Here is a 111,445-nt window from a genome sequence, read left to right as displayed (position 1 = left end):
ATTCTGTCACCTTCTCCCTGCATTTCACAATTACACACAAGGCGCGTTGTGGGAATCGGTTCCTTGACGGACCAGCTGTGGCAATGATAGATGCCAAAAAAATAACAAATCAATTTTAGAGACCTAGAAAGTCCACATCAGAAGACTGGAGGGATAACTGTTAGCCAGGAGACCATGGTGTACTTCCTGTTTGGACCTTTTGTTTTGTACTTGATTTGAATTCTACGTGTTGAGTCACTGGTTTTTTGCTTGGTTAGATTTAGGCAAATATAGTGGTTTGGGTTACAAAAAGGCCCTTCACAAAATGAACAGTTCACAGTGAAGAGGGATGAGTTAGGATGGACAGTGCTGATGATTAAACAGTATTCTTTGCCACCATGGCAATGAGACCAAACTGAACTATATGATTTACATTTTTATTTAAACCATTAACAACACACCTATCTGTTAGTAATTTATATCTTCAGGTGCAGGCTATGTCCCTGACACATTTCAGCACATAACAGGAGGTTGCAAGATGCTAGCAGACAGGGTATACATGGGACGTTATAACCAACTGGCCGGCATAGTATACAGAAACATCTGTGCTGAGTGGCCTAGCTAAGATCCTGTGGGACTTCCAGATACAGACAGACAAAATGGTGATGGCTAACTAATCGAACATAGTGGTGGTGGACAAGGAGAAGAAGACAGCTGTAGTGACAGATGTAGCGATACGGAATGACAGCAACATCAGAAAGAAGAAACACGAGAAGCTGGAGAAGTACCGAGGGCTCAGAGAAGAGCTCGGGAAGATGTGGAGGATGAAGGTAACAGTGGTCCCAGTGGTAATCGGAGCACTCAGTGCAGTGACCCCCAAGAGTGGCTCCAGCAGATCCCAGCAAGGGCATTCATTTGGCATGGACGGAAGGGACATGTCCCCAACAATATTCAGCGATTATTGAATTGTCCCCACCAATAATTTGATCTCTTCGAGTAAAGAAAAACAAACCCGATAGAAAGAAGAAAAAAATGATCTGTCAACGTCTCGTTCATACGGAGCCCCGCAGGGGACATGGGAGAAAAAAAAATTAAGACGGACTTTTGCGAGATCTCGCAAATCCTAAATATATGATTTAGTTTAGGACATGCCAAGATGCTCTTGAAGTATAAATGATATATCTTGTAACTTGTATCTTGTTTCTTGATTTCAGACCAGAGATATTCTCTTCAGTCCTCTTTTATGAGAGTTTCTTGCTCTTAGCTTCATCATTACACCATTCTCTGCAATTCTTTATTGATAATGGAGTGTTAGGTAGCTACAGAAATTGGAAGCTAAATGAGCTCCCAGCCCCCAAAAAGCTGAAGATAAAAGTAATAAGAAGGAATTAAATATGTTTTTATCTTCAAAGGCTTCACAGCTACATTATTAAATTTGGGGAAATTTTAGCACTCCTCTTCCACAAAATCCTCCCACATACTAAGGCCGGTGATAATTTGGACTTGAAGTGGATCCATGTGAAATAGTACTTATTTGACAGCTGCCATGAGGTTGGGTATAAAAATACATCAGTTTCAAATTGCCATCTAATATGTTTGTCATATAATGTGTTTTCTATTGTCTGTCTTTCATTGCAGGGTTTTATTTTATTACATTTCTTACTTAATAAGCAATAGAAAAACAATAAAGCTGTCGTATGTGCATCAAATGTTCACAAGATTGGTGACAATGTGGGTAAAATAATTTTTAGTCCTGCTGATAAATAAGAAAGACATCTTTTAATATAGTTTTATTGTGAGCATGTGTCCGTTTTACGGCCCGTGTGCTGGTGCTGCTTTGTTGGCACCACAGATCTCATACACCAGATTTGTCATCAACATTTTCCTTTCAGATGTATGGATTGAATGGTGCAACCGATCAACAGACCGCCAGCGCAGCTTTTTCCAGACTCCCTATAATCACTTCTTCTGTGCTTTCACAAACAGGCGGTTCTCTGAAATAAAGTGTTTCTCTCCCTCCAAGGCTACAAAAGGATGCCTTCACTCTCGTTAAAACACCCATGACAACAAGGATGATGAGCCCATCTGCTGCCGCAACAGCGCGTGAGTCTGTGTGAGTGCACATGCACGGCCAACCAGATGAAGATTCATTCCACATTTCACATACAATATATGTGTGTCCTCTGCGGTGAAAGCAGACTGTGAAAGAAAAGTGAAACCTCCACAAGAATGTGGGCCACCCAATACTGAAAGTATTATAGAGTGTGTATAAAAACACAGAGAAAAGGGCAAAATATGTGCAGAACATAACAAAAAAATACACTAAAAAACACACTTAAAGGAAGTGATCGGCCAAACATCAGAGACATGTTTTATTTTTTACAACAGGATGGATATTTAGATGAGTAGTTACCCATTTGGATTTTAAATATGTCAGTTTATCCAAATAATGGGTATTTTGAAATCTTGGTCTGTCTGTTCAGGAAGATCAGTCCTCTTCTTCAGTGAATGTCAAGTTTTCTTAATTTTTTACCAGCAAAGTTACAAAAATACTGTTTTTTGTGACATATGTATGCTCATCTGAAACGTGGAGAAAGTTTCATATAATGAGGTCAGCATGAAGAATGCCAAAACTCTAATTTTATAGTGTTCTAAACAATTGGGATTCACAGTTTTTTCTACTCTTGGGTCTCTGTGTTGTCAGGAAGAGCGCTTAATATGGACATTCAGGAAGCCCCGTCTACCTGATGGGAAAAGAGCAGCCAGTCCGAAAATATTTAATTTAATGGAAATAATTAAGCTTTCAGATGGAGCATGAACTGTTACATGAACAATTATGTAGCCAGCATAGATTAAAGGAACAGCAATCAAGTGTCACTGATCACTCTTCAAATATTCCCATTCATATTTTTATATTGTGCTTTAGTTGTTTGTTTTTACAACTTTATTACTGTAGCTCACGCTCACTTTGCCTCATATTTTCAGGCCGTGCCGTCCAGTCAGGGTAAGCAAGGCAAGCAGTGCTTGTCCATTGAAATCTAAAAATAGACATTAATTAAAACCAAAGTTAAAATGATCTCTCTCATTTCATTGAAAATAATAATTTGTCATAAAGCTTCTGGCCTGTTTGCATCTTTCCTTTAAATTACTTCCATCTCGTGGTTGCCGCTGGCTGTTGTCTGTAAAAGCAGGATCCACTCTGATGGCACGCCTGCATCAGCTTGTGAAGCTGAGAGGCCAGTGGCTTTATCTCTTGTTTGCACATTGTGGATGAAGCTTTGGTCCTTGACGGGAAACTGATTAGAGACAAGCGTGCTGCAGACAAGCTGTAGCTAGCTCTGCTTTCAATGATCTGAGATCAGTTACATCTTTGCTTTCTGTGGTAACGGAGCTAGGGTTAGCGACTAAACAAACTTCTGTAAATTAGCATCATTAACAGATAGGTTTCCTTTTACTACCCACGCTGACCATGTGGGGTAGATTTAGAGTATATAGTGAAAAAGTTGTTAATAACTGCTTTAGCATGTTAGCAAAGTAATCCATGATGATGATCTCCTAGATCTAGTTTAATAAAACAGGCGTGTAGAATTGGTGGAGTCTCCAGCAGTTTTAGATTACCTACTTGACTAAATGTGTAAGTTTAACCTGTTCTTTTGCTAATACCTTTACTTTTCATTAATATTTTCAGTTCCCCTGCAGATATTTACATTTAACCATGTCACACCCTGCCTTTAACTTCAGCTGTGATTCTCTGAGCTCGAAAACAGCTGTGTTTTAGTGTTCCTTGCAGAGCAGCCACACTACAAACATGATTTTGGAGAATATGATAAATCACTGCAGATTAAACAGATTGCAAAACATTTAAAATGAGCTCAAGTGCATAAAAGTGAAGATGTTACCTGATTTGTTTCATCTTCAAAGTTACACACAAAGGCAGAGAGAGGGTCTAACTACTGGTCACTCTTTTCTGGACCACTTGAAGACATAAAGGCACCGAATAGGTCTACCAGATGTCAACGTGGTTTGGTGCGTTTCATGCAGATAACAGTGGTTGACAATACCCTCGTATGTCCTGGGACTGGCTCACCATAATAAGGTCACACGTCAAGAGTATATCTACACTGCAGTTTGAGCTTAGTCTTGGAGCCAGGGGCGATTTTAGGATAAAACCCTTAGTAGGGCTCAGCTCCCAGTGATAACGTCATTTATGTCGTGCACTCCAATTTATAATTGATGAAACATAATAAAATGCTTTTAGTATTGTGAGTTTTATACCACAAAATAGGTTTTGAGAATGAGTGAATGATGGTGTAAGCTCCTAGTAAACATCGTTAACCCTTCATAACTCTCCAAATGTCATTTTAATTAGATTCACGTTACAGTGTTTCTTTTAAAAGCAACCTACTTAGTCGGATGGCTGATTGGAGTGTCTAAAAATAATTTGGAAGAATAATTGCAGATCAGAATTTAATCCAGTTGCTTTGGAGTGGACCCTTCAATTATCAAACCTGAGGCAAAGGTTTAGTCATGTTTATCAGAATTTTCTAAAGCAAGTTGAAGAACTATTTTTAGCAAAGCAGATCGAAGTAGAAACATACTCAACATTGTTTCAGTCACACAGAAGCCGTCCACCAACAAACCAAGCAATTAATGTAGGATTAAACACTCCAATTCCACTGAAAAGCACACAAATCAATCTTTTTTTCTGGCTAAACAATCATTGTTTTCCATTTAACTTCACTATCAGTAAATAAAGAGACATAAGATATTATAAAATCAGGTTAGGGAGACTCCACATTTGATTACAATGTAGCATACTGCTTAGATATGTGAACTCACCATTGGTGAATGCAGGCAAAACAGAAGCTGTCTTATGTCTTATAACAGTGGTGTTGACTTTGGCCACACGCCCACTCTTACCTGTTTCTTTGTGCTGTCTGCTTTTGCTGTCTTCAGACAGCTCTCCCTCTCTTGCTCTCCCTGTCGATTTTCCTCTCCATCCATATCAATTAGTCATACTGGAATTGAATATTGGGCTGCTACGACTGGCGGTCAGTTAAGAGGTAACATATGAAAAAATGTCATTTTCAAAACAGCATCTTTCCTTTCTTCGCTTGAGTTCATTATCCATAAATGTACTGTAAATAAATAATGAAGCCCAATTTGACAAGAATAGGAAACTTTAACAGACTAAAGTAAGGACATCAGCTTCTTGGTTGGCAGCGAGTGATATGCCAGAAGACTGTGACTCAGAAAGCTCACAATCTCTAGCATCCAGCGCCCGTGTGTGTGTGTGTGCATCCTAACACCGTGACATCAAGAACACTGGACATTTAAACCTGTTTTCATTCTAAGCTGCACCATCTCAGTAGAGACTCCAGTAAGTCAGATAATACCAAAATACATTATTATTACTGCTGTTATTATAGCAATTTTTAGGGGTGCTAGGATGAAATTTCGGGATGCTTGAGCACCCCAAAAAAGGTTTTAAACTCACAGGTGCCCGGGGCTCCGTTATACTGCACATAGCTTAAGTATAACTTTTGTCATTTTGTATGAACTTGAGTTCAAAATCAGGTCAGATGTTTTCCTAGGGCAGAGATGTCAAACTGATTTTACATTGTGGGCCACATACAACCTACTGATCTCAAGTGGGCCGGACCAATTTAGTCCAATTCCGTTTTATTTTATAGCGCCAAATCACAACAACTGTCGCCTAAAAGCATGGCCAGGGAAACTCGTATTTCTGTCAGTGTAAAGTTTAACTACACATTTAGTGCTTAAGATATTTTAATATAAGAAAAAGAAGTGCAATTTCTTTTTTCCGCATGAAAAAGAGACACTGTAGTATCTGTCAGCACGGCTCTTTGGGCTTAAATTGTAAGAAATAAATGTGTAAATTTGAAGAAAAAGTTCTGGTAGCTCAATGACCTGATTCTCTTGCAGTTATAAAGCAAAATGTTTTTGTCAACTTAAACTTTTATTGAACCAAAAAAAAAATCCCACAACATTTCTAAGGTAATTTTCAGTCATTTATTGTTTTTCTATTACTTAATCACTTTGATGTTGGATTTGTGAAAGACGTAGGCCAAAATTGGACATTTTGAGTCAGATTCACAAATACGTATCAAACTGAAATGAGAAATTTTATCTGTATCAAAATCTAACAATAACAAAAGAGAACAACAGGAAAGTTTGCTGTCAAGTTTAGATTCTTCAAAGAAAAAGAGAAATAAAAAAAACACAAAAAAAGGAAACCGATATAAAAATGTTTGTGAAGGATGCAAACAGAAGTGCTGCAGCACTAATATTCACGTGTTTGCTGTCACCAGCCTTTTGTAGAAGGTCTATTATCGGATTTTACCATTCATATTTTCCATGGTTCAGATTAGGTCTCAGCAAAAGAGCTGTCAACTGGCTCTGCCTGGGAAGAAAATCAAGGTTATCCTTTTAGTCGCTCAGTCTGGGCACAATACATAACAGTCCTATAGCTTTGGTATTACATTCTCTTTATCTGATGTAGTTTACCATCCATGTGAAGAGTGCAAGCCGCACAGCGCCTCAGGGACCAGACTCCTACAGCATCAAAAAGGTCACGGACACTGCCCACGTCTTTCCTGCCTGCTTTATCATTACAAATAGCACAGACTGTAAATGGCAAACCTGATCCCTAAAGGAAAACAAAAACAGCTCCACAAAGTCAATGAAACTGTCAAATTAAAACATCTTCTGGATGTCTTTGTTTAAAGGGGATGTCTGACCCTGCTTCCAGCTTGAGCTCATTACCTGATGTAATGTTTGTCTAATTAAATTCACATGCATAAAAATAGAGGGATTGTCGATTGCACGTGGGTGAACGAAAGCAGCCGCCTAGGGCTCAGAGGGCATCCACCTCAAAACGTGATCCTTAACTTTTAGCTTTTAACCGTTTGTTGGACAGTCCTGCGAAGACTCTGATGAGTCAGATGTGATGATGAGGTGTGGGCGAGCGCGTAACAAAAACAGGATCTTCTTAATGAGATCCCTGCTCTCTGCCTTTTAGCTGTTTAATGAGTGCGGCTCTTTTTCAGTGTTTAGTACGAATTAGTAAACAAAGACAGGAGAAATGTTAAAGGTTCACTGCTTCTTAGTGGTGCAAGCTACATTTACTTAAGGACCGTACAGTACTTCCCTCTTGTCTTGATAAACCTGCAGGGGATTATCTGCTGAATCTGCTGTTGCTTTTATAATGAGCTTCAGTTCATTGTTTACCTCCCTGCTCTGTAGGGCTGTAGTCAAAGAAAATTCTGGTGAATAAAACTCGACTTTTGGGGCATGCACACTGTCTCTGAATAAAGCACGTCTGCCAGAGTGTGGACTGCACTCTGCCTGCCACTGATCTTTTCTCTGGTTTTGATGAGGGAGGAGGCTGCACATCCACTTGGCCTTTGTGAAGCTGCTGCTACTGGCAGACGCTGGAATCAAAGCCATACGTGGAACCACCTGCTGTTATAAAACTGCTTCTATACCAAACATCTTGAGACACGTCACTTGTGATATGTTAATACTCAAGGCCCGAGGCACTGAAGATAAAAGGTGACAGAACTGCTTGGTTCTTACAAAAACTTCACAACTTTAAAATTGTGTGGCATGTTGGTTGTGATATGCAAACTGCTGTTTGTAGAATTGTTCAAACTTCAGCACCATTTCCCAGCTGCCAAATTTGTAAGTTGGGTGTTTAATTTTGACCACGTTGCCAGATCGTTTATGAAACACAGTCTAAATACACAATCTTCTTTTTCTTCTTCTTCTTTCAGATGCTCCTGTTAAGGTTCATGACAGTGACTCATCTGCTTCCATCTCACCGAATCCTTTGCTTTCTCTTCTGTCACACCAACCCTCTGCATCTCCTCTCTCACTGCATCCATAACTCTCCTCTTCCTGTGTCTTTACCCAGCAGTAGCACAATTTCAGTAGTAGTACTCAGCCTGCTGATTAATGGCACCAGTAGCAGTCGTTGTTATCCTGGTATCCCCTGATCCAGTATAGAAATCTCAAACCTGATGTTCTGCACATTTGATTTCAGCCAGATGGCCTTCCTGACAGATCCGTCCCTATTTAATCTGGGTTTGAGACTAGACCTGGCACTAATAATACACTGACCTGTGGCTCCATACACGATTAACACACTAAATACAATTTCAATCTATCTGCCAGAGCAACCTGGTAACCCGTTTATGAGTTTTTGGCTTTAATATACAGCACTGTGCAAAAGTCACCGCTCATTTCTTTTTATTTTCTTCCAAGGAGAGATAATGCCAAGGCAGCTTGTGTTTTGCCTGCATTCACCAATGGTGATTTCTTGTAATATTTTTTAGTAGGTGTTGGGGCTTGAATAGTTCTCCAGGATTTCTGAAGATCTTTTAAAGTTTTTCTTTGGACTGTGGTGTCAGGTTGGCTGCGAGGCAAAGCAGGCCTCAAATGCAGGACTCCTTGAATAACAGTGAATTTATTTAAAGTGAAAAATGTGCAACAACAACAACAATCCCAAAACCTCGATTCCACAGTCATGTTTGATCCTGACTCCCAGGTGCCGGTGATTTTACTCCAGAAGGCTGTTCTCCACTACAGCTCGCTCAGTATTAACTATTTGCTCACCACTCTCTCCACACCTCCGCTCCACAGGTTTCTCTACACATGACACAACAAGTTTCTTCACAGGAAACATAAACTAACACCAGAGCTGAGGTTACAATGATTGTAGTCATTCATCGATACAGCGCAGACAGAAGCTCACACACTGCCTTAAATAGTGGCTCTTGACAAGGTCATCACAGGCAGGTGTGTGATTGCCAGAAGGTGTGTGGAACCAAAAGGGGAGAAATATCCACTGATTGCCACCACTGCAAAAAACCAGCACACCCAGATACACACACACATAACCACACAAAGCAGGATAGCACAAAAATGTGGCAGAGAGGTTGAGGTGGAGAGACGGAAACAGACAGAGGACCGTGATAATTGTCTGCTTTTTCACTCATGTTCAGTCCATTTTTTAAGCCATTTAACACTGATCTATGAATCATTCAACTATAAAAAAAGACACCCAGCTTAAGGGCTGAAGCAGTGTTGGGTCTACACATAACAGACAACTATAAATAACTAACAACAAGAACCAGTTTTAAATTGTATCTTCAGCACTTCGTTACTATCATCCGTCAAAAAAAAAACCCACACACATTTGTTTCACTTTCTTTAGTTCAATCGACAAAAAATAAAAAACACAGTTTGACAGGCATAAAATCTACACCACCGTGATGGTTCCCAAAGAGCTATTTGCTGAAAATCTGCCATATTTGCGTGATTTGCAGTGTGCTCTTAAAAAATCTGAGCAAACTGTACAGGTGGAAGACAAAAGAAGAAGTGGCTACAAACTATCTAACTGAAGAACTCTTCATGAAGACTAGTTACTGTACAGAGTATTCAAGATGCTGAACAAAGGTCTTCAAACCCTATTTCCATGTATGTTTTTAAACGTTTTGCTAAATCACCATTTTCATGAAGAGTATGAGCTGGACACCTTTAGGAAAAAGTTGTAATTGAAAAGATGTGCTATGAAATGAGCGTTCAAGGGCCATCTACAAAGAACAACACAAAAAAAAAGCTACAAAAGCATGCAACTTGGGCAGTGTAGTGTCACCAGAGATAATTTCACACATCACTGCCCTCCTGTAGGTTATTGCAGGAACTTAGTTCAGAAAAAAGACTTTTCCCTGTTTAATTATATGAAGGAAAAATATTTATTAACAACTTCACTGTTACAGTATGCTTTCTTATCAAAAATGACTTCACACATCAGTGGTTTGAATAAAACTGCAACAGTTTTGGAGCTGAAAGGCAGGAGAAACGGGAAGGCCACAGATGGATGTAGTGAAGGAGAACTTGGAGATGGCTGGTGTGGCTGTAGCGGATTGATAAAGGACTGATAATCCACTCTGAGAGCAGACAAGACAATAAGTAATTAGACTGGGCCCCACCCACCAGTGTCTGTTACATCGTTAGGTTGAAAGTGTTAAAAGAACAAGAAAAAGCTGACTTGTTCTTGCCAAGAAGAAACCGCAGGGCTAAAACATGAAGCCACTGCAGTTCCTCTAGTGGCCACTTGGAGGAGAGTCCTGCAGACGCAGCTGTAGCTTCAACTTTTTTAACTGGACTTCATCCATCCATCCATCCCCATCCAAGAAGTCTGAGCTGTAGTTCGGGTCAGTGAAATTAGTCAGTTATTTAGCAGATGTCTGTATCTGAGCATTGTATTAATGCAGCTTTCCAACCCTTGGCTCATAACCGAGCACGCCAACCTTTAAATATGGTCACTTCAGGCTCCATAAATACATGGCAGTGGCCAAAAAGCTAAAACATGAAGTTTCGTAATAGGAAGACAGCAAACTTAAGGGTGATGTTACAGTGGCAGCATCCATATCCAGGACTATTGCAGATTTCTTTTTATGAAAGTAAGACAATGAAAGTCTGATCGGTTGAACTGGAGTCGCCCCTACAGTCATACCTGGGCATCAAAAGAACTGCCTCCATCCTGGTTCAAAAGACAGACCCTGAAAAGTTGGGTTGCATTGCAACCACCAAATAGCACTTAGCACTTGTTAAGCAACTACACACAAAAAGATATTTAAATAAATACAGAAAACCAGTGCAGTTTCATCAATAAGCATTGCAGAAACCTCTGTAAGAGGGAGAATCAATCCTGTGTGTGCTGAATAATGGAAAGATTGCATTTGTACAAAGAACCTCAGGCTGTCAATCATAAAAAAGACAAATAGGAAAAAAGAGACTTAACTCAAACGATGTACTTCAGCAACTGAGCGGAAAGTACAGCGAAGTGTTCTTCAGCTGAGGTGAACTGGAACAACACACTAAACCCCTGGGAGCTTCATCCCTGACCTCCACCTTCTGTGACCACAGAAGAGAAGGGCTGATTTGACATCTAAAATTGTTGTCTCTGAATAAACACTCCAGTGATGTAACTGCCATTCACTGACTAACATATTCTTTCAGCTTTCAGGCAAAGAGAAAAGGGAAGAAAAAGAAAAGCAAATTTAAATTAAATTTTGTTAAAATTTTTACTCTTTTCGTCCAAAAGAAGAATAATGGACACAGGGATGAATAGATCATGTTTTTTAAACAGAAGGACATTCATTTTACTCGTCATTTCCCATTTATCCATTTAATGGGTTTATAACAATTTAAAAAAAGATATATTCACAAACCAACTGCAGCCTAGTTTCCCTCAGACATCAGTGCACTTTATCATAAGCACTGTCTTTTCATTGTGTTCAGTTTTCTTATTCAAACATCAAACATCACACATTTCCATTTCTATTTTGGATAATGTTTGGGAAGAGAAGGAACAAATGAATGAAAAATAAGTTTTTGACTCTGCACGTTTCTCCTGTTTTGATGATAGCATCTAAGACTCCTGTTACACACATGCCTAGAGACTGGCTGGAGAACCCTTGGCAACCATTGGCTCTTAGGGAAAAATGTTTATTCCCCAACTGGTTGGCAAGTGGTTGCTGGCTGTCGCTAGGTGAAACTGGTCACAAAAGACTTATATATCATGTTTAACCTAGAGTAGCGAAAGACCGCGGGGGGTTTGAAAATGATGTGAGTTCACTGTTCTCACCCCGGCTATCTGTTGAGCTGGTGGGTAACAGACGTCTCCGAAAACGTCGGAGCACTTTTGCAAATATGTGATGTCTTGATAAACCGAGCAGATATTTGAAGTTTACACAGCTACATTCTCGCCTGAAAATATGTTAAACGTTTATTTTGTGACCCAGAAAAAGTAATAAGAGTAATATTAAAACTAACTAGCTTCCGCCATTGTTGGAAACTGGAATTGGCTGGGCCACGCTATGAATTCTGGGATATGGTGGGCCACGAAGGATACACCCGACCCGTCCTTCAAATCTGGGGAAAAGGATGACACATTTGTCTGATGCATTTGGAGGAGTCTACGAATTTGGACAGCCTTCGTCGCATCGCTGTGACGTAATCGGCCTACAAATGCGGCCTCAGGAGGATGCAGCCTATGAATTTCAACACCCCCAAAGAGGATGCCTCCTTGTTGTTGCTTTGGTTGTTAGGAGATTGCCACAGTCATCCACAGTTAGTATGAAAGAAACCTGTCTGCAAACACTTGCTTAATGTTCATCGAGTAGTAGTGAAACTTGAAAAAGTGTAACAAAAACCTAAAACTGAGAGTTTTTACCTTCAAAGGGCTTCAGCACCGAAACCAACACAAAAGGTACAACTTTTGTTTTGAAGGTGAGCGTGTCCTTTTTCGATTTGCATCACTGCTCAGTGAGTAGTTGGCAGTGGGTTGCAGACAAGTGGCCGCAGTAATCTGACCAAAGCAGTCACAAGAAGGTTGTCAGTGCTGCACTGTATACCCAACCAATTTTATCTTGCAACTGCCAGTAGACCCCAGCAACCGTTCACCAACCTGTTGAGAAAACCTTATTTTCCCCTTTTCAACCACAGGTTGCCAGGAGGTCTCTAGGCCAGAGTGACTGAGACCCAATCTCACCAAAGTACAAAATGTTTTATCAGGCTGGCAACTGCTAGTTTGCATCATAATCTGCTGTTCATATTGTTTAACCCTCAAGCAACCTGTAGATGAGGAGCCAACTACACCTCCCACAGATGTTTAATTCCTCCAAACCTTTCAATCTAAAGTGTTTCACTAGACAGACTGTGATTATAAAACATCTTCATTACTTGGAAAGCTTTAAGAATCATTATGAAAACAGATGGTTCCACACTCTAGATATGTATAACTGAAAAAACAAATAATTAAAATCTTCGCTCATATTATAGGAGTGTGACATCTGCTGCAAACACACAATTAGGTCTGTAAGTGTTTGGACAGTGACTGGTTTTTTTTGTAGTTTGCTTCGATGAACCTCCACAGTAGCTTTCAAATTAAACCATCCACATGTGGATTAACTTTTTTTTAGCAATTATAGATATTTTTTTATATATAGCTAACCAATTTCAGAGACATAAATGAAACTGGACAAACTAACACAATTTTAAAAATGACGTTTGTTTTCAATATTTGGATGAAAATCCTTTGGAATCAATGACTCCATGAAATCTAGTCTTTACTCCTGCCAGTAAACCCTAATAAAAATTGCCTCAGCAGTTTCTTTTCTCTATAATAAGGCTTAAGTAGCTTTATCTCTTGCAAGCTTTAGTTCTGCTACTCATACGCACAGCTTCACAACATTACAGTTTCATTAACGGCTCAGTCCAAACCATTCTTAACTCTCAGTGGTGCCTCTGTAATCATACCAGCATTAATGTTTGTGGTAAACGGTGAAAGGCTGCGGCCATATTATGATAAATGTTTCTTCGTCTTTAAGAGAGGATTTGGGTACACCACCATAAGGTAGTGTGCAAAAGTCTTGAGCCACCCCTCATTTCTTTATCATTTTCTTTCACGGAGCCAGACTTTCTCATCATTTTTAAGTGGTCTTGAGCAATCACTCTACAGAGTTTCTGAAGGTCTTTCAGAGCTTTTTCTTTTCTCTTTTCTTTTTCACTGATTTTCAGCCCGGTCCTTATCTGACAATTTTCATAGGAATATTTTTGTTTTGTTTTTTCAGCCACATAACACTGACCTATGAGTCATTCTAGCATTTTAAAAAAATGCATCTAACTCAAGAGACAAACCAGTCTTGTGTCTACACATAACAGACAACTTACCAAAAAAATCCATTTTAAATCACATCTTTAGGAACATTTTTACTTGAAGCCTGTCAGAAAAAATAACATTTCTTCTAATTTCTTTGGTTGAACTGATGAAAATATGGTAAATTTAACACAGTTTGATAGGCATGAGATAGTATTTTTGCAACAACAAGGTGATTCCCAAAGAGCTATTAGTAAAATTGCAGAAAACTGGACAAGTCAAATATGTGGCAGGGCTAAACTCTGCTGCATTTCATCCAGTGGTTTGGGGGATCTTACAGTACAGTACAATCAGTACAATCTGGAATGTGTCTGTTTGGGAACAACAGTCATTTTGGCAAAAGCGTACCTGAAATGGAACTCTAATGGTCATGAATTGGCTTCCCCGGAGATTTAACATGATTGAACCAGTGTGGGATCAGCTTGACAGAGAACAAAGCAAAAGGCAGCTGACATCTAAAGAAGAGCTTTGAAGGTCCTTCAAGAGGCCCTGAGAACTATTCCTGATCATTACTTAAAGAAATTACAAGAAAGCTTTCCTAAGAGGCAGAATTGTACAAACTCTGTTTTTACCTTAAATACCTCATTTCCATGTATGTTTGCAGATGTAATTGCTGAACCCATATCTCATTTTCCTAGGAAAATAAAAAGAATTAAGGATCGGCGTGTGCTGTACAAATCAACATCTGTCAGTTTGCAGTGCAGGTTTTGCCATCATGCCACAAGCAGCTGCTCCATTTTGAATCCTAAATAGCTGAAGGTGTGAAAGCTATCCATGTCTGTGATTCAAAGCACAACCACAGCATGCATCTCTGCCTCACTAGAGCTTCTTAAGCCAGCTGGAGGCTTTATCAGATTTCAGGGCTATTTTTGTTAAATCTGTAACTTTTGGGAAATGTTTCCTAACAAATCAGTACACCACCCTGTGTGGCCCGTCTGTAGAATTATCTTTTTAAACCAAGATAATCTATTTCTATCACTCTGTCAGCCATATTACAAATCACCTCGTCTCCACACATGGGAATAAAATCAGAGCCGCTTCTTGTGTGTTTGTGTATTCAGGTGTGACGGCTGCTTACGCTGAACGCTTATCACTCTTAATGAAAAAGTAAAGCTGTTTCCGTGCTCCTTTTATCCATGTTGACAGGAACCAGCTGCTACTCCGATTAGATAAGTGGCTCTCTTTTCAGGCTGTAACCTTCACAGACCCACTTCTTAGTTTCCTTTAATCCCTGTCTTCAAGTTCATTTTTCTTTGGACAGGCTCTCTGCTCGTCTCAAGTCTCACCAGGTTTCAAAATGTCAACAGAGGAGAGTAAGATTAAGTAAAGTGCAGGAACTCTGCATCTCTTAATTGAATCTTGGAGTATACTTCCACATCTATTCATGAGTCTTTTTTATCTGATCATTTAGAGCTCTGAGACTTCTATACCCAAATTTTTAATATGAGCATGTCCTCACAGACTCTGTGAAAATGAGTTAACACATATACATAATTGAAATGCTCTCGTAACATATCTTTTAAAAGTCATATTTGCTTTAGAGACCACGCTAAATGAGCTGCACACTAAAAGCTGCAGACCCCTATTTTACAGCCAGTGCTGTGCAATAATTACATCCAGTTTTAGCCAAAAACGAGCTCTTACGTACATGTAAAGTTAAATAATTCCTGATTCTGATTCCTCTTTTTCTCCCTGCTCTTTGTGGTTCCCTGTCTGTCTTCATGTTTCTCCGTGTTATTTCTTTCTTTTTCTTTTGATTATTTGTTCTTTGTTTCAGAGTTGGATTTTCTCTTAAGGCCCAGTCACAGAGACATAAGTAATCTCCAACCAGTTATGAGTGGGTGCTGGAGGTTCTTGACAGTCACTGTTAAATCAAATGCTGAAGCCCAGGTCTAGACACCAGTCAGTGAACTCCTGCGAACCACTAGTCGCTAGAGGAAGTTGGTCACAAAATCGGTTGCTATCAGAATATTATGGTTGCCCTTTGTTTGTGAGGAAGACTCCAACTTGTCTGCAAACTCTCATCAACTGTTAACTGTGAAGAGTGCACCATAAACCAGAAATTGAGACTTTAAGGTAAAAGTTGTGACTTACTGCTGCAACCAGCATGTTGCAAAAGGCTGGTGGTTAACAGGTTTCACCGACTGGTCTCAGGTCCTCCATATTTTCAGCAATCTATTTCTCCAAGTTTCACTATCATTTGGCGAGTATTTGCTGAGTGCTTATTAAAGACGAGTCTGTATCTTCAATGCAATCTGCAATAGATCAAAGTCATCACAAGGAGGTTGTCATCTTCTTTGCAACTATCTTCACTTAGTGATGGTCAGCAACCACTCACCACCACCTGGCGCCCACTTAGCAACCAGTGGTCACAAGGTGATTGCGAACCGATCTCTAGGTGAATGTTACTGACTTTCTGTTTTTGCCTTTGTTCTGCCGTGCCATAAAGACACCTGTGTCTCTCCTTTGCTTTTTGTTTTTGTCAGATCTTCTGTTCACCTTCCTGTGTCCTCTGTTTGAGTTGCTGCCTATGTCTCTTGTTCCATTATTTTGGAGTTTCATTGTTTCCTCATTGTCTCTATTTTGTATACCCTGCAGCCTACCTGTAGCACTTTTATTAATGCATTCAGCACTCCAAAATTAAGCAAAAACAACTGAAAAATTAAGAAAATGCATAAATGCCAAAGTGGAATTTCTCTAATGGCCACTTGAGGCTGGCTTTAGGTACTCAAAAGAAGTTGTTCCCTTTTGTTTTTAGTTTTGTTGTTTCATGATAGTGTTTCATTGGATAAAGATTCCTACCTGCTGTCAACATGTTTCTGTGAAATACATGGCAGTACACACAACAGTGCGCACAATATATTCTCAAATCCTTCCCTTGAAGCATCTTTATTGTCCACTTGTCTCATACTGTGTATGATAAGATGTATTTTTTGATTATTCCCATCAGTTTCTGCAGTTTGATTATCTGCATGGTCTGTATATCATTTCTGTAGGGATTGTTGTTATTCTGCTTGTCATGCAGCAGCACTGCCATAGAAGGAAGGGTGTAATCATGTGGAGGAAAAACTGACAGAAAGCTAAAAATAAATCCAACAAACAAAACCTTTGTGAGCATTTGTAATAGAAACACTAATAAATCTCATCCTAGAATCAGTATCTGGTTTTATTTATCTTAAGTTCAAAGTTTCTGTTTTTACTGCTTGAAGAAATGTGCATGGCACCAAAAACCTGCAATCTCTGCAAAGACAATGCCTCTAAAGTGTTCGGAGGACAAGAATTCCCCTAAGAGGAGCTCACATCGCACTCCATGTATGTTCACACAGTATAAAGGTTGTATAGCCTCTCAGAGACTGCAGCACTTTGATAGTGGCTCAGCACACTAAAGGGTCCTTTACGTTTGAAGCAATAATACCTTCACATTGCAGAGGAGAGAAATGCATTTATCTCAGAATGTTCAATAGCCTTTGAGATAGATAGATAGATGCTTAAAATACAGAAATCAATAAAATTGTATACATGAATAATTTGTACTATACACATACATACAAATACTAATACTAGTGTGTGTTTATTGTTTGAACCTGATGAACTCTGTGGCTGCCCTCCAATCTTCCATTCAGTGATGGTTTCCCATTAAGACTCTGGGAGTGTTCACCACTTTATTACAGAAACACCACCATGTGAGAGCACAGAGGTAATGTACAGAGGCTGTTTGTACCAACAGGGCTTAAGCTAAGTTACCCTCTCACATGCTCCAGTGATGACCTCTGGTTTCTTTATTTATACATATATTTGTGTTTATGTGCATCGCATACATGTTCATCAAAACTGCACTTTCTACCAGCACAAGCTATGATTCCGTCCATGATCTCATCCAGTGCCATTTCAAAATTAACAACACTGCCACTGGTGGGGAGAAAACTGTGGGCCAGTTCATGACCAGGTCCTTGCCCACTCCTCACCTCAACATGTAAGCACCAGCTCTTCTTCCTCATTCCTTGCTCATACATACCAGCACACCATTTACAAAGTGTTTTTTCTTGCTTTGACAGTGTCACGGCTGAAGGCCAAACCAGGTAAACGGACTCAATTGCAGATACAAACGGACGCACTGGTAAACGTGATTACAAGACTTTATTTAAAAACAGAAAATTACAACTATGACGTGACTATGAACTGTCAGCTATGATGCTACGTGAGCTATGAAACATACGTGAGATTCTAAGAAGTAGAGTAGCAAACGTGAACTGTACAATAAACATGGCGTACTAGGAAACTATATACACATGAAATCTGTGGTGTGGGGAAAAGGGGAGTCAGGCCGGGGAACGAAACCAGGAGTCTTTGAGTCACTGTAACGAGAGGAGACAGAGTTCAGAAGATGTTCCAGTGCAGGTCAGGAGAGAGCAAACATGGACAAGTACTGTCTTACTTATTGCAGGTGGAGGAATGGCATGAGAGGGGTAAGTGGGGCGAGTGCGACGGTGATGGTTCCAGCCAGTGATGATCCGTGGTATTCAGTAACTGAGGCAGGGAGGCAGGCAGGTAGGAGAAGCGAGCATGAGCTCTTCCGTTAAACCAAATGAAAGTGAGTACTGTCAGAGTTAGAGCGTGGAGATCGGATGGATGACTGCAAGCAAAGAAACACTTGGTGAACAGAGAATATCGCTAGAATGATATCACAAGAACTGTGATGACATACAATAACAGAGGTTAGCTGAAGATCACCTTTTCAAAGTAAAGGTATGTTTTAAACTGGTCCGGTTTCTGCTTATTTGTTCATTATTTCTAGTGTTTAGGCGTTCCTGTGCCTCTCTTGTGTTCCTTCTTGTCATCCTTGTCTCCACATTCGTGTATTTCCTGTTTTACTTTGGAAAGTGTCACATCCTGTGTTCAGTGCTTTTAGTTTAGCTTCCCCATTGTCTCATCTTGTCTGATTACTCTCAGCTGTGTTCCACCAAGTTTAGGTTTTGTTAGTGTTTTCAGTTCATCCCTTCGTTGGTTACTTTGAAGAGTTTTTTGTACAGCCACCCAAAAAAAAGGCTTGCTTTCAGTTTAACATCATCCTGCTACACCGTGTCTGCATTTGGGTCCCATCTCTCTCGTTTCCACTCTCTAAAATTCAAGCACACCCTCTGTTATGGTTTGTAATTCACCACCAGACATAGTATTAGTCCAATAATCCATTAAAATGCTCCAGAAGGCTCCAGCAGCTCACACAGAGATTTGAAAAGGTCAGAGTTGTTACGAGAGGTGAAACTATCTATAGAGGCCAAAACTGTTTGTCCCAGAATATAAATAAGATTAATTATGTATGTATTGTTGTAAATTTGTGCCTGTTGAGTCTTTGAGAGACTCCCTTTTGGAGTCAGGCTAACGTGGCCGTTAGAGGAACTGCAGATTTTGTCTCTGGTCAAAATAGCATCACTCAGCTAAAGCTGTTTAACTCTTTAAACTAAATTTCTGTGTTTCTGTAATTTTGTTCATTTGTTTGTGTTTTTCTGTGACTTTTTATATGTGTATATCTTTTTTTGGATTCAAATGCTTCTGGTGCTTATTTATGCATGGATGTTTTTGCATCTTTGCTTTTCTGCCTCTGTCTCTAAAAACCATGAACTTGCAGGGATGTACACTCCAAATCAGACAAATTCACATGACTGGAAATACATGCTGAGCTAAAAGTGTCTTCTAAATAAAATAAACATCAAATTAGTGGATGGGGAACAATTTGAGCTAATCAGAAAAGTGGTTAAAACTTTATATATAACTGTTTTTAAAGTCTGTGTATTGACCTTTATGTTTAAAATGAACAGGGAACCCTTTCAAGTTCAAGTAAACTCCCCTGTGTGTGTTTCTTGTGATGTTTTTTACTCAATCTGCTAATGGTAAAGGTCACAGATGTTAAACCGTTGTGACTGTTCAGAGATCAAAGAAATATATTTATGGTCGTGGTCAAGTGGTGATTCATACCTTAATGGAGACAAAGGGAATAATAAACCTGAATGCATAAAAAGTCAGTCAACAACCAGTTGTTGTTTAACTGAGAAAAAAAATTCACATTTAAGATGCAGCAACAACAGCACCGATACTCTAGGACCTTCTTTCAAGGACAAAAAAAATCAACGAGCCCACAAGAGCGACAGTTTGGTTTTGAAACATCCACAATCATCTTGACCTGCTTTGCTATCTGTGAAAGAAATAGAAAACGCTGCACAAATTAAAGTAAATGATTCAGCACAGACATAATTGAGGAGTTGTTTGGGGGCATTCAGCTTTCCCTCTGGAAATGAGTGTTTTTTCGCCTCTAACAGAGGAGCAGATGAATAGCTATTATGAGGAGGAGTCGATGAAAACAAGAGAGGACAAAAGATTATTTCTGTCCACGTACAGCGAAGCCTTCAGTCAGTGAATGTAAGTTAAAAAAGCATTTACATGTGGCTCATCATCTTTTAAGAAGCCGGTGAATGAAAGGCAGTGAGTCATCACGCTGCTTTTGATGATGGGTGGATTTGTCACAAAGGTGCATGGATTGTTTCTCAGCTGACCTTGAACACTAAATGACCACATTTGTGATCAAAAGAAGAGAAACTGCTCTGTGAAGAAGAAATGATATTTTGACTTAAATGTCAGCGAGGGGAGCCATAAGAATGCTTTTTAAATGGCAAGCAGGTCACGGTCCCTAACCTCTGATACTACTTTAAGGCAGCTGGAGATGCACCACAGTAAGTACATATCATTATATGATAGTGCTATCATTCCCTCCACACTCCGTTGTCATGTCTAGAGATGGGAATTAAGAACTGGTTCTTGTAGAGAGCTGGTTCCCAGTAGTCTAGTTCCTTGGAATTGTTAGTCTGCTTCACTATTGACCTCGCTTACTGGTAACATTTGCACTTGCGCTACAATCAGCTGATTTCAGTTTGTCAGAGGAGAAAATTATTAGCAGTCTGGATTTGGACATTACTTTTATAATTATTGCATAACAGACTAGAACATGATGGTAAAGTGCATCCAGAACAGGAACAACTGACTTAAGCTGCCAAGACAACTTGAGCTCTTTGCAAGCATGCTAATCCATGCTAATGCTGAGCTAGCTAAGGACCCAGACTGATGAATGCCGAGCCCAGCAGACCAGACCCTGACCTTAAACAGAAAACAAATTCATGAGCAGTCAGGCTGCAGCCTCTGTTTCTATCTGTTCATGTTTCTACAATCACTGTGGTGATCACTCTGAACTCTCTTTATGCTGGTTTTCAAGTTTGCATTCACACCTGAATACTAAGAAAAATGCAACACGGAACTGAGGGAGACGTGGGAGCACACGGCGAACACAGCTGACACGAGTCATAACAAGACAGGGGAAGAGCAAACACAACATGGCGTACACTGATGGGAGACTATCAAAGTAAAACAGGAAGTACACAGAGACGCAGACTGGACGGGGAGAGAGAACATGACGAGCTGGGGAACATAGATGAACATGATGGAATAAAACACGAGGAGAAACACGGCACGAGAACTCACACAATTAAATAAACACAGAGACACAGACGGCAAAGACACAACAAGGAATCTAATAAACAAAAGCTAAACAGAATAACCAAGTCACTATAACACACAATAACAAAGTAGACTGACATAATACCAAATGACAAAAACACAAGAAACTCGCACTTGCACTGGAGTGGCTTGCAGCTGAATGTAAAGAGGCAGGAACACCTTAACACCTTATTCTTATTTGATAAAACAGTTTTCCCTTTTGGTTCTAAGATGTTATGACGCCACCCACCACTAGCCAGAGCAGCACCTTTCTCTCTTTGTGGCAAGATGTTAGAAATGAACAAGGTGTGAATTAAGCGGATGTGGATGCTAGCCTCCTAACGTCAGCCACACTCGGCAAACTAATCTCAAATTATGTTTGCAACCCTAACATCATCCATTTAACCGCGCTTAGCTTTGGCTATTTTCTAAGGGTTTTCTTACTTTAGACTAGCCAGCAAGGCTAAAAACTTTGTTGTGCCCAAGCTTGCATTGTTCAGTAATCCCTCAAAACTATAATGGATTCAGATCCAGTAACTCTAACAAACAAACAGAAATAGCAAACTAGGCGATTTTTCTGAACAATAAAATCCAGTCAAAAATAAATGTAAAAAATTTAATGTTTGCATCTGTGGGCCAGAACAGCACCTTCAGTTACTGAATAATTAAATCTGATAGGCTGGTTAATGCACATAATTATTAAATGAGAGTAATTTTTCCTGTGCTGCAGCAGGGCATTGCTTCTGGTAACATTTATATACTTGCTTGATAATTTAAAAAGAAAAAAATGATATCCCACAGCCCTCTTAAACTCTCAGCACAGCCTTTTTCCTTCTCATCGCAGTGATGCCTTCATGGCACAAACGTAGAGCTGTGGTCATACAGTAGTACATAAGCATAGAGGTATAAAGATTAAGATAAACATTTATAAAGCAGCAGCCAATTTCAAATGCAACTTTTTAATCAAACCAACAAATATCAGCAAACACACAAAACTGTTTTTTGTGACTTTTGTGACCATGCAAACACTGCGCTACACAGTTTAGTGCAGGCTACACTAATGTTATTGTAGGATCTTTACCTTACAATATAAAATGCCCTGAGGCTGTTTATGTTTTGAATTGGTGCTAATCAATCAAACTGCTTTTAATTTAACCAATTTACTGTGATAACACTTATATTGATGCACTATATTGGACTGGTTACATCTAGGGTGCTGTTACTAGGTTATATCACGGGCGGCAGATATCAATTTATATTTTAGGTGATGAAGCTGATTAGATTCACTCACTGAAGTCTGCTTTTTATACTAGCTTCATAATGTCTGCAGGTTAGAAATCTGCTCACATAACACCTGCTTATATCTTTTTGAGTTAACTTGGCTAAATCTATAAAGAGCAGTGAATATTGCGGTAGGAGCACAGGTCAGCTGTTCACAAAGGAAAATCTGTTGGAGCTCACAAAGCAAATTATGTGAGTTATATCTATGTAATTATTTTCTTCATGATGCACTGCTACGCCTCATCTTAGGGTTAACCCACCTGCCAAATCAAGTTTAACCTCTGTGTGTATCCAGTGTGTAGACATATGAACTGTCTCTAATATCAAAACTCCTCAATATTCAGTATTCAGTCGTCCAGAAGACCTTGTGCTACTGCTGCAAAGCCCTTAAAATGAAACAAGAGATACCCACAGGCATGCCCTCTTGATTAGCTGTGGTGTCATTTTGAGTATTTTAAAATGCAATTTGAAAGGTAACGTGACCTTCTGCACAGTTAATTGGTAATAAAGTAATGAACAGGTTTCTCTGTCTGTGTGATGCATCCAAAACACCTGCCTGACTTCATCGTGGCTCTATTTAAAACATCTTTTTTTAAAGTCTGAGTACAGTAAAGTGGTACTGGTAAAAAAGGTTTATTTAAATACATAAACAGAAATTTACTTTGTAAATCGGGTGATTTTGCTGCCACGTGCTGAATTCTTACTGTTCTTTTCTTTCCTTTTCAGTATGCCTGCACGTTTTCTGGGATTTAATTAATGTAATTAAATTAATTGTTATTCACTTGTATCTCTCTGAGTTGCGTATTGCCTGAAATCTATTAAGTGCAAAATTATGAAGCCAAACTTCATGATTATGAAGCTTCTGTGAGAACAAATACACTATAAATATCTTAATATTTGCTGTAGTACTAATCACTCTGTTTTCCAAGGAGCAAACACAAATCATAAAAGTTGAAGTCATAAATCAATTATAGTGATAATATTAAAGAGACTCTACATCTCTAAGTGAGAAATGGGCTAATTTTCTCAAACATCTTTACCACTGAACTTTTTGCTGTCAAAGGGGTCGCCCTTTTCATCACATTTTTAATGCAACCCTGACAATGCAATATGCAAAGTGTCGGATGCAGCGAATAAAGCACACAATCACTGGACTCCAGAGCAGTGCAGACGTGTTCTCTGGAGTGATGAATCAGGTTTCTCTGTCTGACAGTATGATGGGTGAGTCTGGTTTTTGCAGTTTGCAGGAGAACAGTACTTCTCTGAGTGCAGTGTGTTAAGTGTAAAGTTTGGTGGTGTCGGGTTGTTTTTAAGGAGTTCAGGAGTTCAGGAATTGTCCAAAGGAACATTTTGGACAACTTCATACTCCCAACTTTGTGGGAACAGTTTGGCGATGGCCCCTTCCTGTTCCAACATAGCTGGGCACCTTCCACAAAGCGAGGTCCATAATAGATGAGCAAGTTTGCAGTGGAAGAACTGACCTCAACCCCATGGATACCTTTGGGATCATTTAGAGTGGAGACTATGAACAAGGACTTCTCGTCTAACATCAGTGTCGAATGTTCAAAACGTCCCATAAAGTCACTCCTTAACCTTGCGGGAAGCCTTCCCAGAAGAATTGAAGCTGTTATAGGTCCAAAGGGTGGACCAAGATCATATTAAATCCTGTGGATTAAGAACGGGATGTCACTCAAGTTGGTAATTTGTTTACTGAGCATAAATGAACTTTTGCACCTCAGAATCAGTTTGGTGCACTCCATTCTCCAGCCATTGGTCATGTGACACAAAAAGGGTCCACACAATATCAACGTCATTAGTGCCACTGTAGTGCAACTGACTCAAGGTGACTGAGGCTGGACTACACCGCCTGCTGGATGCTGGCATGGCATGCATGTCCGAGTTGTTGCTGCAACCCAGGATGTCCATGAAAGTGCCGTGTGGTACTTGTGTCAGTCTTGCGGCACCCCGGCAGTGTGCAGGTGGGCTTTGTTCTGCTCAAACAGAACAAAGCCCACCTACGCACTGGCAGAGAAGTGTAGGTCTTTCTGCATTTCTGATATGTCATGTGTAGATGGGAGATAGCCATACCACCTATTAAACATCTTGTATATACATGTGTTATAGTTTTGGACAGACAAGGTGTAGTTCAGTGATTCAGTTTAGCTGGTAAAGCTGTTAAATCACCACACCTCTAACTTTGAGTCTTATTGGTATCCAAATGGATTAGTAATACAGGAATTCACCCTGTATAGAGCTGTATATTGTTGCATGCTGTAAACATGATTATTTCTGCTGTAAAGTTGAGCTTTTTAACACTATTTCATGGTCATTAGAGGAACTGCAGATTTTCACTGACGTTATTTTTCAGCTCTGGGTTTGCTGCTTTAGATTAGATTAGATTAAAAATGAATCGGAACACGTTTTGCTCACCAGTCCATTTCAAATAACTGTTTGTTTTTTCTGTTGACTTTTTGCAGTTCGATTGTTTCATTTAACGATGATGTCATAAGTACACTGTTTACTGTATCAAATGTTTGTTATATAACATAATGTGAGTATCCAGCAGAGATACTTAGCTGCTACATTTTATGTGACTTTCCAACACTGTTATAGTGCATTATGCCTACACACCGCTGCCGTAAATAGATCTGCTTTCCTTACCTAAAGCTCACAGATCTGACAAGGCAGCATTTGCATTATAGATATGTGGTTACCATGGCAACTTAGTCAAACACAATGACCTTAAGCGAGAGGCTAAAGAGGAGTGTTGGAAATCAAAGTTTCACATGTGGAAGTGTGTCTGCTTTGGCATGAGGGCCTGTTGTTGGGACTTAATGACCAAATCAAAACACTGAGTACACTTGTTTATGCAGGCGAGGAGATTCTAAATGGCACAAAATGGGATGGATGGCACCTCAATAATTACCAATATCAAGGACAATTTTGCCTCTCTTCTGTCGCACCTGCGCTTTATGCAGCAGGTTCAGACCGCTTCGTCCTCATGACTCGCTGCTGCTGTTTCAGACCGTCGCCACCGCAGCTGCTGGAGCCCACTTTGGAGGCAATTATTTTTGCTTTGACTGAATCAAAGCTCATAGAGACTGGAGCCGCATACTGATCGATGTAAGTGTCTGTCTATGTCTCTGCCAAATGACTCCATTAGAAAAACGTACATTCATAGCACGAGGCAGCTTACAACTTCAGCCACATTACTTTGAGTTTGTGTTTGTTGCATTCGCTTTTTTTGACATCTTGTTAGATTACTGCTCTTCTGTTGCTTTCTGTACCTGCCATGTGCAACACAACATAAACATCTTTAGGAGTCAAACACACACTTTAATCTGAATGAAAGTGCAGTGAGCGCTGTTCTTCCTGAGCACTGGGCACATGACCCCCCTCATCCCCAACTGAAGCCATGAGGATAGAGTTAATCTTATAGTGTCCAACAATGGAAAGCATGTAACTGAGTACTTTTACTCATAAGGTTTACTGAGTTACAGTTCTGATGTAATCTGTTTAGGTATCACAGGTTACATATACCTCAGTTCCAATGTTCCCTCTAATTTTTCATGTGTCTGAGCGAACACACTACTCTCTGAGCAGTCTCTTGGACCACTGTGAGCAACAGCAGACGTGTGCACTGTGGTCACGCCAGCATCGATTCCATCCAAGTTACATGGTTTATTAAAATAATCAAATTACAGCATTTATGTTTGACTACTTTTAATTAACTGTTTTAGCCCACTTACAATGAAAATTAAAAAAACAAATCTTGTTCATGACCTGTGTAGTATGTTAACACTATTGGAAGTAAAAATAACTTGAACTCCAATTTTGAAAACAAAACTTTCTTCTTTTTCTTTTTTTAAAGCTCTGACTTGTATTATGAGTCTGTGGTCTGGGAGAGAGTCCTGTAACTCTCTGTCTGCAAAATACAGAATATAATGACCAATGTTGGGCAGTTAATTATATAGTTACTTCTTCAAAAAAGTAACTGAGTTTTGCAAACAACAAAGTTTTTTGCAGCTGTTTACTTAAAAATGCAGCCAAGGCCTTTTTTTAAAACATAAAAAGGAGATAAAGGGGAACAACAGCCTGATACCTGCAGGCCTGACAACAGGAGATGTGTCACTCCTGTAACACCTGTAACATTCAGTAGTCGCCTCATTGTTCTGACACACCCAACAAAACTATTGACTACACACTAACCACACAAGATTTGCGCTAAACGTAGCAAATCTCTCACATCTCAAAACACCGCCGTCACTCCTAAAACTTCCACCTTCCTAAACAATAAATGCCATGTTGCCATATCATTTTTTGATTGGTCGACATGGTACAATAGGAAAGGGAAGGGGGGTTGGTTTCGTCTTTGCTCACAGGTGGAGAGCGCTTTTGAGCGCTTTCCTTATAAAACGCTGTTTTTACCGTTTCTTCCCGCAGTAAATATAAACAACTATAGTATTCAGGAAGAACACCAAACATTGCAGATATTTTTATCATAACTCTGGTTTTACGTGGTCTATCAGCACAATTCAAAAACTGGTATAAAGTCCACACTTTTTCTGTGCGCAGAGACTGTGCCAGCAGGGCGCAATTGCGCACGTGCGCAGCTTAGAGGGAACATTGCTCAGTTCACAGATTCAGCAAGGTGCTGGAAAGCTTCCTCTGGGATTCTGGTTGATGCTGATATGAAATCGTCACACAATCGATGTAGATTTGTTGGAGCACACACGAGCTGCCCTGTTGAATCGTGATCTGGTGATTGTGGAGACCACTTGAGTACAGTGAACTCCCTGTCATGTTGAAGAAGCCATTTTAAAACAGTCTGAGCTTTGGGACTCCTTATCTTCCCAAGAGCAGCCATCAGAAGAAGGTTACGGGATTTACATGGTCAGCAACAATATTTAGGTATGGTGTGACTTTTAAATGATCTAAATTTGTTACTAAGTGGCTAAAATATCTGATCCATCCAGATATCAAGACTCATGATACCAGGGGACGTTTTTCCAATATTTTATTGTCCAATTTGGAGAGCCTGTGTGAACTGCAGCCTCAGTTTCCAGTTCTTAGATCACAGGTGTTCCACCTGGCGTGGTCTTCTGCTGTGTGTAGGTCAACTTTTCATGTAACAAATCTGTATTAACACTCAAAGCTTCATGTCCATGAAATTATGTGCGTGTTTTTTACGGTTTTTCTACATTAGATGTTGCTCTGATTTTAAACTATTTAATATAATAAAATATTTATAATATAGATATCTTGTTCTTGGCGCCCTTTCTTGGCAACCCATGTAAAACATCTGGAACTGCCCCTGCTAAGCACTAACTTTCTGTGATGTTCTTGAGAGAAAAGTACAGTTGTTAAAGTCACGCTTCTGATTCAATTCAGTTAAATTTTTTACATCCTAAATCATAAGAAAAAAGCTATTTTCCTCTGTAGCCTTCAACAAGGGCCAGAGAAAATTCTTAACTTTAGACAGTTGGTTTGGTAGTGTGAGCACTGCTGCACCACAAACATCACTCATCCTAATGTTGCAGTCATCCTGTGAACTCATTCTAGCAGCATTAGCATCCAGGCACTCTGACACATCTGCTGACAGTTTATGCTCTGACGATTCTCTTAGTTTGCCTTTCTCCCACCAGACTAACAGTAATCATGCTACTAACTAATACCTTTTAAATAAACATTGTATGCTATACAATAATAAAACCTTAATGCCCTGGGCATGTGCCCACTTTTCCCATGCAGTTATCTGTCTGTGTAAACACTGGATAATAAATGATATTAAATCTTCCACTACAAAGGTAGCCAGATGAGATAGTCAGTTGAAAGAGATTGTTGCATCTCTTGTATTAAAACCAAATAAACCCTTCGGTTACATGTTGATTGCAAATATAAAAAGAAGAAAACTGTTTCTGCACAAATGTTTCTGGACCAATCTGTACTGTATATGGTTTTGCATTTATGCCAAAAGTGGCAGGAGGACACAGAGGGGGGTAATGTGACATTAGACTGAATCATCAGACTAGTGAAGAGCTGGGTAATTTTAGATTTTAAACTCTTCCATAAACTTAGTTTATCTAAACTTTGTGATTGATTTCCCTTAAATGCATGCTGTGGCTTCTTTGTGCTCAGTTTATGTGTAGGGTTTTATTTAGTGCCTCTTTACAGATGTTTTAAGTGTGTCTCTTTTGTGAGTGTTTGGTACCTCTTTTTGGTTATTTTAAGTCTCTCTAATTGGGTTTCTTTGTGTCTCCTTTGTAATTCTAATTAGCTATTTTAGGTCTATTGTTGTAGAACTGGGTCATCACCTTACAATATAAAGCGCCTGAGGCGATTGCTGGTGGTGGGCGGGTCGATCCAATCCATGTGTAATGAGATCGATACTTTAGTTTCTGCATGCACTGCTGCAAAGGGGCAACCTGGCTGCCTGTGTAAGTGCCGCTGCTTTCAAGTGTCACAGCGCAGAGCAGCCACAGTTTGGTCCTGTCACGTGTCTCAGCAGCGCTAGGCAAAGAAGCAAGCATGTTCAGCTAGCCAGGCTGCCCAGCAGCGCAGCATGGCAGAGAGTATCCAGGAACATGATGGTGGTAACAGTAATATTTTAGTTATCTTCAGCATTGCTGTAATTTTTAAAGTGCAGCAGGCTAATTCTTATTTTAATCAACTAAAAAGGTATAAATTACATTGAGACCTTGATATAATTGAATTAAAGCAAACATTCCAATTATAATATGGCTCAGATTTGATTGAATGTAATTACCCCTTTGTGTTAACTGTGAAACAGATACAGCATGATTATTATATTTAAACTACAGACTTACTCATTATAGTATTTCTGTCCTGGGTTTTAACTCATTAATAACTTAAAGGAAAAATCCCCCCAAACACTTAAAGGTCATGAAAACCCATTCACATTTAGCAATGGTGATGCATCTATGTTAATTACTAAAAAGTATCCGTATCGGCAATAATCGGCCTTGTATTTACTCGGTATCGGATCAATACCAAATCTTAGAGTATTGCACACCACCAGCGATTGCTTTGATGTGGCACTATCAAAATAAAATTAAATTGGATTATTTTGTGTCTGTAGTTCTTTCACGTCTCTGTGGGGGGTTTTGGATCTCTTATTTTCCGTTTGGTGTCTCCTTGTGGTTAATTTGTTTCTCTTTAAGATTGTTTTGTGATATTTTTGGTTGTTTGGTGTCCCTTTGTGGTTAATTTGTATCTTTTTTCTGTTTGTAGTTATTATGTATATCTTTGGGTTGTTTAGAGGCTCTGTGGCTACTTTCTCTTTTTTGTGCTTTTAAGTCTCTTTTTGATTATTTTACATCTCTTTTGTGATTGTTTTGTGTCCCTATTGCATCCTATTTTGTCTCATCTGTTATTTTGTGTCTATGTTTTATGCCACTTGTGATTGTTTTGTATCTTTTTGCGGTCCTTTTTTATTCACAGCTCTCAGAGTGACTTTTCAGTAAGAAACAAAAATCCAAGGCCGAAGAACATCTTGGACACAAATATCCAGCACCCCGTTAAATCCATTTTGTGGTTTGCCTTGCAACAAACTATTCTCCTATGAATGGAGCAGTGGGAACAATGGATTCTTCATAATGGACAGAGTACAATGATGAAAGCCGTTACAGCGAGATCAGTCAAAGCGATGCAGTCAGAAAAGTCTGCTGCAGGCAGATTACCTTATCTCGTAATAAATACTCCAGTTGATTGGCATTGGTGGCAACAGATCTAATTTGACAAGGGTCAGCTCAGAACAACCCATCTGAGAGACTTATCTGGCCTATTCATGTCTCTGCCGAATTAGTTTTTTGGTAACACAGAGTCACATTCTGTCAGTTTTTCCTGCAGCAGCACAGTCACACGCTAACTTAAAGTAATATTTTCAACCAAACCTTCCCTGTTTGTGTATACTATCTCCTTTATGATTAACAATGTTTGCACGTGCAGCTTCAATTGAACCATAGAGAGGCATTAAATAATGAAATCAGGGTTTGTTTTATATTTTATGACACATTCATAAATGAATAGTCAGTATGCTTAACAACTGAAGTGCTTCTTTAACAGCAGTAATACACTCAGTGAGGACGTCATTAGGAACGCTGTACTAATACTAATGCACTGAACCTCTCTTGGCTGTCAAAACAACCTAATTTCTTAGTCTGGACAAGATGTGGGAAATGTTTATTTGAGATTCGCATTATTTCTGCAGGTTTGTTAGCTGCACTGTTATGATGTGAATCCAGCACATCCCAAAGGGACTTTTGTAATTGGTTTCAGAGCTGGTGACCAGGAAAGAGAAAATTCTGTGTATTTTGATACTGGAAATAGCCACTGAAAGATGGCAAACTGTGGCTGTAAATGGACTCAAATCGTCAATAACAACACTGAAAACAACATTCAGTGTGCTATGGAAACTTTCCACACCATTACACCACCAGCAGCAGACTTTACACAGCACAGGTTGTATGCCAACCTGCAGGCATAAAAAAGTAATCATTTCCTTTTCATCGCCGGTAGTTGCACTTCCTCCCTTTGTTTCCGTTTAAGCAAATTTTTTACTCAGCATATACGCTGAAATCTAGTGTATGTACTTCCAAGTTCTTGACAGATTGTCTCCTGTACTCTGAATTCTCTTCTGCATTGCAGCATCTTTTCGCAAATTTTGGCTGTCTTCTGTTTGGGCTTTTTTTGTTTTGTTACTTTTTTAGTTTTTTGTTTCATATAAAAAATTCCATATAAAAGCCACCATTCGGTTGTCAAGGGATGACATATAAACCCTGCTTCCAGGTCCAAACTACACTATGTTTATTAAGGCTGTTGTCATTTTAACGTGTTTTAATGTTTTGTATTTTGTTCTATTTAATCTGAACAAGCCCTTAAAAATAGTCAGTGATCACTGTTGGCCTCTCTCAGTTTTTATTACTGCCATTCATCTGCAGCACATTTTAAAGCTTTGTTTTTAAAACACAGTTTGCCAGACACCAAATATTTGAACAGGTCAGAAAAGCATCACTCTGAGGCTAACAAAGACTTGAATGAGTACATGAAGCTGAAGATCAGGAGGTTTTTATAATGAGTAATCCAAATCATGCAGCAATATATAAATGACTAACCTCGTATTTTGGATGGATTATCTCAGATGCTGTCCTGATGAAGTTTGGTCTGTTTTCAGCATGTTTTTCCTGTCGTGTGATTGCATTTGTCGCTACCCATCTGGGGCTCTCATATTTAATTGATTGGAAAAAAAATAAATGAATCCTCCAGCTTCACTCTGCAAAAGTGTTTTTAATATCCTAACCATAGCTCTTTAGCTAGCCAACACGCGGCGTACCATTATATGCCAGCTGGCCCAACTTCAGTAACCCTACAAACGTCCTTGCTGCTTAATTTTCCTTCTTCATTTTATCCAAAGTGATAGCAGAGCTGTATATTTTAGGCTTTCAGAAATCCCTCATAGTATATCATATTTAGATGGGAACTGGAAGCTAACTAAATGCTAACTTCTGTTTTTCATGGATGCCTGGATGTTAAACTTTATTGATACACCTGGTAGAGCAGCCACACTGATCATTTTATTACAAATGAAGGAATTTAGACAGTTTTAAACTCTCGATGACGGCTAATGATGTCAGACTTAAGAGGCAGATGAAAAAGATAATATGAATGTCGCCATCATGACATCATCCATTGGTGTTTGAAGCCCCGAGGATTTTTGCCATCACCATCTTTGTGTTGAAACTTGATGTGAGGAGAGAGGGGTTGATCTGACTGTGAAAGCCAATGAGCATAATCTAAATGATCCTCATTTTTGAAACTTAGAATGACCAACATTTATAAAATTGACTCCTTTTTCTCAGTATGACTCGAAATTTAATGTCTGTGGGGTTTAACATTTGGCAGCAGCCTCAAGTGGCTATTAGAGGAACTGCAGCTTTGGGTCAGTCCCATTACAGGCTGTGCATTCATGCTGCTAATACCAAACTTTAACGCTAGAAGGTGAGCCTGTGCCCACTGCAGGCTCACATTTGTTTTTTCTGTTTTTCTCTGAAGGAAGGGGGCTGAACACCTCTGAACTCTGGCATCAGCAAAGAGTGTCCATCCAAACAACTGCTGCTCATCCATCTTTCTGACCGAACTCTCGCAAACCAGCCTATCTGCTGCCAGCAGTCATGCCAGAATCATGTTAACTGAAGGAAGGTTTTATGCTGTGAAGCCCTGCCAAATGACTGGCTGACTACTGGTCCTGATAAAGTGCTTTGTGAGGGAATATTCTGTTGACAGCAAATGTGGCTCTAAAAACTGGATAGTTTGTCTTTTCAATCAAGAGTTTATTGTGGAGGAAAACAAAGAGGAACTATGAAGAGTCCCAGTAAGTGAATCACAGAGCAAAAGGTTATAAAAAGACAATGATCCTGACTCACGAGGTCTAAGATATATCTGATTTATTGCACAGAAAAATCCACCTCCGCACACTCGATGACTTGTTTTTGTCTATTTGCAGATTTTGCCATTTGTTCCACATTAAAGTTGACCTATGGGCCTCAATTGCATCTGGACTCCTGGAATAAAGTTGCTTCTCATGAGTCACAGCTTAAATTAATTCACATGAATCTTATGCTGGACCTTAGTGCTGCCCCTCAGTTCATCCTCTCCCTTCAATAAGACCTTTTAGACATGGACTGTGTTTTACCATCATCATCTTGGTGTTTGGTGACTAAGAATCTTTTGGCACTGAGTCTTTATTGACTCTAATGAGGACCTTAATTTAGGAAATGTGTTAAATAAGACATAAACTGGTAAGCACGTGTTATTGAGGTCATGGAGCGAAGGAGCTGGAGGTCTGATGACATACTGTATACTCCTGTAGTGTATGACTATGTCGACATCGTTTTTAAGCCTTTTCACTGTATTTTTCCTACAAGTCAGGGAGCTGCACTGAGGTGCTTGGTTTCTGGTTATGACAGAAGCATCTATTTCGTAATGACAGTAGAGTGGAAAAGTTGAAAAAGTGACACATATTGTTAAAATTACATTTATTTGACCTCAGCTATCTTCTGCTGATGAATCATTGCATGCAAAAGTTCTCAGAAAGTACTTATTTGCACTTAAAAAAGGGGAAAATGTTATCATTTATTATTCAGCAGTTTTACAGCCTAGAGCTTCTTGGTTAAATCAGACTGCAGGTGGCCCAGGAACTATAATACGTTTGACACCCCACAACAGTATGTCCGATCCAGGAGGAGAAGCGCAGTGTTTAAAGCAGTCTAAAGCATGAAGGTCATTAGCAGTTTCTTTATTAGTGTTAGTGTGGAGTTTTATTGATAACATCTTTTTAATAATTATTTCCCAGGGTCACAAAATTTCTCCTTGTCTGTCTTTGTTTCCTTGTTTCTTTGCTTTAGTTCCCTTGTTTCTTCTCAGTAATTTATTTTGGTAACTTCCCCCTTTCTCAGTTTACTCAGTTTGCAGATTCTTGTAGATCTGTCCTTCCTCTTCTCAAGTCTTAATCTCGCTCCTCTAATAAAAAAGAATCCTCAGAGAAACAGTTGACGTCCTGAAACAAAATTACTGAAACATTAACTTTTTAGACCTTCCCGTCAGCGGTTGAATGAAAAATTCAACTTATTTACTGTATATCCTCCAAAAGTATTACTTTTCATAATGAACTAGATCAATTACATTTACTGTGTAGCATATCTTCTGCCTCGTAATATCTTTATCACTGATTTTTATTTATCTGAAGTGTCCACAGAGCTCCACTGTTGTCCAACAGCTTGAAGACTGTGTAAAATTGTCCTTTATTACCACAGCCATACACTCCATACACCGTATGGTTGAAGGAAATAAAAGAAGCAACATATCAGCTGCTTAAAGTGCCTGTCTCTTTCTGCTTCCTCCTTTTTCTGCTGAATCAGAATTTCTTTTTTGAAGAACTGAACATTTATAAACTTTTTAGGACTTATGTCAGTCTTTCTTTAAAAATAGAAAACTTGTTGCTATCGAGGCTGAAGGAGTCCAAAAGTACTGACACACTGAAATATAGCAACAATCTCTGGTGTTTAGAAACGTGACATCCCACTAGATGGGGCCTCATATTTAAAAATGAAAGAAGTCTGCTCTTTTCAAGTGTTGCCTTCATGCAGATGAAAACGTAGCTGATGCTTCATCTCGCTGCTGTGATGTGGCGGCAGAGGAAAGTACATTTTCTCTCCCTCTCCTGTAAAAACATTTTCACTTTTAGGTTCCCGTGACGCAAATATTTTGCACGTGTAGCACCTTATTAGGCATGAAATTAAAATAAATTAACCTTTTTTAAATGTTTTTGGGGCATTACCAGAAAGGCTCATAGTCAAACAACGTCGGGTTATGGGTTCAGTAGAGGTTACCATGGAGATCTAACAAGGTTAGACAGCGTGTTTCACATACGTGGATACCCATTATGCTCACTTTGCAGTACCTCCCTGTGTGTTTTCTCTCCCTGAACAACTTTCCTGACACAGACCTCTTTGATGTAACATCACACCATTTCACTTCACATTGTGCTGAAAATTTCTGTTTGTCATTAACAGTTTTTTTTTTTTAAATATCAGTCTTACATTTTGCATCTTTAACTGCTACAATTTCCAGATACGGTGGGCAGTGGTTACCACTGCTGCCTAAGAAGGTTCCTGTTTTGAGTCCTGGCTTTGGCCCTTTTTCATGTTCTTCTCATGTCTGCGTGCGTTCTCTCCACTTAACGGATGGGTAATCCTCTTACTTACTTTATATTTTTCTTGAACATAAAGGGTTTGGAAAAACTGAGCAAGTCCTTGCACTGATGGAGTGGTGCATTGATAACAACTTGGAACAGAATGTCAACTAAACCAAAGAGATCATCTTTGAAATCCGAAGCCAGCATAGCTGCACACTACATGTTGTCAAAAACACCACAGTGGAGGCTGTCGTACAGATAACACATATCCTGTCCTTGTCACAGCAGCATCTGCTCTTTTTGTGCTGATAGAGAAGAAATGACCTACCCTGTGCATATCTGTGATGTCAGGACGGTTAACTGGAAGTCCCTGCAGCGCGTGGTGACGATAGTGATGATCATTGGGTCTTCTCTTTCCACAAGATCTGCAGCGAATCACTAAACATGCCCCCAAACCACCAGCGCTACAAATGACTGGACTGCTCCATGTAGTCAAAACGAAGCTTTACAACAGAGAAATCTAACGTGCAATAGTTATTCTTATACTTTTATGTATATGTGCATTCATTTTCTTCTGCTTATCCAATTAAGGGTGGAGGCTGGAGCCTGTCTTAGCACGAGAGGCAGCGTACACCCTCACCAGTCTGTCACAGGGCTAACACAAAGAAACAGGCAACCATTTACACTCATATTCAAACTTACAGCCAACTGAGACTCTCCGATTAGCCCACATGTAACCTCAGTAAGTGCATGTCTGCATGACTCAAACCCAAAACGATCTTACTGTGAGGCTACAGTACGTTATATGTTATATGTGTGTGTATATATAACCACTTTGCATATACATATAACAGTATAATACACAGAACCTTTGTTGCACTATTATGAACCAGGCAACATATTTTCATTCACATTTACACTGTCTGGTGTTGCTAGTGGCGTGTTGTGCTATTGGAGCACTTCATAACTCATGTGAAGGCTTTAAAGCTTTTCCAGGACACTCGCGCACATCCAAATGAAAACAGAAAAAAACCCTCATGATTAGGACACATTACTAACGTCCATGTTGCAGCTGGCTTTCATATTTTTATTTCTAACACAGTGTGCTTCTGTGAAGGCCATTTCATTTTTCATTTTTTCTTTCTTTTTTGTGAACTTTAGTTGTAAAAGTGTTGCAGTGCAGAATACATATTTACAATATCCTCTGTATGAAGTGTGGGTGTTTTAAGCGAAAGCTTCAGCCTACGTCGTTCCTGTCAGCAATTTGAGTTCCTCAGATTTAAGTCATTTATGCATTTTTATCAGCATTCCTCAGTCATTTTTGAATAAACAAATATTTTAATAGCTTAAGCATTAGCTGCTGATCCAATATTCATAAACTGGAGTGCTTCTGTGAAAGCAGTGCATTTGAATGTCTTCTCCACCACCTCAGAAAAATCGCCGTTGTTTTAAATTAAAAATGCCTGATTTCATCCTGTTGATGTTATGACATTATCTTTAGTGGTCACAGCTGCAGTGTTTGTGTAATAACGTGTAACAGCGATAAGGTCATGAATGAGCTGTCTGTTGCTCAATGGGCATTTTACCATGTTTCACATCATTAGACGAGTTGTAAGCGGTGCTGTTGGCTGAGCTCTGGAGCGCCTCCAGTGTCGCTGCCGTGTCTCCGAATGGCAGCGCCGGCCCTCTTTTCACTCTGACTGAGTTTGTTTCCTGTGCAGCCGTCAGTCGCTCTGCACCATCAACAACATGGCCATACGCAGAAAAGACAGCTTCCTCTGGGGAAAAGGTATGCCAATTAATCTTTTACTTTCAATCGTTGTCATAAGTTGCCGCTGCTTTAAAACTAAAAGTGGTTTTGATGATGTTTGTGTTGACTATTTGTGTGATTTAGTTTAGAACTCAAACTGCTTACAACTGCTGCTTTGAATATCATGCTATTTTCATATTACTTTCGATGCACAATAATGTCTTTGCCTAGGAAGGAAACTGAACTTTTTTACAACGTTATAAAAAAAATTACTTGGACTTAAATTCTGCTTTAGTGGCTGCACTGCACTCAAAGTAACCCTTTTTGTTCAAAAGAGGAAGAAAAGCAGCTATTTTAAGCGTGTTGATTGACCACTTCTTTAACCTGTGAAGGGTGAAGGTGTGATATATGAATGTGTGTGAAAATGAGCGGGGGGGGGGTTGTCAAGACAGTCCACAGAGTTGCATGGCTAATTAATGCATTATCAAGTGTATTTATCCCCATCCTGAAGTGTAACTGATGCTTTCTGTCACCCAACAGTTCCAATCAAACTCCCACCAGAAGCGAGGAGGCAGGGTGAGGCGCATGAGTTTGAGCTGCTGGATGACATTCAGGTACTGCGGTGAATATTTTCCTCTAAGGTCTTTCATTAAAATGCCTCGTTATTCTGCTGTATGCACCCACTCCTAGCAGCCTCGGCAGAGTTTTTCACAGCGCACAAAAGGCCATTCATACATAACATTTAATTGAGATATGAAGGATTTGAAGGCTGCTTTATAATAGCCGACAAACTGACCATGAATCATTGAGTCTGCGAGTATCTGTGATGTAACACCAAACCTTGGTCTTTCTCTAACGTCACTGCCTTCTTTCTTGCAGAAACTCAGATTGGAGATCAATCACGTCATGCCTAAAATCCACAGCCCTGAACTGAAGGAGCAGAAGTGAGTATGAGGACAAGCATTCTTATAGCAGCTATTCTCTGAGTCAGCATGGCTTCTTCCTCTTGTTTAAGCGACACTTTGATTCAGCTTAGTCTCCTACACCACACGTAATGCTCAGTCGCACAGCCACCTTTACTCAGATTTGCATTTGACCAAGTCAGAAGCAGGGGCATTTCAGTGTGATGATGCACTGCACAAGCCTGATAAACAAATCGGATTAACTGTTTTAGGTTGTTAGTGTTAGGTTTACCACCAATTAGACCAGGATGCCACTTTTCAGACCAACCATTCCCATATTTAGAATCCCAAAGCCCACTATGTAATCTGTAAATATTCTGTGGCCCAAACATTTAGTTGCATCTCTAAGTGATACTTTTGTCACACCAGGGAAACCCTTTGCTTTTAAATAAGAATATAACCACAATACAACTAGCTGGCAACCAGCTGACAACCATTAGTTTTTCAAACTCTCACAAGGATTTTCCATCGGAAAACTGCTCTCAGCTCCTTTTCTCCCAGGGAATATTTTCCTGATGAGCTCATTAGTTGATCATTTCAGGTCATCTTGTATTTATTTGTGATTGATGAGTTATTAGCCCAAAAAAGCACAGTTTCATAATCTGATTCAGCCCTTGTTTTAGCTAGCTGGTAGTTCAAGAAACCCAAAAGCTCAAATTGCGACTTCATAAAGAGATTTCACAAACTGTTGGCTGGTGTAGCTACGTCCATCGTTTACACGATATAAAATGGTTTTATTTTTATTTTTGCTTTTTGTTGGAAATATTTAATTAGAATTTTTTTACAGTGATTTAAACAACCTTTCCCGACTCATATGCAGTACCTAAACCACCCTACAGGGGGCTGTGGTCCACACATTGGGACTCACTAATAATACTGGACCAAAATGAACGTGTATATGCCTTTAATGTCACAGACGGAGAGGTATTTTATAACCTATATGCTGGTGGTGGCCTTGAGCAGTCAGGAGGGGCAGGGGCCCTCTGTTTAATTTGCTTGTCAAGCCTTTTCACTTGACACTTGCAATCACTTTCTCCATAAATTGTTCCACAAAGAGCAATTTTTACTGCTTTCCTTTTAAAACAAATCCACACAGTTTAATTCAGGTACTTCACATCTGTGCTACCCTTTATTTTAACCTTTTACCCATTATTTTGCTAAATGTTTCAAAAGTTTTTAGTCATCTTTGGAGGCTGGTAATTAGAGACAATGTGTTTTGGAGGAGACACTGTGATCCGGCACGAACTGAAGCACCAGCTGTAATAAAACAAAGTTAATGAGCACGCTTACAGTCACAGAAATTTGGAGAGAAAAATGTCTTTTGACACTATGGGGAGTCCTTATTTGGAGTTTCTGCTTTTTGCTGTTGCACTTATGAGGCGATAATAGTCTAGTGTGACACTACATTTACACATAGCTGCATTACTGGCATCGCAACCTCAGTTTCTGAGTACTGCTGCCACGCCACAAAAACACCGACCACTTATCACAAAGCGCTCGTTATCGGAAAGTAGTTTGGAGTGTGATAAATGAATTCACAGAAAAAATGATTTATTTTAACTTGAACATTGATCAGTCACAAAGTTAACTTTTCATTGTCTTTTATACCAATATATGTATTATTTATGTTTAGTAAATTGAAAACTGCTGAAGTAAAGGAAACCAAACATTAATCCAGCAATCTGCTCCTCATATTCAACACGAAAAAAAAAAGACAAACACAGCTCTCAGTTCAAAATAAACAACAAAATGAGCTACAAAACTTTATGATTTATAACATTACAACATTTTTTGTCTTCTGTTGCAGTAAAAATGTTGCGAGGAACAGGAAATTCCTACGTGGGAAAAAGAAATTTAACATGGACTCCAAAAAAGTGAGTTGATATCATATTTGTGTGTACACATTTTCATACATTAAGGAAAGATTTTTAATTTAATCTACAAAGTAAGACAATCCTTTGTAAGACTTTTTTAAAAACTCCACATCTTCCAGTGACAGTGACAGGAGCAAACAAAGAAGCTAGGTGTTGCTATAGATGGATTTCTGTAGTCGGCTGTAGTTTATATGGAAGACACCAGTCTGAAGCACGCACTAACTACTCACTGAGCAGAAATAAAACTTGAAAAAGTGCGACACGAGCTGAAAATAAACATTTAATTAGCAATCCACTAGTCAGACCAAACCAGTTGCAAGGAGGTTTTCACCAACTAACCCTTAACATCACATGGTCAGTGGTCACATGACTGCAAAAAACATCAGAGCAAGAAAGTCTGTTTAGGGTGGAGGTCCAGACAGATGGATGGGTCAACCAAACATCGGTATATGCTATATTTCTGTTTTAAGTCATCCTCAGTGTTTCTTTTACAAACTAAATTGTAGTAAAAGGGTGTCAGTGCTGTTTCTGTTAAAGTAGCATCAGATATTGATGTCACTTTTATCATGATGTCATGTAAGAATTATAATGAAGGTCATGCAAGTGTAACCAAGTAGTTATTTTAACCTTTGACTCCAATAACTTTACATTAAAACGCCTAATTTATGTCTTAAAATAAAGACAAGTACCAAGGGTATATGAAGGGGAAGCTATCCACACGGACAAACAATCATTTTTCTTGAAAAGGTCAGTATTTTAACACGAGAGTCTGTGGGGACTGATTTGAAGCCACCTTCAAGTGGCCATTAGAGGAACTAAAGGCACATCTTGGGCTTCATGTACAGGTTTGTCTTTGTGCCTAAGCCTTGACTAGGTTTGTTAACATAATAGTTTCTATTTTTCAGCATTTTTAAACTTTAATTTTTAGCAGCATATCAGTGCCTCATCCAGTAACCCAACCATTGTGGGTGGCACAAGCATTATCCAGTAGGATAAGGGGAGGAGCCAACACCTGTAGGGTCACTGCTCATGAGCTGTATACCTGTAGATTATACATAAATGGTGCTATTTCTTAGTGCATACTTTTATATTTACTTCTGACATACACAGTGTTGTTTATTTCAAGAGATTAAAGGAAACTTTGTTAGTCACAGTAAAAGTTTTAATTCTACTTTCACTCACTTCAACATCTCTGTATCAGAAGGTCAACAGCAACACGGTGACAGATATCTCCACACACAGCGGATGTCGAGTTGAGAGATGTGTATGTGATGCTCAGAAGTGCAACCAGTGCACAGGCACAGACGCACAACACGAGCAAAAGCGAGAAAAACCACATCCTGTTCCCTGAAGTGGGGCAGAGACGCCACTTCACCACTGCGACCTCCATCTTTTTCTTTTTCTTTTTTTTTGCTTCCTTCCTTTCTGGGTCTTCAGCTCAAAGCTGAGTGTCTGCAGGCCTGAGTGCAGAGCGGGCTCAGGCCTGCAGACAAGTGGGTGGATAACACGCTTATAGTCTTCTTGGGGTTAAGGGTGCTAAGTGGAATTGATTTGGTTAGCAGGAGTATGCACTCAGAATTAAGAGTCATATTTTGAAGAACTGTCTCTAAGTACCTTTTTGAGATGCAGCAATAACAACATGCGGTATTCATTCAACCCTTCACATCTTGTGTGCTGGTGCTTGGTGGCGACCGTGACTTAAAAGGAGAAGAAGAAAACTTTTTTAAAGTGTGATACGACTAGGTTAGAATTAGCAGCACTGACAAGAAGAACTAAAAGCTGTGGCCAAAACTTAACACGAAGCTTCCTGTCGCTTAATTTGCCTTCTCGATGAAAACACACCACAGACATTTGATTCACTGATTAAAAATTTGTCCTCCTAGTTTTCAAATTCATTTCTTACATGTCTGACTTTCCATTTCCCCCCTTGCTTCAGGGTGTCCAGTACCTGGTTGAAAATGGCCTTCTCGAATGGCGGGCAGAGTCTGTGGCAGAGTTTCTTTACAAAGAGGAGGGGCTCAATAAGACCGCCATAGGAAACTTCTTGGGAGAAAGGTGGAGTATTAGTATAAGTTTCCCTGCTCCTTCTTTAAAGTTGTGAGATTTAACTAAAAAAACATTAACGTGTGTGCTGAACTTACTAAGCAATTTAATGAGAAACTGCAGCAGGTTACTTTAGACCAATTTATGTAGGTACGTTAAAAAGCCACCAAGATTCACTTTTCACCAGTTTTCCACCCACATACATGATTGGTTTCAGTTTGCACACTAAACATAAAACCATATATCCACCTCTCACAATGGAGTGTTTTTTTGTTTGGGTTTTTTTGTGGGCTGTAGTGTTAGGGGGTTGGAGGGTATCATCGGGGGGGGGGGCTGTTTTGAAAGCACCATTTGATGGTTTCAATGTTCCATTAAATATTTTCCAGTGATGTGTGAAAACATTTGTTTGCCCAAAATTTGACATTTTTGTATTGTAGTGCACTCTGTAGACAGACAACCTTTTTCCAAAGGTTGGAACCATTTGTCAAAAACTCCTCTTTAAGATTTTACATAGCACGAGATGGTCCTTTGCATATCTTAAAATGAAATAAATACAACCTCAGATGAACAACAGCATGTGACACATTGCACAGTGTCATTGTTTATTTAACAAATACTGAACCAAAATGCAGAAGCAACGTCTGAAAAACTGAAAAAGTGCACAGCATGATTCAGTATTTTGTAAAACCAATTGTTTATCAGATCGTTTTCTGTATGAATTTATCGTTCTCTCACATCAGCGTGAGAGAAACGCAGCCCACTCTTCTTTACACAGTTGTTTCAATTCATTGAAATTCGCAGCATTCGTTTACTCAAAGCTCCTTTAAAGTCTCACCACAGCATTTCAGCCAGGTTGAGCTGTGGGCTTTTGCTGGGCCATTGCGACACCTTGATCCTTTTGTTTTTCAGCCATTCTGTCCTGATTTGCTGCTGTGTTTGGTATCATTGTCCTGTTGACCCAGTTTGGGACGAAGCTTAGACGAGGGACTAATAATAGAATAATTTGGTTTACAGAGGATACATTTAAAGACTGCAAGGTCCCCAAATCATCACCCCTCCTCTACTGTGCCGACAGTTGTTATTAGGTGTTTGTGCTAATATGCTAATAATGTGCATTATTCGGTCATGTCTTGTGGTTTATTCCGATCCAACTTTGCAAATCTAAATGACGCTGCCATGTCCTTTTTACAGAGAAGATGCTTTTTCCAGGCACCCCTTCCAAACAAGCCATACTCGTCATGAACTTTAACCTTTAACCTGCCTTTTTGTATTTCTTTGATCATTGTACCTGACCTTACAAGATGTTCCCTGATAGGAGGATTGTAGCATTGTAGGAACACAAACCTGAATGCTCCAGACTAGCATACTGCTTTTATAGTTTATTATCAGCTTATCGAGTGTAATTCATTAGAAATGCCTGGAAAAAGTGTACTTAGTTTGAAAATGTTCTTATTCACATGACTTCGTGACTTTCATGTATGCTGTGAAACCAGTGTGCTCTGACGGTAAATGTGTATTCTATATTTGAGCCTCATTTTGAGGGTTGTGGTTTTCATTATTCAATTATCTTTCATTGTTTTGGTTGTCACACAGGGAGGAAATGCACCTGAAGATACTGAAAGCGTTTGTTGGTCTGCATGAGTTCTCAGACCTGAATCTGGTGCAAGCACTGAGGTTTGTGAAAGGAAGCTTGGAGTGTTGCAGCAGTTTTACCTTTAGTCTTGCTTTCGTCCTTATTATGAAACCCTCCTCCTTCTTACCAGCCCGTGTGTGTTGTTTTTCTTTTTCTTCCACCTTTGCAGGCAGTTTCTGTGGAGCTTTCGTCTCCCAGGAGAAGCTCAAAAGATTGACAGGATGATGGAGGCGTTTGCAGCTCGCTACTGTGGCTGTAACCCCGGGGTCTTCCAATCCACAGGTACAAGCACAAAGAGGCTGATTCATTTTCCCACACACTCCAATTAAAACACACATTTTTGCTTCTGTAATTACAAAATTCTATACAAGACTCATCATCTGCTAAGAAAAATCTGCTTTTCTTTCTGAAAAATAAACCCAAAGCCAGAGAAACATCTCAGGCCTCCCTGATTAGAGTTAACAGATTATCCAATAAAACTTTTTTTGGCCTAAGCAGCTGTCAGCTGCTTACACTCAAGAAGGTGATGAAGAAAGCTAAACTGTGGTTTTCTGTTACAGACACCTGCTACATCCTCTCTTTCGCCATCATCATGCTCAACACAAGTCTCCACAACCCCAACGTGAAAGACAAACCCACTCTGCAGCGATTTGTTTCCATGAACAGAGGCATCAACAACGGCGAGGACCTGCCCACTGAGCTGCTCACGGTCAGCTGGCTTCATTATTTCATGGCTTTGTCAGGCCCTGCTTGTACAGTCAGGTGATAGAAAAACCAAGGCGCTGATTGGTGACAGCATTATAGTTTACTCTAATATCCTTTAAATGTATTGCAGAAGTACTGCAATGCTCCTTGGTCAGGGTGGTTAACTGACTGCAGGGCATTTCTTTCATCTCCTTACGTAGCTTACCCTTACTTCTTTAGTGACACCAATAATCTCTGATGGGTTTCCCCAGTAGTACATCATTCTTGCGCAGTGAAATGCAGTTATACCTTAAATCACCCTTCGTGTTACAGTGTTACCTCGGGGTAAAGTTTATGTTATTTTCAGCACTGACTGGAAGCAAGTTTGAACAGAAAATGTAATAGTTGCCTAAAAGTGGCTAGGCAGTAGATAATTTGAAAGTAAAGTAATGACGCAAATTAATGGTTGATATATTGGTTAAAGAGACAGACTAACTGTTTGTTAAAAGAAAAGATAGCACTTGAAATAGCTAGCTAAAATGAATAATATACTTCAGAAATCATTTAAAATTAACAGCAGCAATTTGTTTGCTAATTTTGTGTATACTAAGAAGAAACCACACTCAATTAACATACTTTAAATTATGACCAGTTGAATTGCTAAAAGTATAAATAAACTACATTTATGACAGAATAGCAGATAAAAACTTGGAACAGTTATTAGCAGTGTTATTTAGTTAATAACATGATTAAGTATCACCATCAGTTTAACTAATGTGCTAATTTAATGTTAGTTTTGGAAAAACAGCTAAAGTTAAGCTAACACTGGATTTGTTCAAGCATACTGTAATATTTAAGCAGTTAAAATGCTTGGCTAATACATGACTAAATAAAATTAGCGACAAAATATGGCTAGTAGTTAAATGTTAGCTAACAGTTGAAGTCATTAGCTAACAGAGCAAAGCTGTTAGCTAAACGTTGCAGATTACTGGTTGAAATTAGTTACTTGAATAGTTAATCACAAATAATTAGTATATAATTTTATTAAATAGATAATAAAAGCAGTGAGTGAATGGTTGAAAAACGCAGTACATTATAGGTTGAAGAAAGCTAGTCCTTCCAGAGTACTTGAGTTTTCTTTAAATACTAAGATACTGTTCTTTTTACTTATTTAATAGACCTAACCATGTATCCCAACATGAAGTAATGTTATTTTAAAAAATCACTGTCATGTAAAAATATCTAAAAATGTTGGTATTGATCAGGCTAAAATAACCTGGTGATTTTATATGAGTTTATCTGGATGTTTAGGAATCAGGAAATGACCCACATTTGGGGTTATTTCTTGATGGTTATCTATAGATTCAGGGATTTTTTTCGTTGTTTCATTGTCTTGTGTTTTTTTCCCTATTGATATGCTGATATACGTTAGGTTCCTTTGATGCTAATCTGTTAACCTTTAGTAAAAATGTCACATCTGTGTTTCAACATGATTTCTTGTGTACACTGCACTAAATTACGCAAATCAGAATTTTAAAAATGCTTATCCGATGTTTCTGTGCACTTTCAAATTATTTTCAGAAACTGTACACAAGCATCCGTAGTGAGCCGTTCAAAATCCCAGAGGATGATGGGAATGACCTCACACTGACGTTTTTTAATCCAGACCGCGAGGGTTGGCTCCTTAAAATAGGTGAGATGAAGAAACTAACACCACACCATAAACCCGGACTCCAAGACAGGACGTCAGAGCTTCTCTTTGCTCGTGTTTCTAATGTCTTGTTTGCTTCATTGCAGGTGGTCGAGTTAAAACCTGGAAGAGAAGGTGGTTCATTTTGACAGACAGCTGCTTGTACTACTTTGAATACACAACAGTACGTTCATTTATTTTTTTCTGCCGCTACATAAGTCAGACATGATGACAATAAAACATGGCCATGTCAAACATCTTCACTCTCATCCTGCAGGATAAAGATCCAATTGGGATTATTCCTCTGGAGAACCTGTGTGTCAGGGCACTACAAGACTCAAGCAAACCGGTAGAGCATCATTCACTTTCTGCATCACATTGTATGACTGCTGAGTTTCCACACACATATTATTTGCCACCCCAGCCCTCAATGAATCATACAGCAGTTGCTAAACGAATTTCTAGCGCAAGTGCTCAAAACAGTGAGTCAGGAGGCCATCAGAAGATTATTAAAATAAACAAAAGGCATATGCACACAGTAACGGTGCTACATGTGGGTCTGCATGTGTGTTTAAACAGTTCTGCCTGGAGTTATATAATCCTAAAGGACAAAAGATCAAGGCCTGCAAGACGGAGAACAAAGGCAGAGTGGTCCAAGGTAAACACCAGTCGTATAAGCTCAGTGCAGCCAGCGCAGAGGAACGGGACGACTGGATAGATGCAATCAGGTGAGAGCAACTGATGCTGCAGAGGACACGTGGGCGGCCACGTGTGTCAGTGACTCATGTTTATCGAGGCTTAATGTGAAGCACATGATCAGGAAGAGTTCAAACAAGCAACAGTGATCAAACTTATATGACCTACATGTCATCTCAAATCTAAACCTGCAGTTTTATAATGCACTCATTGCCTGGTAACCATACAGAGCAAAGAAATCGTGTTATCTGTAGATAACCAATGGTTTAATAAAATATTAAAGTGTTAGCTAATTAATTTAAATTGCGCTGGGAGTTTTAAAGACTCTTGCGTGTTAGAATAAATATAACTAAACTTTCTACCTCACAGACTGTTTTGTCAAAGCTACAAAGTAACAAATTGTTATTGTTTCTGACAGATATGCACAGAGTGTGCTTTTCATAGACACCTTGAAGCACCAGCTATGGCAAAATTAGATGCTTAATGCAAATGGGTTTGAAACAGTGACAAAATCTGCATAAGAAGGAAAGAGTCTGTGTTTTACATCCTCTTTCAGTTTTCTGGTGACTTTAGTTCTCTGCCACCTCCAGATCCCCTGTTATATTCATATGATGCCATATATGATCCCAAGAGGCCTTTCAAGTCTGATGTCATTGTCTCAATTTAAGATTTATGTTGAGGGATGTTAGTCATGAGTGATGCTGCGTGGTTTGAATTACTCACTTTGAAAAAGTGCTGATCCCAAGCTTAATGGCCATACTGAAATCAGGCTTGGTTTCACATGGTGTGCACTATAGCCTACACCATGAGTTTAGTTAGTAAAAATACATTTCTATTACACATTTCTATAGAAATATGACAAAGTGCTCCATAAGAAAATGCAAAAAGACAAAGACAAAAGGTTACCTAAATGAAAGGTCAAAAAGATGAGTTTAAGGTGCTTTTTCAGGCTCAGTGGGAGAGACTTCAAGAGTCTGGAGGTAACTGATGCAAAAGCTCCATTTTCTTTAATTTTCAGCCTTTGGTGCTTTATAGACACCAGACCTAATGGGGCCTGCTAGGGACATATGTATGTAAAAGTTCACTGATGTTGTGATGCTTGTGCTCACCTATTCAGAGCTGTAAAAGTCTAAACCAGAGTCTTAAAGTGGACTGTGAAGTTAATGGGGAGCCCATGCAACTGAATTAGCAATGGTGTGAATACTTAGAGTACTTAGATATGTAACATGAGCATCCAAAGTGATGTCTGAATCAAAAGACATCCTACTAAAGATTCAGCAAAAGTGGGAAGGGGACCTAGAGTTTTCTTTATCTTAGACACAAATCTGCCAGAGCACAAGCAAGACAACTTTTTTCCTCATTTAGTTAGAGAAAATTGTCATCCATCTGACTTTTAATAGTCTAAGCACCTACGTGTAATCTGTAACTTAGAGGGAGTGACTATAACAGAAATAGTAAAGGCCCCAGAATAGAACCCTGTGGCACTCCACAGGCTAGAGAAGTGGAAGGACCTGAACTTAGAAGCAGGCACAGAAATGAAGAAAGCCACTCCAAAACAGGCTTTTATACACCCACCTAGCATCTCAACCTATCAAGCATAATGTCAGGTCATTATTTTAAAAGTGGGTGACATGCTTCACACAGTAGTGCTAATAATAATGTATAGCAAGGATGTCAACCACATACAGCCCACTTTGATCTTAAGTAAAGTGAAACACTGTCAGTGTAAAGACATTTAAGTACACATTTAATCTCTGAGATATCTTAATACAAGATCAATAAATGTTCAATTTCAATAGCACAGCTCAGTTTTTCTACATGATAAAAATGTAAAATTACATAAAAAGTTCTGGTAGCTCACTGCTCAGACTGTTCTGTTTTTATAAAATATAACGTTTTTTGTTGATTAATTTTTAAAAATTTCTGGGGTTTTTGTTTTTAAAAACAAACAAACATGTGCCCTTTTTCATATTTTGCAAAACCGTCCAGCGGGCCAGATTTTAGTCTTTGCTGGGCTGATTTTGGCCCCCTGGTCTTATGTTTGACATCCCTGTTGTTGGCTGGAAACTGCAAGACATTAAAAACACAAAAGCATTCAATGCAGGAGACGCTTGTACCCAGAAATCACTTGACAGCACTGATGCTAAAGGGCTCCCAGTGTAAATTTCTCTGGCTTTGACAAAACATCAGTCCCTGTGCTTGTTAGTGGGTAGTCAGTGAGGGACGACGAGGGTATTCATTACATGAGCTACCATTTGGTTAGTTACACGGCCACAACATGGGATCATTATCAAAATGTATCACGCTAACATTTTTATTGGACATTAGAAGTAGAATAGAGGCTGGTGGGAAAGCTGTAAATATTTAGATTAAAGTGATTAAGGGTTAATGCTAAGTTAGAGTGATTACAGTCATCATCAAGATTGAATATCTGAAAATGTCCATCTCAGTGTTCTTAAGATCATGCATTAAGAAAGGCCTACAAAGAGTGCAATAAAGTCATTTTACAGTCATTCTTTAGTGATTTCCACTCACCAAGGTTCTCAAAACTGAAAAAAATGCTTAAAACTGCTACTTCTACTGTTACTTGAAGTTCTTGGTTTTCAAACTAAATCTGTTAAATGTTGTTTCTCAGGGCGAGCATCACCAAGGACCCTTTCTATGACTTGGTGACACTACGCAAAAGAAAGATCATCAGCAACACTTCCTCAAAGGACTGACACAGCACCATCAGTGATCATGGATGAGTTTGACTGATGAATCATGTTTCATTTTAATGACTGCTCACGAAAGATACAACCAAAACGTCATTGCTCTGTATTTCAAAGAACTGCGCAAATTGGGATGTGATACGTGTAGTGTAAAAAGGAGAAAAGTGAACCGTGGTTTTCACATTACTTCTGCAAAATTAATGCACTGCTGCTCCGACTTCAGGGGCGACAAGTCTGACGGACAAACATCTGCTGCAAAGCTATAACAATCATGAAAGTCTAACCCAGAAGACATACAATGACCACAAAAAGACTCAAACGACTCCAGAGAGCCATAAAACAACTACAAAGAGACAGAAAATGACCTCAAAGAGACATAACAAAGACACAAAAGGACACTTCAGGGACATAAAACGACTTTAGACACAGAAAATGACCACAAAGATTAAACAGCTTCACACAAAAAAACACAGATAGACTTGAGCAAGACATAAAATGACTAGAAAGAGACACAAAACAACTGCAAAGAGACAGAAAACAACTTCAAAAAGAAACAAAATGTTTTTGAAGTGAAACATATTGACTTCACTGAAACACAAAATGCCAACAAAGTATCAAAATATAAATTGATGCACGCCTTTTAGACATGCACACTATTCTGTTAATATGAAAGCATCTGAACCTGTCAGCTTATTAAATAAATGTTCACTGTGGTCATTTTGTTGTGAAAGCTGAGATGGCATTTGCTCGGTCAGACCTGGTAGCATTTAGGTTACAGATTCAATGCATGCATGAATAAGGTTGGAATTACATGTGCCTTTACTTCATCTTCAGTTCCTTTTTAAAAAGAATTACAAAAGACCAACGTCTGGCACCTTTTTACATCTGATGTCAATGTGTCATAAACCAGCATTTGCAGAGACTGGAGGTCTTGTAGGGTCACTGTTTTTAAGACTACAGCTAGATTCCCAAATTGGATACCTAGAGAAAAACAGGTAGTTGTCAAATCTCAGCACAGAAACTTCATGAGTTTGGTTTAGGACCGCAGCTGAATCTACTGATGAAGTGAATTCAGAGATTGAATTTGAGATTGAAAACTCGATTTCTTTTGAAAGTATCTCCCATCATGGTGTCCTTGTGCATGCAGCCACTGGCTGAGATAACAGAGAGAGCACAAGTACTGGTTTTCAATAATGTTTGCATGATTGAACTTCAATACTTGCAGGAGGAAAAAAAAACTTTTATTGGAATATAAGAAACAGAAAGATCGGCTTAACACTGGTCTGACTGAGTTTTATGACCACCTAACATCAAAGGACTGAGATAACAGAAGAACGCCACAACTTTTGAAAACTGTCAGAATTTAATTTAGACTTTAGACATTTGTGTGCAGCCAAAAATGATTATAAAAGTAAAATATCCTTTTTATTGTACACTGGAAAAAATCGGAAAACATATTCAGGATCAGCACAGGTCTATAAACACTGTAGAGAGCCTTTCTTGATTCATTGGTTCCACAGTTTAACTTGGATTAAACCCGATGAATCCAAGGTCCACTACTGACGATGTGTCCCAAATTTTAAAATGATAAGCTAGATTAGATCCCTAATCCCTAAACCTAATCAAGGAAGGAAAATGGCAGATTAGCCTGGGTAAAAGACCGAAAGTTGAGACACACAACCATGCGTGCTGCTGGCAAAGTTTCTGGGCTGCCTTTCCTCATAACAGCCATCCATCAAGAGTCTCTCCATCTAAAGCAATGCATTATCAGGGACTGTAACATCTAGTCCTTTTTACTGAATCAGATTAAATCTAGAAAGGTTTCCAATGAAAACAGCATTGTTGACAGTCCAAACTAATGAGACTCAAGGTCAAGGTTTGACACAGTTATCGGGATCTGAATTAGGTTTGTGGCTTGCAGCTATTTATAGAAGTCTTTCTTTTGCATTAATTACAAATCTGCAGCATCAGACAGCAACAGGATTCGTCTGTGAGCATCTAAAACGAGAGAATAAATGCAACCAAATAAAAAATGAAAGAATGCTGTCATTTTAACAGAATAATGCGAACTGAAAAGGAAAAAGAACTTTTTTTGTGAACCTAAAGAAATTTTTACAAAAATGAACCACAGAAATGAAGCAAAAACACAAATACAATGGCACAGATGTTTGTGTATGTGTACTTGTAAACTCTTAGTCTCCCCGTGGCTGCAGACTATTTGAAGTTACATATATTTATTTGTTCATATTAGAATATTTAAAGTGATGATTTTACAGACCAATGTAGCAAATAAAATGTACAGGTTATTGTAAATGTGTATCAAACGGTTAAAAAGCACTCATACTTGTTTCTTGACCCTGATGTGCTATAGTCACACTTTAGCTTGTGTAAAAATGCATTTAGCACTTTTGTAAACCTGCTCCAGCTGTTTTGTAAATGAAAATATGATTTTTTTTGTTATTGTATATTCAAATGAATTTTAAGTTATAGATCTTTGTACAGCATGTTTTAGATCATTTTTTGTATAATTTAATGACTTTATACTTGTGTGGTAATCAAACTACTTTTCATGTATTAAAGTATATCGTATATTAAAATTGTGCAGTTCTTTTTCCAGTAGATGGCGCTACTTTACCACTCCACACCCTTTCTTTTGATCAGGAAGCTCATGCTGAATTATTAACCCCAACAGTGACTCGCTGAATATGTTAACCAGATTATTACTGTGATGATTACTGTGCGAGGTATGACATCATATCATCATATGTTATCTTGTTATTTTCGCTCCTGTTATTATCAGATTAACATGATATGTTATGCGTGGAGGCTTTTCCTGTGAAGATGCAGCATGTCTGATGTTGCGATAGAGTTGTGGTTTCCTGGGAGCAAACATGCAAGAGAGAAAAAAAATATATATATATATATATATCTTCTCACAGCTTTATTCAAACCTACAGCGTATTGGCTCATTTCTTTGTGCCAAAGAAACGTGTTTCTTTATGCAACTTTGCATCATCTAACCTTTGTGTTTAATTGACTTCTCACAGAAAATAATAGCTGAAAAATTAAAACCTATCTCCCCTCAAAAGTATGTGAACCTACACAGCTCAAACTCAAAGAATGAAGTAAAAATAACTCTGTAGTTTTCTTTGTCAATTTCATGAATATTTCTCTCACAGTAGCCTGATATGGTTTATGTTTATACCACCTTATCTGCCACTCATAAAATGACACATACCAAACCCATATTAGTCAGCATAGTAAACAGTCACATGTTGACTCGTGGTTATTGCAAAATGATCACTCCAGCTAAAAGCACGCTCACTGCTCCGCTGTTTGAAGGGGGCGGACAGATGTGTCCCGATTCGGTCAGACGGTGAGATGTGTGCACTATTTTGAGACAGTTACTTTGAAGCAAACTTACTTATTTCCACTTTCAAAGTGCCATGCCTTCTACTTTAGAGTCTTGGTTTGGATTCTTATCTGTAAAAAACAGAAACTCACTCAATCAAATTACAAAACGGTCTCACAGGCTGATTGGTGAGCCACAGCTGAACCCAGCATCCTTGCACAGCAGGCAGATGTTTTCACTGTTACACCCTTCACACAGTGAGTTTCACTCTCTTTCTTTCTTCAGGATGCAGGTTTACAGTCACAAAGTGCAGAAGAGCACGGCATGAAAGCAGGTTCCTGGAACCATCACTCGCATGAGTAAACAGCTTTTATGTGTTACTATTATTATCACTACGTTGTATTAGGCTTACCTGCTTATGCCATGCATGTGAGGATGGAGGGCTCCTGTGTGGACGATCCAGTCTATCCACAGGTACAAATAAACTAACGTGAACTTGATCTTTTTTGTTTGTTTGCTTGTTTCAGCCGGTTTGGAGGCTGCAGAATTAATTATTAAATCGAGAAACTTTACTGCTAACATCCATATTTCACGTGTGGCTAATTACACTTACAGTATTTAAATATGGGCAATATCAGTCCCCTATGAGACGTGCATGAGCAAGTCAACACTGAGCTCAGTGTTTAGAGCAGAGGTGTCAAATTCTCCTCTGTTCGCCATCTCAAGGGGTCTGGACCATTAAAACCATTGTAATCTACTTGGCTACCAGTACAGACCAGTATAAAAGAATGTCTCCCACTGAGTTGTGGTTGATTTGTGCCATTTTGAAGCTTCGAACTGAATGTTTTCACAGTTACCATCTGTGTTTTAAAACAGGTGTGATGAACGAGGGTGTGAAACTGCACACGCAACTGCTAACAACTTATGATTAAAAAATAGTTCGCCGAGGAAATACCCAAGATAATTGCACTTTCTGACTCTTAGAGCAACCACAATTTGCAAAAGTAACTTAATGTTTTTTTCAGTATGACTTGAACTTATCAACTGAGCAGTCATGTCCCCTTGGGCTGCATTCAACACCCTGATGTACAGCTTCAATTGATGTGTATGATAAATGGACTCGAAGCACTAAAAGTGCTTTATACAACTTACACAACCGATAAAGATGTTCAACCCAATATCATGGCAAAACCTTGGTGGACTGGCATGGCTGTTACATGTTTTGCTGCGATACTGGGTTTGGGAGGTTTTGCTTTGTAGTGACTATAAAGGAGTTGAAGCCAGGAGCGGTTGTTTTGTTTTTACATAAACAGCTTCATCCTAAATATCAGGATGTCAGCGCCTCTTCACTGTTATGAGGAGTGACTCCAGTCAGGTGAGTGACTTAAATACTGCGTGAATTCTGACTGTTTGGACAGTAAAAAAAACACCAACACATCCACCGCAGCATCTATCGGTTAGTGAAGTTTTTCTGTGAAAGTTTTGAGCTGAGCATTATCACAAGCAACATCTTGGCATTTTCAAAACAGGATGTCACAAATGAGAGGTGAAACTGAGGACAGTGTACATTTATAAGAACTTGCAGCATGATTTTCTTTTCTTGTTGACCTTAAAAGGAACCAAAACTTCTAAAGTAACCTTCATCTGTCATCCAATAAGCCTTTAAACTAGAAGCGGAGCACATGAGGTCATCAGGAAAGTGGTTACTGAGGTTGTAACCTAAGTAGGAAGTAGAATTATTATTTCCCCGAAGGGGGGAAAATCCCAAAGTGCAGACGCAATATTCAATCGACAACTGTATGATCAGTTCTGTTTGTTAGCAGCTTTCAAGATATCATTTTTAAATTTTGTGTGATGGTAGGTAACAATAACAGCTCTTTTATGTTGCCCACAATTTATTTTTAATCGTGTTCAAACTTCACACCAATATGCTAGGCCGTGGGGTGTGCAAAATGGCTAAGCATTTGACCTTGAGCTTCACTGTTGGCGCCCAAGGTCAAAGTTGATGATGGATTTTTCTTTTTTCAATAAACCGCATCAACTAATATATCAAATGAAAGGGCATGGCAGGAGCTGTACAACACACTTTTTGTTTTTTCAATACGATGCCCTATTATAGTATAGTGATGCCATAAAGTTTTTAAAAATTACACACTACATAAATATCTTAAAATCTCAAGTTTTTACAGCTTGCAGAAGCCAATTCTGCTCTAATCATACAGGGAAAATTTATAAAATACACCATTTTAATATGTAATGCCTCAAAGTCACAGGTTAGACATATGTGTGTTGTTGTAAAAGCTGGCTGATGTTAGCATGTTGTAATTAAAATATCATAAAACATCAAAGTTTTAGTATAGCCCTTGCAGTACTGGGGGGCAAGCAGCAAGCAGTCCTCGAAAAGCCATAAATAAGAATGTGTCTAGCTAAAACAGGTCACATGACTCGCAGCACCATCCTGTGGTACAGAAAGGTATTACAGAAAAGTACAACCCAGCCCTAATTTGGCTTCAGTTGATATCTCTTATATAAAATACAGACACGTTTGATTTTTGATTTTGTTAGAGCTAGTTAATCGCTTTATTTAAACACAGAAATTTATAATAAGTACCTTTAAATTCACCTAACCCTCCCCAAATAGGTTAGTGACATATATTGTTGTTTCAGTCATTATGTAAATGCACTGTTTCTAAGGTTGGGGAAACCTGCAGTCAGCTGAGACTGAAGAAGTCACTTGCATGAGTGACGAAACATTTCTCCCACTGAAAACGCTACGTCCAGATGAACAGAATCAACTTTTGGGGGTTAGCGAGATACAACGGGTTTTCACTGTGATGAAGGCGACTGCTGTCTTACCCTTACATCATCATGGTAACTAATGCTAAACTCAGAACCTGGTCCTGAGCAAATTATGTTCAGGGCTTTGGTTTAAACTCTTCTGTAGCTCAACATTTTCACTGATTTTCTCCACTACAATCTCTAACTGGAGTAATTTACTACCGGAGAGAAACAAAGCAGTGTGCAGCAAAGTAACACCAGTGCAAAAAGCACCACATATTTAGAAGAATAGACATTCATTCAGTTGGTCCTAGTGTACCCAAATTCCATTTTCCACTGCTGGAATTATGGCTAATAGATCAGACATTAGAAAATTAATCAGTCTGTATGCAGAGTAGATAAAATCTGATTAATTTCTCTGTGATCTGACCACAAACTAATTTGCAGGTCTCTGTCATTGGCCTCTACGACTGTCAGACATGAATGGACTGATACTTAAATGTATCCAGTTTTCTAGACAGTTTAAATCACCTGCAGCATTAAGTGGTGAAGCAAATATGTACGTCCACTCATGGAGACAAAAAGTTACAATTTTCTGCAGCATCACCAACTCTTGACTTGTTTTTAACATCAGAGTGGATTTCTTTTCTAGCTTACTCTATCTGATAATATCTCTGACCGAAGTAGGCGGTGCGCAATCGACCCAGATTGTATGGAGGAAGAGTCAAATGATGCATTTTAAATGCTCCTTTACTGTCAGAGCCTGATACAGAGAGTTCAAGCTGCTAACCAGTGTGATTTCTCTTAAATCTGACTTGAGTTTTATGTTAAGTTGGGAAATTAAATGCAAAGAAGGCCTGACTTTTTATGTTGAACCTGCTTCATAGTCTAAGCCTCAGTTATTGGCTGAGAGTTATTGACTTTTTTTTTTTTTTTTTTTAAATAAGCACCAAACTGAAAATCTATAGGAACTTGCTTAAGGTCAGAAAGAGGCACCCCTCCCCATCTGTACCCCTCACCACGAAGCAGCACTCAGCTATAGTTCACCAGGAGACATCATGTTCCTTCTAACTTTGTAAGCAGGATAAGACCTGACCCCCACCTCCTGCTGTGCAGTCAGGCAAAGCTTTGAATATTCGCTGTTGATCTTCATCAAATCTCAGGGCTCAAAAAGCGATCTCCCCTGGTTTACATTTCTGAAAATAACAGGCTATCTGTCTGCATGCTGCTCTTTAACTGACACCAAGTCACACAAACACTTTTTTTTCCCCTTTTGTTTTTATTCCATTTCTGCAACAGTTCAGATCATTTGTGTCTCAAGTGGTTCTCAAGGATTCACATTTTATTCTCCGACCTGTTTCACCTGCGTATCAAAACAAAATCCCAAAGTGCAGACGCACAGTTCCTCATACATTATTCACAGTCTGTACAACACACTCCAATAAACACTGTTGCCAAGGGTCCTCAGTAAGGTTACACTCAGGTACAACACCACATCTGATCACTTTTCCTGTCCCCATGGAGACCAGAATACCTAAGAGGTGTTATGTAATCCATCCATGTCACCTGGATCAGTCATCGGCTGCTCTCTCAGTCTTTAGGTTCACGAGTGTAAAACATGAAAACACTTTAGTTGTAAAATAACTTAATACCAAAAAAGTGTAGAAAATACATTTAATAGTGGCAATAAAATCTCCCACGAGCACTTTGGCCGAAAACGTCTCGAGGGAGTTCAGCTGCAGCGTGTCTCTAGTGTTGACCTTCAGCTCAGCCTGAAGCAGCATACGTGTCCAGAGGGACAAACTGCACTCATTTTTCGTGAAGAAACGTCAGCTGGTTGCAGTGAGGCGATACAGAGACTCACCCGCTGCAGCAGGTTTAACAACCAGACCCTAAAGTGTCCGAATATCCTCGTGTTTTTTCTCATGATTGGATGCAGTTCCTCTTCTGATGCCGGCGGCGACTTTTGAACCCTGTTGGTAAATAAAAGGGAAAAAAAATCCTTCAATTTAATCACACAATAACTGATTCTTGACCATGACGAAACGAAAAACACAAATATTATCGACAGACATCACAGGGCTCCTGCAGGTCCCTGAAATGTCTTTAAAAAGCTTAAAAATGCTAAGGATTCAGAAAGGTTCAAATGTTCTCTTCTTCTGTCACTGCAATTTTGAATCTCCTAGTAAGATAAAGTGCTTTGCAAACACTCGGCAAAAGATATTTTCCAAAATGTTTCAAACAAACAAAAAAAAGTCAGGTTTGAAATTAAAAGGGTAAAAACTTTTACGATGTTCTAGTGTCATGTACATCTAGATCTAGATTCAAAATCTAAATATTTAACACCACCGGAAATTTAATTTGAAACTAAAGAGCATCGTTTCAGCTACTTGCCATTTAACGTGGACCAGAAATGAGTTGATTTGATGATAGAGGCTTTTAATGTGAGTGTATCAGACAGAAAATCCTGGACTTTCAAAAAGTTTACATGTTAGTTTGTAACTCTACTTTTTAAACATTTTATAGACAAAGCACTCAGGAAATATTTGCCTTGTTGCTCACTCGGACCACTGAATTATAAAATAAAAGATCTGTGATGACGCACCGTCTTCGTCTGCCGTGCTGATGGTCTGCATAGACACGCTCCTCTGAATGAACTTCGACGGCTTCTTGATTTTGGTTTTCAGTGGTCCTGGTTTCTCAATGAACTGAAACGAGTCGTCGGATTCATTTCCTGCAACCCTGTTGGCCACTGAGACTTTACAGTCTGCTGTGATAGTGGGGGAGGGGCTCTGAGGAGTGACCACGCCTTCCTCGATAGTGTCTGTACTGTGATTGGCTCCTCTGCCTTTCAAGAAATGCCTGAAGGAGCTGCGCTTTTTGGGTCCATCTGCCTGGTTCTTCTGACCTCCTTTTCCATCCTCCTCTGTAGGTGAACCCGGACTCTGTGGGGAGGATCGGTCCAACTTTTCCTTGTTTGCATTGAGAAAGCCATTCTGCAGACCGTTCCTCTGGTTCAACCCACCTACTAGCGAGTCCCTCTGAGTCGACAAGTCCTGTAGCGAACCCGTCAGACCCAAACTGTTCCCGAAAACCAGCGAGTACTTGGGATTGTGGTACTTATGCGCAGGAACTTTCAGATCAATCTGCCTGGAGTCCCCAACAGATACCTGAAAGCGAGATGTAGTGACGGGCAGAGGCCGGATGTGCTGCATCTTTGGCTTCATGACTGGTGTAGGAAGAGGCGGCTTAGTGATGTTGAACTCTCTGTACAGGTCCACCTGCTCAGACACTGCGTACAGCTCTCGGAAGTCGTTGTCAAAGAAGTCCACAGTGTGTCCCGACATCACCGTGATTATGTTCCTGTCCAGCCGGGACGAACTCCAAGTGAAGCTGCAGAAAAAAAACAGGAGCGTAAACCAAAGCGGTGATTTAAAGTGGACAAAAAATATGAGATAAAACACCGGGAGACACAACTGCTTGAATTTTATTATTTAAGGCCATTTAAAGAATATATACATATACACACACTCTCCTATTTAGCAGGTTTTGGCTAAATCCAACAAACTCAGAGGTCAAACTGGGCTTTTTAGGGCAACAAGAAGTGCTTCCAAGTCTAGTCAGCAGGTTCAGTAACCATTCATCACAAGCTGCTGAGATTCACTTCAATTCAATTTTATTTAAATAGCTCCAAATCACAACAACAGTTGCCTCACAGTGCTTCAGTATGACCTATCCCATGTCCTTGCTTCCTTTGTAACAGCTACATCACCATTTTCGGGTCTTTCAGATGTAAAAATGTAAACTGTGTAAATTTTGGTTAAGACTGGAAGAAATTTGTGACCATTTGATGAAATCCAATATGGCGGTTATGTCAGGGGTGTTTCCATGTGTCGGCCGTAAGTTTTCACGCTTCTTTTCACTGATTAGTTTTTTAAGGCTAACATCAGCATCACCAAATGAGACCACAGAACAAATTTCATGCAAATTAAGTTACTTTTTTTTTTATAGCAACAGGGCCACATCTCCACAACAAGGCATCTCATGGAGCTGTAAACTGATGCCTCAAGCTATGGATGCAGTTATCCAACAAACACTAGATACACTTTAGATCTTACCGTTGGTGCCATATTTTGTGAGACTGCAAAATTGGTGGATAGTGGCAGCATAAAGTCAGGTTATAAGACGATCGATGGGAACTCGTTGAGGCAAACCTTGCACATGGTTCCTCCATGAACACAGCGCCAACTTTGACCCTTTGGTGGCGCTACATTGTTTGAGATGCATGCATTAAATTTGGTGAAAATTAAAGATGTATAAAAATGCCGACTCAATACGGCTGCCTCTGTAGAATCACTTTTGAGCCCTCGGTGTTGACCACATAGCTGCAGCCTGTAACTTTTCTATTTAAACTTGCATTCGTAACGAGGCATCACGCATGAGTCAGGACATGACTGTGCTCATTTCACCTGCCACAAATCGGTCCCTCCAGTTTTGACTTTAGTCAGTGAAGGAAGATTCGCCTCATCACTGATGTGGTCAGATGACGTGCATTCAGACTCATTTTGTGTGTTTGCAGCTTTCAGAACAGCGATTTAACAACGAGAATACAGCTGTGTGGATCCTGTCAAACTCGGAGCTCAGAGGTGAAATCGAGCTCTTTTGCAATTCTGAACTTTGCACTAATGGTTGCAGCTGTTTTATCAGCACGTATGTAGTTATGGCAACACAACATCTAAAACTGAACAAATGACATTATTTTGCCTTTATGTAGACTAAACTGTATCTAAGAAGTCTTTCTGGGATGTGCAACAACAATAGATTTTTATGTTTCAGTTCATTTAAAGCATATCAGTGCACTGCACGTGTCTGGCTCTTAATGTGATCTCCATTTCCCAGTGCGGCCATCACTAACATTCGATTTAATGTCCTGGATTTAGATTTTTAAAAAGATAAATGTTAGCTTTTGTCATAGCCCAATCTGCACCAGAAACCTGATTTATTCAACACGTGCAAAAATGCGTGTACTTCCTGTCATTGCTGCAGGTTAAAAGGAATCTTTTTCTTTGTAGATTTGCATTAAAATTACTGTTTATATTGATACCTGACATTTATATTCACTGTTCATACTGATATGACTGCTATACGGAAACGTAGGCTCGATGTTTTTTATGCCGTTAACTGTATTTAGACGTGCACTGGTTGTTATATGATCTCCCCCCTTCTGGGTTACATATGTTCACCTCTGCAGAATTCTTTTTATCCTCAGCAGCGATAAAATTTATCTATTTGTTTGTTTGTTTCAAATCTTTAATCATTCATTTACTTGGTTTAATGTTGTTGTGATTTGACACTGTATGAAAAAAACTTAATTGAACTATTAAACTAATAAATACGGTTTTATTTTGATCCCAGAATGTGCTGTAAAATGCTTCAGCTTACTACAGCAGTCATGCACTGTATATGCCAAGGGCTTTTAATGTGAAGGATAAGGAGAGAAAGCCCTTTTTTGTGTGGATCTGGCAGCGGTACCATTTGCAATACTGGAAAAAGGTTAAAGAATAGAAAGGAACAGAATAAAACAAAGCAATGTATTACTACAATTAAAAATGATTGAGGAAGATAAGAGAGGTACATTGTGTACAGACAGAGGCTAAATGCCTTTAATTTGTGGATATTGCAACCAAAAAATAAAACAAAAAAAATAAACTTAATCAACTGTAGAAATCTTTAAAAGCTGGATAATTAATTCACCCGCATCACTGCCTGGTGTAGGATTTCATTTAAATGTCATACTTTCACCTAGTGTAAGTTTTTTTTATTGTTTTAATGGTTTCTCTGAAACTACTTAATCATTTTAAAGCACTCAGGAGAAAGCGGTACGATTCCCTTATAATAATCTCCCAGGTCATAAACGTCCGGCTCGGTCACCAACGACATTTACCAAAAAGCGGATCTACAGCAATGCATTTATCTTTTCCCACACTGAACCAACAGCAGATAAGAAGAGAGTGTGTTTAAAAAGCACTTTAGTCATTTTACAAGATTAATAAGCTTCAGAGTGTGTAAGGAGTTATTTCGAGGTTTAATGGAGTTCCTTTTGTGCTGGCTGCTTTTAGAGAAAATGTCTCACACCTAACAGTCACAAACAAGCTGCTCTCATTATGTTGGGTTTATACAAAAGATACAAAAAGTCAATCAAATAAAGCACAAATAATGGTTATTTAATAACCATGTCAGGATCAGTTAATCTGCTTTGGAGTGAAACTGTGTCAGAGGGACATTGTATTATGTGTAAAAGTGAAACTGTCCAAATGAGTCTCAAATGTGACTCTGAACATGTCACCGTAACACGGAGTAGAATATAGGAGGTCAAGCGGCTCAAAGTCTTGACTAAAAACAAGATACAACTGGACTCGGCACGCTAAACTGGACTTTTATTTTGAAGGATTTTCTATTTCCCAATGAGAGCATACCTTAATTACATGATTTATCTGTTAGTGTGAATATTTAAATTCATCCCATTCCTTACAGCATATAGAGACATCAGAAAACAAACACCTTGCTGTATATAGTATAATTTAATTTTGTACAACCACAGTTCCTAAAAAGTTGGGACGCTGTGTAAACTGTAAATAACAACAGAATGCAATCTCATAATCCTATATTTTATTCAAAATAAAACACAGAAAGTATCAAATATTTAAACCATTTAAAGAAAAATCTTGGCTCATATTGAATTTGATGGCAGCAACGTGTCTCAAAAAGGTTGGGACAGGGCCGTGTTTCCCACTGTGTAGCGTCCTCTCTGCTTTTAACAACACTCTGTAAACAACTGAGGAGAGCAGCTGCTGGACTTGTAGAAGAGAAATGTTCTCCCATTCTGGTCTGATATAGGACTCGAGCTGTTCAACAGTCCTCTGTCTTCTTTGTCGTATTTTTAGTTTCATGGTGCTCCCGGACTGCTGGCTGGTCAGTTCACATACTGCATCTATTCTGTGCTATTCTAATAGAAACTCTGCAGTTTAGCTGAAAAAGCATTGTCTGGATCGGAGCATATGTTGATCTGTAGACTATATGCACCTTTCAGTAGCAAATGTAGGTGTGCCAGTAGATTTTCCAGAAGTGCAAGCTGCCAGTTCAATAGGCATAAAAGCATGAGATATGAAGATAAAGACACAGAAGACAGCGACATTTCTGGATCATGTTCAAACAGGACGTCTTTGCATGATGGAGCTTTAACCTCCATTTGTGGATGGCACAGTTAATTGTGTTCACAGACAGTGATTTCTGAAAGTGCTCCTGCTTTTAATGCAGTGCTGATTTTCAGCTTTATCACTTGCACACAGAGATTTCTCCATATTCTCTGAATCTTTGGAAGATTGTGTACTCTAGATGACGAGACATAGGTTTTCTCAATTTTACACAATTTGCAGATGCAGTTTAATGAAAATTAGTGAACCTCTGCCCATTTTTACCTCAAACATCTTCTCTAAGATGTTTTTAGACCCAATCATGTTATTGACCTGCTCCCAATTAACACAAATACTTGCAAAACATTACTCCAGCTATTTTCTAAGTACCACTTGTTCAGCCTTTTGTTGCTCCGTGACTTTTTGAGACATTTTGCTGCCACTGAATTCAAAATAAGTGCATATTTTTCATGAAATGTCTCAGTTTTCTGTGTTGTGTTATGAATAAAATGTGTTTATGGGACATGCAACTTATTGTATTCTGTTTTTATTTACATTTTTCTTCTTCTGGGTGCTATAAAATCTTACATAAAATAATAAATTGAAACGGGTTGCTTTATCAACCTTTTCTGCTTCCTTTGAATGTACCTGACCACAAAAAGAAACACTGGTTTGATATTTACCTGTAAGACCCGAACATGACCTTCTCTCCATCCACCAGCATGTATTTGGAGCACAGGGAGCCTGGCAGTTTTCCAAAGGACAGGGCCAGCCCTGCACCTTTTAGCATCCGCACACGTAGATTCTGTAAAAGAAACACCTGTTGGATTACACACTGGCTTACCTGTGTCAAAAATGTCACACAGGTAAGCCTGAGTAAACGGACCCCAGCTATCGGGCATCCGTGGCTTTTTCAAGGATGACTGGCTGATTTACAGAGATGCCAAGTCAAATTTCTGCAGGCACACCCAGAAACATAAAGTCAGCTTTCATAATAAGTAAAGGCTAAAACCCAAACACTTCAGCCACCTCTGTTTACTTAGAGGGAAGCAGGAAAAGAAAAGGACGTAAATGCTGAGTAGACAAACTGGGAGGAGGCTCTCCTGTGGTGTCAACCCTGGCGTGGGGTGAGAGCGTCAAGTTACTGTCCTTGGATCTGTTCTCAGGATCTATGAATGTTCCCTTGTCACTAGTAACAGTAACAGAGCCCGGCACTCTGAAAGGGTCTTTCACAGCCTTATAAACTGATACCACAATGGCCGCCATTCCACCACTCCGGTTAAACCAGAGTGGAGCTGAAAAACTCTGCATACAACAGATAAGACTGGGTATTATGACACGGTGAAGATAGGATGACAGATGACTCACTATTTGCGCTTAATCTAAATCAGCACCTAATGTCACTTCTCAGGTTCTGCACCACAAGAAGCAGCAATTACATGTTAGCTCGTGCTAGCGTCTGCTCAGCAGTCGATTTTCCAGTAATTCCTCAAAAATTATTAATTTGACCCTCCCTGTTTTACACTGGAAGGAAAATACTTCTTTTTATTTTCACACATATTTTCACACAAGTGCTCCAACAAGTCCATTTCCTCACATTTTATTGATTTCCTGCTGTTTATCAGTTACCTAACCACTACGTCTGCTACTTTTAGCTAACTAGTTAAACTGTTCTTGCGAAACCTTTAATGATCTGTTTTAGTTACTTAGATAATACTTTTTCAGCCTCAATCTTTGACTTTTTTTATGACTGAACAATTTAATCAGTTACTTTAATCCTATTTTTAACCTATTTCAATAATTTACTTAAAATTTTAGCTAACCGCTACATCCGCTACTTTTAGCTAACTAGTGTAACAGTTCGTGCAAATCTTTGCAATCTATTTCAGTTACTTATATAAAATGCGTTTTTTCATCCTTAATCATTGACTATTTTGCTGACTTAACTATTTAATTTGTTAATTTTATCCCTTTTTAAAAACTATTTCAACCATTTACTCAAAATTTTAGCTAACCGTCTACTGTTTATGTTTTATGTTAAGCTGTATCAATTCTTTAAAAGTCCCATTAAAAACTACTCCATCCATTCAATGCTGGATACTTTTCTGAGCAGTAAATTGGCAGGTTTCACAAACGAAATTCCTGTAACTTCCAATGCACTGCTGCAAAGGCAGTTATGAGAAATCAAACATAAAACTACCCTTAGGGTTAAGTGGGAAAATGTAAGGTTTTTGTAGTTGGTTCGGTAAGTGTATTGCCAAGTTTTCCTGGTTCATGTTTTAACTAGATCAAACCTTTGAGGTAATTAACTTGTCAGCGATTTCCCAGAAAGCCTGGCCTATGATTCAGAATAAGTTTTAATCTGGGATAATTCCAGCCGTCATCGGCATTGTTCCAGGACTCAGCAGTGACCTACTGAGCTGTTTTCCCATGTTCATTTCCTCTTTGTTTACTGTGTTAGAGAACCTCCTCTCTCTGCAGCGCTCTGTTTGCTCACCCGCAGATGCATCGCGTTAATCTGCAGCCGAGAGCACATATCCAGAAAGTGGGGCACTCCCCTGGCCTCCAGCACAACGTAAACTGCCACGCCACGCCGTGACGAAGCATCCAGCAGGTCCTGGAGAATCTGCAGGTCCGTGAGGAGGTCCATGACGATGGCCACTACCTGCGAGAAACAGACGGGAGAGGAGCCATCTCACGTTACTCGTGCATATCCATTAACACTTGTGCTCTTTTTCAGTTATTTGAGCAGTCATATTTTTTTTTCAATTTGGAAACAACAATTGCTGAACAAAAGAAGAAGACTTTAACAGCAAGCATACACAATACACAAGTATGTGAATATTATTCAAATATAATAAATAATTCACAAAATATTGAGACTAATTGGATCGAGGCTCTCAAAGTTTTAGTGCCATTTAAAGCAGATAGCATGTGACTGAGGGCATCCCCTAATGTTCGCACCATGTGTGCTCACCGCAAGCTGGTTGAAATTTTTATTTCAAAGCTAGTTTAAAGTTGTTTAACAGTTCATAAGGTGGTCCTGACTTCCATTTATACCAGTTCATTTGCTTACTGTTAAACTTAAGTACATTTTGCATGGAGCTACAGAGGCTATAAGGATGGTTGTGAGCAGTCATGTTGGCAGTTCAACTCCAGGTCCAGCCCCATCAGCAAAACTATTTCTCTTTTACTTTTGCTTTTTCATCCCACACATCTGAAATTAATTTGGTAGCCTTGGTGTGAACTTTAAAGATATTTAAAAAATGTAAACTCATGAAATGAGTCATGTAAAAATGCAGTCTATCTATACACACTTACACCCACTCTAACTGACAGATCAATAAAGAGCAGACGTCACGGTTATGTCACCGCAGTCGTGTACATAATAACAGAAAATATATGAAATAAAACCCGAAAGACGTTGGGACTAAGTAAAAAAACCAAAACCCATCTTTTTGTGCCTTTAGTCATGGGAACAGAAATGTAAGTTTTTAGAGAATCATCAAAGGCATCCTTTGTTGTGAATCATCATCATTTTTGTTTGTTAAACAGACAAAAGAATTTCATACCAGACACACACATAAAGGCAAAGTCAGCAATAATGAATGATTAGAAAGATAAATTAGAGGGATCCTTATAGAAGACACCTTGTTACCAACTTTAACAGACAAAACAAATCAGTCATTTTCATTGTTTCTTCATTTATGTATCAGTCAATCAGCAGATATATTAGAATGTGTGATATGACACATTTATTTTTCACTATGACTGAAGATAAGCTCAGCTAAGCCTCTGGATTTAATAGTATCATTGCGGTCACAGCATGACCGAGCTAATTTATATTTGGCTTTAAATCTACACAGAGTCTAGGCTGTAGGCTGTGCAACAGGCTGAAACCATTGCCAGCATTTATACTTGTGCACATTATGCTTGCGATGCTAAAATACCCGTTGGTGGTTGAGTTTCTCTATCCGAGCTGCTCAGTTCCCTTCCAGTCAGTTTGAAAAATAGCAGCACAAGAAGGACTAACCAGAAATGAGTTGAAGGAAATGACTGCACTCACTGCAACAATGCAACGAGTATTTTCCTCTCTAGAAAGATGCACGTCAGGTTACAGCACAAGTGTGTGGTTGCAGCATACCTATGATTTAGATATAACTCTGAGTTCTGAACCCTGAAGTTACAGAGGAAGCATCCACGGATACACCAAGTCCAAACTTCATCATACAAATTTAAAGTGTCTTGGGCAACAAACTACATTTATGCTGTGGCATTCAGAGGGTAGGGTCACAATTTGGCTTTAATGACATGAAAGCACTTATCCATCCTGCCTTGTACCAGCATTTAGGGTGCTGACAGTGATGTCATGGTGTGGGAGATATTTTCTTGACTGTCTTAGTAACCGTTCAGAACTCAGTTTTATTGCTGACCGTGTCCATCCCTTTATGACCACAGTGTACCCATCTTCATATGACACAAAGCACCAAATCATCTCAGACTGGTTTCTTGAACATGACAGTGAATTCACTGCCCTCCACAGTCACCAGAGTAGAGCAGCTTCGGCACGTGGTGGAACCGGAGATTCATATCATGGACGTGCAGCAGACAAATCTGACAGATTGTGACAGACACTATGTGACAGATTTTCTAGAGCAGAAAAACATATTTTCTATTTTGTGTGTGTGAAGATTTTCTTCTTCACATGATTTCTTAAAGAGTAAATATGTAAAAACAAAAATGGACACGAAGATAGTTACAAACAGGATGCAATGATTTAAAAGCTTGTGACAGACACTATCTCTACTTTTAAGATTAGGCTTAAAACTTTCCTTTTTGCTAAAGCATATAGTTAGGGCTGGACCAGGTGACCCTGAATCCTCCCTTAGTTATGCTACAATAGACGTAGGCTGCCGGGGGATTCCCACTCACTATGTATTAACAGACCTCTCTGCATTGAATCATATCTGTTATTAACCTCTGTCTCTCTTCCACAGCATGTCTTTTATCCTGTCTTCCTTCTCTCACCCCAACCGGTCGCAGCAGATGGCCCCGCCCCTCCCTGAGCCTGGTTCTGCCGGAGGTTTCTTCCTGTTAAAAGGGAGTTTTTCCTTCCCACTGTTGCCAAAGTGCTTGCTCATAGGGGGTCATATGATTGTTGGGTTTTTCTCTGTATCTATGAAGCGCCTTGAGGCGACTTATGTTGTGATTTGGCGCTATATAAATAAAACTGAATTGAATTGAATTGAATTAACTCTATGATGCTTCTCGTGCTCTCACCATGGACCAAAACCTCCGAGGAATGTTTCCAGCACCTTCTTGAATCTAATAAAGTGAATGGCAAGTGCACAGGTAATTCAGTAAGTGTAAGGAAATAAAAGCTGAAACCACTTCTGTTTTTTTCCTGTAAAACACCTCAGACCAGCCTGATGGGGAAAAGTCACGATTCCTGTGTATTTACTTTTAAATCCGGCTGCGGGATGCACCATTTAAACATTAAAACAACATCTGAATGTTTCCACCACTCCCACTGCCAGTCCGAACAAAGGCACCAGGGCGCTAACCTGTCATTAGTCTTGTGATATGAAGTTTAAACACGCAACCTTCCACTACGGCAGCAGTTCACACTTCTGCATAACTTGTTTTTCTAGGCGATTAAAAGTTTTAGCAAAGACAGTTTGGACAAATGCCAGCAACGGCTACGACTCACAGCACCGCTAATCTGAGCAAGAAATCAGCAGCTACATCTCTAACAGATGCATTTATAACACTTTACAGCATACAGTTTAATTATGTACTGGATTTATTAGACCAATAAGATTGCTGTTTGTACTGAGATGTTTTATAGCCTCTCCTGGTTTTTGTACCCTTAAGAGCAGTTTGAAAAGATCATGTGACTCTTTTTTTCCCCCATTTCCTTATTACAGTTTGCTGGATGAGTCCCAAACAAACTGAAACTAGTTCTCCAGGAAGACACGAGTTTGAATAACACAGTAAACCAGGCATGACTCAGTGAAGCTCCCGTCATCAAATTCTCATCCAAACTGCTTACGATGCATTTTATGTTGGAAAAAACATCTATCCAGAAAATGCTTAATCTGAACTATTTCAAGGTTTTCTGGAAATTGAAGCGTTATTTTCATACACGCCCATTTGGTATGGCTAACGGTTATTCCACCTGCCAAGACTGTTTTATTACATTGACCTTCCACGAGCTCTGGCTGATAAACCTGATAACATACACTTATTTTAAAGTAATAAAATAAGTGTATGTAGAAGTTCATTTTCAACAGAGGGTGAAACGAGGCCAAGCACAAGAGAAAGAAGGATTATTTTGAAATGTGACTCATGTAAAGCTACTCTTTTAGACTCCAAGAGTAAAAATATGGAGCTGGAAGTAAGCAGATTAGATCCACTTCAGTTGTAGTGGTTTACAAGTTCACCTAAAAGAGGTTTGGGCTGTTTGTCCACAAACAGCAGGTTTACGATGGCGCTGTTGTGAAATTTCAGTTTTTAAATCAACCACTCCTTTTAGGTGGGTACAGAGATTTGCCAATAGCATTGTGCTTTCAATGAGGGCTTTAAAAATTAATTAAAGGCACCTGTCAGCAGCAGAGAAGTATTTACATGACTCACAGTTCAAAATAACTCTTATTTGTCTTATACCAGCCTTTGGTGCAGACCCCAAGTTGCCTCTCTGCCTGACATAAGCTGTTTCCGGTTTAGCCCCTCCTCCATTAAGCAAACTTTCTCTTGATTGGCTGGTGCTCATAAACATAAGGTTTGAACAGCAGGTGGGTGGGACTTCTCTGTAACACACAACCATCATCAGTAAGAACAACTGAAACAGTGTTTAGAGGCCTTGGCACTCAGGGTCCACCTGGAGCATAGTACCTGTGTATATTACAGGAAATAAGGAAAAACACAACAGTTCCCCCCATAGAGAAGTAGTTTAACAACCATTCGAACAGTTTCCAGGGTTTTTTTCCCAGGTGTAGCTGCATAAGCAGAGACCAGCCTCACTAACTTCTGATGCAAACAGTTATTTTGTTCTGTAAGAAGCCTGAAATACAACAGAAACCAAACAGTTACTCCTAGTAGGCGTCCCGGGCAAATAACCGTCCTTGGACTTTCTATTACTATTATTGTCATTATTATTTTATATTATTGTTCTGTTTATTTTTATCCTGCTGCTAAACTAATTTCCCCTTGTGGGACAATAAAGAAATTGAATTGAATTGAATTGAGAATTGGGATAAAGTGATGTCCACAGCTGACATATTTATATTTAAGCGAGATCTTTTCAAATGCCCACAGTTAAAAAACACACCTCACAGTCACTCTGATTCGATTTAGCATCAGTTTTTCAGCCCCGAAAGCCATGTTCATGTTTTATCATGTACAGACATCTAAAAAAAAGAATTTACACAAAGTTTATTTAGTAGCTGAAGTGACACTTTAGACATGAGCAAAGATCAATGTAATATTTTTATTGTTACTTTTAACGACCTGGAAACACCTGGAGAGCTCTGTGTGTTTGTTGGCGAGTGCTGCTGCCAGTCTTTGTTCATGGCTGGGCTTCAGCTTGTTTTCTCTGGTATCTATCATCACGTGTGATATAATGAAAAACCTTCCACTGTGGCAAATTGGATCAAACACTTGAGCCCTGTGACGTGAATGGACAACACCTTGTGTAAATGACTTCTCCTGATGGGATTCTGGTGAAGAGCACCTTCTTCTTGTGCATGAAAATACGCATGACATCACCTGAATCGAAGAACTCGTTGTTTTCTTTCCCTTTCAGGCGACATTTTCTGCTTTTTCTCTTGAATGCAGTTCGACCGGTAACCATCACCTCGGCTTTTTCATATGTACATCTCAGCTCTTCTCTTGGATTGTGATAATGATCTCCTGTAGAGTAATGTTATGCATCCAGGATTAACGTGTGCGTGCGTGCACCACTTAAACTGCACAAGGACTCTTTCAAGTATCTGTCAGGCTTTTAGGAGGGGATGAGTTATTTTACCTGAAGGGGAGCAATCTGTGCCTGATTCATTAAGCTGACACGGCGCTGAGCAGACTGCTGTAGATGGATAATAAAGTGGATTATTAACTATTCAAATATGATGAGTTCTGCACATCTTTATTCGTCTTTCCACCCAGCAAATACAGCCTCTGGTGCTGCCTGTCAAAACCAATCGCAAGTGAGCGATTCTCCTCATTAGCTATGATTTTCGCACCTGGGATTTGAGCCAATCAGACGGAGTCGTGCAAAACTCCAAGTGGGCGAGGAGAAGTTTTTTTTTTTTAAAAAAGAGCAGCTTGTTAAATGCCAACCTTAACCTGGTCTGCAGGATCTTGGGGGAGGTTTTAATCGCTCTGCTGGGTGCGTGTCGTGATGTGAACCTGCCACTCAGCTTTTCCCTTCTGCGTTTTAATGACTCAGCTTGTTAAAACTTGCACAGGACTCTCCCATTCATTTAGCTTTTATCATTTTATTTACCCACGCTGGCTTCGTTAACCCTCACCTCCTTCTACCTTACTAGAAAATTCTCTGAACAAGCGTTACAACAACGCTACTGCAGCGCTACAGCTTGCAGATGCCCCTCAAACACGCCGTGTGCAGTTTGCTGGTCATTACGTTTTGAGAAAGAGGACGTGAGGATACACTGGCGCAGTGAGTGTGCTGGTTAAAATCAAACAGATCTGAGAAAAGTTTCCGTCCGATTCCTTAACTTCAGTAACTTAATGAAACCATTAAAAACATGCGGCCTTCAGAATATGGACTTTGTCAGTGTTACAGCCTCTGACAGCTCACAGAAGTAGGTGGAATTTTGCCACTTTTACAGTTCTCGTTAGTTTTTCCATTTGAGCATTTTTGAACCTTCATAACTTCAATCAATGAGATTTTCAAGGCTGAAAAAAACATTTAATCTCTGTTAAAACTTCCAACTAAATCAATTTTAGAAACACCAACTGCATCACAATGTTCCAAAAAATATTTATTTTATCTTTAATTATTATTTATTTATCTTTTTTATGTTTCCCATAATCAGCTTTTAGCATTAGTATCATGGGATGAATTACATTTTTAACAGAAAACTTTAATAAATCAACCCCTGGTACCCTGATTGTTTGATCTGTTTTCTGATAACTCACGAGAGAAAACTCAAAAGAATCTCATCGACATGTGGAATAGGAACCTAAACACCAGATAAAGCCAGGAAAAACCTTGGAGCACCTCGGGAGTAGTTCTCTTCATAAAGACAGCGATGGGTGATCAGGTGATCATGTTTTAGTCATAACCACCCTGTCTGCAGGGACCCAACGAGATAGAAACACAACTTATGCTCGACCTCAGTACATCCCTTCAGCTCATCCTCCGTCTGAAATAAACCAATTTAAGTCCTATACTTGAAGGCCACAAGACACCTCAAAAGTACAACTACTTTATGTAAAAGTACAGATATCCCACGAGAAGTATCAGAGAATATCAGAGGGAATATATGAAGAAATAAACCCAACTGAGTTTCTGTTTGAAAAGAAAACAGCAGCAGCTTTTCCCACTATGACGTTCCCAAAGAAACCCTGAATAAATCAATCATTCCCTTTTACGATGCAAGCTGAAACTCGGAGCACCGGAGTAGAGCGCTGCGCCGTGATGATGGAAATTCCAGGTAAAAAGTCAGATGTGTATCTTTTATTTTCACTTTGACTTACAGCTGAAAAATGACAAAAAGCTCTTTGAGTTACAACAAATGTGAAAAACTTGAAACCCGCCTGCAGCTTCTGCTCTGTGGCGACTCATTAAACTGTTAAGACGGTGCAGTTATCAAGATGTAAACCTGCAAAATGTAAGTACATGTACAAAGTGTACATATATATGCCACAGTGTGAGTTATACGCATACATGACAGTATGGACGACTAAGGTACAGATTGAATTATTGAAGAAATCTTTGAATAATCTTTATTCAAGCAGGCCTGAAACTAAATATTATTATTATTAATAGTGAATATTCTCCTGTTTTGTTTTGTTTTTCCATAACTCTCATATATTAAAAGTGAGAAAACTTACTCTCATTATCAAATTAATCATCCAATTACTGCGTGACAGGATGAATCTGGAGGAAGGAAGTGCTACACAACTCAGCGGGGTGAAAACAAACTCAGTCCAAAAATTATTCTTGGAACAATTCAGGCAGCGAACCCCTTTTTTATATGGACATTTTAAATTATTTAAAAGTATTTTTTAACCCTAAAAAGATCGATTATCAAAACTTTTGATATTATTGATATTATTTTGTTTTTAACAGGCCGTCCCTGTTCACAGTTCACTCCACCTGTCCTTTGCACTCAAAATAAATCCTAAAAAGCTGAAGCTTTAACTCAAACTGACATTTATGATGATGAATTCAGCAAGACAGGAAACATGAGGACTGACTGTAACCGGCTCAGTCGGGGGGGGTTCTTTGTCACTTTCGTGGTCAGGTGAGCGTCTGCAGCCAATCGCTGTTAGTATTACAGTGTTATTCTCCTTTGTTAGAAGTAGGTCAGGGACTTCTCCTTTAATCGCTCCATATATAAGAGAGGAGTTTCCTTTGTTTGGTTCAGGTGCAGGAGCTGACTCGTAAACTTTCCTAAATCTGAATCTGCAGGTGTTTTATTCCACCTGTTTTATTGTTTGATACATGCAGTCACATTTTTGTATCAGCACTTTTAGAGGCAAGTCATGTAAGAAGCAAAGTGCTCGGCAGGAAAGCTCAGAGGTTTCTTCTTATTTAAAGTTTCACTATTTCATGCCTGTAGAATTTGGATCTCTGTGGGTTTGAAGTTAAATGAGGACAAAACTGAATACTTCTCACTGTTTTCTGGCTTCATAAGCACTACATCACAGACTAAGCGAACACTCACCTGCAGCCCTGACTGTTTTTATCGCTTCAGGTTAACAAATAAAAGGACTAAAGTTCCTATAAGTCAGGGTGTCCCAAATTTGGTGGGTTATTATAGAAAAATGTGAATAATTAAAGGAAAACTTTAAAACACTTGTGCGTAAATGTGAGTTTGGTTTAGATGCTGTAAACAGGGTGGATATGCAGGGTTTCTCTTCTTTTCTGTTACCTTGTGTGACTCCTGGATGAGCTTCCTCACCACCGCCTTGATGTGCGGTCCCTGCTCTTTGGGGGGGTGGGTGTACACGGACACCCGGGTCACCCCCTTGTAGACGCCGCTGCTGCCGGGCCAACCGATGTCCAGAGACGGGACCTCTGTGTCTGACATCTGGGGCCAGTAGGTGGAGTGGACCCCGGAGTCCGCGCTGGAGGAGCCCTTGGACTTATCGTGCTCCCCGGACTCGGAGTCGCTGTCCGTGTCGTACTCGTGGAAAGTTTTGCGGATAACTTTGACCTCCCGGGCGCATAGGAAGTCTTTGGTGTTGTCCTCCTGGAGGCGCATCTTGAAGGCTCCGTCCCCATTCCTCAGCAGCTGCTCCAGGGCCGCACGCTGCTCCTCACTGTAGTAAAACTCTGGCTTGGACTCCGGGACCTTCTCGTTAACGTGCTCATCATCCATGCACACCAGCTGAGACTCCGCCATGGCCCAAAGATTTAAAAATAACTTCCCCCCTCAGTGCGCCACCGCTGCTGATTCCGCTGCTGCTGTTGCTGCTTCCCAAGAACCGCAATACCTGTGCTGACAGGTAGCAAGGGGGCGGAGCCAACAGGTACGTTATTAAAGAACATCCGGCCTGTAAACTTTCAGAGTACAACTTTCAAAAGGCAACAACGGAAGTTTGTCAGTGGTGGATCCTTCAGAGTAGAGGAACGTTATTGTAGTTAACCAGAGATGTCAAACTTATTTTATGTTATCGGCCATATACACACTACTTTGCTCTTAAGCATTATTGTAAAGAAGTTTAACTACTCATTTAATCCCTTACTTGACCTAATATGAGAACTAGAAATGCAGTTTCAACAGTGGCTCATTGCCCAGATGGTTCTGTATTTATAAAACATTAAAACAAGTTTTTTTTTAATTCACAGAAATATTTTTAACTGTAGACACAGCATAATAAAAACAGAGATTTTAGTTGATAGTGGAAAACAGGAACTTTTATGTCATTTCATTGTTTTATCTATTACTTGACTAATAAATGGTAATGCGGGAGGAGTCTTTATCAGTAGGAAAAGCTGCAAAATTTATGACAATGCAGCTAAAAGTTCAAAATCTATGTACGAAGGTTTCCAGCAGGTCGGTTTGGAGTCTTATGTTTTGCATCCCAACTAAAAAATACTTCAAATTAAAACTAAATGCAGAAAAGCATCTTATGTAACTAAAATAAAAATAAAAACTAGACTTTTGAAAAAAGTTCTCGTTGTCCAGGGCTGTGTGCTCGGGTGTGCACTGGCTCACTCTGGCTCTGCTGCTTGGCGGGGCCTGGCCCCCCTGGCTCTATCGGGCCCCTTGCAGGGTGTGGGGGCTCTCGGGTCTCTGGGTCCGGGGCTCAGTCTGCTCTGGCTTAGTGGAGCCTGCAGGCTCGTCGTCACTGCTGCCCACCGTGGCTTCTGGGTGACCCTCGTCCGGAGCTCTCCTCCTTTTCCAGGTGGGTGGCGTGATCGCCCCTGCGGTGGTCCTCCTTGGGATTTCGTGCTCTGAGGGGGCCTGTAGATGTCAGGGACCCGGGTCTCCTCCATGCCTGCTTCATATCCTGGGGGGGCAGGGCTGTGGCTCCCCACACCCACTATCAAACACTTACATGGAGAAACCTTATGAATACAAGCGCACTCACACACACAGGTTTGCAAACACGTACTCACAGACACTCACTATCTTGGTCAGCTGCTGCCTCGAAACATATCATGCATCATTAATACCATGTGCTGCTCAGTAACATTTAATATTTATTATTTACTGTTACTCGTGGTTGTGTTGGTTGTTGCTATGGTTTCCTTGCTGTGTTGTTTTCGTTTTGTTTTTTGTTTTTTTTAAGCAGGTGTTGAAGCAGATTTTCAGTCTTTTCTTTCTTTCTTTATCCCTCTTCTCTATTTTTCTCTCCCTCTCCTTCTGTTCAATCTCTCCCCAACTTCTCTTTCCTTATTCTGTTCGGTCCTGTGCGTTCTGATAAAAATCTAATAAACTGTGACTATGAAGTCGACCTTTCGTGGCCTTCAGACAAGAATTCTGATTGTGGCAGTGCCGGACAGGACAGCAAAACCAAGAATAAAAAGTTTCTATATTTTTCAGTTTGGTAAAAATTTCTATTACATTTAACATTTTATTACGGTCTTGTACCATTCTGTAGCCTACTGGTTTTCCTAAATATTGCCAATGACATATTCCCTCCATTCAATAACAGTCAAAAAGACTAAAACTAAGAGTGAAAATTTAAATAAATAAATAAATAAACCTAAACATGTTCAAACAATCTAAACTGAACGTAAACAAAAAAAAAAATCCAATCTGGAAACCAACAGAAACTAAACTGAACTGAAAGCAAAAAGTCAAAATAGAATAAAAATAAAAAGTAATTAGAAAATACAAAACTATAATAACTCCGAAGCAAAGGTTCCCAAATGGTGTGTTTTGGGATTTTGCACAAAAAGTAAGGAATTAAATCTTAAATGTTCTATATCAGAACACATCACCAGGCCCTGATTAGTAGTGATGAGGGGGAAAAAACAAAAACATCTATTCACGTCCACTTATCATTATCAGGTTTGCAGAGGAGCTGGAGTCTATCACAGCTGCCACAGGGTGACAGACATGGTACACCCTGAACAGGTCACCAGTCTAACGTAAAGAGACACACAACCATTCACACTTATGGGAAATTCAGAGTTACCACTTAACCTAATCTCACTAACTGCGTGTCTTTGGACTGTGGGAGGAAGCAGGAGCACCCGACGAGAACTGACGCAAACACGACAAACATGGAAACTTCACAGACGGTGGAGTCAAACTCAGGACCTTCTTGTTGTAAGGCAACAGTGCTAACCACGATGCCACCATGCTGGTACACAAAAGTACCTAAAGAAAAAAAAAACTGTCTGGAGATATTACTGCAAAAGCTTCCTGTTTCCACACATGTTATCTTAGTCACCTAGAAACCAAACATCGCTTCTCATCCCTGGCCTAAAGTAAGAGAGCACCGGATCTTAACGAGACGCAGAGCCTGTGTGAAAGTTTCTGATACAGAAATGGATGCATGTTACATTAGCGGTGCTCTCTGCAAACTAAAAAGTGTCGTTGGTACCCTGCTCAAAAATCCCTTCATCTGATGGTTCAGATAAAACTGTCACTGATGTCATTCCACAAGACATGGGGGTTGTTTTCTGCAGCTATAAATAGATGCTGTCCTGCTACTCTTCAGTGAGCTTTTTTCTTTAGAGAAAAAGCTTTGAGTGACTCTGGATAACAAATGGATATCAGACAGTGAACTTTCTCTTACATCAAAGACACACATGTTTGGATTTATTGAGTATTTTACTTTTTTCTATGTTATAGTCTATGAGCAAATTTTCATTTTTTTTTATTAAGTTATGTTTTCAGAAATGTGATATTGGGTTTATTTGTATTGAGTTGGGCTGTTTTCATCTCCACTTCAGTATTCCAGGTGCCATAGCTGTACAACAAGCTACTGACAGGATCACCTTCAACCACCACAACGACCTGCTTGTTATACACACATGAATTTTTATAAGAAAAAATAAAGTATATAAGTGTCTTTTTTTTTTTTTAATTCCAGAAGTCTCAAAGTCAGTGGGGAAGTTTTAAATGAGTTCTTTGTTCCTTGCATCAAAAAAGTAAAATGAGTGCAATTTCTTTGTCTTTAATAGGGATTTTATTTTGAAGGGCAACTCTCCTTAACTGCCCATATGGAAAAGAAATAGTAAAAACATATGATTTACTCATGAAAGTGGCCACTTTCATGAGTAAATCATATATAAATCATATAAGGCTTACATGATTTACTCATGAAAGTGGCCACTTTCTCATTACTTTCATATATTTTTTTAGTAAGTATACAAAACATACAAGTTTCATTATATAATTTTTCAAGGGATCTTATATGTGTTTTCACTCTTGTATGCTTTTCATACAAGTTTCATACAAGACAGATAAAAACTTTATAAGATTTATATATATCTTTTCCATATGAGTGTACTTCTGGAGTTTTGGTTAACGTTAAGCAGGTGGACAATAATTCAAGTACATCTGCCATGATTTCTATTATTTTCTGTCAGGTTTTGTCTTCCATTGGTTCATGTTCACATTAACCTTGTGAATATGAACTTTTTCATCTCTGGCTGTGAGCACCAAAGCCCCACCCACCTGCTTGCAAACCCACTTGTTTGCGAGAGACAACCAATCAGAAGAAAGTTAGCTTAAAGTGAAGCCTTAAAAGCAACTGAATGTAACTTCCTGTGTTTAAAACACATTTAAAGCTTTCGAAATTAATTAAAACAGCCAAAAAAATTTAAAGAAACAACCTCGGTCATGATTTCCATATCGTGTTTGTACTGTGCTGAAGACAAATCGACTAAAGTTAAATATTGTAGGGCTGTCTGCATGTCGAACTGTGTAAATGTGTGAAAAAAGCGCTGGTGTGAATGTGTGCTCAAACTGTAAACAGTGCATTTGCAAATTTGAACCACAAGAGGTACAGTGGGTGATTGTAGCATCCAGTCAGCCATAAGAGGAAGAGGAAATACTGACGGAGAGGAAGACGTTGTAGAACAGCTATTTAAACCACAGCTGAAGGACTCGGGAGGCGACTTTTGTCGCCGCCAGCACAGAGTCTGGGAAATTAACGATAAAAAAAATGCAGCAACAGTTTATGTTTGCTATGTTAGCTTTTTGTAGATATGTGATTCACAAGGAATATTGTTCGCTCGATTAGTGCTTCATGGCTTTTTAACCACATCGTTAAAAGTCTTTTCTTCTTTTTATCGTTAAAGACTCGGTTATACAGCAGGGCCTAATAAATGTAATTATAGGTTTTACTGCATCTTTAATATTCTGAACCTCAGTTTTGTTCTGTTAACTTTCACATTTTTAGGTTTTTTTTTTATTATTATTCTTAACAACTGCATTTTATTTATTTTGTATTGACGTTACACTTTGGTCTTACACGGCCTAGTTTAAACGGATGTGCAAATCATTTTTATAATTTTTACCACGACTCTAAAACGATATGTGACGTCATTAATGTTGGTTAAATGTGATTCATTAAAAACTTTCTAGTAAAACACTGCCCACTAGTGGTGAGAGTTTAATTCATAGGGTAAATACAAAAATGTATCTTTAAAGGGGGCGGAGTTAAAATGGCTCATTTCAGGGCTGGTAGCTGCACCAAAGCCCAGTAAGAGATAAAAAAATAAAGATTATTTTGATTTGTGAATCATGCAGAGACCAACTCCAAGAATAAAACATTTTACATAAAATAAATAAAAACTCACCTTTAAAACGATAGAAATACCCAAATGAATATCAGGAATATCACAGGTAAAATGTGATAAGATAAAACCCCACAGAAAGCCCTCGTTATGAGTGAGCATCATTTAAACATGAAGGTGGTGATAAAAAAAAGTTTATTTAAAAAGTCAATAACATTTTTTGATAAAAATGTGTCAAAAGTGAGCAGACAGTCCATTCATCAGCAGCCTGGCCAGCAAGCATTCAGACAACATGCTTACTGACACGTCATGATACAAACAACATCCTCAGGCATCATTTGCAGCATTTCCTGTGTGCCAGGTGAACATGTGGGAGCTGTAGGAAGTTCCTGCAGGTGTCTCTGCTCCTTTGTAAATAAAGCTGCACTGCCTCAGTCCTCTGGTAGGAGGCTGACACGCAGCACATACAGAAGCCTGCTGGTTCACGTTCAGAAACCCATCAAGAGCTGACGCAGCCGCAGATCGAGTCTGAACGCACGCAGGCGTTTTAAAATCATCGCCTGTGGCGTTTCCTTACAGCTGCTCTGTGTAGTTTGCGGGAAACAGCCCAGTCGATCCTCTCAGCCTGCCTTTCCACCACGACGCATCGGAGTTATCCAGCACGTCGATGATGTCGCCGGCGGAAAATTCGAGCTCGTCGTCTTCCTCTGCGGTGAATTTGTAGAGTGCCCTGACCTGCAGCGTGGATGGTCTCTGCAGATGGAAACCAAACAGTGATCAATACCTGACGGACACAGCTGTAGCTGTGAGAGTCCTTTACTGGACTGCTTTTTGTGACTTCTGCATTTTAACATTAGCTAAAAAGTCATATTCTGTAACTTGTCTTTAGCAGCCACACATCCCATACAGTGACATGAGCCTTTAAAGTTTACCCAAAATGCACTTTTTAAAAATGTTTTCCACTGAATTACCAGAAAACAGATCAAACATCCAGACTGCCAAATACTTCTGTTTCTGTTCCTCTACATCTCAGACAGTGCAGTTTATTGAAACTATGATATATCCTGATACCGATACTCAAAGTTTGTTGTTCAAAAATAAGCAAAGTGTGGCTTCAGACTGCGACACTTTGAGTGGGTGTAAATTGATTTGACTGCAGTTTTTAATAGAGCTTAAACGTGTTTTTCACTTCTGTGTAAAGGCAGTTCTGAAAAAGAACATTTTCTCAGGACAAAGCAGAGTACATTCACAATGACTGCACAGGATTTAAGGGGGTAAATGGCTGCCAGGAGCGGCTAATCAAACGCTCCTGATTTACTGATCATTGGCGAAGCACAACACTTCAAAGAAAGCAGAGATTTTAGCTGCTGGTCTGAAATATGCAGGTGCGTGCACGGACTTCCCCCTGAGGTCAGCAGTGCTCAGAGAAACAGCTAACAGCCCAAGAGGCTACATCTTAGACTTTACATGTATCAATTAGCATATTAAAGGTCAAAGTTCACAACAGCACAATTAGAAAAAGACTGAACAAGTGTGGATTGTTTGGAAGGGATGCCAGAAGAAAGACTTTTCATGGCACCATGGCTTAAGTTTGCAAAGTTACATTTGAACAAACAACAAGACATCCATTGTACAGATAAGGCTAAAGTGGAGATGTTTGACCATGATGCACAAAACCAAACACGTTATCGGCACAAACATCTCCTCTGAACACCAAAGTATCCTCAAGTCAAATGTGATGCTGCCTGATAGCTAAAGCTTGGCTCAAACTGAGTCACGCAATGACACGGCTGTGCGAATAGCTGAAAGAGAAGAACCGAGGTGCTGCAACGGCCCAGTCAAAGTCAAAGTCCAGACCTCCCCCTGACTGAAATGTGGTGCAACCTTACAGGAGAAGCTGTGCATAAATCAATGCCCGCAAACCTCAATGAACTGAAGCAACTCTGTAAAGACGAGTGGGCTTAATTTTCTCTGCAGCGATGTGAGAGACCGATAAAGTTATACCGAAAACAACAATTCAAGTCGCTGCTGCTAAAGACGGCTCTGCAAGCTCAGTTTTTCACACAACTGTTTATATTTGTCACCATTTATTCCGAGTACTGAGATATGTGTTCCTAACAGTCATTATTTTTATTAAAATCTTAAAGCTGTGATCTAGTTCGTTTCATGTTGTCTTATTTGAAGTTTAGAATAAACGCTGATGTCACCCGGCTGAACGCAGTGTATCAACATGATGTTAGCTGGTCTACAGTTTCCTGTGTTTACCACAGCCAGTAAGCATCAAAGCGTGGCGGGGCTGACCTGAGGCAGAGGCAAGGTTTCAGAGGTGCGTCTCAGAGGCTGAGCCGAAGTAGAAGGACTGTTTCTTCCTGTGTGGCCGATCGTATGCGCTCGCGCCTCCAGCTCGGGTCTTCTGCCCTTAAAGCAGAGAGCAACACACACTTTACGTTCCTGCTTTTGCTTATTGTACAACACAGAACAATGAGCCGAAACGTTACGACCACCCCCGCCTAAAATAGCTTGGTCTCGACTCTTTAAAGGCAAATTAGATTTTGCTTTTCTGTTTCCTGCACTTGGTTTAAAGTTCTGAACCTATTGTTATCTTTGTGGCTAAAACCTTTGCACGTTATTTGCTATCAGAGACTTCAGAGCTGAGAGGAAGAAAAGCTGTAGCTCATACCATCGAGCTGGTACTCTGGTCTGAAGATCGGCGTGGAGCCGTATTGAAAGCTGGTGTTGTACGTTGCTCAGGCAAACTCCCCCTCTTCACCTGCAGGAAGGAAGCCGACAGGAAGAAGATAAGATACAGTTTTTATTTCTATTTATGTTCAGAAATCTAACTTTTTTCATCTTATGCATGATTGATTTTTACAGTGAAAGAGACTTCAAAACAAGAACAACCGCAGGTAATGTAATATGGGTCTGCGTTTAAGCTCCTAAAATAGACTGAAGCAGAAAAGTGCATCTTTATACCTTCATGGAACATCATAAATACAAATTAACAAGTTCTTCCAACCAGAACGCCCAGTTTTACAACGAGCTGCTTTCAAATGTGATTGTTTTCAAAGTAAAACACAAAGAAGTGTATTACATTCTCAAAAATATCCCAAAATGTATTGATCTCATCGGTTTCCTTCATCGTAGGACCCAACATTACTGAGCTTTCAGTGTAGACGTGAGTGGTTGATCAATGAAGAACTTATTACCAAAGGTTAAACTAACATCCAGCTAACATTTTTTGGTTTCCCTTTCAGTTCAACTCAATTCACTTTTATTTATATGGCGCATACAACAACACTTGCCCTGAGGCAAGTGTTGTTGTATGCGCTCAACAACAGTTGCCCTGATGCAAGTGTTGTTGTATGTGTAATGCGTAATTTTTGTCCAAAATGTATCATTCTTTATTAGATAAACTTCCTTAACTGCTTTATAACACAAATATCTAATGAGCCAATCACATGGCAACAAGTGCATGTAGACAACCTGCTGAGGTTCAAACAGAGCATCAGAATATAGTTTGTTGATGTCAGAGGTCAGAGAGGAATGACCAGACTGATTCAAGCTGACAGAAGGACAACAGCAATTAAAATCACCACTCATAACAAATTTATGCAGAAAAGCATCTCTGAATGCAAAACACTGCAAACCTTGAAACAGTTGGGATTTAGCTGCAGAAGACCACATCACTGCACGCCGCTGCTGTCAGCCAAAAACACGAAACTAAGGCTACGATTTACATGGGCTCACCAACATTTGACACTTAAAGAAAAACTGTGCCCGGTCTAATGAGTTCTGATTTCTGCTGCAATATCCTGATGGTAGGGTCAAACCTGAAAGCATGGATCCATCCTGCCTCGTATCAAGGGTTCAGACTGGTGGTGATGATGATTTTTATGGCACACTTTTGGGCCCCTTGGTACCAACTGAGCATCGTTTAAACACCACAGTCCTCTTGAGTATTTTGCTGACCCTGTCCATCCCTTTGTGACCACAGCCTACCCGTCTTCTGGTGGCTGCTTCCTGCAGGGTAACGCGCTAAAGCTCAAATCATCTCAAAGTCTAATCGAGCACCTTTGGGATGTGATGGAACTAAAGATTTGCATCATGGATGCACAGCTGACAAATGTGCAGCAGCTGTGTGATGCTATCATGTCAACATGCAGCGAAATGTTTGACGGCGTCCAACCCAGGACTCGGAAATGTGTATGTCCACATATTTTCGTATTTAAAAAAAAAAAAGAAAAACCTCTACCAACAGAAAGACGCAGAATTCAAAGACTCGAATAAGACACGTAGACGTTTGCGTGGCGCTTTTAGTTTCTCAGGATTTTTACAGTTTCCCTCCATCACTTTGATGTGCTCACATTAAACCACCTTCTTAGCTTTCATTTCCTCTTCACACTCTTTTACATGATCAGTCAAGGGGGGCAACTGGTCACAGTTCTGCTTTTTATCAGTTAATCATAAACTAAAAACATACTCTATTATTTTCATGTATTTCCTGCTCGCTCTCTGCCTGAACAGGCTTAAAACATTACAGCTTTCCTACAGCTTAGCTTTAGTGATAAAGTGATCATTCTGCTTTTGTCAGTGGCTTCAGATAATCCTCCTCGCATGTTCGTTCACATTCAGGTGCCTCACTTTTACAGCATCTCTTCAACATTAACAGGCCTCTATTAATAATAGGAAGGGAGGCATTGTGAAACTGAGCACATTTATATCTCTGATTCAGTCTCAGTTTCACCCCTAACACAGTGGCTTAAGTGGTTACGAAGAGGCTTGAACCAAAGCAGCAAATTCTAGAGCGCAACTATGAAGTCTGTGCATGAAAACTGCAATTCCTCTAATGGCCAGTTAAGGCTGCCCCCAAATGTGGGTCCCCATAGAGTCCCAAGTCAACAAGTCCAGCTTTAGAAGAAATAAACATTTTACAGAGTGGTCAATAAAACAGTTTTGGTCTTTGTGGATAGTTTCTCCATGATACCAACTGTGCATTCAAAGGTAGTTAGTGTTTAAAATTAGCTATAGCTGCCGAGCTACAGTATGGCGTCGTTGCCTTTTGGAACATTTCTACAGGAAATAATGTGAGGCTCAGTTAGGACAAGAGAAATTCTCATATTTTATTTGCCTTAGCACAATTAGCTCATATTTTATTAGCCTTAGCACAATTAGCTCATATTTTATTAGCCTTAGCACAATTAGCTCATATTTTATTAGCCTTAGCACAATTAGCTCATATTTTATTAGCCTTAGCACAATTAGCTCACATTTTATTAGCCTTAACACAATTAGCAGGTACCTCTGAGTCCAATTTGCTAGCATAACAAACTCATATGTCCAAATATAGAAACCTCTGGCTCCAAAAAACGAGCATGACCGCATCCAGCACACTAACGCTGAGATTTCTAAATGTCAGCTCTGTAACCTTCATGTGTCATCATGTTTTATACACAGTCTATGATTTGAAGCCAGTTGGGGACCCATGTGTGTAGAGTTCTGTCTGCACAGTTTTGTTTTTAGGCTTTTCCAGCTTATCCTACCATCGAAAAACAAAAGCATGCTAGGTTATCGTTGCCCATCTTGCACCAGGACTTCACCAGGAGTTCTTCTAAAGGTCAAGAGGTTTAATAGAAGAGTTCAAAAGCTTCTCTGCAATAAACATGTAAAAATGTTCTTTTGGAAAATGTCATCGTTGGAGTGTTTGGCATTTAGATCATCATCATGGGTTATCAGTTATCAGTCATGTTTTCAGTCTATTAAAGACTAATTTTCCCTGATTTTGCAGAGCTGGCTTCAAATAGTCTTTGTTAAAAATGTTCTCAGTATGACTAGAAAAAAAATTCTCATTACACTGAAATTTAACACGTCATCTTTTTGCAAATTTATTGTAAAGGAACCTGACACCTGAAATGTGGTTTGACCTTCTGCAATACCACAGAAACTGTCACATCATTTATCCCATTATCTCTGTGTGACACATTACTGTATGTTTGCTGCAAAATGTAAAATTTATAATCAGGTTTTGATTTCTGTAGATATGCTCGAGGCGTTACCGGCTGGGATGGGGAGGGGAACCCTTTGCTGTCGTTGAGGCTGCCATCGTTGAGGTAAATCACCCTGCTTTTAGAGATGGTGTTGGTTTTGTAGAACTCCACCAGCTTGTTGAGGGAGGTGAACTTCTCCTGCCACAGGAAGTACTGGCCTTTGTTGTCCCTCATCACTCTGAAGTGCTGGACGTCATTCTCATGTCTGAGGAGAAGAGATAAAGATTACATCTTTACTATCCATGGCCCACAGACTAAATAACTACTAAATATCAAAAGGTCATTTTTAATTACACAACACTATGTGGATAACATTTCAGGGTCAGAACTAACCGCTTCCCCTCAGTGGGAAGTGTCTTCTATTCATTTAACTAAAAAAAAAAGACTGAACCTTCAGATTCTTGAAGCCTTTCTTGTACTAATAAGGAACAAAAATTACTTTATTTACAGTTTTTAGACTTAAAGACTCTTGGACTTTATTAAGGAAAGGTTTAAAAAGTGGTTTTTGGCCCCTCATACAGCTTCAGTCTGGCTATACTTTTACACTAATTTGACGAATCGCATCCATCACATCTACTTCTGTCCAGATTTATATGCAGCAAAGACCAAACTGAAGTAAATCAGGTCTTAAAACTGGATTAGAGACAAAGGCTGAAAGGTCTCTCCTTGATCATATCAGACTTCCAAATTGAAACAAATGTGTGATTGTGTAAATGATGTTAACTGAAATAAAATTGAGTAAACAGAGTCTTTCGTGGCCCTTTATTATAGAGAGAAAACCTTGATGTACTAATCCTGGTCAGAAGCTCTTGTAAAACAGTGCCCTGAAAGAAGGAGTTGAAATTTGTTTAATTTCTTGAGGTTTTTTTTCTGCTTCTCATTCTTTTCTAAAGGGAGTGCGCAAGAACATCTACATAACAGACGACCCCCTGTTTCCTTCATCCCACTGGTTCCTCTCTCCTTATCTGGATTGTCCTCTGCTGGTCGATGCACAAAACTACAACATCAAACAAAAACTCCCTCAGCACATAACTGGGTCAATTTATATAGTGTAAAAAAAGTAAATCTACTCAAGGCACATAACAGGCCTAAGAGCACTTGAAGTGTGGATATTATTTATTTAAAGTGTGACCAGCGTTTTCACCGCTATGAATCATACGGTACTGTATGTACAGTGCTTGTGATGTGTTGCTTCGAGCAAATGACAACAAAAATTCAGCCAACACCCAGGAAGCAGCCAATTTATAGTGTAAAACTACCACCCAACTATACAGAAGTCATACAGAGATCTACAGCAAGTCAATGCTGAAGTCCCCTAAACTTCAGTTTCTTTCCAAATTATGTTTGGATGACTAAAGCTGAGGCTGAGAACTCTCCAAACTGTGAAGCACGGTGGTGTTAGCATCATGCTCTGGTGCTAATTTAATGCCAATGGTACATTGCACAACATGGATGTAATAATGAACTTAACTACTATACAGTTAAAACGTGGGCAAGATTGAGTGCTCCAAGAGAACAATGATCCCAGACACACATTAAAACTGGTTTTGGAACAAATTTGAAGAAACTCTTTCAATTCTTCGAAGAACAATGGTCGAATATCCAGAAATAATTATGCCAGAAGCTACGAAAAGAGTCTGGTCGAGGTGCAACTTGCTAAATGAGATTAAACCAAACATTAGTGTGGCTGAATGTCCCTGTAAGTATACTTTTGAGTCTGTGTGGATTGGAGAAATTCAACAATTTTCCGGTACAGTTATTCCAACCTGGAAAACGAACAGTTCAAAGAAATCATTAAAAGCCCCAAATCACCAAGACATTGATGCCAGAGCACGAGTGTATGTAAACCTCTGACCACAACTGTATACATTAAAAACCCATGGACATACTAAAAGACAGCACCTGTTACTGGTTACTGAAAAATTAAAATACACGAGTCTTGAAACCATTTAGGACTGGAGATATTTTGCACGGGTGTTATAAATAACATAAGGACAGTCTTTCAAACTGTCCCGGCGGATCCTGTAATCAGAGCGCTAAAAGGAATCATCTGCGCTGGTGGTCTGACAGACAGCGGACACGAGAGGATAAACTGACTTCACCTCTGCCTCACTTGTTTATTCTGCAGCTGCCTTTGGTGATAAAAAATAAGAACCTCCAGCGAAGGAGGAAAGAGCTCAGAGGGCGTGACACTGTAACGCCAAAATATTAGGGAACTCTAACTGATCTTTTAGTAGATGTTATCACACTTCCAGTTTAAAAACAACCTAATTATTTTCTTAAGCACAAGCACATTAAAATAATTCAAACAATCTAAATGTCAACTTGATGATTTTCTTGACTGTTTTTTTTTTTTGGTCTACGGAGTGCACAGACCAGGGGTGTCCAACTCCAGGCATCAAGTGCCAGTGTCCTGCAGGTTTTAGATCTCACCCTGGGTCAACACACCTTTATCAGATGATTAGTTACTTATCAGGCCTCTGGAGAACTTCAAGACCTGTTGAGGAGGTAGCTTAGCTATTTAAAATCAGCTGTGTTGAATCAAAGACGCGTCTAAAACCTGCAGGACACCGGCCCTCGAGGCCTGGAGTTCCCCACCCCTGATATAAACGAAGTACATAGATTTTGTGTGTCATTTTATGCTGGAAAAACTATACAGCAGCCTTACATCAATAACTGTGCAGCCTCAAAAGTGCCAAAATGAAATAAGTAAATACATCACCAAAATATTATTTAATTAAAACTGTAAATAAAAAATGTTTTAAATACATAATGAATTAATTAAATTAATTAAATTAATTCTTAATCCAAATATCAACAGTGTTTACATTTCCAGAAAACTTTCCCTCTGACCTCTCACCTTGAGGTCGAGGTCACTGAGATTCAAACTCAGGTTTTCAGTAGATACACCGATGGTATCAGTCGCTTTAATCTCCAGTTATCGCATTCACAAACTCTGGTGTCCATGTCGCCTAGCTGGCTACCCGCCCACCCAGCAGGGTGACGACAATACGCCATCAGGCTTTTATGGCTGAGGCGTAAAATGGCAGTAAAGTACTCAGTGAAGCTGTGCACAAGTGTCGCCAAGTGTCAGATGTTATCAACCTGCCGTCTCACTCTGAGCTGTCCTCCAGTCCTGACTGTACTTGTCACGCAGGAACGAGCAAGTATGAAAACTCAAACTCTTTATACTTAGTATGAAACAAACACTGACCAAAAGCAAAGCAAGGCTTTGACTAGAGCAGATTTAGTCCCGCCCACTGACTTTGGTGCTGCGGTTAAAGATAAATAAATTCATGCAGCACAGCATGCAGTACCATATTAACCACAGTGAATAGGATTTTGACTAAATAAATCCACAATTAATTAATTACACTTTTAATTAACTGTTTGTTTATGTATTTATTTCATTTTGACACTTTTGGTTCTATGTCTATGTTGGATGCACATAAAGCACAGCTCTAAATGATACTCTGTTTTATTTGTGTGTGTTATTCTGATTTATGAGGTTAAGCTACAAAATTAACCTCATATTGTATGGAAAATAATACTTAAGTATTAAATAAGACCTGAAACTAGCAACTGAGACCATGAACTCATCAGAAACATGTTCACTGGAGTTACAGTTCAAGTGACAAGTATGGTTATTTTTTTCATTAGCTCGTCTTTTCGCAAACAGACGAGTCTCCCTCTGCTGGCTGGGAGAAATAATGCAGATATAACGTACTTTTATATTAATCCGATTGGCCTGTTTCATGGGAACTGTAGTTGGACCAAAGAGACGGTTTTGAAAGTGTATAGCCGGTTATGGTTCAAACCAAAATGGTTACCAGGAGCAGTGGGGGTTGTGGGATAGGTTAACGGAGTCGCTGTAACGCTTTAAGATCCGAAGTATTTGCAAGTCCCTATATAAATCTTCTTTACACAGTGAATACACATCTGTTTTTAATGACAGTGTGGTCAAACAAACCCTCGGTGTTGTGGCTGGTGCCATCCATTGCAAAATCTTGGTGTTTATTAGTTACCAAAGTTGGAAAAAGGAAGTTTGGTTTCAACTGAAACCCAAGATTCGGCATTTTTGAATGAGAGTGAAACTGGTCTCTACCACTGTCCATTCACGTGACACTCAAACAGCACACAGAGCTGGAAGTTTAGCTTGAAACCATAAACTATTAATAAAATAGACATAGCATCATCACCCACTGGTTTCTGGACATATTATTTTGAGTTACGGTTTTTGCAATGTTAGTTTCTTTGACCATATTTAGAAGGTGTGCTGTTAAGTTATCATTTAACAGTATTGGGAGATTGACTCTCACTTGGAGCCAGCCGCTTGGTAGAAACATAACATAAACAAAACTTTAGCATCTTCCCATCGTTTACATGACACATAAAACCGGTCAATACGAGACACCAGCAGACTTTCACCACTGAGCCAAATGAAAAACTTTGTGATTGGTTTTTATAGCACAATTTTTATAACACATTACATGGTGCAACTAGTAATTTTTTCTTGAATTAATCATTAAAAATCAAGTAAATGTCAAAGAAGAGCAGAAAGGTAATCAGAAATCCAAAGTGATGTTTTCGATTGTCTCATTTTATCCTAATTCAAAGACGTTCAGTTTACATTTTTAAAGAAAAAGAAGCTAAAACATCAGGTTATGTGATGAGTCCTTCTTGAAAAACAACACCATTTGGTTCTGGATCTAGCCCCGTCTGGTCTATATGCGAAACAAATGTAAAAATATTTCTTTACTGTTTTATGAACTAAAAGAATGGATATCCAGTTTGATGCTGGTTGAAGACGCTGACGTACTAATATGCCTAGCATGCTGTCAAAGAGCTGAACAAACAGAATAAGTGACTCGGTAATATTCTATAATTTACTTCCCCTTTAACTGTCAAACCAGATGTTGACTAAGCATAGTTAAACATGCTGAACATCAGCACGTAGGCACGCTAAAGTACGCATTTAGCTTCAGCATAAATATAGCTGTGAGCCAAACTTTAAGACTTCCCATTGCTTTACTCACTTGACAGAAATGGAGAAATCCCCCAGGGAGGTTTGGCACCCTCGGATCAGAAACTCCCCGACAGTTTTGGACTTGAGTATGTCCTCTGCAGCACTGCGACTGGCGTCCTCCTTAAACCACCTGCACACAGAGGCCACAATGCTGCTGGTTATCTAAATTAAGTCACTCACACTCGTGCACAAAGCGGCCAGGAATCGTTACAAAAGTTTAAAACCAAGAATGAACCAATGTTGCTTTAGTCTATTTTATTTACCCTTTATTCATGCCTGTAATCCCACTGAGGCTCAATGTCTCACTCACAACAATAAAAAAGCTAAAATTGCCTAAATCTTTTGGTTTGTTTATACTGCTGCTTTTTTATGTTTGCCCGAGTTAGAGTTATGCTCTGTTTTAGCCAATCAGCCATAGTTTCAAAAACAACAAAACCTTTCAAATGGTAAATGGACTGGTTCTTATATAGCGCTTTTCTACTCATCTGAGCACTCAAAGCGCTTTACACAACTTGTGCATTCACCCATTCGCACAAGCACATTTTTCTAAGTGCTTCATAGCTAACATTCACACACATTCGTACTCCGATGGATGCATCGGAGAGCAATTTGGGGTTAGTATCTTGCCCAAGGATATTTGGCATGCAGACTAGGGGAAGCCAGGAATCGAACCACCAACCTTCCGATGACCTGCTCTACCACCTGAGCTACAGCAGTCTTTTACACGCCGTTTGGCCTAAACTATCCTGTAGGAATAAATTTCCCTGGGTTAAGCCAAACATTTCGTACAAGAGTTGATGTGAACCCAAGTCTAACCCTACTACAAGCTCTCACAGCAGTTTGTGCAAAAATTATGAAACTTAACTGAATTAATTTGTGTTTCTCGACACTGATTTTAACCGTATTTTCACTTCTTTTCCACCAGGCCCCTCGCTCCGCCTCTGTTGTTTCGTGTCAGTGCGCACACACTGAAGATTTTCCACTCAAAGGGTAAAAGCATTGGCATCGTGAGTCAATTTGCAGCTCACGCCTCAGTTCAAGACCCCCACAAAGAAATGATTTTTACACATCCATTGGATTTTCAAAAGATATCTGTTTGTAGTTCAAGGCTGTAGGTCCCTCTCTTACCCCGGAATCTGGAAATCGATGTAGTTATGTGGTACATATCCTTCCCGTCCATTCATCTCCGCCTTACACCAATCACCTTCAACGTTTATAATCTGTTCAAAAGCAAAAACAAAACGTGTCAAGCTGGAGGAAATGGAAAACATGCCTTCATTATCTAATCATATACTGACCTTTAGTAAATCACCCTTTCTGAAGCTGAGCTCCTCGTCCTCTGTTGCGATAAAGTCATACTTTCCTGAGGCTTCCATTGAGAAGTTTCAGGGAGGTTTAGAAGAACGTGAAGGAGAAGTGGCAAAGGGCTTTTTCTGCAGGGATGAAGACAAACACCAACACAAGTTATGATTTACAGGTTGTAAAAATACAGCTGACAGCAGTGAAACTTGAACATGCAAACCAGATAACAGCATTTTATTTAAACTGATGGTGTGGTTTGTGCCTGTCGGAAGCCACAAGAGCTCAAGCTGTTGTAAATGTAAATGTTAGTTATTATGCTTCCATCACCATATACTTATGTTTGGACTACAACAGAAACTCTAATGATGCGTATTTTATTTTCTAATAGGTTTCAGTGTGCACCCTCTGCCTGGAACCAACCATTCAGTCTTGTAGTGCCGAGGTATTTTTAGCCTTTTGTGCTAATGAACTCAATATTTCTTATGAGACATTTGAAATCACCATCTTGGGCTCTGGTATACTTATACACAGCTCGTAATTTATAGGACATGGAAAGGAAGGACAAGGGAATGACATGCAAGGAGTAAACAGGAACTGGAAAACTTCATTTGTCGTCCATTTTTACATTATGGAGAGACACAGACGCCACTTCTCCATTCCCTGCAGTTTATTTAAACGTATACAGAAAGGATGAGAAGACAGGGGTCGACGCAGTATTCGAGAAAATGCAATTCTCCAACGAAGGAGCTCTAAAACGTGGATCTAATGTTAAGGATCTGAATCCCATGACAGCAGTTATCATCACAGCTGGTTATTTTATTTTCCCACCAACGTGAATAAAACCTTCACTTGTTTGTGGTTACAAAGTGAAGGATGTGGTAAGCTTTCGTGAAAAAGCTGGCTCTATCGTTGCAGCTGTGGAGCACTTTGCAACCTTACACAGTTCTGACAAGAGACACAGAGCTGCATAACACCCGATGCTGATATTAACCTAGCAAACAAATGCCACCTGTTAAACCACACACAGACTTAAAATAAACTTTAACCCATATAATGGTTTTTATCTTTAATAATGAACAGATGTCTGAAACCTGACTCAAATTCAGATGTAAAAAACTTTAGTTCCTGTTAATTAGACTAGTTATCCCAGGCCAGCGGTACTTTTGCAGGTGCCAGGGAACTATGTAAAAGCCAATATATAGGAGCTAGGTAACCTGAAGCAACACACAAAAAGGTGTAGCTAAAACAGTGAACAAACAGTTTAAAGTTTACTAGATTAATCATTGTAAATCCTTGAATTAACAGCTAAAGTAATCCAATGAAAGCCAAAGACTGCCAACTACATTTGGCTGATAAAAAACAGGAATTAACATGTTAAGTAGTCAGCTAAAAGTGACGAAAAAACCTGAAAATAAGTGCAGCTAAAGTAAGGAATTTAAAAAAAGTACAATTGTTGGATTAAATGCTGAATTAGTTATTTTGAAGTCAAGGATTAACAGCCAAAATAGTCAGATAACAATCCAGGACTAAAAGCTGAATTATTTACCTAAAAGTTGTGATTAATATATGAATTAGACAAAAACTAAACAGGGCTTAACATCTTAATTAGCCATATCAAAATCCCGGATTAGCAGTTGATTTACTCAACAGAACGTCATGGAACAGCTAAAGCATCCCAGTAAAAATCAGGGATTAACTGCTGAATTAATCAGACAGATTCATCAGTTAATTCAAAACACAGGATGTTAATAAGAAGGATAATAACAGATTCATATAGCACCGTTCAAAAATCCAAGGACACTAAAGTCATGGATTAACAGTTGAATTGTGTTGCATTAAAAATGACAAATTAACAGCTAAATATAAATCACAGATTAACAGTTAAAATATTGAATATTTAATTAGTCGTATTGCAGAGCACAGTGCACAGCGTCATATTATAATAGTTTTATTACACAACACATAACGGTTAGACATGGAAATTGTGAAACAAGGGAGGCGGGGGTCCTGTACTTGGGTGGTAGCTGAGGAGTCACGTGACACATTTCTCAGTGATGTATGCACGTAACAGAATATGCAAACCGTTACGACGTAACTGAAAAAGTAACAGTAAAACATTTGTTGAGCTACAAAGTGCTGTGATGTCACACAAAGCCGCATCTTAATTTTTGATTATTTTTCACATGAATCGCATGCGTCACACAGTCTTGATAATGTAGATCAGATAACGACAGTATGAGAAAAGAAACAGCATAATTAATCATAGCAACAGATAAAACGAATGCACGAATAACCCAGATTTTAAAAAAAATGGCAAATGATGATTGAAATCAACAAGAGTGCAGAAAAAAAGAGAACTGGTACCGCTGTATGATTTTATTTGTAGGTTTACTTGATCCGAAAAGAAAACAAGTTTTGTGGAATTAATTTATGTCACAAGCAACATTAAAGGTGTCACTAGCTGAAAGTCAAAGGATTTCTCAGTTGGCAGCTTCGGCTCGTCTGTTCTCGCACTTCTTCCTCTCTCTCATACCCTTGGGAGGAGATAAGAGGAAGAGTTGCAAGTGATGGAAAAGTACCCTAAACTTCTTCTCATGTGTTGTATCAGGTCTGTTAGTTCAGTTAATGCCTTGTTCAGTTTTCATCATTTTAAAGACCTTGTTATTGATTTCTTTTTTATAAAATATCTGAATTGTTTTAGATTAAAAGCCTCAGCTTATTACGTCACAACTCATAAGTCGTCTTTGCTGCTTATATGCCAACTGAAAAAGACAAATAACTGCGAGGATAGCAGTAAAAACTGCAAATCCCATTTTAATGATTGAAATGGTTAGCTAAAAGCTATGAAATATACGCTGAAGTCCTTTAAAGATATGGGTAAACAGCTGACATCCATCAACAAAAAGTCACAGATTTAGACCTGAAATGATGAGCTTAAGGTTATGGACCAATCCTTGAAAGATTTGGATAAAAACAACAGATTAAATCTTGCAATGGTAGCTACAACACAATCGTTCAAACTATGTAATGAATAAGCAGTAATGTGCAAACAGTAAACTAAAATCTATTCTATCTCATTGTGTATTCAGTATCAGTGCGGGTTTAGATTACACAACAGTAACCAAAGGTTGTCAGCTGAAACTGCTAAAAATTGTGAATTACCAGTTGAAAAACTCTTCTTTCAGTAATAAGTAAAGAGTTGCGATGGGTAAAACTCACAGACAAATAGTTGAAACCTTTGGATTGACAGCTGATCACAGCCACAGATCAGACGAGCGGTGAAACATCTTCAACTTAATCAAGTCCACTCGCTTTCTTTCCAAGCTCCTTAGACTGAAGTTGAAAGATTTCTCTTTTATTATTGGTATTGGGTAAATATTTAAAGTGGCTAAAAAAAAAACAGCAAAAAGTGGACACATAAATATAAACACTGTACCTCTGCTGCTCTGTAGTTCCTGCTGCAAATACAAGCTTGATGCTGCCTACTTAAACAGATTTTTGTATATGTTTTAATGAAATATTCGGAACAACACCGACGGTGTGGCAATCAGGGCTGCTTTAGTGAACCTGACGTGCTGATTTTGGACAAAAAAAATAAAAAAATCTTTTTAATACGAATGGTTAAAAGGATTTTTAAACAGAATAAACCAGGTGAGTTAAGATTAAAGTTAATGAAGGCTCATTTTAGTTAATCAAACTAACTGTCCATTAAAAATAAATAACAGGTGCAATTCAAGCTGTTTTTAAAGCAGGCTGCAGCTTCAGGAAACCCCCTTGTTATGTGCTGCACAGCTGAAACACTGACCAGTATGCAGCCAGGGCTTTGTGGTTAGAGTTTGCTAGTACAGTTTCAAATATGCCTTAAAAGCATTTCTGTACTCTTTTATTTAGACCATCAAAGTTGTCGCCTCTGCTGTATCCAGTTTGGTCATGGTTTACGAGACTGATTCATCTGGGGATTATTTTCTCAATTAGTCTGAATTTATGTGGCCTAAAAATGTTTCAAATGCCATGTTTTGCCAAAAATTCACATTATTTAGTGCTAAAGAGGGGAAAAAGAAGCATTTCAGAGCCTCAAACTCAGTAACTCCAGCTGCCACAAGCATTAAATGTTTCCATATCTGAGGCTTAAACTGGATAAATCCCAGCATGTTGTGCTTAAAAATAACACTCGATTGCTGACTTGAATTAGTTTAGAACTTAATTAGTGTCCTTTTCAGCATATCCACCAAGTACTAAAAGCAAACAGAAGGCTGCACGCATTTGTTCAGTGGTACTAGCAACCAACTGCAACTTTCAGAAGCGTCTTTCTCATGTTGATGCACCTGCATCATAAACTGCCTCTGTGCAGCGACCCTTGCAAATGCAAGAGTTCACACCGGTGCTCTGAAACTTCTTAGATTTCACCAGCAGTGCAGAAGTCACTGACATCTTTCTCTGAATTAAAAGTTTCAAAAAGTAAAGCTTTAACTTTGCTGGGATGGTAATGAAGCAAATATATCACTGGCTTTTGATCTGTCAGGAATCCTGATGGGTATTATCATCACAATCATCTTCAGTGACGAGGAAAACAAACAAAATCATTTTTATAATCTAAAATTTTAGGGCAGAAATTTGCTGCTTTAAGCTTCTCAGACGTAGATGTTGGGTCAACGCGACTTTCGGACCTTTAAGGTACGTGGGAGATTGATTCATATTTATAATGGTTTTCCTCAGCATTGCTTGTTGTGTGCCCCGTAAATAAAAATGACTTGGGAGAAATTACATGCTGCTCAGAAATCCTTTTTACTTACAGAAAATGCCACTAAAGTACAATTTACTCATTTTTAAAACTGTCACACATCATGATCAGTGTTTCAAAGGGGTCAAAATGTAAAACATGAATTTGTTAACCCAACATTTGCACCAGTGGATATTAAGGAGTTCAATATGTAGACATGTAGAGAAAGAGCACACAGCGCACAATCGTTACTGGTAGTTAAAGCAAAGAGGACTGCAGAATGGGAAAACTCCAAGTAAAACCAGACACAACAATATTAAAATCTTTCACTAAATCTAGTGTAGAAGCATTATTAGCTAACCCAGGAATATGTTCCCTGTAACAGGATGCATCAGATGTATAAGCAGTTGTTCATTTAAGCTCGCTTTTAGTCTTTTTTTTCATCATTTTTAGGAGCCAAAACTAAAAAAAAACATCAAAAAAGCTGTTTTGTGTCACTTTCTTTTGCTTTTTATATTAAATAAATGTTTTACATCAAAATTCATATACGTATTTAGATTAAACTCTTTAGCTGAACCGCTTAAATTTTAGTTTCCACGTGGCGCAGTATCTGTTTATCTGAAGCTCGTGAGTAAAATTCAAAATAAATTAGAAAAATAAATAAAATGTAAATGTGAAATTTCCCAGTCCAAAGTGGCACCTCGGGCCTGTCTAAATTGGGGATGCAGCTTTGATACTAATCCAGTACTGACTGGGTAAGCTGGATCATACGTCATAACAAAGCTCTGAGGAAGCTAACAGGTAACAAGGTGCTTCACGCTCGTGACGCCGCCTTTTTTGGATGTTTGCCAAACACGCAAACGTAACCACAAAAGACCTGAGTCAATATTTTTCGCTCGCTGGGAAACTTTTATTGCACTTCCAGTAAAATAACTAGATTGACATGATTTCACCTTAGTTATCTCTGTCTGCTCCACTCCGTGTGCTTTCGCAGCGGCACTGAGAGCAAGGACAGGCCAAACTAGCATGACCATTTAAAACCATTTAAATTCACTAAGCACTCACACTGAGCTAAAATCGGTTTTATATTAGCCCCGTTTCCAGTGAGGACTACAGCTCATTAATGCAACCCTGCTATCAGATGGTAACTGTCATCAGCAGACACCCAAAGTTGAGGTATGATTGTCAGAATGGGAACAGGATATGGTTGGACTGGTGGATCAATGATTTGGAAAAAAAAACATCATCAAGTTTATGGAAGTTTAATTAGCTGTAAACACTGTGATTACATTACAACTTCTCTATAAATGTTCTCATTTGTCAACGCTTCGTACGTTTGTTATTTAACCGTTTTTAACTTTTCAAAGGGCCTCTGTGTTTTCCTTTGATGAATTAGCAACTAATACTTAAAAAATGAGAATTTTAATAGCTTTCTTAAAAGCAGAACATGATGCAAAATTGTCTAATACACCTGACGCCACTTTTATGACCCAATAGTAAAAAGCAGTTCAGTTCAGTTTCAGTTTTATTTGTCATATGCAAGTTAGCACAGGGTCAACATTGCAATGAAATGTGTTTGACGAGCAGCAGTCACTCAGCAGCATGGTACAGTAGAAGAAAATATAATAAAATATAATAAAATAAAATTATTATAGCAGCATATATAACTGAATTAACAACTGTTCCTTTCATTTTTCATCTGGATGTTCTGTTGGATTCACATTCCACAATTGAAGAAACAGAATTTATTCCACTTTTAGTCTATTTGTCAAATAGAAAGTGGCTCCTGATGCTCATTCTTTCAACACAGGCTTCATGCAGTGTTTGCAGAGGAGGATGTGACCACCACAGCTCGATTAGAGGAGATGGAACAGGCCTCTAACATGAGGTCTGACCCAACTGCAGCCACAGAAGCAGCTGTTCACAAGTCTGATGAATTAATGTCAGTTATGAACTAAGTACACGCAGACCCTCTCTTTTTCTCAACAACAATAGCTTTTATAACCACTTCCCCAAAGCTGGGGGTACTCTAAGCATGCAAAATGGGGAACAAACAATCCGATTCAAACAGATCTGAGAAACAGGCAGAAAATGCGAGAAATTCTTACTTCAGGCGTGAAGATCTGCCATGAGTTTACTGGCACTGACGAATAACCAGAAGATGTCAGAGCCTCAAGTGGAGTTCAGCCTTAATTAATGAATTCAACTGAATTTAAAAGGCTGGAAGAACGAGCTGTTGGGTTTTATTTGCGGGAATCTATCTATATTAAATTAAAAGAGACACGTTTTGCTTTTCAGCGACTAACATGAGAGATGGAGAAGTGAGAAACTGAGAAAAAGAGGAAGAGCAGTGAGCAGGAGCTGACCTGAGTCTTTTTAACAAACAGCTTTTTCTTTGAATATTTCTGATATTTATTGTGGTTCGGCTTACCTTTCCTCCCCTCTGGAGTCGACTCAAACTTTAGACGAGCTTATTCTAAGCCTGCCCGCTTCTCCCTGCGCAGTTTGAGCGCAGCAGCATATTTTAAACTTTTTTTAAATGCAGGAAAAATCTTATTAAAGTCCTGTTTCTGTGCTGAATGAAGTTTCCCCGACGGGTCAGTAGAGTGAATGAAGTCGACTGAGGACGGAAGATAAACACGCTCAGCGTTCGTCTGCAGTCTGCGGTCTTCGCTCTGCTGCTGCAGCTGCACCAAGAGCGACGCCTTCCCTCCAACTTCAGTCCGCCTTATCAAAATAAAAGCCACGGGTTCCGCCGTGTCTTCTCTCTGTGTGGTTTTTTTTATTATTTATTAGAGCCCAACATTAAACCAACGAGCTATTGTTACTATTATTATTATTATTAGTAGTAGTAGTAGTATTTAGTAGTTATCACAGCAGATCATCTGCCTCCTTCACCACGTCCCCCGTTTTCCTTCTCTCACCCCAACCAGTCGCAGCAGATGGCCCCGCCCCTCCCTGAGCCTGGTTCTGCTGGAGGTTTCTTCCTGTTAAAACGGACTTTTTCCTTCCACTTTCGCCAAAGTGCTTGCTCATAGGGGGCTCATATGATTATTGGGGTTTTCTCTATATGTATTATTGTAGGGTTTAATTTACAATATAAAGAGTCTTGAGGCGACTGCTGTTGTGATTTGGCGCTGTATAAATAAAATTGAATTGAATTACATCAGTGAATCTTCTCTGTTGTCTTCTCTTTTCCCTCCTGTCTAACAGCTCCAGCTTAAAAATCCAGGATATCCGCTACCCTCCTGTGTACATGTCCAAACCTCCAAAGTTGCCTCCAAACTGTCCGACCTGAGCTGTCCCTCTGATGTTCTAATTTCTGATCATTCCCACTGAAAATATTAACATCTTCAACTCTTGTAAACCTTCCCTTTCACGCTTGCTGCTATTCTTCTGTCACAAATTCCCAGTGAAAATCTTGGCATCATTAAGATTTGGATCAATTATTTATTTATTTTAAAAGTTTGTATGCATTTATGTTTTTTGAGCACCTACATAAACTACACAAACTTATGAAACATACCACACATTTACATTTTAAAGAAGGCTCCAGTTGCCAAGGTAACCCTTTAATGTATTTACTACCAGGTTATACGTCAATCACAGGTACTCTTCACTCTCACTGAGAGTCACTTCAGTCACTCAACTGCAAATACAGAAAAATCTATCTCAGGTCAAGCCCACTTTGTCTCACCAGCGGTTATTTCGCCAAGTGGCCAAATATCTTGTGATGAATCTCTTCTAATATGCAAGCATCTTAAGCGAACCCTAGTTTTTAGCAACCCAATTAAATTAAATTACTTAACCTGAAATCTGGACATCACTCACTGGTTTGATCATTTCTTCATCATGCTTTTTTTTTTTTCAAAGTTTGAAAATTGGATAAAGGGAATGGTCGGTAACAGAAACTAAATATCTATGAGTTTACAATGAGAGTGAAACTTCTCTATAAATGCTGCGCCATCACATGATCCCCAGAAAGATGCTGAGCTGACATTTAGGGTTTAAACCAAAGACCTGTCATCCACTGGCTTCTGGACTTTACATTTTAAAGACTCAGCGTCAATGTCTTGACTGTTGCCATGTTAGTTTTTAAAGGTAGAAGTGAGCATAACTGGAAAAGAAATTGGACTAAGTTATTAGTGCAGTCAACCACTCAGCAGGCAGCATTATTTGTCACTTACACTAAAATATTTCAATTTTTGAACAAACTGGCTGCGCGGCTCTTCTACATAAGCAGACACAGAAAACACTAGAAATCAAAATGGACCTCCAACCTTTGTTTTCTACTCTGCATGATTCACAACTCAAAATGATCCTCCCCTCTTTAAGCTGTCTTTCTTCCGATTGGCTGCCAGTCACAAATAACAGCAAGTGGGTGGATAACTGTGCCTGTGGTTACCATGTTAGTGATGTCTTGACTATGTTATTAAGTGATTTTTCACATATTTTGAATAAAACATTAAAAAAAAATACAGTTTTAATTTCAGTTCAGCATCACGTTTTGCACTTAAAATACCACATAACAGTCATACAAATGATATATGCTAATATCTTATTCAATGTCCTGCAGGTACAACACACTCAAGAATATTCAGATGATAAATGTACTTTGCAAACCTACCTGCTGAATAAATAAATCTTCAAAGAACTGCACTAATGTACAGTCCTATTTAAATCAACTTGCAGAGACCCAAAAGACTGAAAACCTGCCAGAGCACATGAAGAAATGAAGAAATAAGAAACGCAGATGCGTTCATCAAAGCAGGAGCGACTGTGAGCAGGATGCTGCTGCAACATTTGTGAAGATACCAGAATGGTCATAAGAAATGAAGATGGGGAAAATTTTACATTGAGTTCTGCTTATTTTCAGCATGGTAGTAGTTTATCTAAAATCTAAAAATCTAAAAACACGGATAATCTGCAGCTCTTTAAGGACTGATGTGTATTCATTAAAAAACAGGCTCCCTGATCTTTAGGAACCCAGAAATCACAAGATCCTACATCTACACTGAAATGCTACATCAGATAGATAAAATAAATAATATTTAATACTACACAAAACACATAATCAGGTTTTAATTTAAAAAAAATTAGAACAGCGTTATTATGACTATTTTTAAAAAAAAAAAATTGTTATATTATTTACTTTTATTATTACAACAACTCGCATACCAAAATAATTTCTCAAATGTGGGCTAAATTAGCAGTATTTTTTTTTTTATTATAAGCGGTACTAGTAGTAGTAGTATTTATTATTATTATTCATTTACAGAATCAACGGTCCACAATTTAAAAACTTGCTTGATGCTTACAGATCATTTTCCTACAAGAAGACTGAGGCTAATGTGTCCACAGCTGGGACCAGTAGCATGTAGTCTGAAATCCTGTGAGCACATATCATTTTCAGAAGGATGAGGAATTGAATTTAAACGAGAATTCTTAATTAGTCGTCAAATGTACTCCAGCAGCTACACATGCACTCCTCTGCAGTAAAAGTCTATTAGCTTTCCTTTGCCTGATCTCACAGGAGACCATCTGAACACTGAGACTGGGGTTTCTCTCTAATATTGTGAGGTGTGTACCTTCCAGTTTAAAGTGCTTTGAGGTCACTGTGGTTGTGAATTGGTGCTGTATAAAGTTTTATTAAATTTGCTTTCCGGTATAGTTTGTTCTCAAACATGCAGCACACACATGGCTGTACAGTCTGTTCTGGAGAGAGAAATCTTACATGCACTCTCGCTTTACATGCATGAAACTTGCATAAGAGGATGTTTGGTTGTGCACACATCACATGCCATCACCTCTAAATGTTCTCATCACTCATTTGATCTGTAAAAAAAAACTTATAAGACAGTTTAATAGAGTCATTTTTTCAAACATTTTTTATCAACATAGTTATTCATATTTTTGAATGACTGCAGATGAACACAGGATGTGCTCAATCAATGAAACTACACATTTACATAAGAAACTGAAATATGCTTTAAAAAGCACTAAGCGACACGAGACTCGCTTCTCTTTCATTTTCCTCTGTAGTCTTAAAACAGTCACATTATGTGCATTAGATAAAGATCAAATCCTGTTATCTTGATAACTGCTTGTCTTCTTATTTAGATGCTTCCTAAACAGTAAATGGTGAAGATACATTTTTATTACTCAGAAAAAGCAAAGAGAAAAGTGAATTCTTATGCATTTTACATCCCTGTTCTGTTCTTTTGTTATGTATTAGATTGTTTTTATAATTCAATCAGTGACTATTACCTCAATGGAGTGTGTGTGTTAATGTTGATACAACAGAAAATAGTGTATTTATTTTAACGTTTTAATTAACTGCATGGAGAAAAGTGTCAAACACAGCAAAGTAGAAATGATGCATGTCATTTTTTATCCTCTTTATGTTTTTATGTTGTGCTTAAAAATCTGGATTTTGTGCTTTTCTAAAATTTGGTATGCACAGAAATGAAAAAGCCTTGAACCTGGTCTGTGTTTAATTTTGCATTATAAGTTTTTGATCTTTTTTTTCTTTCAGATTGTGTCATTTAGTTGATTCGGCACACGTTTGTTTTGTGTTCACTTACTTTCTGTGTGTTTTGCATCATCTGCAAAGTAAAACCAAATCAGACCATTTTATTGTACTTTACACAGATCAGACAATATTATTGCATTACTCGGGTTATAGATAAATAACACAGAGAAACAGCTATATCATATTACTCAAAGTGCATCATGTGCATTTAGTAAGGAAGGTCCATTCATGTCCAAAAAGAATAGACAAAAGCACGAGTGACTTCTTCTCTATGTCTTGAATGTAATCCGGTTGCAGACCACAAACATGGCGGTCTTCTTCTTGGCCGAACAAGGAAATCCCTAAGTAAAAACAATGTACTAAAGAGTTTGATCTTTTGTGTGAATATTTGTAGGACTCGTTCCAGATTGTTCCAGTTTTCCACCTGGTTTGAACCACTGGTTTACCTGCAGTGTTAAAGCCTCGGTCAGGTTTCCTTCATTTTCCTCATTTCAGGTTTAAAACTGACCCAGAATGAAAGTAAAATGCACTTTATTATTCTGTCATTGTTGCCATGTGAAACATATAACTCTATTTCTATTCTTTTAACTGACATTTCAGTGCCGTCTCATTAATAATAATAACTTTATTTCTATAGTGCGACCTTTTTAAAAAAGAAAAACAGAGTTTATCCAGTGCTTTAACAGAGAAGCAAAAACAATCATACAGAATATAAATAAGTATAAAAATAAAGAGATTTTGAGGCAGTAAGATGATTAATCCTATGCTGAGCTACACAGAAGAGTCACAATTAAAATCTCGCTGTAAAGCCAACACTGGCATTAGTCATCCGTCATCACCGACACAAGCAGACATCTCTGTAATATTCAGCCAGAGACGGAGGAAAGGTGGTTAGAAATCAAACAGCTTCTTCCTGTAGCATGACAGGAGTTCCTCACTGAGGGACTCTGTCTGGCCAGCCTCATGCAAAACAAATGAGAAAACAGACTGAATGCATGTGTGCCGAGCTGCTCTCGGCGTGTCAGAGCTCACAGATCGCAGGAAGGTGTAAAAACGCAAGTCTGACCTGAATCTCCAAACCGCTCGCTGTGCACAGCAGCTGCAGGTGGATCACATCCGCCTCTTGCCCTGTTACTCAATACCACAAGATAAATACACAGTTGTGTGTGTGTGTGTGTGTGTGTGTGTGTGCGTAGACACAGAGACAGACATTAAACTTGGGTTTGTTTAGAAATGCCACAGGTGCATGTAGTGGCCGACTGTTATTAACTCTCAGTGTGAACATGTAACATTTACATGTTTTAAAACCGTTTAAACTTATTGGGAACGCACATTAGTGCAGCTGTGTGCTTTTCTTTTTTCATTTAAAGTTTTTGTAAATTACTTCCAAAATGAACTGAAGCTCTTAAGAACTGCCAGAACTCTGTGCCCAAAATATCGGTGTACACGGTTGAAAACAGGCCTGGGCTCCGCTTTCATGTATTAACCAATTTGTGCCACAAGATGGTGCAGTGAGTCAACCAGACCTGTCATTAACCTTCTTAATTACAGTCAAAAGCCGAAGCCTCTTGAGGACATGGAAGTACGGCTGAAAATAAAAATCAAAGGTTAAGAAAAAATATTTAGCACTGGTGAAATGCTGCCCCCTGGTGGAGTTTAAGGTAAGACTTGCACAGAGTGATTACAGAAAGTGCCTGCATTAACCCACTGACTGTATATTAAAGAAACAGCCAGTGCAGATTTGCTTTAAATGTGAAATCCTTCAAATGACCAGTTCAAGAAAACAGAAGATGGCAAATCAAAATTGCACATCAGTAATTTTTGCAAGTAAAATGAAGAAGTCACCAGTTTTCTGAATTAGTCCCTATTAGAGTTATTTGTTCCACACTATTGTATTTATACTGTCCCACTGCAATAATAGTAGAAATGTGAAACAGGAAAAAAAGCTTCAGACTTAAATCATTTGTTTTCCTTTTGGTGCTTGTTGTCTTTAGATGCTGCTTCCATTTCTGTTTTTCTCTGTTAACTGGCATCTCCAGTTTTGCACATTTTTATCTAATGCTGGTGGCAGTTTGTTCATAGAGTAATTTATATCCTGCCATGAAATAAGAGTGACATTACTAAAAGCACAATATTAAAATTAATGATTAGGATCACCATTAGATAATGATTAACGCGTCTGTTGGTGAAGTATCTAAAGCTGTTGCTCCGCCTATCGCCTCTATTCTCTATGCCCACCTCTAGTGTTATGACACCGCCTTCCCGGCCTCTGAGAGCGTTGTGCCTCACTACAGTGTTACAGTAGAAGATGTGACAAGCCACACAGCCACACATTCTGGACTGTTGGAGATTGCGCACTAGGTCTGTGGAGGCGGCCAAGTCTGTGTGGACTGTGTGACACTGTCTGTAATCATTACTTGTTGTTTGTTGGGGTCTGCTGTTGAACTGAAGGTGGTTTATGAGCCGGACATGATTCGGATCATCTGTGGAGGCACTGCTGCTCTGGACCTGCTGGTTGTTGAACTGGCTGTACTCGTAACTTGTTGTCTGTGGAGGTCTGTTGGGGTACAGCCTGTAAGGGTTACTTGTTGTCTGTGGAGGTCTGTTGTTGAAATAGTCCTGGCTATTTGATGGAACCTGATTGGAAGCTCAAAAGAAAGAAAACAAAAATCAACACTTACAAATGTTTTCATGAGTTTGTTCGCTGTCATTTCATTTATTAACATCACAGAAAAGTTACTTTTGAAGATGAAAATATTTTGTCATTGCAAATTTTGCCAATTTTATGCTCCATAAACATGTTACTTAGCATGCAGTTTCATTTGCATATGAAGGTTTTCACAGTGTTGTATCTTAGCATATTTACCATCATCTGAACTACTGTCAAATGGGGAAGTAGGCATCTTCTTGGACATCTTGGCGTCTTCACGCTCCCTCTTTTCCGTCAGGGCTGTAAGTGCAGCTAGAAGAATTGATATCTCCTGTTAGAGAAGGAGTTGGATCCAGATCATTCTTAAGTCAGATTTAAACATATATAATTAGTACAGCAAAGATATCCCAGCCCAGCATGTGTTTTTCCTTCAACTTGTAGGAAGTCCTCCAAGTTCTCCACAATCTCAAAGTCAGAGAAAGTCACCTACCTAATATTGTGTTGGTCCCTATTTTGCTAACAAAACAGCCCTAACCCATTGAGGAATAGAATAGAATAGACCCCTGAAGGTGTGCTGTGGCATCTGACACCATGATGTTAGCAACAGATTCTTTAAGTCCTGTAAGTCGGGGCCTTTCTGTGTGGAGTTTGCATGTTCTCCACATTTTTGGATAGGTTTTCTCCCAGTATTCCACAGACATGAAATTAGTGGGGTTTGTTTCTCTGTGTTAACCCTGCATCAGAATGGATGAACTGAATTGAATTAAAATGGTAAATGGACTGGTTCTTATGTAGTTTTGTTCTACTCTGACCACTCAAAGCACTCTGCACACTTCTATCTTTCTATGTAAGTGCTTTCTGTCTAACGTTCACATGCATTCATACTCCGATGGATGAACTGAAGACAAACTTGGGGTTAGTATCATGCCCAAGGAGATTTGGCATGCAGACAGAAGCAGATGGGGATTGAACTTTCAACATTCTGATTAGAAGGTGACCTGAGCTACAGCCACTCCCATAATTCATAACCTTCGAATAACATTTCTATAATAAAGTATGCCGGAGAGGTGGTGGGGCTCCAAAGTGACCTGTGTTTGAGCACTCTGACATTGATATGAACAGGAAAAATATTCACACATTTTTGCAAAATTCACCAAAGCAAGTCATAACATGCCATTCCCAAACAAGCTGTGTTTCCTGATGTAACCTTTCTTCAGGTTTTTTCAAAGCCACTGGACAACTTAGGCATCAAAATTTTGATCCAATAAATATTGGAGCATTTTAAAGGCGTTTTAAAACACCTGCATATATTTTGAAGGTTCCAGGAAAGAGATTCAGAGTGATTAGTAACACCTAAAGTGCTAACATACCACAATCAACCTGTCAAACAGGGTGTTCTTAGTACTTAGTTTCACCTTTAAAATACAAAAACACATATAAACAACACACACTTCTGTCTTCACAAGGAGAGGCTACTCTCAAAGTATTCAAAGCAGCTCAAATGTCATATTTAATGTTACAGAAACAACAGATTAATAGTGAAAAGCAAACAATGAGCACCAAATCTCTGCCGTTTTTGTTTCATTCACCTCTCAGATTTAACCTTTTTTTTAATATCTGGATATTTGGATATCAGCAATATTACTGCTATGATTTCAACTTTGTATGTGTGTTTGTGTGTGTCTATGGTCCCGCATGTGTTACAGAAACTGTGAAATCTTGTCAGACTTGACTGTCTATGGGCAGATTTTGTCAACATGGTAAGCATCAATATGCAGTCATAAAACACAATAGGCAGCTGAAGTTCAATTTGATAATAAGTGTTGTCTCTGAACTTGTAACTAGTTTTGAATTGCTGTACAATAAAAGAATATTTAGAATTTATTTTCATAAATTGAATTCAACCTAACAACATTTTAGTTTAATATAGTTAACTAAAGTTCACATACTGTCATCACATTGCATTGAAACTACTTCCTCCAAAGCAAACTGTCATGGAGTGAACGTTAGGACCCAAATGCAGTTTTCATAGTTATGCAGAAATAACAAAAAACTAACCTTTTGTTAAAGTCGAGGAGTAATCCACAACACACATAAAAAATAAGAAAACTTTCAAAAAGGATCACGAGGAGAACACGAGAGCACACAAACAGATACTGAAACAATGACTGACAGGCAGGGCAGGACTGTGTAAACACACACAAGGGACTTTCAGATAAAACAGAAAGTAAACAAACCACTAAACAGATATGACAATGACATACAAGGAAACACTAGAGGAGGCTGGTCTTAAATACATAAAAAGACAAGGATATAACTTTAAATAACTCTTAACATTATCTGGATTATAAAATAACAAGAAGTAAACAGAAATGACTAAAGAGTCACAATGAGCCCAAGCAGGGAAGGCCAATTATAAACTCTGCAATGACAATACAATCTGACCACAATCAACTAGAAGTAAAACAGAAATGAGGAACAGTACAGGGGCACAATGTTGAAAATATAAGATTTCTAGATAGAATTAGAAAGAAAACCTAACATAAACTGAAAGGAAAGCCTGAAGTCTCCATGACAGAAACAATCGGTAAGGTGCATACCATGCAGGTGTTTTAGTCATCACATGAGTCAGTGGTGCATACCTATCATTCTCTGATTATGCCAACAAAACTGAACTGAGCGTAAAGTCATTGTAGTGCAGCCATTCCCAAAGAAAAGTGCTGCAGTTCACTTCAAAACCAGAAAGACCCTCTCTGATCAGTAAGTCTGGTTTCTGTTGTTGCCTTGAAGCCTGGCGTTCCTGTGTGTGAGACAGTGGAGGAGATTCTGTTCCTGTTCATGTGGGATTGGCACTCTGGATTTGTTACCTTTCTGTTCCAAAGACCTTGTAAATAGTGATGGGCCAAACGAGGCTTCATAAAACACTGAAGAATTCAAACCATTTGTGCCGCAATAATATCGAGGCTTCGAAACAATCTGAACCCCATCTCCACAGTGACACCTGCTGGCCAATTTGGGAATTACCACATCTTGATGGTGCAATTCTGTCAGACAATGACAGAGACGAGCCCTGCACATTTCCAAATAAAGCAACTTATTATATCAGACTGTCAATAATTGTGATCAGCAGGCGTTGTGGAGAAATCTCTGTACAAACTCAAACAATTGAGACTGTAATGATGACTTTGCTTCAGGAAAAACATTCTCACTTTGTTAACCTTCATGCTGCTCAAAATAAACCAATAATATAGTAAAAGATTCTGAGAAATAACTCCTGGGTTTATTGTAATAACCAGCTGTTTTTGGGATCAGTCAGCTTTGTTTTGTTTTTTGTTTTTTTGCTCACACCCCTCAATGCTTGGATGTGTTTGGCTAATGTTTAAGTTTTCTGGGAGTTCATGTCATCAGGTTTGTTCTACACGCTGTCAAGCAAAGCTAGAAGCTGGCATAGCTGAACTATGAAGAAACTTTTCTTAACTTTACACTGCTGTGGATGTTGTATGTTATAACACTGGCATGATGATGTTTTACTGTGAATCTGGGGTTTTGGTTATATTGAACCTGCCTCGTGTTGTTTATGAGATATTCTCACCAGAAGCATCAGTGACAATAAAAAAAAGAAAAACTCATCTGTCATGAAAAGGTGTTAAGAAATAGATGAACTATAATTAATGATTACTAATAATGTGTTTTTCTAGCTTTTATTATCTACAGTGCAAATATATTCTTTATGGAGGTGCAGTATGTGAATAACAGGTTGTAGTGAGGATGACACAACCTGATGCATGTTTTTATTGGCAGCAGACATGTATATTGATGTATGGGTCTCTTGTGGGGCCTCCTCACAGTGGGGCATGTCCAAAATGCATCACCTAGGTGCTGCCCTGGAGAGATCCTGGCCAAATGCCCAAATGACCGCATCCTGTCACTGTGGAGAATTACCACAGAGAACAAGTAGTTATGGAACAAATGTCCATTCCACTGTACCGCTTACTGCACCATATACAGCATATGCATGATACAGTACTGGTGTGTATTGTTTTTTTGTTTGTTTTTTGTTGGGTTTTTTTTTTTTTTTGCCTGTCCTGTTTGGTTCTTTTGCCATCAGAATTATTGTCTAAAGGCAAAGAAAGATGCCCAACGGATTTACTTTATCAAATGGACCATCCCGGCCTTGCCGTATTGGTCTATTTGATTCACCTTTGCTTTTATTGTTTATTTTATTTTCACTTGCTACACATGGGACAGACATGCCTTGGGGAAAGAAAAGGGAGAAAGAAAGAGAGGTAGGGAAAGAAAAACAGCGGGGAAGAGGAACGGTGATAAAGGGCAAAAAACAAAAACCAACAAAACAAACAGATAAAAAAAATATATATCAATCACCTGGATCACCTGTTGAGAAAGAAAAAAGAGAAAACAAGCAAAAAAAGAGAGCAATATAATAAACAACATTATCGCGATGATCTATGTGAATATAACAGTAAATACTACATATTGAATATTATTGTGCAGCACGTAGGATCGACAGGGCACTGTGTGCTTTGAGGTAGCAGCCAAAAAAGGGTGTAGTTTGTGTCTGTGAGCACCCGTGTGTACACCTGTGTGCCTGAGCGCGCTTTTATTTAAAAGGTTCCTTCATGTAATGATCTGCTAGAGGGTGTGGGGAGCCACAGCCCCGTCCTCCAGGGCATGAAGCAGATTGGAGGAGATCCAGGCTCCAGACATCCAGAGGCCCTCAGAGCACAAGAGACCAACAGAGGGGCAACCGTGCCACTCTCCTGGAAAGAGCTGAGGAGAGCCCAGATGAGGGGTGACTGGTGTGTATTGTAAAATATTGCTGTACTGGCTAATTACACCATAAGGCACAGAAAAACTAATTGTTGCATAGTTGGCATCAGTGGGTTCACACCCATTTGTATGTATATCCTCCAGCATGTCCCTCCATCATCTCAGCATTTCTGAAAAGGTGCTTGTTTTACACAGTTAAATGTAAAATGAGTAAATATTTGCAGGACTAAATTCAATTTATAAGGAAAATTGATAATGCATTAAAATTTTGGCCTTTGGGTGACAAGATCCATTCAAATGAAAAATGTACTGGAACTCTTATGTAGCTGTATAATGTGAATATATATGCATCCAGTAACATGTAGGACTCTCTGAAAGTCTTTTTGACTTGGTGCCTCCTACCTCTGAGTCCCCATGCAAGTTTGTCCTACACATAAGAAGAAATGCTTTTGAGAGGTTTGTTCTCTTTGGATCTACCTTCTTATGTTTAACTAACTCGGATACAGACTGTATCTGTGATGGTCACTTGTCTGCTAACAAATGACCAGCTCAGATTAAGCACACTGCTGATGCATTTGCTTCATAAATCATGACATGCTGCTCTCCCCTACATAAACTGCTATTATGAGTTCATTGCTGTGTATTTACTTGGTATCAGGTCAATACCAAATTTTTCAGTCTCATACATCAGTAGTAGGTGCCTCCTTCTGTCTTTAAGGCTGAGCCTGGACAATCGCATTCTCTCAAGTATGTGTATTTACATGGAGGTATTCTGCTGTAACTAATCATCTAAAGTATTTGAAAATACACCCATAAACAAAAACGAATGTAAACATGGATTATCAGCCACCAAAGCAGCTGCTGCACCATTAATTTATTGATTAATTGATGAACTCTTGCAGAAATTGAACACAGAACCTTTGGTGGCAATCACTGCACTAATATAAATACTCTTAAATCTACTGAAAACAACAATAATGTCTTTACAAACAGTTTAAATGAACCATAGCAGTATTTAATAAAGGTTAAAGATGGGAATGAGATGAAGTGAAGCCTTTTTATTTAGTAAGTCCTGATGTAGCTGCAAGGCAATTTCCTGCCACTAGATGATGCTCTTTGTACATAAATTGGCCACAATTGAAAGAGTGACGCTTCAGATTTAGCAATTTCATAGGTATCATTTTTAAATATTTCTAGGACACACAAACCTATAATTTACATTTAAAAATAACAGCATTTACAATTACAGGTTTAAAAGGCAGGTGAAACTCTATTCTTTCTCACAAATTAGAATTCATAGTGCTTGAATAACCTTATATCCTGTACTCTTTAGAGAATCTTTGCTATATTACTATTGTTC

At 39.1% G+C, this 111,445-nt stretch overlaps 3 protein-coding genes and 1 long non-coding RNA gene across 6 annotated transcripts; 1 reads left to right on the top strand and 3 right to left on the bottom strand.

Annotated features, from left to right (window-relative positions):
* Positions 1-26,186: 26,186 nt before the first annotated feature.
* Positions 26,187-51,904, top strand: LOC120740472 (cytohesin-3-like). The gene is made up of 14 exons (XM_040042873.1): positions 26,187-26,194; positions 36,993-37,053; positions 37,555-37,628; positions 37,894-37,958; positions 39,784-39,850; positions 41,787-41,905; positions 43,487-43,567; positions 43,696-43,808; positions 44,087-44,235; positions 45,792-45,903; positions 46,008-46,084; positions 46,178-46,249; positions 46,480-46,628; positions 49,232-51,904. The coding sequence occupies exons 2-14, from the start codon at positions 37,014-37,016 to the stop codon at positions 49,314-49,316; spliced, it is 1,203 nt and encodes a 400-aa protein (XP_039898807.1). The 5' UTR covers positions 26,187-26,194; positions 36,993-37,013; the 3' UTR covers positions 49,317-51,904.
* A 4,421-nt stretch (positions 51,905-56,325) lies between these two features.
* fam83fa (family with sequence similarity 83 member Fa) lies at positions 56,326-74,492 on the bottom strand. The gene is made up of 5 exons (XM_040042861.1): positions 73,751-74,492; positions 65,128-65,295; positions 63,314-63,435; positions 58,043-58,830; positions 56,326-57,410 (listed from the first exon to the last, which is right to left on the bottom strand). Exons 1-5 carry the CDS (start codon positions 74,222-74,224, stop codon positions 57,361-57,363), a joined length of 1,602 nt encoding a protein of 533 aa, XP_039898795.1. The 5' UTR covers positions 74,225-74,492; the 3' UTR covers positions 56,326-57,360.
* A 4,708-nt stretch (positions 74,493-79,200) lies between these two features.
* On the bottom strand, positions 79,201-98,961 carry grap2a (GRB2 related adaptor protein 2a). Of its 3 annotated transcripts, none has more exons than XM_040042843.1 (8): positions 98,547-98,958; positions 91,392-91,526; positions 91,222-91,313; positions 90,104-90,223; positions 85,077-85,272; positions 81,704-81,793; positions 81,325-81,441; positions 79,201-79,776 (listed from the first exon to the last, which is right to left on the bottom strand). In XM_040042843.1, exons 2-8 carry the CDS (start codon positions 91,467-91,469, stop codon positions 79,597-79,599), a joined length of 873 nt encoding a protein of 290 aa, XP_039898777.1. In that variant the 5' UTR covers positions 91,470-91,526; positions 98,547-98,958; the 3' UTR covers positions 79,201-79,596. The 3 variants fall into 3 exon arrangements, with proteins under 3 accessions (XP_039898777.1, XP_039898778.1, XP_039898784.1); XM_040042844.1 differs by lacking the exon at positions 98,547-98,958 and adding an exon at positions 94,615-98,538; XM_040042850.1 differs by lacking the exon at positions 81,325-81,441 and having other exon boundaries at positions 98,547-98,961.
* Positions 98,962-101,749: 2,788 nt separating this feature from the next.
* Positions 101,750-107,565, bottom strand: LOC120740435. The gene is made up of 3 exons (XR_005697365.1): positions 107,356-107,565; positions 105,514-105,628; positions 101,750-105,295 (listed from the first exon to the last, which is right to left on the bottom strand). It is a non-coding gene; the product is annotated as an uncharacterized LOC120740435 (long non-coding RNA).
* Positions 107,566-111,445: the final 3,880 nt, after the last annotated feature.

This window comes from Simochromis diagramma, unplaced genomic scaffold, assembly GCF_900408965.1.
Source record: "Simochromis diagramma unplaced genomic scaffold, fSimDia1.1 OVJJ01000321.1, whole genome shotgun sequence".
In the NCBI taxonomy this organism is placed as follows: domain Eukaryota; kingdom Metazoa; phylum Chordata; class Actinopteri; order Cichliformes; family Cichlidae; genus Simochromis; species Simochromis diagramma.
The sequence above is the reverse complement of the archived record's forward strand: the minus strand, read 5'-3'. Positions and strand labels throughout refer to the sequence as shown.

Coding starts and splice junctions, on each gene's coding strand:
- LOC120740472 (XM_040042873.1), top strand. CDS start 37,014: ATGGCCATACGCAGAAAAGACAGCTTCCTCTGGGGAAAAG. Junction 44,236..45,791: donor TGCCCACTGAGCTGCTCACG/GTCAGCTGGCTT, acceptor AATTATTTTCAG/AAACTGTACACAAGCATCCG. Junction 46,250..46,479: donor TACAAGACTCAAGCAAACCG/GTAGAGCATCAT, acceptor GTGTTTAAACAG/TTCTGCCTGGAGTTATATAA.
- fam83fa (XM_040042861.1), bottom strand. CDS start 74,224: ATGGCGGAGTCTCAGCTGGTGTGCATGGATGATGAGCACGTTAACGAG. Junction 65,296..73,750: donor TCATCCAGGAGTCACACAAG/GTAACAGAAAAG, acceptor TGTTTCTCGCAG/GTAGTGGCCATCGTCATGGA. Junction 63,436..65,127: donor TTAACGCGATGCATCTGCGG/GTGAGCAAACAG, acceptor TTTCTTTTACAG/AATCTACGTGTGCGGATGCT.
- grap2a (XM_040042843.1), bottom strand. CDS start 91,469: ATGGAAGCCTCAGGAAAGTATGACTTTATCGCAACAGAGGACGAGGAG. Junction 91,314..91,391: donor GAAAGGGTGATTTACTAAAG/GTCAGTATATGA, acceptor GCTTTTGAACAG/ATTATAAACGTTGAAGGTGA. Junction 81,794..85,076: donor TCCCCTCCCCATCCCAGCCG/GTAACGCCTCGA, acceptor TCCTTCCTGCAG/GTGAAGAGGGGGAGTTTGCC.